This window comes from Haliotis cracherodii, unplaced genomic scaffold, assembly GCF_022045235.1.
Source record: "Haliotis cracherodii isolate W230 unplaced genomic scaffold, xgHalCrac1.p SCAF_1, whole genome shotgun sequence".
Lineage (NCBI taxonomy): Eukaryota > Metazoa > Mollusca > Gastropoda > Lepetellida > Haliotidae > Haliotis > Haliotis cracherodii.
This window is the reverse complement of record NW_027266264.1, coordinates 18321885-18425014: the sequence shown is the minus strand read 5'-3', so window position 1 is coordinate 18425014 and position 103130 is coordinate 18321885. Positions and strand designations below refer to the sequence as shown.

The window sequence follows — 103130 nt, the reverse complement described above, 5'->3', positions numbered from 1 at the left end:
ATAACGGATTTTTTCAATATCTGCTGCCGCAAATATGACAAAGCAAAGGAATTTAACTTTTAGTGAAAGAACCCGGATTGTCACCCTCAGGCACCCTCACACTGAAATGGAAGGAAATTCAGAAAGTGATGGCCGAAAAATACAATTGTAGTGTCACAATACATGGTATGATAAAGTTGATGAAAAAATTTGATGCCACAGGAGATTTTATTGATGCACCCAGGTCTGGCAGACCAAGATGCACAACAGAAAGAGAAGACAGATTGATACGCAAACAGTGTATGATAAACAGATTCTCAACTCTGAACATTTTGAGGGGTATTGTGCGGAAAAGTGTTGGTTTGCGGATCAGTCATATGACAATCTCAAGAGGTCTACAACAATTTGGGTTGAAATGATTTGTAGAAATCCCCTTCTGAATGCAAGGCAGAGAAAACTGAGACGGGACTGGACAAGAGCACATGCACATTTCAGAGTGGCAGATTGGAACCGTGTACTTTTCTCCGATGAATCTATTTTCAGATGTTTTAGTAATAGGCGTAGGATGAAAGTAAGGCGTCTCCAAAATGAGAGATACCGCAGTTATTGTTCACAGGTGACCGTAAAACACCCACCCCAGGTTCATGTTTGGGGACTCATGTCAGCAAATGGTACCGGTATTCTTAAAAAGGTGCATGGTACTCTTATTTCCCAGAAATATCAGACTGAGATCATCAATGACCTCAAAACACAGTGTGAATGCCTTGTATTTCCGAGTAAAACATTCCTATTTCAGCAAGATAAAGCCCCTGCCCATTTTTCCAAGAGCGCTCGTGTGTTTTTGGCTGCCAGAAACATACCATTATTGGAATGGCCTGGTAATTCCCCTGACATGAGCCCTATTGAGACTCTCTGGGACATCATTGGCAAGAGAGTAGCTAGGGAAATGCCTACATCAAGCCAGGAGCTCTGGAATTTGATAAAGAAATATTGGTATTCTGTCTCAAAAGATACCTGTCGTGGTCTCTTGGAATCGATGCCTAAACGAATAAAGGCACTACGAAAAGCAAAAGGGGGTAATACTCCTTATTGAATGTACTTTCTTCTGATACCAAATAGCGCTACAATAAAAGTATTAATAACCTTGTAATATGTGTATATAGTCTTCATAGCCATGTAAACATAGCAATGTAACAAACTTTTGTTCAGCAGCTGTATTTTGCAGATAACGCCTCTTTTTGTGTTTTGGTCAACAGTTTCATTTCAGCATCTTGAATTTCTTCAAGATCCAGCTCACCTTTTTGACGGATATAGGTTGGTATACGAGAATTGTTGAAGAATCTGAAAACCCATGCAAGAATTCTGCAAAGTTGTTTCCCGTCTGAAAACGTAGAATGTTCTAAATGCCAAGGTGGTACTTCATCTGTTTCACAGAACATTGTAACTGCCATATGAGGAATTCGTCTTTCAAGTTTAGCACAGTGAATGAAATCAACAACTTGTTTTGGCGAATCCTTTTCAGTTGAAGTCATGAATTCAGGACCGTTTAACCATTTCCTGTTCTCCAATATTTGAACTTGAGCACCTCTACTGACAATATATGCAGCGTTGTGCAGTTGTGAGGGGGCATACCTTCACTGATTAGGATTTTTATTCTCAAAGATGAATTCAACACCATTTGCCACCAATGACATAAAACTTCTACTCGAAGTTTTCACCAACCACAACACATTTTATCTCTCAGACCATAGTGTTGCAGACTGAGGTGTTATTGCTAAGGCTTTTACAACAGCATTGAGAAATTTAACTCCAATGACAGCTGCAAGCAATTCCATTATTGGAATACTCACTGCTTTAAGAGGTGCCACATGACTCCCTGCAACTACGATATTACTTGAGACCACGTCTCCTTTGGCCACAGACAGTTACATGTTGCTGATGCGTCAAAGACTATTCTGACTTTCGTTGTTGTACTATCTGGTTTCACGACAAGAACATGAGATATGAATCATTTTGTTTCTTTAATTTCTTTTTCAGGCACCTTCCTGATGTAACCTTTGTTGGCATATTGTGTGCAATGATATCATCATATGCCTCTGATTCGCGTGTGAGTGAGTATGGTTTTTGCGCTTTTAGCAATATTCCAGCAATATCACGGCGGCTGACACCAGAAATTGACTCCACACATTGTACCTATGTCTGGCGTCGAACCCTGACGGTAGGTCATAGACTCTGTGCATACCTGAGACGTAAGCGGATAAAGGAGTCATGGGCGGTCATGCTGTTCTTTGTGCCTGGTAACCGTGCCAAAATCGTCTTATTGTGCTCCGTGAAATGTTCAAAAGCTTTGCCAGGGCTGAACCTCCTAATGGCTAATGGCATTGTTTCGTGGAGCCTCAGTGGGTCCAGGCATGACTTATAACGTTCAATAACAGCTCGATACCCCTGTGCTTTATAGCCACTAGTGCAGCACGTGCATCCAAGTGTTGAGATTCATGTGATATTTATCATGCCATTTCCCTACAATTTAATATTTCCTACGTTCTGCAGCAAACGCGACATAATCACATGCTGATGAAAACCATGACCTGTGAAAACCAACAATATGAACAGCGTGAAACCATTTATTGACATTTATACCCATCTGTGAATCACTTACATATTTTATTAGTAATATTTTTGAAGTATGTTGAAGGTAGACAGGTGAAACTCATGCAAATATCATCATTCCTTAACTGAGGTGGGTATATCCCAGTGGTGAATCCTCCCGTCCTTCACACCGAAGACCATAGTTACGTTCCCCAAACTATGTATAAGCCCAATATTCAAGTTCGCGTAAAGTTCAAGGGAAAAACATTTTGCTGATTGTTTCAAAACCTGATCTACGCAATAACTATCATATTTGACATTATACGCATGGTAAAATCGGACGTAGGACTTCAAATGTCTCAGTAGAAAATGCCTACTTTGTCTACATTGTTGAGCTTTCTACATTGAAAGTAAAGGCGTGGGGTGGCCGCGGTATTCATATAAGTGCCTTCGCCACATCAACAGAGGTAGTATGTATGCTCTGCAGTGCGGATGGTGACGCTTCAGTGACGTTGCATCCTTGCTGGTCTTACAAAGACTCCCTGCTGCTTGATCACACAATTCGAGTTTATTTTTTATTTAATTTTATTTTATCCATCTTACGAGGACGAGTTTAATGCGTTTTGCATATTACATGCTCATCTAACTGCAGTGGAAAACGACTGTCTGGCAGTGGAAGGCGACGATCACGCGTCTACCTTCCGTCCTTTTGACTCCACGTGGATTATACAATTAATGGGGAACTACACGTGGTTCTCTTATGATGACATATGGGGAACTAAACGTGATTCTCTTATGGAATAAATGAAAATAAAGAAACTATAGAAGGTACATGACCACGAATGTAGGAATGAACCACTAACTATAGGAGCAAGTACACGTTTAACATTTGTAAGGACCACGAATATTGGTCTACGACCACAAAAAGTAAAGTGTGTCTTACTCCATCGAACAAAAGCCTACATTGAAGATTGCAATGCATCATTTTCTGCAGGTGCAACGAATGCCAAGATGTGTTTTCCGCGAAGCATGTGGCGTTCATATGCATTGTTCGTGTTACATAAACCGAAACAATGTTTTATTTTGTACTCTCCTCAAAAATGGTGCTGAAACGGAGTGCATGTGTCCCAACAATGTGCATTTACTGGGTTGTCTTGTGAAAATGTATATGTTTACACAATGCCATGGTCTTTGGATTCTTCCAAGTGGAAAATTCTCAAGATATATGAAACTGTAAGGTTTCTTTACATATTATTAAGATACCCTGTGACATGACAATAATACTGTTCTTTGTCAGAGTGAGTGAGTGAGAATGTTTATACGCCGCTTTTTTAGCAATATTCTAGCAACATCATGCTGTGGGACAGCAGAAATGGGCTTCACACATTGTACCCATGTCAGGAATCAAACCTGGGTCTTCGGCATGACGAGCGAACGCTTTAACCAGTAGGCTACCCGACCGCTCCTCTTTGTCAGATATATGTAGTTCAGTTTGTCATATCCCAACATACCTCTCTTAATAGTTATTACTGTCAGGTAGCACAGTCTTATAATCGAAATCCAATCTGACCTACTCGTGTCACCTACTTTTAGCCTGGGTGCATTTCATTAGTCTTGATGATGACCTCATGGTATTGATGTGAGAAAACATTATGGAACAGATGGCGACTTTTTTTGCCCATTCCACCTTTCAACATCAGCATCATTTGGCATCTTCCAGTATCTGGCAGTCCAGAAAGAGAGGGCACAAAGCATGGCATTAGTACCAGACACAATATACATGCTGCAGGTAAGGCAGTTTTGAAAACATATTTATTGATGTCCACTGATCATGAATAGGAGGCCAGGGCAATGACTTTGTTTATGCAAGAGACAAAGACATCTTCATGAGAGAAGCAGGTTGAAGACAAAGACAAAAACAGAGAAGCAGGTTGAAGGTTCTTATTTTTGCAAAGAGTTGCTGCACATCCCTTAGACATTGAGCATGACCCTTAATTCCATCTGGAGGGTACTTTCATACCGAGGCAGCATAGGCTGTTCAGTTTGTTTAACCTGTGCAAAGAACAACATACAAATACAGTATCATAATTCTTTATTCATGAAACAAATAGTCACTAGAAAACTGTACAAAAAGTATAACAGCCATGATTGCTTTGGTCTACTAAACCGTACAGGACAGTAATAAGTACCATTATTGCTCTATCTCAACCACACAGGAACATAGAGCATGAAGATGGACAAGGACTATACAGACTTGCAAACTTAATCTCTTTGGAAAATGTTAAGCATCAATACAAAGGTTTGAATACCACGATCAGGATGAAATAGTCAGTGTGTAGTAAGACAACCCAAAACAAGTGAACATTTGAAGTACATGAGGAAGTACCTTTGTCAAAGACCTTAAATTCCATTGTATGAATTTGGTAGGATCTTTGATGTCTCCATCAAACTTGCCTTGACATCCAAAAACATAAATCTTCTGTTGTGTATTGCGAACAGATACAATAGCAAAGATTATTGCTGAGTTTTTTCTAACTGAAAATACAGCACTTCTCAAAAAATGGTATTCAAACCTTTCAAACAATTCTAAAGCACTAAACAGATTACCCTTTTCATGCTTACAAATAATTTGTTTAGGGAACCCCAAACATGGACATCTTACCAACAGTGGTAATAACAGCAGAGTTTCTCACTTGTGTTTCACTACAGTATGTCCACATGTAAGATTTTTCAACAATACCTATGTAAAACTTCTGCAACCCCAAAGCCATTCAAATCTTCCCTCATTCTATTAACACACGAACTGATATGAGTATGAATATTACGAAGATACTTCAATTATCCAGTATTCATTGTATTTGAAGTTAACATAATAATTATCTTACTCTAAACACAAATGATAAGATCAAAAACTAAAAACTTAAACAAATGCAGCATAGTTACAAGTTCATAACAAAATTGAAAATGGAACAAATTACTAAAAATAAAAAAGAGTTCGGAAAGTTTTATTGCATGGGATACAAGTTTGGTAAAGTTCATCAAAGGTATTTACATTATCCACTGGCTTATCGACTCTAAGTATTAGTAAAACTTGGGATGGAAGAAAGCTGTTTTGTAGGTACTTAACAAACATACATATACTTTAAATTTCTATAAAGCTATTTACAACATTGCTGACTGCAAAACACTTAATAAGCATTGTGCACTTAGCAACAAACTTGTATGGGTACATATTTGTACACATTGCTCACATATTGTAGAAATGTAGATTTCTATCCAAGATAATGCCCATACAAAATCAAAATGGCAGCACAAAACTATATAATGATATAAGGAAAAGGAAATACTGACCTTTCAAAATAATTGTAATGTAAAGGACTAGAAATAAAACACTGCTTCCATCATGGTTTTGATATGATTAAATATGTCATTCATCGTAAATGAATGTGTTTTATCAAAAATAAGTAATGCCATTTAACACTTTCCAATCATTTCAAGCATATAATGCCTGGAAGAAATCTTAATGTTTCTGCTTCATTATATTAAGAAAATAGTCAAACAACTCCTCCAATATCTAAGTATGCATATGCATGTTCTGGAGTCTACTTCAAATGCATAAGTATACTATTTATACTGGCTTTTTCAGGTAATAACTTCTTTCCATCATAGTATTCCAACAAACCAATAGTCAGTTATTCGGACATAATGTTTTCTCCTAATAATATATATTCACTAAAGCAACAATTGAAAGACTGACGCATTTTACACAAAAATGTTTTTTTCACAAAGTTGCCATTTTACTCACATCAGGTTCCAACTTTGGACACAAAAGACAAAATCTTGTTTCTTGTTGCTAGGTGATTTTGACCCTGCTGTTTGCCATCATTCTTCCTGTTACACAGCAAGGACACACTTCAGTGGTAGTATGACATGCAATTTTATGTCCAATTCTATTTTGCATTTGTATATCATTTTCCAAAGAAAGAACAATTGAATGCTTTCTTTATTTGATTCATGTTTCATTGCCTTCATAACATGTCTCTTTACCTTGGTAAAAAAACTAAATTAAATTCTGAACTTTATCAAAAGATATCTTTGTCCTGGCTGTGCAATATTACTAAATGTATGAAATGATTCTTGTACCTTACTAGACAATCGTTAATTCACATGTATTCAGGATTCCATGAAACACCAACTGAAATGATGACTTACTATTTGGAAGTTATTGGCCTAGAATGGCTTTCATATCTCAGTTATCAACAAAACATTGAGTAGCATAAAAAGCACACATGGCCCTGTATTTGTAAAAGATACACACGCATAATGTGTATTTCATTGTGACCACAACCAAGGATCCTTACACAGTGAGACAAAAACACCACTGTGACCACTTTGTGGCAATCAAAGGGAACACTTGCACAGAGATTAAGTTCCCTAAGGTATCTACAGAATAAGTCAAAGAAAATGCACAATAATTTCAGCCATGATGCTTGTTCAGAAACAAATGTGAACTAATTTGACAAAGGCATCAACATGTTATCATCCACTATTTATTGAAAGGATTGTTTGAGTCAATCACATATAAGTTTAAATTCATGACCAATGATTTAGAAAAATAACAGTGGGGCCATTACACTGTGATATGAAAGTAATAGTGACTTACATCATATCACATAACAAAAAGTTCACAATTGTCTCATAACTGATTACTTCTTAATATTGTGGCCATGACTTTTATTGGATCAGAATTTTGTGTGATTTCAAAGATGACATCATTGTCAATGAAGTTGAAACTTAATAACACTGACAATCTGCAGAAAGAGTTTGACATGTGTTTAGCACACACCACATATTGCCTGTAAATGTATGCACATTGATATCATGCATACATGGCATATTACTGAACCAAAGTGACATTTGTTGGCCGTTGATCTGATTTGGCTGAGAAATGATGGAAATAACAAAACTGCCATTTACGCAAGTCCAGTGTTTTACCAATGCTCCTTTGGATTCATCATGAAGAAGTGGCTTACAATTCAGAATTAGTGGTGGAGAATTCATTTGCATGAATGATACTTAGCTCCTCCTATACAGTGACCTCATAAATGCCATAAACAGGCTTTCCAGTCATTTCAGAAATAGGTTGCAGAGAAGATGTCAAACAGACAATGTGCCATGATGAATAATTACCCACACCTCTGTGCCAGGGAGCCTGTACAACAGGTATACAAACTAAGGTGCTGACAATGTACAACATGTACAACAAACCAAAGTGCATGTCAGAAACAATCACTGTACACACATGACTGATAGTACATCAAGTTGATATGAATGGTATCTGAATGGTTAGGGAACAGCCATGGCACCATGGCAACGAGTGGGGAGATTCCCACCAGGGTCTATCTCAAACAATAGAGCCATGAGGCTCTGTAGCTCACCTTCAATGCATAAGACTTCATTAAACAATGACCAACATGTAAGCCCCGAATTAATATCAGATCTTAGCTGTGGAGTGCCATTGTTAAGCCATGTTTGAAAGAGAGGAATTATTTGAGTACTACTGATCTGATTACTAATGTTCTTTACAATTTCAAGGACCATGAAACAAGTTTTGGGTTGAAAAACAAATGCCAAAGGTTATATAACTATCAAAATACATAGTGCAACTTTTCTGCACACACCAAATGCTCACTGCACATAATATAATAAACTCATGCAGTGTTTGGCTGCCACTGTTAATTTTATAGTAAACACTATTACTTAATCCAGGAACATTTTCACTCAAACGGAGAAAATGACAAATTTGAAAGTTTACAGTGGATAATGGACAACATGCAAAATTCAAACGCATAAATCACATGTAAGTGTTGGTTCTGGTAAGCTAAACTTTTGACCCTGATTACATTTACCTGACATGATCAGAGCAGGTGTCACCGTGTGTCGTATTTAATACACTGTTTTCTATTCAATTTTTACATACTGCCAACATTTTGGAGAATATTCAATCTCAATGTCAACTCAAAGAAAAACATTTCTCCTTATCCTATGTAGAACAAAACGTTTCCAAATGGTTATTATGGCCTTTGGCATAATTCTAATCAATTACATATTGAAAACATTAAACCCATCCCAAATCACAATCATAAACAGGGTAGCCCTTGTCCTTAACGAATGGCGATAAAGATACTATGTATGATATCTGTCTCATGCTTCTCCTCTTATCTGTGTCAGACATTAAGGTACCAACTCAACAATAACATACCTTCATTAAACACAGCATGATGTTTTATCTGCAAAATAAACTCTGAAGTGCTGCTGTATGTATTTTAGTCAAAGGTCAATGCTGGAAATCAAATACCAATCAATACAGTCAATGAGAACATCTTTCATCATTTAATTATTTGGTGAAAAGGTTTTGATCACATTGCATCCTTAACATAATTTCAAGAATTAGGAAATGTACATATGACAACCAAGCCTTTCAACAAAATGACTTATTGCAATAAATTTTATACTTTGGCATTAAGATTTGAAGATTCACTCAATGTTAAATCATGAAGAAAACTTTGTGACCAAAGATCCCCCGAAGTCTGCTAGGTTCTGTGAATTAGACAACTTGTGAGAATCTCTGGCAAAATGATTCCAATGAAGGTAAACACATACACACAATAATAACATGTTCCAAAACAAGACAGACAACAGCCAATATAGAAACTGTCTATGATAAGTAGTGATGACACATGATCACAACACATATAGCACTGTGAAGTGGAAGCTCTGTACAGGATATGTATACAAAAACATACATGGTTAAATAGATCTAAGTTGGTCTAAGTAATGGCATGGTATCAACAGATTATTTGAATGACTAATAATTCAACACAGGAAAACAAACTTGTGAATTTTCATAAGAACATGTATTTGTTGGGTCCACTTGCATCAAGCAACCTTAGCGCTACACCAACTCCCAGACTCCATTGACTTACGACAGTGGGCCCTCATCCTTCAGGTGGCTTGTGTTACATCCAATAGGAATGGGGAAGGAGGGCTATTTGATCAAGTTGTTTGGTGTTCATGCACTTGTGTTCATTCCAGTCAGTTGATGGAATGTCCTCTCGTGGATGCTTGCAATGTAATGATTAAATGTATTACTACAGTACTGCAAGCCCTACCAACAAAGTGTTGTATGATCTCATTTTTTCAACAAAATATTTGGAACAAAACAAAATGTCATGTCTAATGTCAAACACATTCTGTTATATTGATTTATATCAAACACTTCACCTACTGACAATTTTTGGCCGATTCTTGCATTCATCAGGTCACAAGTACAGGTATTAATTTTCTTCTGGACATTGCTGACAAAGTCACTTATATGTGAGTGAGTGAGCGAGTGAGTATGGTTTTACGCCGCTTTTAGCAATATTCCAGCAAAGGGCTTCACACATTGTACCCATGTCGGGAATCGAACCCAGGTCTTTGGCGTGAAGAGTGAATGCTTTAACCACTTGGCTACCCGGCCACCCCACACTTATATGTAGTGTCATCTTGATGCTTACATTACATGCAGAGTTACATAATCAGGTTTCATAATTCTTGCATGTACATCATTATAGTTATGTTGATATCTGTCTTAGTTATTACACAGTTTGAGGAAATAAGTGAACATCAAAATATATGTGTCATGATACCCATTGTCATGTTATTACAAAACACAGCAGTCCTTATTCTCCTTCAGACATTGTTCCTAAATGTGAGTGTGTTTTTAGTTGATACTTCAGTGTTTCCTAAATATGAAAGGCAACGAAAGTATTTCCATCAGGTATTTCCAGTCGAATTACTGTATATTCTTAGCACATAGCACTATGTGTAGTATATGTCACAAGATAAAGACAAGAACATGTGACATTCATAACTAGTCTTAAACAATGTACATGGATTTCATTTCAGTGAAAAAACAAACACAGCGACACAAAAGTTAAAAACAAATACTGCATACCTCTGCATATGGATCATTTTCAGTAATGCTAACTCAGCATATTAAAACATTTCACATATATTTAATCATGATCATCTTCATACAGTCTTGAGTTCCAGGTCATCTTCAGTAATATTCCTCACAAACAAAATGGATTATCATGGAGAACATATTAAGCAAAAATCAAAATAAATTCTCAGACGGACTCTGGCTAAATGGTGCAAGCAGGGATTTTTTCTTTTTTGGGGGTCGAAATGATTACATGAACTATTAGCTCACAAACATAGTTGTCTTATTTTGATGCAGGTGGTGCCTGAGAATCAAAGATTTGTTTTAGCCTGGATGCAAACATTGTCATGGAAGTAGCAATGGCCTAAAACAAATATAAATGGACACTAGTACAAAGTCAACTAAGAAAAAACCAAACACAACAGTTCCCTTATCAGGACTTCTTCTCACACTATCAATCCAACACTGTCATGGAACTCCTTTGTGATCAAACCCTTGCATAACCTTAGGTCATCATTCTGACTTGGCAGTGGAAACCCTTTTATCTGTAACTGTCACTAGAAGCCTTGTGTTGAATGACTCCATCACTGATCATGTCACAAAACAACCCAGATTTTCATTTCAAGCTGAATTACTCAATCTCATTTCCAGCTTGCTCTAAGTCAACCTTTTATTTATTTCTTGAAGAAGTCAGTCTTTCAAGAGAAATTACACAGAAAGCTCTTCCTTGTGGTTGTGGTTGTAACGTCTTCCTTTCACTCTGACATGAATAACAGAGGTCCCAGGAAATCTTCACCACTTAACATTCTCCAACTGTGTTTATCACCATGGATGGTCCATTTTGTCAGGGAGGTCATGTCACACAAAACGAAACAGCTGAAGTCAAAGAGCAGCTTCACTGCTTCTGGTGCTTATTCTCACAAAGTATTAGGGTGGGGGGTACATTAAGAATTTGGTTACACATCAGCCATAAATGCCATTGTAAGCAGTGTTGCACCATTACACTCGTTACCCTGAAGTCTCCAAAGAAATGATAGTACACTCTGCAAAATAAATAATGTGATAGCATTGTATGCTATGTCACAAAATGCTTTAGAATCCAGAATGAAAATGAATGTCTTGTTCTTGGTCACAAAAGAAGACATGAAACATCTCCAGTTATAGGTCACAACATTTACCACAGGGTTTCAAACAAGACTCACAGCGTCTCCTCTAATATCCATACTGAAGCTCACGATAATGCTTCACATCTTTTGCCCAGCATTGTGTCTTCTGTGTAAGTTATCAAAATAGTTCTGACAAAATAAACATTAATCACTGTCCAACAGAGATTAAAGTTCTTAAAACAGAAATCTTGTATATATCCTTCAACTGAGCACAAGAAACGACAGTCTTTCATAAGAATACTGGTGATCCATTTTTCACATATCTGGAAGAAACTGACTCCTTTGCACAATATTCTTGGAGACCCATCCAAACAGACCTGTGTCAATACATAGATCAGTAGCAGTTCAAAATGTTTAAGTAAAACTCTTCTCTTCTTTAGTGGGCTCAGTCCAGAACAATGACTTCTTCTTTCCTGCCAGCCTCCCCATCAGCTGGAGGGGGAGGAAGAGCAACAGGCTTCTGGTCTGCATCTGCAACATGAACATTGATGAGGAACCAAGCAATGATACACAAATAATTACTCTTGACGTGGTCAATATCCGAAAACAAGCACCCGAGGACCCGACCCCTGAGGTCGTCTAACTGGACCAAGGCCGATTTACTTACTCAAGAGTAATCATTTGTTTTGTTATACTGAAATTCATTTTAAAGTTTATGAAGTCTTCAAAAAGTCCTGTTTCATTACAGTAACATAGCTGCGAACTGTGAAATGTTCGTACAAGACGCCATCTTGTTTTCTAGCACATGAGTCAATATCCATCACATCACTGGTCAATACTGACCATGTGATAAGTCACATGGTTTTTGAGTCTACATTGAAATGTATTGTTTCATCACGTGGTACGGATTAACTTATGGAATTGCAAAATTCTTAATAGAGGTATAACAACATGGCAATAACACAGGACTTCAACAAAAGTGAACAACTGATTTCAGACTTGTAAATGTCCACTGACCACTTCATTCATGTTTCAAGAATTGCAAATTTAGATTGTGACTTGTGCTACAACATAATGCAATCCTAACTACTGAGTAGCTACTTGTAATTTCAAGAGTGTTTCACAGAATATCTATGAAACACGTTTTTCCATTGTTTTTCCCTTAAATCTTAAAGAACAAGTCAGCAATATATAGTTGATTAATGGGACACAAGTACTATCCCTCTCTACCACTACTAACACAATAATTACATATCTTTGTTTCTTTCTTTTTGTTGTTGTTGTTGTTTAACGCCGCACTCAGCAATATTCCAGCTATATGACGGCGATCCCGAAAATAATCGAGTCTGGACCAGATAAACCAGTGATTGATGACCATCGATCCACACAATGGGGATAGGAAGACATGCGTCAACCAAGTCAGTGAGTCTGACCCCCCGATCCCATTAGATGCCTTTTACGACAAGCATAGTCGCCTTTACGGCATGCATGGGTGTTTGCTGAAGACCTATTCTACCCCAGATCTTCACAGGTCTTACTTCACCTTAGTATTTTAAGCATACACCTTCACACAGACATATTGTTATGCTGTGTATCATATCTATGTAGCAAATATTTCTTTTCAGTTCATGCTTGTGTTTCTATGCTATGTAACATTGTAATGGGAAAGATGGAAGAACTTGAGGTAGGGTCCCCTGCATTACCAGGTAATCAGAGTTAACAGTATTATGTAGAAAAAAATATGCATGAATTGCAAGATTGAAGAGTTGGGTCCCATACTGACTAATTAAAGTAAGATAAATGTCCAGCAGGAATGACTGTAACTTACCTTGTTGTTCCTCTGTGGGCTTATCACATCCATCAGTTGTATTCTGAGATTGCTTGAGTCTTTGGACCATTTCCTCTAGCCTTCGACAGGGCTGTTTCGGTGGTGGGGCAGATGGAAGGGTGGTAAGACTGGGCCGTTTACGGCTTGCTGAACTTTGGCTGTTGTCTGTTTGATTTTCTGCTGAGGGGGCAGACAATGTGGTATCTGAAACCAGTGCAGGAGAATCAGTGGTAGGCTTATCTCCTGCAGTGCCATTCTGGTCCTCAGAACTCTCTGTGGGTGTATCACATTGACTGAACATGTAGGACATCTGTGGGAAGTACTTCTCAAGGTCTGTCAGACTGATCATCTTGTTACATTTGAGAACACTCACTGGCAGGTTGTAATACTGAATGAATGCCTTTTCTTCATCCTCATTACATGAGTGTAAAGGAATCTTCAACACATTCTGTAGGGCATAGAGAAATTCATTCATACTACTTTGTGAAAAATATAATTTACACACAGCTTCCACTAAGCAGAATTTACCCGGTTTCTCTGCATGATCCAAATGCATGCATGATATGCTCTTTCCGTTCAGCACTACTCCACTTATCTTGTCTACTAATGAGGACCGAGAACTAGACCTGCTTTGACCAGAGCTCTGATTGGAGGCTGGACGTTGAGGAGCATCACCATTCATTGTAGGGATACTGGCAGTTGCAGGTGCAGAATTTGGAACAGTCTTAGGGCTGCTGGATACAGAGGAAGCAGCTGGAGATGTTGCTGCAAACGTAGAATTAGGAGTGCTTGCCAGCTTTCCATTTTGATTATTCATCTGCTGACCTGGGACCATGCTATGAGGATTGGGGAAACGAGAAATAGCACTTTGAGAAGGTGAGAGCTGTGGCATCTGAGCAGTGTGCAGCATTGGGCCTCTTGGCATCATCTCTGTGGGGGCAGTCATAGGCATTCTCATGCCTTGACCCAGGCCCAGTGGAGAGAGGCCTGGACCTTGACTGTTGGGTACAGTTTGACCAGGGCGAATCATGGGATTCATGGGTCCTATGCCTCCTGGATGTATCTGCCCTGGGAAAACCCCCTGCATTGGATGCATCTGTCCATTTTGAGCCATGTGAGACATCATGCTCAGAGGACTGCTCTGGGGATGACTTGGTGATGGCCGGCCAGAAGGTTGGTACTGACCATGCTGTGAGGACATCTGACCAGGACTTGGAAGGCTTTGTCTGGGTGGAGAGCCCATGTTAGTCCTAGGGCTGGGCATGTTTTGTGGAGGCATGAAGGGAAATCGTTGTCCTTGAGGTGGCAAGGGATACTGGCCCATAGGTTGTTGGGGATACCTCTGCGGCATCATTGGCATCATGTTGAAGAAAGGATTTGGTGGAGCACTAGGGTATCCAGCAAATGGATTGACATTCGGGGACTGCACACTGCCTGGAGGTCTCTGTCCTATTGGCACTTGGTTTGGTGCTGGTTGTTGGATCTTTGTTGGAGAAGGAAGGTCTATGTACTGAGCATGTTTCAGTGGATCATCAAATGGAAGCTCAAGAATGCTAACCTGACATCGTTGTGTTACTTCTGATAAGTGGATAACTTTTGTGTTCTGGCCAAATGTGAAATCAAATCCAGCAGCTTTACAAGTTTCATTGAGCAGATTGCACTCAGCTAAGGTAGGCAGAGTTCCTTCAATCTGCAACTCAGTCAATAAACCAGCAGCATATTTAATCACTGATAGGGGCACAAACTTTCCCGAGTAGCGTCTGATATAAGGGGACACTGTATTGTTGATTTGGACCCAACCACACACCTTAGCCAATTCAGATTTGACATGTTCAACAGGCTTTCCTTCATTCTGAACCGACTGTTGAACTTGCTGTTGTGGAATCTCTCCTCTTAGTTTTGCTAAATAGTCATCAGGGAAAGTCTTTTTGACAAGGTTATAGAAGTCCTCAAACTCAGCCATATCAACTATAAGGTCCTTGCATGTAAAAGCCTGTTGTCCATACTCACAGCTACAATGGACCTGGTTAATTTCATCAAGTAGTTTGGCTTCATTCTCAGTCACAAAATAACTAACCAGAGGTTCCTTCTTTCCCAGTTCATCAGGAAAAGAATTTGGGTACCTACTCAAAAGTTTCTTCTCTACAATCCGAACAGCCACATACTTCTTATGTTTCCTCACAATATATGGAACATTGACAGTGTCTATAGTTGCCCACCCAAATATTCCTTTGATACTATCAACATCAATTCTATCCTCAATGTTTTCATCTTCGCTTTTGTCAGAAGGTTCCAGTGATGGTTGTGGTTGTGACTGGTCCTTCTCTAATGTTGAAGGTTCTGAGGCTTGTGGAGGCATTTGTGGAGGTGGGGGTTGTGGAGGTGGCTCTGGATTGTAGTTGAGAACTTGGACATTATGTGGAACATACAATGGGCCAGGTCCTGGTGGACGCAGCATTGGAGGACTAGTAAGAACATGTTCCAGCTGCTGAACATAGGGCATCTGCGGCGGGTTGGGATCCACTGGTTCCGGCTTCATTCTTACTGGCATGTTGAGAAATGGAACCTACAAGAAAGTAATATCATCAAAAAGGGTTCACATTCACCCTATCCTACAAACTAATGCTGCAACTTCATATACTCATATGTCATTTGCGATCTGTTAAAAGGCTAAAAAAGACCAACAAACATATTACACAAAACTTATTGCAGTACAACCAGTTCAAACTGTCCAGGTTCAAGCTTAACAGTCTCATGACACATTATCAGTGTTTGAAATAGAGCCTGCCAGCCCATATATGTTTTCAGCAGGACTAGAAACTAAATACTAAATATTTACCCTTTTTCCTTACAAATTCGAAATAGTTCATCTCTGTGCTGCTTGCAATTTCTAACAAGTTTTGAACACACATATAACACTTTAAGATATATCCTACTATAAAATGAAAATAATGTCTGAATTCACTCTTCAACACTTTTGACAATTCACAGTTGTCGGGCAAAGGTTCCCCTAAGTACCTTTGCTGATAAGGCTGTTGACTATTTTAAGATCATAAACCCTCAATCAATACTACCATGGCTACAAAGGGTCTCTTTCGGAAACATGCATGAACACATCTAAACTCTTTCAAACTGAAAATATAAAATATCAAATAAACCTGCAGGTTACTAGATCATATTTATAGCCTGAAAGAATAATTAATTTCTTTTTCATTTGTCTAAACATGATAAAAATAAGGTTTTTTGATTTAATCACATAAATCATAACATGGTAAAGCCAGGCATATATTTTTTACAAACATGTAATTAACCTGAAGAGTCATCAGTCAGGTTTAAAAAAAAGTTAAACATAAATATTTGTGTAATCAGAACATCTATTTCTGAATTAACATTATCATTCTTGATCAGAATAACAAATAAATATTTCATTCTTGTGTTACATCTGAAGCAAATGATATTAACAAATGGATAATTGAGGTAAGCTGTTCATTATTACTGCATGCACTTCAGGCCTCCAACACTTGAGCGAGTTACTCCCTATCAATCTCAAAACACTATTAATTCACAAGTGATTTGTTTTGACTATGTGAGTGCAAAGCAACTCATTTCAAAATAACAATGACTGATATCTAGATTGAAGAAGGCAAAACTATTGGTTGTATAACACAGTGACTTAAGTAGAAGTTTAAGGCCTCAAGACTTGTAGTGACATGTGCTGGTCAACAAAGAGCACATTCACATGTTTGTGCCTGTGGGTAAAGAAATGTAAAACATCAATGCCAGAGTATAACCAGTCTTGATTATCCGATGAAAGAGATTCCAATGCGAGTAAGGGACGGACCATTTGATATTCAGAGGGGGTAAGGATCCTGGTGCTGCTTCTGGTATTTTGTATTGAGATTAGATATTTTTTCTGTTTCAGTTACAAAACCAGGTATTTTTTAAATACCTTGCAACAACGTAATTCATCTTTTTGATAAAATCCCCCCAACCCCTTCCCATTACAGGAAATGGTCAGTCCCCAAAGGAACAAAATCGTGGTGAAAATTATACAAATGTATCACTGAAAATTAGTGATGACACCAGGGCCCACTTGCACAAAGCGATCTTTGCGCTAAGACTATCGTATGGCTTTGTTAAAGTATGGGAGTTACGATCATCTTAGCGCTAAGATCATTTTGTGCAAGTGGGCCCAGGTGTTCGCGAAAAGGCTAATCATGTCCTGCCCTACCGGCTGAACCTGACACTCACATAATTCACATGAAAATGTACGCATGCTGTCTGACAAGTAACATTAACTGCACCAAAAAAAACCTGGCGCAATCAAATCTGATTGGAGCCCTCTGGCCACTATGGATTGCATTTTCAGCTTATCAAGTAGACTAAGGAAAGGGTGGTGTGATCCAAGGACACAGGCTTCACAATAAAGTCATGAAGCCCTGTTAAAGTTTTCCACACACTGTTAAAATCATCCACAGTCATAACATCAAGAGAATAAATTTGAAACATGTATTCATGCCTTAAGAACCTCAATAATAAAATACTGTCAATATTAGCTAAGGAAATTTTATGATATCTGAGACGGTAAAAACAGAACATGTGAACTTCATTTCACCAATTTTTATTGTTTATTGAAGGTATTTTAGTGAATATTGAGTTTGTCAGCCTTGATGCAGTATCATCTGTTTACAAGAAATAATCAACATAAATCTTTGTCTTTGCTCAAAGCAACAAAGCTTCAAGTTCACTTTAAGAATAGATTTTTTTTTAAGTTGGCCATAAAAATGTTCTTTTCCTCTAGCATGCTTTTAACATGCCTTCTTGTACCTAAATACTTGACAGATATTCAACACAGCATAGAGGAGAATGAAAAAGAACTAGATTATTAAGCCTAAAGAGGAAATATCAACGTAACTTCTGTATTCTGGGTGTAGAAATACAAATACAACATTATTACTGTGTGTACCTGCATATTCTAGATACAGTAAACAACATGCTCAAAGGTGAGGTGAAATGGGGTTTAAAGTCGCGTTCAAGATTATTGCACTAACATAGCAACGTCCATACACGTGTGTGTTGCTGCTTGTACTAGTCGGGACTAATGCCGATTTTATAGCGCTAGCCTAATGAGATACCATGCCACAGAGTAACATGAATACCCCACTGAGACAGTATACTGACTCCTAGCCGACCAGGGCCCACTTGCACAAAGCGATCTTAGTGCTAAGACTATCCTTAGCCTATGTTAAAGTGGAAGAAGGTCTACACTTTCAAATCGTGCCAAATATCATCAGTATAAATATACTAGTGTCAAAGGTTTAGAGTAGTTCTTAAATCACACACTGTAGATACGTTTGAAGACAATTTTCATGAAAACGGGGGTAAATGCAATTTTGATTTGAAATGAACTTTGAAGAACATGTACATTGAAATATTTAGAAAATAAATTATTTTGGTTAAAGGAATATTAATTTAATTCTATGTGTATATTCATAATGCACCAAATCCATGCCCAAAGCATGCTCAAATGCTGGTAACTGCATCAGTGACCACTTTCATTCTTATCTCCCTGGGGAGTATACAACCCAAGCTGCCTTCGAGGCACTAGATTAATACCATCTCATCCTACTGGATACCAATTCACTGCCAGGTGAACTGAGTCCTAATTTGGACAAAGTATCTTGCCTAAGGTAACACCACATGTGTCTACATGTGCTCCAGTGTGGGGCAGGACTGAAACTCTCTGGTGTCAAGCTTGCCAAACACAGTCACCCATCCACCTACTCTCCGCAAACAACAAACAGTTACCCATCCACCTACTCTCCGCAAACAACAAATACAGTCACCCATCCACCTACTCTCCGCAAACAACAAACAGTTACCCATCCACCTACTCTCCGCAAACAACAAACACAAGTCACCCATCCACCTACTCTCCGCAAACAACAAATACAGTCACCCATCCACCTACTCTCCGCAAACAACAAACACATTCACCCATCCACTTACTCTCCGCAAACAACAAACACAGTCACCCATCCACTACTCTCCGCAAACAACATATACAGTCACCCATCCACCTACTCTCCACAAACAACAAACACAGTCACCCATCCACCTACTCTCCACAAACAACAAACACAGTCACCCATCCACCTACTCTCCGTAAACAACATTGTTTAACTTTACCTGATTTGTGGTATATTTGCCAGAAATAAACTAAGGTTCAAGTCAAACCTGTACACAATTTCAAAGATATTGAACGCAAATTGTCATACTTGAAATGAGCAACTTTACCTTGAAAACCCTTCACAAAGAACAGATCAGCTTCTCATGTTACATAAAGTATCCCCACAAACACCCCTTGCATTAGATTCAAGTGACATTACCCCTTGTTATAGGATACACATCTATCCACTTGCAATGAATGTCTATTCATGCCAGTGTAAAATCAGTAGAGGCTTGCTACACATAAAACCTTACAAGCCTAGAAGCCTTGTATCCATGGAACAATACTGCAATGCTGCCTGCTTGGTTTTGTTGAGGTAAAGATTAAAGCAGGTATTTATTCCTAAGCCTATGCGAAGCCACAATACTGGCACTTGTAATACTATAGACATGCATATACATGTCATACTTTTACACAATAGCCAACAGGCTACAAGGAATTACAGATTATTTCCAGTGTATTCGCAGACAGAGAAAAATAATTCTAATTTCTAAGACGATTACAGATTGCCTTCATACTGCATAAAATGAAACTTGAGAGCATTGTTACTAAATTCAAAACATCAAAGCCAGATTAAAATCAGTCGCGATTATCGGCCAAAGCAGATTCCATTGTGCGCAAATGGCCAAATAGTGATGTCAAAAACCCATTAATTCGTTAACCGTTACTGTTATAATGTAACAGCTTCAGATGACTCATGTGAGGTTATTTGAGACCTGTTAGAATAGGTCTTCAGCAACCGATGCTTGTCGTAAGAGGCGACTAACGGGATCAGTTGGTCAGGCTTGCTGACTTGGTTGACGCATGCATTCGTATCCCAATTGAGTACATCGATGCTCATGATGTCAATTACTGGATTGTCTGGCCCAGACTTGATCATTTAGAGGCAGCATATAGCTAGAATATTGCAGTATTAATCAAACAAAAGACAAAATTTGAACTGACTGAAAATTATGCAACAATGTCAACCAAAGAGGAACAAAATATGTCCATATGAGATATATTTGTTTCAAAACATCTAAAACTTACAAATGATGGGTGACCATGATTTACAGCATCATAGTATCACTGTGATACACAGCCAACTACCAAATCTAATTCATTCATACATACAAATGGTCCTCCAAATTTCACATTATATACACAGTTGCACCTAACTATTAACCTGGGGAAAAAAACATACCAAACCAACACGACATCAAAGTAATCGGGAAACCATCACAGCCTGTCAAGCTACTTTCAACGTTTTACAGATCAACCTTACACGTGACTTTCCTTCAAGTATTATGTTCTTAAAGGGGCACTGATCTAACGCAATTCCCCGGACTGGTTGCTGCCTTTGTTATTGTTTTTTTCCCCGTGAGTACCCGGATGATACGCAACGCAACTGAGCATGACCAGAGACTGGGCTACCGTCTGCAAGGACAGCTAAATGAACTTGAAGGCTGGAGGCAATATTTGTTTTACGCATTTTTGCATAAACACTGATTGGTTAACTGTGATCTATAAAGATTTCGACAAAGGGCGCATGTTAATTAATTTCTTCGGCCTAAACAAAGAGACAAAAAGAACGGCGGAGCTCATCGGATGTCGTAATTTGGAAATACCCCAGATGGTTATAGTTTCATACTAAAAAGAGTATCCATGCAGTGAAAGAATTTTCGGGTTTTGGATTGCGTCGATAATACGATTACTACTCCCTTGTCATCCACGTTTTCTCGTCTAGCCCTACACTTGTGTATTTGTCGTCATTCCCTTGATGCTCAGTTAATGAATTTATTACAGGTACAATTAGTGGTAGCACCACTTAGATTACCTGACAAAGGTTCCCATTTGGCATTTATTGTGTCTGGGGTAATTATTCAATCTAAATCCAGGTTGGAAGTGAGGTGAAATGTGTGTTATGTAATATGCACGTGGCAGCCAAGCAAGAGATGAATGATCTGTTCATTTACTTTTTTTGTATATCAACGGATCGTTCCTGGTCATCAAAGGATTAACAGAAAATACGTTGATTGATTAATCACTGTTATCTTGCACAGTGAATATGTCAAAAGTGAGTGTTTACATGTCTAGGTTTACTAAAACAAAGGGAATACACTCATATCATGGCGTGAAGTGCCGATGTTAAAACAACATACTTTGTTCAAAGGGATAACTGATAATACGTTGATTGATTGATCATTGTTATCTGTCACTCAATGGAACCGTGGACGTTATGAAAATAGTTGTCACGTGGGCTTTCTCAGCCGACCCTTGAAGACTTGACACCTATGTGAAACACCTGAAACAATCCAAGTGATCAGTTGAGAAACGAACACGGGTTATAATATCCCGAAACGATATATATTTTTTAAAATAGTTGATTGTTACAGAGACACGTGACATCGAATAAGTTTCTGTGTACAGCTGCAGACAAGTGGGATATTGTTCCTTTGTGTGGATATTCACGGATACATTCCTCGAACAAGGAAGCTGCCTAAAATTTATACACATAAATTTGGTGGGTTGTAATTATGGTATTTGCATTTTGTTTTCCTTCATTTGAACCGATTCGTTCTTGTTTCTCTATGTCTTGGTTGGGAAATTCTTCAATGCGCGATAGACGTTGTTTTCTCCGGTCTTTTCCTTTGTAAGCGTGTATATATTACCGTCAATTTGTAAAATTTGATTCTCTCAGGCAATTTATAAAATGTGTAAATATTTCAGCCATTTTGACTAAGAAATCTGTCCAGATTGATTAAGACGAACAAAAGGGCTTACAAACATCACAACAGATTATTATGTAGGATTAGAAGCCAAACAACATAGACATGTACTTTTCAACGAAATGTTTTTCAGTCACTTTGTAAAATATTTAGACGTTTAATAAATATGTTACACATTTTGACAGTAAAAAAATATACATACTATAAAAAAGCAATGCTTAGGTGAAATATTTACTTCGTGTTGCAAGTAAAAATAGTGTAAACGAAAATCGCAAAATTACCCAGCAAGTGACTTATCAAAACTTCGTCACCATTACCGATGCTACCCCCAAAGATACCTACATTTCCTTATTATCTCGAAAACTGTATTTCATTTTGTTGATCAATGTGACCATACGCCCTTATTACTACCGGTATCCATAAACGTGACTAATGCGCTTACGAAAGGCGCAGCAGAGGTCGCGAACTAGTCTAGATTTCTGCTATACATCCGGGTACTCACTGGGAAAAAACAATAACAAAGGCAACAACCAGTCCCGGGGAATTGCGTTAGATCAGTGCCCCTTTAAGGCTGTCACAAATGTTAACTTATCAAAGATTCTTAACCGTGAAGCAGTCATGCTCATCTTGTGTGATCGAGTGCTTTAATGCTCAACCATGGTAATAGGTTAAACATTGTACCAATTTACACTACAACTTCTATTCAATTCTGAAATGAATAGAATTTCAAAATTCATTTTCTGCCTTCGTCTATATACATGCCCAACAAAGATGATTCAAGGTGTGGCAGGCTTGTATTGTAATTCAAGTTAGAAAGTTCTTTTCAACTGCACACCAAATAACGCCTGCTTTTCGGCCGCTACAATTCACAACACAGGAAACTATCCCCTCTACCAGCTCGGCCATCATTAAAACTGGGAACCCAGTAATAGCAGCATGTCAAGCGTGACCAGGAGACTCTTTGTCACCTCTCTGTTTGTTGGAGACTCTCCTGTTGAGGGCAATCAACCGAGACATCTATTTTACACCTGGAATTTTCTTTAGTTCCCTATACTTGCTGAATCATAGTATTAGTAGCACAATAGCTGTGGGAAATCCAAACATTGCAATTAGTAGTAACATAATATTCTGTTCGCAATCTCAGAAAATGCAGCATATCCTTGATGTTTCCTTTTTGGTGGCATTACCATGGCCATAGTCCTAAGTTGATATTTGCATTATGGTCACAGACACTGAAAGAGCTAATTTTAATCCTTAGGATCATTTATAGCTAAAAATCATTTCATGAGTTTTATGGATACCCATGTAATGTAAGAAATGGTGGTTAAGAATAAGAATAAGATGAGAGCTAGTTTGTAATGCTGCCACAATCTCCACAATCTGTTGCTCTTTTCAAGTCAAGGTTCAACCCTGTGTGAAAACAGAGCGATTGAGTATAGTTTAATGCTGCTGATAGCAATATTCCAGCAATATCACGGCAGGGGACACCAGAAATGGGCTTCACACTTTGTACCCATGTCCGGAATCGAACCCGGGTCTTTGGCGCTTTAACCAGTAGGCTACCCGACCGCCCGATTGAAAAGAGAGACATGGTCTGTAATTAGGGCGATGATTAACATCAGTACATCATAAAACTTGCATTAGCAGTCCAACAAAGTGGTGTTTATATGACTTGGATCAAACTCACTGGACAACATTCCCCAAGACTATCTAATCTTTACATCTGGTGCAGAAGCATCATCACATTCCCAATAACACTGACAAACCATCACTATTAAGTTCAACATCTGTATGCCTTTTCAGCTCATTAAGTTCTAGGATGGTGTTCTCAGCCCTCTTAATGTTTATGAGTGAGTGAGTGAGTGAGTGAGTGAGAGAGTTTAGTTTTTTAAAGACACTTTTAGCAATATTCCAGCAATATCCTGACAGGAGACACCAGAAATGGGCTTCACATATTGTACCCATGTGGGGAATTGAACCCGGGTCTTTGGCGTGATGAGTGAACACTTTAACCACTAGGCTACCTGAAGAAGGAGAATGGGTAATCTTCCCTTCATTAAGCCACATATGCCCTATGAGCAGTAACTGTACATGTTACTGTCACAACTACAGACAGTAAACCAGTCACCTCTACACCTCTTCAGGGTGACAAGCAAACGCTTTAACCACTAGGCTACCCCACCGCACCTCTTGTTTATAAGATAAACATAACCACAAAGACTGACTACAACAAACAAGAGCAATCAAGGCAACACAGGATGCTATCGCTATTGTGCCAAACCATTACAAACCACAGAGGCAGTTTCCAAGCAGTTAATAAGATCACTGATAACAATAAGACTACTGATAAGCAGGAAAGGGAAAAAGCTGTTACATGTCTCTTTTTAAGACTTGTTTCAAATTCCATCTGCTGAGGGAATAACATGGCTCCTAAGAACACATGTAATCCTAAAGAAAGTTGAGAATGGTGCTTAATGTGAAACAAATGTCATATTTGCTTACGATGTTACGATAAAGTATTTTCATCTGGATGTTTGCCTACTAAGTAGCCATTGAAAGATAGAGTGTGTCAATTTTTTATTGGAATAAAACTGACAAAACAATTTCCATAATCATAAATCAGCTCCGTTGTACAATTCCTTACCATTCATAAGCATGAGTTTATGAATGACTATCAGATAGTGATAATACCAGATGTCTGCTAAAAAGAGAGAAACCATCACAAACACATGCAAAGGCAAAAGTCATTTGTTCACTGAAAAAGACATGGAAACATACGGTACAAGTCAAAATAGGGCATTGCATCAGACATCATTTATGTCACTGATGCATGAAATTTGGAAATGTCCTCCAAAATTGGATGGTCATTTAGAGACAAATAGTATCATGATTAATCCGAAGTCAATTATTATCTTTTATGACATAATAAATTAGCAGATGATTTTTGTAATTATTTTTCAACTACTTAATTACAAAAATATTACATAATCTGCAACTGTCATGTACATGTATGTGTAATAATGTAATATATCAATTGGAGCCTTCTTGAAATATTTTTTTGTTCTGACCAATAAAAGTTACCTTAGGTTTAACACAGTTTTGGTCAGAACATGGGAATAAAAGAGTTATTTAAGGCTAAATCTAAACAAATAAAAAGCATAATTTTTTTTGTCTTTCACAAACTTGAATCTATATAGGGCCATTATCGTTGACACAAAGTTAGAAAACATAAACTTTTCTTGCAGCATCACATTTTCAACTATATTAGCTAAGTTGTTTTCAGGGTAAATTCGTTCCCTTTTATCCAACAAAATGAATGGATCAGAACCTTGTCTGTTTTGTGAATTCATGACCAACAAAAACTAAATGGTGTAATTATAAATATGCTTTCACGGGTGAGAAGATCCTGTGAGAAATTCAAATGAATATGAACGCATGTATCTTCTTCAACTAATATGTGCAATGGCCAGTCTGCGTGTACATGCATGATTGATTATCCAAGATCAAGCAGGACTTGAGTTGAGAGGTTTGTTCTTAACATAGAGTATTATTAACACAACGGTTGTCTCTATGACTAGATGTGTGACATAGATTATTGTTTTAGCTTTTATTGCCACTCATAACATTTAAGTTATATAACTTGCAACCATTAAAACAGGAAGTAAATATTTTCCCTTGGATAAAAAAACCCAGTGTGTTTGACAAGTAAACAGATTAGGTCTACATGCTACAGGCTAACACAGTGGATGGAAGAATAACTTCAGGTCCTGTTATCTTGGAAATGCAGTTCCAGATCTCGTTGAACTTGCTGTAAATGTGTGAAGGGAATCAATCGGTAACAGTGAATTTAAAAATGTAGGACACAAAGTTTCAAATCTTGCTCCAAATATGCTTTTTGAATTATTTTGTTCTTCACTGAAGTCTCTCCAGTCTAAATCTAAATGTAAACATTCAAACTTAATGCAGCCCCATCCTGAATGGGACCATGGTGTGGCACAATTCATAAGAAAGTTCTTTGCATTTCCAGGCTGATGCCACTTCCTGTCACATCTCAAATTGCATGTCTGACTCATGACATGGTAATTGAAACAAGATTATCACAAGAGTTAAATTGTACAATATTTAAGGAAGTTCAATAATTTATTCAGGTAACAAAGAATTTTGAATTTCAAACCTAAAAATGTCAGTATTGTACACTTTGCATTTCAACGAAAGCATGTTCAGTCATTAAGCTTCCAATGGTCAACTGCGTTACACTTGTTTCATTGTACAACATTTATATGTTATATGTTTATATCTAAATACTGAATTATGCTGTCATTCATTATCTATGCAGAGTTATATAACATGACATGGACTGTGCGGTGAATACTTATTTATTAGACCCGTGAGACCCATGCTTGACTAATGGGATTGGTTGGTCAGACTTGCTGATTTGGTTGGTTATTGTATTCCAATCACTCATCAGTGAGTGAGTGAGTGGATGGATGGCTGAGTGGGTTGGTGAATGAGTAAGTGAATGAATGAGCGAGTGGGTTGGTGGATGGCTGAGTGGGTGGGTGAATGAGTGAGTGAGTGAGTGAGTGGATGGATGGCTGAGTGGGTTGGTAAATGAGTAAGTGAATAAGTGAGTGAGTGGGTTGGTGGATGGCTGAGTGGGTGAGGGAGTGAGTGAGTGTGTGAGTGAGTGGATGGCTGAGCGGGTGGGTGAATGAGTGAGTGAGTGATTTGGGTGGGTGGATGGCTGAGTGAGTGAGTGACCTAGCAAGTATGCTGTTTTAGAGTAATCAATATCCTTCAATATCCTACAACATCACAGCCACTTTAACCCAAGTCTGGGCCAGGACAACAGGTGGTTGATAGCAAGATAGTAACTTAATACCTGTTTCAATTACATGCAACAATAGAAGCAGCCCCATCTAAACCTTTTCCTGGATGCCATCAACATGTTCCCATCAGCAACATGGAGCCATTTTGACTTTACCAAATCAGGTGACAACTGACCTCCCAAATATCTACAGTCAAGTCTCGTTAATCCGACAATCTTTAATCCGGCAATCGGCTTTATCCGACACTAATGGTGGGAACATATTAAATCAGTGCTATTTAGACCCGTTAATCCTACAGATGGTAGCTGCATATTACAATGGCTGCAGAGATAAACTTGCCTAACAATAAACAATTAATGCTTTAAATAAAGAAAACAGGATAAATCACATGTTAAGATTACCTCAATCAGATATTAAAATCGACATCCCATTACAGGTCACCTCAGAACAACCTTTCGACAACTATGACCTACCAATGAAATGACCAACAGGAAGTCAACTTTAGCCACTTAGAAAGCAGCTTTCTAAAGCTTCAGGTACCAGTTTCAAAGTTGCGACTTCCATTCCAGACTGTGCTTTTCAAAGTATTTTGAATAAGTCATACAGTCTGTAACAGTTGTTTTGTGTTAAACTTTAGAGGTTGAATGATTAGAAAACATATTCCGCCAACAATTTAACATAACAATATGAATATTTCATTTTTTTTTGTTACAACGTGTTTGAATTGTTATCTATCGTGTAGTTGTCCGATTTTCGATCATGAACGTTGATACTACTTAATTTCATTTATCCGACATACTTGTTAATCCGACATAATCATATGCAACCATCGATGTCGGATTAACGGGACTTGACTGTATCTATATTCATCATTGATCTCTAATGTTGCCTTATGACAAAACATTTCCGATGCCTCCAGCTACCCTGAAAACAAGGAATAAGCACATCTTGTTAAAAGGGATACCATGTGGATAAGAAATATATATGTGCATTGCAGTATAAATTTGAAAAAGAAAGTATTATATCTCTAGTTATCTTAGAACTGAAGTAATGAGCACTTCTAGTCCAATGACCTTGACCTTCCAGACAATGTCTTAATTGAGTGAGTGAGTGAGTGATGCAGGTCTCTGACGTTTACCACTTCGGTGAAACCCACGAGCACGGGTATGGTGCTGACAAACCTAGAAACATAATCGGGGTGAACCGGGATTCAAACCCACAATTATAGGTTTCTGGCGTGTCCAAGGGACACAACTCTGCACAGCAAATCGCGGCACCTTAGATGACTGGGCCACCCGTGCCCCCCAATGTCTTAATTGAAAGCATATGTAGTGTTACAAATGTAAAAATACTGTAGCAAACTGTAAATACAGTGAAGAATACTATCCCAAGAGTGAACTTAACGACCTTAACATGGGACATACATGTATGTACAAATATACAAACAAGTGGCAGTGTACTGTTAATCACTGATAAATATTCTGAAATAATATATTTCATGTTTTGACAATAAGTTTCTGGTAACTTTTACCCTAATTGGAGGTTAACAAGAATCTTAAAAAATAACAGCCAACCCTAGAGATCATGTATTCAAAGCTTAAACTATTACACAGCCATTTTTGGTGGCGTTCACGTTCAATGTCATCCAATCACATGCTGTTATTTTTCATGAGGTTATACTAAATTTAATAACATTTAAGCCATGTTTCATGATTTAACCTCTTGTGACCTTGACCTTACATAGAGATCACCTCGAGACCAAGTTTCATCACATTCGAATGATAAATATTCAAGTTATCGTGTACACAAACCTTTCAAGTCAAGTGAATAAGGTGTGACCTTGACCTTCAATGACACCCAAGTATGAAGTCTCTAACATCAGTCGAAAAGTGTATGGCTGAGAACACTAATACAATTTTGATGTAATGACACAAAATCAGCAATGTCACGCATAGTAACCAACTGATGTGCCTGCTCTCATGACATGCAGGGATACAAGGCACATTCTTCTACCAGTAGCCCCAATGGGATCACACAAATAGAGCTGCTTCCCCTTTTAACTGATTCACTGAAGATTTATCACCACCCAATGATAAGCTGAAAATCATTAATGCAAAATGAAGTTTTTGTTTCATTCATCTCCATAGAATGTGAATTTGAACGTAACTAACATTATTTAAGAGCTTAAGAATGCTGGGACTGGAAATGTTGCTGTCTATTTTAGCCTAGTCCTGCACCATGACTGTGGAATATATTTATTTTATGAAACAAAAACCGATCTAGAATAATATACAAAAGCAAGTCTAGCCAGCTCTAGCTAGCTCTACTCCACATGAAATCAGCATAGGGAAATATGTTTTTTTTATCATTTTCAGAGTTGAGAATGGTATTGTGTAATACAAGATTTCATAAAAAAACTCTTTGAAAATCATTCATTGTGGATTTACTGTGTAAGTCACCACTCTATGCATGATCAGTTTTCTTCTTTCCCAAAGTAAACACTGCCATTCTCTTCCAGCTCATACATGCAGAATATCAACTGCCTAACACAGATTGTAAACATGCAGTGTTTTCGACCACTGACAATCATATCACATGAGTTCATTCTAATACGTTTTTTACAACACAGCACGCCAGTATTCCCATCAATTTGAATTCCAGGCATTTCATCCATTTTATTGCTCATGGCCATAAATTTGCCAAGTCAACAAAAAATCTAGATCTAGGCTGATAAAATCTAGTATTAATGTAATGGAATATTGATCAATAGAAATACTATTGAAAAGAACATGGAAATTCAACATAAAATCTAATTAATTTTAGAGCAAAAGCATGCAACTTGAGCCATAGGGCATGCAGTGGTGAGAGTTAGTGATATAATGCTATCAATATGTAGCACAACAACACTGTTGCCACATTCCCAAGATCCTTTTCATTATCAGTGTCCATGTTAGTCTGGCATGGTTCGACATTATTCACCTTGAATTAATTACAAGCAAACCAACAATTTGATGATGCTTACATACAGCAAATTTCATTGAAATTGTAACGTTTGTCCTCTTCCTAAAAATCAATTCAAATAATATAGGACATGTATTATTTGCCCCAAACGCTCCATTTCTCTTTGCAAGTCATTAACAGACAAAGTAAGACTATTCATCAACTAACTTTTCAGTAATCTTCTTTATCAATACAAAATGATACAACATTTAGAAGAAAAACAATAGAGTAAGTTGTGTTTAACATTATCTCAGATATCAGCTTAATTTTGGAAACTCAAAAGTGACAAAGGTCTTCATACTGACAAACCAAGGATCATCCTAATCAGGGTGAAGCTGGAATTCCAACTCACAATCATCAAATCCTGGCACTCCTAAGGGATAGAACTCTGCAATATGAAAAAAGGTCCATGTCATAACAAAGCTACAATTTTTATGTACTTTGTTTTTATGTTTCTTTCATAATACACATAATATTATGGCAGAGCATATGATGGCAGAGTGAGTTGCCCTGCCCTGTGTGGGGTCGACAAAAGTTAGAACAATATTGACACCATAAGCCAGAGCTGCTGCATAGGAATAATTCTTGAAAGGCAACAAACGAAGCAGACCAACTCTCTGCTTTGACCTTGTGAGTTGTATGTTATCCTATATCAACAGTGGAGATCTCACATTATCAATCTGTAGTTTCAGACTAGAATACCTACAGGCAACTGTGACCTTGTGAGCTGTATGTTATCCTATATCAACAGTGGAGATCTCACATTATCATCCTGTAGTTTCATACTAGAATACCTACAGGCTACTGTGATCTTGCTATTGCAAGAACCTTCAGGCCAGAACAAGGGTTTGATTCCCCACATGGGTAAAATCTGTGAAACCCATCTCTGGTGTTCCCCACCGTGGTATTGCTAAAAGCGGCGTATAAAAATACAACTCCCTCAGGCGACAACAGTAGGATCGGTTAAAGTAAAACCAACAGCAAATATTATCTATCAAGCTGTTTTCAGTGAATTACATTCAACTGTAAGTATGGGAACATGTTCTAACATACCTTTCCTTCAGATTTCCAATGCTGTCAATCTACATGTCAAAGCATGATTCCAATGTATGGCTTTGGGTCGGGAAATGAACTCATCCATCATTTTTCATGGAACCATTCCATCAGGTGTCTCCAGTCCCAAACTTATGCAATTGCTGGTCGCAAGAGGCAACTTAATTGGATCAGGTGGTCAGGCTCTGCAACTTGGCCGGTTGTGTGTAATCGTACCTAGACAGCACAGGGTGGTCAGGCTCTGCGACCGGCCCAGGCTCTGCGACCGGCCCAGGCTCTGCGACCAGCCTAGGCTCTGCGACTTGGCCGGTTGTGCGTAATCGTACCTAGGCTGCACAGGGTGGTCAGGCTCTGCGACCGGCCCAAGCTCTGCGACTTGGCCGGTTGTGCATAATCGTACCTAGACTGCACAGGGTGGTCAGGCTCTGCGACCGGCCCAGGCTCTGCGATTTGGCCGGTTGTGCGTAATCGTACCTAGACTGCACAGGGTGGTCAGGCTCTGCGACCTGCCCAGGCTCTGCGATTTGGCCGGTTGTGCGTAATCGTACCTAGGCTGCACAGGGTGGTCAGGCTCTGCGACCGGCCCACGCTCTGCGATTTGGCCGGCTGTGCGTAATCGTACCTAGATAGCACAGGGTGGTCAGGCTCTGCGACCGGCCCAGGCTCTGCGATTTGGCCGGTTGTGCGTAATCGTACCTAGGCTGCACAGGGTGGTCAGGCTCTGCGACCGGCCCACGCTCTGCGATTTGGCCGGTTGTGCGTAATCGTACCTAGATAGCACAGGGTGGTCAGGCTCTGCGACCGGCCCAGGCTCTGCGATTTGGCCGGTTGTGTGTAATCGTACCTAGATAGCACAGGGTGGTCAGGCTCTGCGACCGGCTCAGGCTCTGCGACTTGTGTGAAATCGTACCTAGGCTGCACAGGGTGCTCAGGTTCTCTGACATGGCCAGTTGTGTGTAATCGAACCTAGACAGCACAGGATGGTCAGGCTGTGTGACTTGGCTGAGTGTGACAGTCATCATCTAGACGGCATGTGAAGCTGCTCATTCATTTAGTCACTGGTTCACAAGGCCCAGACTCATTTAAAGGCCACAGTGGCACAGTTGGAATATTGTTCACTGCCGCAACAACAAACAAACTATAAACATATTTGATAGGATCTGATAGATGACTGGCTGAAGGTTGCCTTTCTATACCTCTTGTCCCGCCTACTGGAGGATTTAAACACCATGCTCATGCACATCCTCATGCTATTGTTAACAAGAATATTATGATGAAAAAGTTGAACTACAAGTTGACTTTCTCACGGGAAAACTTTAGCGTGTACAAATGCAACCCGTTTTGAGTCATGCACTGATGACTTTTTAATGTGTAACATCACTTCAATTAATCTCTTCCTTTTACAGAAAATAAATACAAAAAAGAAAACAATCCATTTCATGCTTAGAATGATACTCAACAGCATTGGCCCCATATGTAGAATATACCATGATAGCTGCCAGTGTTGTCAAGGCCAGGGTGATCAAATACATTTGAGTCTCACAACCCCAGACATATTTCTGGACATTAATAATACTTACATCCCTGCATGTCTGTCTGATCAGTCTTCATTCTTCAGTTCTTCATAACACCATGGATTAAACACGTTTTACTTGAATATTTGGCCTTTATTACCAACATGAGAGTTGAAATAGGTCCAGAACAAAAAAACAGAAATAGAGCATAGTCCACTAAGATTAGTTGTGGATTTTCTGGACTATAGCTTATTTCAGCAAGCTACCATTTTCCTGTAACTTGATCTGCCCCAATGTGTTTGCCACATGGGAAGCATCAACAATCAAATATGCCAGCGTGAAGAGGGAGGCTGGCTATTTGCCAACAGTCAACTGCAACGCCTATTCAAATAAATATATTGCTTTTTTTTCTCCAATGTGTTGGAAAAATTATTCAATACAAATTATGGAACCAACATGTGTTTCTTTGAATTTGATATCGTTAAACTACCAGGGAGAAAGGGTTCTTGATGATATCCAGGAGAGAATTATCATTGTAAACATATTTTATGTGATGTATATTCTTACTCTCTTGTTCTGGAACTTATTGCTCAAGATGCAACAGCAAGTGCCAGTATAAGGTTGAAATGTGAACTGTTTGTAATAAAGCCAGGGCACTTTCTTTCAGTCGAGGGTAAACATACACTTCCTGCAACGGCAGCACCGTCAAATGACAAACACATGCCAGGGATTATGGTTTCATTTCAAATATTTCAGTAAATTACTTCCAGCTCTTCTGTCAGTGTGGCAAAAACAATACTCAATTAACAGAAGAGTGCTCACTACCTGAGATTAATTTGCAGTGTATGTTAATCATCCATAAACCAAGCAAAACCAACTTTCGTATCAGTCTACTTCCAACTAATTATCAATGCAGCTGATAGTAAGGAGATTTCTCCAAACCTGCTATGGAGAGTGGTTAAATGAAATTTTTCTTGGTCCCATCACCTCAAGTCTGTTTTACAGGAATTAAATATCTTTTATTTATTAGCAACATATTTGAATTAGGGGACAACATGTCTTTACAGTCAGACATGTTTCCCTGTATCACCCCATAGGCTGGTGCTGAAGACATCACACTCGCGCACTCTCAACCCTGGTAATTTTTCTTGGTCCCATCACCTCAAGTCTGTTTTACAGGAATTAAATACCTTTTATTTATTAGCAACATATTTGAATCAGTGGACAACATGTCTTTACAGTCAGACATGTTTCCCTGTATCACCCCATAGGCTGGTGCTGAAGACATCACACTCATGCACTCTCAACCTTGGTGAATAGTTCCATGTAGAGCTCACTAAATCTGAAATGTTTTATTTTGTAAAACCACTATTTCTACACAGGTGTACAGTGAGTAAGTATGGTTTTATGCCGCTTTAAGCAATATTCCAGCAACATAACGGCAGGGAACACCAGAAATGGACTTCACACATTGTACCCATGTCGGGAATCGAACCCGGGTATTTGGCGTGACGCTTTAACCACTGGGCACGGACGTATATACATATTCTATATACATCTTTGCACTGGGCTACCACACCGCCCTACAGGTGTACAGAGTATGGTATTACACCACTTTTAGAAATATTTCAGCAATTTCATGGCTGGATAATAGTAGTGGGATGACATACCAATGCATTGGTGGATTACATTTGTTTCTTCTCGATACAAGTATCAATCACAGTCAATATCACGTAAATATTTCATCCACTGCACCATACTTGACACTGCTAACTGGAAATTGTCAGTGTGCCAGGTATTTGGCCGTCCTGTCTATGAAAATAAATGGCTTTCACGCCACAGATAAGATCACATGCATGTATCGTGATACATATCAGTTCATGAGCAAGGTACCGTGATATGTATCAGATTGCACAGTCGGTATATCGTGCTAGCCCTACAGGGTACCCATGTAAGGTTAGAGAGACATCTAGTACGTGTAGTGAGGACATTAAGAATAAACTTGAAAATGTTGAAAATCTACCAGTTTTCAAACATAAAGTAAACTTCTTCAAGAAACAGCCTAGTGATACTTGATACATTATTGTATTTCACTATAATTTATCGTTTAACTACATATCACTATTTCACCAAATCCTTGATGCAATTGTTAAACTGGTCATTTGATCCCCTGCAGCTGACTTCCGGATGTTTTCACCAAACACAAATGGCAAGGGACATTACTCATAATGTCAATCACTGGTTTGAGTGATCCAGACTCAACAGACTGATGTGACATAGCTGGAATACTGCTGAGTGCGACATTAAACACAGACAAACAACAGGAACCGATAACCAATACTATTGCAATCAGTTCTAGTCAGACAAGATGAGGTGAAATTGGGTTTAACGTCGCGTCCAAGATTATTGCACTTATATAGCGACATACATGCACATTGTGTGTGTGTGTGTGTGTGTGTGTGTGTGTGTGTGTGTGTGTGTGTGTGTGTGTGTGTGTGTGTGCTTTTACTAGTCCGGACTGATGTCGATTTACAATTTATAGTGCTGGCGCACTGAGATAGCATGCTGCAGTTTAACATGAATACCCCACTCAGACACAGTGTACTGACTCCGAGCCGACCAGTCCTTGATTTAGCCCTTTAATGCCGAGCGCCAGACAGGGTAACAACAAGTACCATCTTTTAACGTCTTTAGGTATGATGCGGCTGGGGATCGAACCCCGGACCTTCCGCTCTCCAGGCGGACACTCTACCACTAGACCACGGAGGTGGTCTCTATTCAGACAAGAAATAAAGCACAATTCTATTCATGGTAAATGGTAATTCTTCTACTAATGCAATAAATGTTATAAGTTTGAACGAGTCTTCAGCATTTTTTATAGTCAGGCAGCAGAATGTGTGCCGAAAGAGAGACAGACATTTTTATCAATTTGGTGAAACCCGTAGGCAAGGGTATGGCTGATTAATAGTTCAGCAGATTGGGGTACAACCAAGGGATGCAACTCTGCAGCACCTCAAGCCACTGTGCCCCCTCAAACTCTTAGGTCAGTGTGCAACCTTATTTGACTCCCATAAAAGTATAAGCAACTGCATGGTCATCGAACCTGAATAGAATTCACTAACACCAAGACAAGCATGCAAAAAATTCATGTCATTTCTTTAAAATGAAAACAATTAAATAAATAAAGGCAATACCTGTAGATAGATGTGCCAGATCAGGTTGGAGAGGACTTGGAGTAAACTATTGCTTTTATAAGCGAGCACTTTCATGGCCATTCAGAACAGACTTACTTAATTTGTCATGTACCGGCATACCCTGAATCAGCTTGCTGGAGCTGAAAGAGCTTGACTATAAAAGGATGATTTATTAGCTATAATGGGTGCAAGCCATGTATACTGCTGAGAGTTGCATTTTAAAAACTTGATGTATATTTAACAATAAGCCATGTTTATGTTTCAATTTTGTATGGCTCTAAATATAGAATATTTACAGTGTATGTTTATAGATACTGCTATTTCATTAGCATAAACTTGGAAACATTCAATATCAACAAAGTCTTATAAGACTGTTTATTTGGGTGTTGCCAGGGAAAGTAGCTCTCAGGAAGGATCAAGTTTCACTCCAAGACCAACTGTCCAAGTATGTTTCCAAATTGGAAAGAAACAAGTAGGCAGTATAAACAATTTCTGAAATATATGAATCAATTAGTTTATCCTGTGTCCCTAGAGAACTTCTGCAGCAAACAATCCATTGGTGCCACAACTCATTACATCTCAAGTTATACACAGAGACATTCAAACCTGTGTCTGGAGTCTATAGACAAATATTTAGTCTATAAAATCTTATACTTCACAATAATCTTCTCGCCTCAAAAATTAAACAAATAATTTTCCTGACTGGCTAGACTTGCTTTTGCAACCATATCTAGATTGTTGTTTTTTCATAAAATAAATATGGTCAACAGTACTGGTGCAGGACTACTGGAGTCTACTACACTTGAAGAGTGAGTGAGTGAGTATGGTTTTATGCCACTTTTATCAATATTCCAGCAATATCACTGCGGGGGACACCAGAAATGGCCTTCACACATTGTACACATGTCGGGAATCTACACTGGAAGAAAGCAAGCCATGCACTGTCTTATGAAGGACAATGTTCCAAAACAGACTGAAATCAAGTCAAATCAAACTCAGTTTGTTCAAGCTTGGCACTAAAGACAGGGAATGGGGGTGCTTGTTCAGAAAAAAAAACATTGGCATTAATATCACGACCAGGATGGCACTGTGAAAAGGTTCCAGTTTCAAGTAAAACACAGCATTAAAATCAAATTGTGCTCCAATGGTAAAGCTCTCTTCTTCACAGTGGTCTCATATCTTGATATATGGTACATGTATCTTTGAAGGTCCCATGGAGTTAACAGAGTACCCGAGTTGTCCTTTTTGTGCAAACATATACATAACATAGTGTTCCATATGATACAATGATCTGCCCTTCTTTAAGACCTCATAAGGGTCCACAATCATCTCCACCAGCCTCAGACCTTATACGAGTCCACAGAGCAACTTTACGATAACCAGCAATCACAAGACATAGAAAATCAGGGATATATTGCTGGACATTTCATGTAACAATTTGTGTGTGTGTGCTGCAATATGACTATTCAAACACTTTAAAAAAATTCTGTCATCAAATGAGAAAGTGGAACGATCTTGCTCTGTAGCTCACCAAAAATTATACCATTTGAAATTAAGACATAGGTCATTCAAAGTTCTAAATCAATATGTACAAAAGCAGTTACATGAAAAATAATCAGATTTGTCACCACCCAAACAACTAGGCCATACACTGTAATCCCATGCATAGCGACCTACACAACCTATTATCACGTGATTACCCATGTCACATCATTCTCTCTCATCCCAACTCAGTGGAGATATGTAGTGTAAGATAGGATAAGTTTACAAATTTAGTTACTGTGGAAGCTAAAGCTTTCTGCACGATATCATTGCTTCATTCTAAAGTGAGGTCATGTATTTTTAAAGCATGTTACATTACATAAACAGTGCTACAAAAAATCAGGATCATTCTTCAATGTTGGTTTTCATGTTAATAGATACTTAATAAATTCCACGAATTTGACAGGACAATATTTATCTCCTTATTCAGTAAGCTGCAGCATGTAACTATCTACAATCCATCTTCTTCACGATCTACTTCTTTTGCAATTACCTTCACGGCCATCACACCAAACCAATGATTGGGCCTGCCATTCTTCACTATTTGATAACTGATATAGCATGGTCTGAAATGAATCCCCTTTTGAACTATTCGTTATCACATCTAAGATAAACAGTAAACGATATAGGCAGTGATATCACCTGCCAAAATATCTCATTTTATCTATGGTTACTACAGATATGTAACCATTCCTGGCGTGATCATTATCAGGTGGTAGCCAAAATCTAGCTACGATTACCTGATTTACTGCAACATGACAGCTATCAGTTGATCAAGGTAGCCACTTGATACAATAATGGCACGGTCTCCTGGACAGTGTATGACAGGTGTGGTTTGAGTTAGCTACATTAGTAACTACAAGTTAGGCTCTCCAAATCACCTACACCATCAATCAACGGGTCAGAAAGATGTGATTCAGGTCGGCACAAATACTATGGAAACTGTCATGAGTGTATGAAGGAGTTGGGTCCAATGCTGTCATACATTCACATCATGGCATGTCAGCTTAATGTGGGAGGACTGCAGGAAGCGACAGATGTCGTAGAAGCCGTGTGGGAAGTCAGCACCTGCCCATAGGCCCGTGGCATCTTGTAGTTTCTGTAGTTTCAAATTTGAATGGTTCCTTATGGCCTGCAGTAAATTTACTTGTCCATATATTTGTCAAAATAAGCTGCAGTTTTTTAAATGAGGGCCTGAAGATTCTAGTCACGGCCTGCAGCTTCTTAAGTCCATGGGTCCTAAAACATGGCAGCCTTGCAATATATTTTATTCCAAATACTGCGTAGAAGCCTTTACCACTTAAGAAAAGCAATGGTCCCGACAAGTCATCATTATCAGAGTCAAGCTCGGATTCAAACCTAGAATCAGCAGCTCCTAACACAACTAAGGAACATCACTGCACCCTGCAGTCATCCATGACCATCCATGACCTAAGCAAACTGTGAAACACACACCCGACTAATCCAATTACTGTTATGTCAAATATGACATAAAAACTCCCAACTACTATTATCACACCAACTATATTGCTAAATCTACTGTGGTGCAGTTTACTGTTTAGGGGGAGAGACATGAGTTTGACACGGCTTTGTATTTCAGTTATGTCATAGTATGTCAGGATAACGTCGGAGGGATCCCAAAGTGATCGTAGCAGTTTACATATGTTTTAACCGACCAAGATGAAATGATGTGTTTATCATGTTTATTCATTGTATTTTTTGTGTTTACTGATACCACAGACATCTAACCCTGAATCTCCTATCTCTCATACTTTCCACTTGATAAACCAGTTTATTATTTCATCAGAGACAGAAAGTCCTTTCCATGGTGTGTGAAGCAGATCCACTAGGTGACATATTTCAAAATGAAAACAAAAATTCATGCATCACTAAAAAAAGATAATTATTAAAAATAAAAAAAATTCATTACATGGCATGGCATAGCATATGTATATAAATATATATGCAAAATTTCAGCCCTACTGCTTTAAAAGATGAATATTCTTATTTGTCTGACATGGTACTAAATTGAGAGGTGCACAAAAGTACAACTCAATTAGCTGTATTGGGTTCACTTACATGTGAATCTAAGCACATCTTACCTTAAGTTTGGCCTGGATCAGCCTTGCCTTCGCTTTAAGGCAAGGCCGATCACACAAAAACAGCCCAAATTACAGTACTGGTTCGCTCTAAAGATTATAGCCCTTGTGAGGAGATGGTTGCCATTGACAACGGCAATAAATCATGTTGATACAAGTAACCTGACACACTGCTGGCAGGCTGCCAAAGGTTGCTGGGTTGCAGCCAATCCCAGTAAGGTGTTATCACAAACTTTAAATGCCAATGGCAATTTGCTCAGTGGGGAGCCACCATCGGTGGGCATTTACATGCAAATACAGCCACATAGTCATAAGTAAATATTTGAAGTCTGGGAGTGCAATAAAAACCATGTGAACCTGATTAGTAGTTGCCATGGCAACGGCCCATAATCAATAGCGGAAACCGCCAGGGTTCAGGAGCCCCGGCACAACAAAAGAGCCTTGCGGTGTAAATGGGCGGGCATTATTCAGTTGGAGTTGACACATGAACAGAGATAATGACACAATGAAAGAACTCCATCCATGCCAATAATGCACTTTACTGGTGTTTGGTACACTGCCGAACCCATTGAAAACTGCATTAGCATAAGAACAGAAGCAACCGCTATATGCTTCATAACAAGAGAGGGGCACGAAGTAGTATTGATTGCAACGATTTTTTTGTGATTTAATATACATGACACAAAATATTTTCGTGCTGATAGACTGAGTAAGCGTTATACAGAGAATACTATCCTTTCTCTATACAGTGAAAAGTGGGAGACAAAACAATTTTCTCAATGTCGTCAGACACAGGCATTGAATAATGAACCAGAGACCATATCTAATATATCGGTATATGGTCTCCGAAATGACATTCTGGATATATTAGATACTACTCATAATCTTGACTATGAATGCCAATTGATGTATCATCTTTCAAACCACTTTCCGATTCTACTATCTATAACATTTTTTCAACTGCATACCAATATTAACGAAGTAGGCATGTCAACATTAAATCCTACTAGTCACAAATATGGCACATGTGGCCATATAACATGGTAACATAGGTTGTTGGGGAGAACAAGAAAGTGAACGGAATAGGAGCAAAAGAGAGACAATATTACTCCCCTCAGCATAAAATGCCACACACTTATTGCATAAATTTGACAATAATACCTGAAGGCACTTTCAATCTGGGTACCAGGGCACATGTTACCAATCATTTCAGAATTCTGGGAGCATGTTTTCGAGACACCATTGCTGAGTTCACTGGCGCTATATCATCATACACATTCAGTCAGGGGTACAATTGTTTTCAGGGACATGTCTAAATGTTGGTGATGAATGGTTACAGAATATAAGTGACAAAAACTATTTCATATTCATAAGAAATTTCTACGACAAGCACAGTCCACTGTATGACTATATCATGAGCATGTGTTTATGAATCACTACCAAATAGTGATGATACCAGGTGTTCGGGAAAAAGTGAGCATATCCTGCTCCACAGGTGGCATCCATCACAAACACATGCAAGGACAAGTCCCTTGGTCACTTGAAAAAATATGTGAACAATTGGTCCAAGAAGAAAATGTCCTCCACATGTCTACCATAAAACTTTTTGAAAGCTTTACTTAGGCCTTGAATGTTGTAACCCTGATCAAACAACTTATAAGCAAGAGTCATATGATTTGTTTTGTTTGTTGTTTACTGCCACACTCAGCAATATTCCAGCTATATGACGGCGGTCTGTAAATAGTTGAGTCTGGACCAGACAATTCAGTGATTGACATCATGAACATTGGTCCATACAACTGGGATACAATGATATGCATCAACCAAGTCAGCGAGCCTGACCACCCGATCCCGTTAGTCGCCTCTTACGACAAGCATATTCGCCTTTTACGGCAGGCTTGGGTTGCTGAAGACCTATTCTACCCCGGATCTACACACCAAAGGCTGGAGCTGCTGGAACATTGCTTGACTTGAATATTGCAAAAGTTGACATTTAATGGGGTAAAACACCCCAAGACACTTCAGTTCATTTGAGCCTTCGGTTCAGGAGAGCTATCTACACAAAAAGAATTGCCATCTGCGACTTAAGCAGCTTGTCCAAAGCACGGATCTAGTAACATATCTTCCTGCCTAGTTAGAATAGCTGATAACTGTCCATACATAACACTACAAACTACTGACACAAAGAAAAACAGACAAATACAGGCTTGTAGGCAACAAATCTATCTGGCACAGTGAGTGAGTGAGTGAGTATGGTTTTATGCCGCTTTTAGCAATATTCCAGCAATATCATGGCGGGGGGACACCAGAAATGGGCTTCACACATTGTACCCATGTCAGGAATCGAACCTGGGTCTTCGGCGTGACGAGCGAATGTTTTGGCACAGAGTGGATTGGGTCATGAAAAATATCAAGCATGTTATCCGGGCAACTGCTGTGTCCCTGTATTTATTACCTCCTTTTCAATTTTGATTTGCAAAGTGTTTGCATTATTTGCAACAATGGAAGCCGCACCATCTGGGCCTTTCATTCCCAAAACGTTTTATTTTTCACACTGCTCAAATCCCTGGCATGTCGATAAAATTTTCTTTTAAAACTTGTGACCAGAGTAAGTGCATGTATAAGAATTTATATGTTGTTTTGGAAAAAATGCATACTACAGTATATCACATAAAAAAAGAACAGTGGTGGGTCTTATATCTGCCAGGCATCAGGCCCCGACAACCAAGAAAATACACTCCATGATCAAATTTTGCTTGACAGTTTTATATGATGTCAAGGCTATTACAGCAGAGCCACTGTGGCTAAGAAATGAATTTAAAGAATTAAAATATGTAAGAAAAAAACTCTCTCATAAGGGCCTACATCATTTCAAGGGGGTGGTTGGGTAGCCTAGTGGTTAAAGCGTTCGCTCGCCAAGGCGAAGACCCGGGTTCGATTCCTGTCATGGATACAATATGTGAAGCCCATTTCTGGTGTCCCCCGCCATGATATTGCTGGAATATTGCTAAAAGCAGTGTAAAACCATACTCACTCACTCATTTCTACTACTGACAGATTTGTATCATTTGAACAGTTGAAAGTAAACTATAACATGAAAGGTACAATTTTAGACTATAATCGTTTAATACTTAGTATTCCAAAGCAAAGCAAAGACACTATCTCAAATAATATGAATATTGATATCTATGGTGTTGGCTTGAACCAAAGTTGTTGAATAGCTGGGACACACTTAAGTGCAAGACACTTCAACAATTTATGCTAATTGAAACACTGTTTAACGATGTACGTTTTAAGTGGCAACAAGAGAAAAATATTGATATTTGGAATGTGACATTTCTCTTATTTCGACAAAGTACCTATAATGTTAAGCTTCATTAATTTCAACACAGATGTTTACATTGAACTATGTGTATCAAGACAGAATGACTAAAAATGAAGCTATTTGACATGCATCTTTGTTCCTTTGTAAAAATGAGACGCTAAACCATGTATACTATGACAGTTCTTTCAGGTGTGAACAATTCCTCAAATGTTTTTGGTGATACTCAGATGAGCTATTTTAAACCAGTGAATCATATAATGGTGGCTGCGTGAAAATATATACATAACACCTTTTTTTTAAAATGCATCCTTCTCATTTCAACCATAATAAAAATTCAAATAGAAATACTTTAGAAAAGTTTATTGCCAGGAGGAATGGCCAATACAGTGCTTTTGCAATAAAATGTTTTTTTTTGAAAATTTGTCTTTGAACAATAATGTTAACGTTTACAATATATTTCAATGTATCTCACATGGATCCATATTGACACTCTGTATAAACTTGTACCTGCACCTGCTGAAGATTACCTCCCTTTTATGAATCTTACTTTGTCATTAAGTGAGTGAGTGAGTGAGTGAGTGAGTGAGTGAGTTGGGTTTAACGCCGCTTTTAACAGTATTCCAGTTATATCATGGTGTGTCAGCTTAATGTGGGAGGAAAGCCCGAAGTGATGCAGGTCTCAGACGTTTACCCCTTCGGTGAAACCCATGAGCACGGGTATGGTGCTGACAAACCTAGAAACATAATTGGGGCGAACCGGGATTCGAACCCACAGTCATAGGTTTCTGGCGTGGCCATTGTCATTAAGGAAGGAAGTTATGATATGCTATAGTTCAGTACTACCATGGCAATGATTAACAAATCTACTTTTATAACTTTGAAACCTCCAACCCTATGAGATATCACTGTTTCGTTCTCCATATAACCTAGAGGCTTCTGGTGACTAAAAACCAATTCAATTTCAATCATTTTGTCACATTGTGTCTGGAGCAAACAGCCTAAAGGGCAAGTAAAGTGAAAACATGGTTGCAATTTGTTGAGAATATCAATTTCCCCAGATATATTCAGTCAGTTTCCGAGAGACAAAAATGCATAATATTCATAAAAGTATTTAAATATCCAAGTGTAAGTGCTGAAATCACACTCTTCGTAATCAGATTCCAAAACAAACTTATTTGAGCTCCCGGCATGACAGCTGTTTTCATTGGCCAATATGATTGCCACGTTTATCAATCCTGTGATTCTAAGCCAATATACATATACTGTTTCTGTTGAACCTATAAAAATCACAACATTGCATACATTGTTGAATGTGTGAAACAATCTTTGATTTTCACATTGTAAATAATTAAAATACCAATTAACAATTGGTAACTAGCATTTTGTTACTAATATCCTATTTGGGTAATAAAACACAAGCTGCCCGCTGCCCTCTGCCCTATTCGCCACAATAAATGCCTGTCAGGGATTAAGCCCCTGAGTAGACAACTGATTACAACTGAGGAACCTGTTTTTACCCCAGTAAGAAGAGTCCCCTCAATGGCAGAATGTTTCGTTTGGGGGACGATTTCACCTGTCGTTTCTTATCTTCTGTTTAAGCTATTTCTGTTTTTCAAAAAACGTTTGGCCAAGAATTTGTGATTAATTATACCGTAAAGTATTGAAATCTGCAAAGTTGCTATGTTGACTTTACTTGCCCTTTAAGTCGGCAGTTACAGGAAAGCTGTGTGGTTTTTTTTAAGTGGTTTGGTTGTCAGGAAAGTGTAAGGGTGTGAAAGAGGGATGTATTTTGCCAACCCCACATGTCTATCATAGAATGAACCTGACACAAAGATCATTACATGGGCGGATACGGGGGGGGGGGGGGGGGGGGGGGGGGCGCACACACACCCCCCCCCTTTTTTTATTTTAAAAAAAATCTTTATTTCTGTATAAATTACCACCAAAGACAATAAATCGATCTTAATTGTGAACCCCCCCTTTTAAAAAAAGCTGTATCCGCCCATGATTTATCTTACACTTTCGCGTTTGTGTTGATTAGATACGGTGTTCGGGCCTTGATGTGAAAGTAGGGATAATATTTCAACTTATCTAATTAACAGTTGACAATTAATTAGGTAGTTCACAATTGATGTAACATGGAGACAGGAAAATTTACTAGAAAGATAACTGCAACTACTACTTTAGTAATATTATTTCAATCTTAACAATACTTCTTTGCACAAAACTAAAAAAATCTTGATTATGAATACAAGTTTATCATCTATTTTGTATAAAACTAAACGGATAACATAACACTCATTAGTAATGGGATGTATCTAGATAATATTTACTTACACAGCTTGAACAATGAGAATCTTTCAGTTTATGTGGTTGAGTGTAGTAGTGTTTAAGCCAAGTATCTTGAAATCTGTCTTTCCTATCTCTAGAGTCATAAATTCAAAATGATATAGATGCTTGCCTTGACTAAACAAGGCAGAAAATCATTCCGGAATTGACAAACATAAACCAATCACATGTTTAAATATCATCTGTACAACACATCCAATCACAACCAGTAAAAACATTCAAAAATAAATATTGTTTTTAGACTTGTACGTGTGATCCCGTGTAGTTCATGCTGACATTCACCACAATACTTGGTTGCCAGGCAATGGCAGTAGTCTTCTTCAACAAAAAGATCCCCTGTAATTGCATTAAATTCTTGTATCACACATATTGTATCTGCTAAACTTGAGTTTCCTAAAACCTTTGGTAAACAAAGTCTTTTTGTAAAATGTCAGTTTCAAAAACAAACAGCAACAGGAGAGAAGTTCTGTAGTTCACACGACACCAGTCTACATCTCTTTCTATCATACAGTAGAGTAATACTACACATGGAGCTATGGTAGATAAACAAAGTGTGATGTGACTTTTAAGATACAATCGAACATGCTCTTTCTACCAAGATTTCAAAGAGCATCCAAGTATCTTGCTCAGGAGTTGTTTGATCAAGGTTACAACATTCAATATTCATTGGATATGGAAAGGGTTCTGTCGCTTTGTTGATCACACCTTGGTTACACTATTTGATTTGATTTAATTAATTTTTCACTAAATGCATCATTCAAACTCAAGGCAAACTAAAAACTGAAATGGGACAAAAGAGTCCTTCTTTTCAACATTTAGGTCCAATGATGAGCGTTGCTTAAACCTGAAATCAGTAATATACATAGAAAAGATCCAGCAATTTCCAACACCTCAAAATGTCATCAGAACTATATGTACAAAGTAAAGGTAAGATATATGGATGAACAACTTCTTTATTACAATCAGGAGCAACGTTTCGGTGGAAGTTCTAACTCACTTCACTTGCTTGATAACAGTGTTACAACCTACACAGAAACGTCGCTCCTAATTGTAATAAAGAAGTTGTACTTCCATATCATTATCCTTACTTAGTACTCCAACTTCTAAATGCCACTCAAAGAAGTTAGAAATGTACATACAGACCATAGGTCAGTCCAGGGTTAGATAGACATGCAGAAAAGATGATACAAATGATGACATTTAAGAGAAATAGATACACTGAAGTGGCAACACTGAAGAGCCAAAGAACTCTGAAAGGGGGACTCTGCTCCTAGATCTGGGGCCCATGCCCAGGCTTTGTCCAGGTATCAGAATGAGTGCCATATGCCAAAGAGCCACTCAACTTCCATTGATTTACCCACATGAACTAGAAATAGAAGAGGCTAGTGAGACTGCCCCCTGTTTCATATTTACATCTATGCATACAGATTCAAAATGACACAAAACTCTCCACAAGACTCTATGACAAGTGTGAATGAGTTGGGTTTAACGCTGCTTTGAACAGTCTTCCAGTTATATTACAGAGTGTCAGCCTAATATGGGAAGAAAGTCCAAAGTGATGCAGGTCTCTGGTCGTTTACCACTAGAGTCGAACCTCATTATCTCAAACTCTGTTATCTCAAAAGTACCAATATCTAAAAAAAATTCTCCGGTCCCAACAATCTCTATATAAATACACATAAATTTGCCACCTTAATTCAATAAATATACATAGTGCCATTTCGAACCTTGGACTAGGTCCCTATTTTACTGAAGAATTTTGTACCTTTATCTTGAAGTTGGTATTGCCACAAAAACAGTTTTGAGAAGTGCAAGTATATCTTGTACTTTTCTCAACCTATCTAACAGTTATTTAAACGAAATATTCAACCAATTTTATCTCACCTTACATTAGAATACAAGCTTCTGATGGGTTAACGAGTGGGCAATTATTTTTGATGTAGCCCACTCATGCATACCATTGAGAAATCAATCGTAACACACCTTAGATAACGTAGATAATCTTGCATTTCACTGAGCTGAAATGAACTGATGTCCATGCGGATGTATTGGGTAAAGGAAAGTAACTCAGTTTGTTTTCATCGTCTGCTAGCTGTCAACACATTTTATTCAATGAAACCTTGGACATATATCCCTGGTGTGTATGAATGAATGTCAGTGAGATAAATTCGTTGTCAACCGATCCCTCTGGGCATATGGTGTGATGTATCCTGTATGTGAGCTAATGTACCCCTCGTCAGACAGCTCGGGTTACATAGACTCACACACAATGTACATCATACCATATAGCCCTTGAGATCGATTCACAACTTATAATGTACCGTATTCGACGTAATAAGCGCACACAGCGATATTTGCTGATATATCCGCATGTGAACAATTAGCACCTCTTCCGATTGATCAATGTACACAATTATTCCCGTATAATACACACTCGTGTGTTATATACACCCTTAAGTATGGGCAATTAAAATCTGGGAAAATATATCTGTCGTACATAAACATTTCAGGCTGTCACCATAAACCGCGAAATTTATCTTTCAACTCTGTTTTTTCCGCCAAAATAATATTCTAATAAGAGCCCCCTATTTCTAATTTTGAGAGTGCCCTGTGCGCTTATTACGCTGAATACGGTAGTTATCTTTAAAACCAACTGTAATCTTTATTGTCTGCTGATATCATTACTGTTTGATAGAGATTCATAAACTCATCTTAGGATATATTTCAAATCATACAATCAACTGTACTTTAGTAGAGATTTCTTATGAATATGGAAAGGGTTTTGTATGTTAACTAACACTTACACACTGTCTCTGTATAATTAAGGAAATAACTGACATGGTAACTTTGTTCAAAGGTCAAAGATCTCATAACATAATTGTTTTACCGGTAATAATGCTAACAACACAATCAACAAAATAAGGATCTGGGACAAACCGATTCCAGAGGAGTACCCACGTTTCAAAACTGTATCTTAAATAATCTTTAAAGATTGTCATACCAGTATAAACAACATTGTCATTTTCATTGATAACCAGATTGGCGGTGGAGCTGAAAATGAATCTGCTCACCTAAATACCTCGGGAGGGTGTGACTTGACATCACAAGGCAGTATGTGGTCCTTGGTTTGTACAGAACAAACACCACCATTGCCAGTAGACTGGCTGCTATTTATCTTCTCCTTTAATAGCATCTTCTGCTTAAGCAGAGTAAACACCGTCATACATCTGCACCAACAAAATGACAACTATCCATGCTTTCGTCTGTGTTTACACAAATCTAGAGGGTGTCATTATCCAACATATTTTTTTTCAGATTTCTTTTCACAAATTTACGTTATTTTCTGAGTAGCTTAAATATTTTTAAGGTTGCTATTTTCATGGGTTTTTATCAAATATTTTTACAGTTTACATTGTTTCAGGGGTATTTTCTGTCTGGAAATTTAACATCTGTTCTGAAATAACAAAGTAAGAAGAATGTTTTGAATATGGTGATCAAGTACAGATTTCTTTTCTGTTTCAGACAAATTTACAGATGCAAAGAAATGGATCTTATTGTAGGATTTGACGTTTGCACCTTTCAGAAAATGAATATGACCGTCCCGTACTCATATGTCTAACACTTCCTACATTGCTGACAAGATACTTTTTTCTTAATTAGTTTAAGGATCCGCTAACCCTAAAAAGATGGTAAGTGACAAAAAATACAAAACTGAAAAGCACTATTAATATTTTTGTCACATCAACTCTAAAACAACATAACGACTGCAAATAAATTGTACATACAACATGGCTGGCTGAGGAAGTAAAACACATAGTGGCAATTAACTTCTTACAAAAATCAGAGAAGTCTTTTTTAAGGTTTTCTCCACCTCTCAACTAGAAGTTTAACAAAAAAAAGAGCCATAAACCAAAATGAAAGTGGCTGAATGAGCAGGAAGTGCTCTGAGACCTGTGATTTATTTTCCAAACTGTTTTTCAGATTTTCTAAACTAACATGACAAGTTATACACAGCAAACACAAGCTGAGACATGCCCAAATAACAGTTGTACATGTATTATATTGTAGCTTGTATGTGAACACAACAAAAGCTATTCAGGTGGAATCATGCAGAAACACAAGAGGGGAATTGTAAGTCTGACTATGTGAAATCTAGGACAATTCAAGAACAAATATTCAACCTTGAAATATCAGAACACAATCCTCTACAGGTATATCTTCCCAGGTCAGGTTACTGCTACAGCTGTCCCGAAAGACACTTTGAACAGGCTCATTGAAGCACAACCTAGCTAAACTTGGCTCTTTTGGGGCCAAACCTTTGACATGATCAAGAAGTAAGACATACAGGGACCTATGAGCACTAAGCCATTTGTGATACACTAGTTTCTTCTGGGCAATTAGACTAACATCTAGTCTCTGAAATGAACACATCTTACATAAAAAAACAGTTGTTCAGTTATCTTAATAAAAATATAATAAAAAGGAGCCCAGTGACTCTCTTCATTTTCAGATACTGCAGTGATCTAGACTTGCCAAACATTATAGACTTGCATGGGCTGTATTTGATATATATTTGTATCAGGGTCTGTAAGACAGACTACTGGGCAATATGCAGTGATATCTGCTAGTATGTTTTGTAATCACTGTACTACTCAAACTGTGGTGTGTGGTTTGTTTGTTTAACGCCACACTCAGCAATATTTCAGCTATATGATGGCGGTCTGTAAACAATCAAATCTGGACCAGACAATCTAGTGATTAATATCATGAGCATTGATCCATGCAATTTGGATTGGTGACATGCATCAACCAAGTCAGCCAGCTTGACCAACAGATCCCGTTAGGCGCCTCTTACGACAAGCATTATCGCCTTTTACGGCAAGTATGGGTAGCTGACGACCAATTCTACCCTGGATCGTCACGGGTCGTGGTGTGTGGTAACATTCTAAGAACATATTTTAAGTCAATTCATCGCCAACATAAAGTGGTTACATTGAAACCAGAATCTATAATCAAATTTCTTATGAATATGGAAACGATATTGTCGCTTTTAGTTATTATTATCATTAACATATTTTGAAAAGCAGAATCCTATTGTAGAATTTCATGCAAAAATGTTGACACAGTGATATCCAGGATGCCTCTATTGTAAAATGTGATTTTGGTGCACAATTTAACAAATGAGTTAAACCAGTGAGAATGCACAGTGACACTTTGTTTGCATTCAAACAGTAAAATATAAACATTATTAGTTACAAAATACATATTTTACAAATTAAAGGATGTTAACGCAGACTCAAGGACATTCTTTAAGCAGACAAAAATCTACGTTGAGGTTGATATTTGTGCTTGCAACATCTTGTAACTAAAAAAAGATCATCCTTTCTCACAACTTCAATCATAGATCCACCAACTCCAATTTATGTACATATAAAAATGTATTTCTTATTTGTAAAACCAGACTAATAAACAGTTAAAAATATTAAAATAAGGGCCTGACAATGCACTGTAATGTTCATATCTATTTCCTGGAAAAGTTCCAAGGTTGGGTAAAAAAGTAAGGAATAAGGTATTTGCCTGAATACTTTCTGTAGTTGTTCGAATTATTTCTTAATTAAGACAAAAATCAACTGATTTTCTGCCACTTAGTTGCCATTTTATTTTTATTTACATCATCCACCAGAAGGGTTCCATCCAAATCTGTGATGCCAGTCATCCACACTGTAGCTCACCTCATATTGGATGTCTGCAGCATCACAGATCCAATGAAGTTCATACAGGTCTTGAAGGACAAAATATGGAATATACAAACTATGTGTCACAAACAACATATTCACTGTAAATTAATTGATAGAAAAATAAATGTGAGTCAATCTTCCATTTTAACTGTCTTCCATTTGGCTTCCTTAATACAAAAACGCAGCATCATTAAACTTGGTTCAAGCACGGCACAAAAATCAAAGGTCATAAGATGAAGAATAGGCTATCTTCCCTTCATTTAGTCGCTTGTGCCTTCGAGGAGTACCAGTATATGTTACTGTCACACCTACAGACAGTTAAGTCATCACATCTACAGACAGTTAAGCCGTCACACCTACAGACAGTTAAGTCGTCCCACCTACAGACAGTTAAGCCGTCACATCTACAGACAGTTAAGTCGTCCCACCTACAGACAGTTAAGCCGTCACATCTACAGACAGTTAAGCCGTCACACCTACAGACAGTTAAGTCGTCCCACTTACAGACAGTTAAGCCGTCACACCTACAGACAGTTAAGCCGTCACACCTACAGACAGTTAAGTCATCACATCTACAGACAGTTAAGCCGTCACACCTACAGACAGTTAAGTCGTCCCACCTACAGACAGTTAAGTCATCACATCTACAGACAGTTAAGCCGTCACACCTACAGACAGTTAAGCCGTCACACCTACAGACAGTTAAGTCGTCCCACCTACAGACAGTTAAGTCATCACATCTACAGACAGTTAAGCCGTCACACCTACAGACAGTTAAGTCGTCCCACCTACAGACAGTTAAGTCATCACATCTACAGACAGTTAAGCCGTCACACCTACAGACAGTTAAGTCGTCCCACCTACAGACAGTTAAGCCGTCACACCTACAGACAGTTAAGCCGTCCCACCTACAGACAGTTAAGCCGTCACACCTACAGACAGTTAAGTCGTCCCACCTACAGACAGTTAAGCCGTCACACCTACAGACAGTTAAGTCGTCCCACCTACAGACAGTTAAGTCATCACACCTACAGACAGTTAAGTCATCACACCTACAGACAGTTAACCAGTGCAGCCTTCACTTTTACAACTGCAACGTTCACGCCAGTGTAAGGGCAATATATATTTTTGCTTGAACAATGACACATCTATCACGCCCATAAAATCGTTTTTCTGTGATTCAGTGATACATCAGGGATAACCTCAACCTTTTAGATTGTACTTAGTAAAACCACTCGATGGCAGTCCGAAGCCGGATGGTGGGATCACCTGATCGTTCATTCCACATTGCTTTGTTTTGCAAAGTGTTTTCCTTGATGACTGAATTCCACACTTTTAAAACATGAAATATATTTCATTTGCATACATATCTATAGGTATGTCTTATTAAGGTCGTGTTTAGGATATATGCATTTCAGTACAGTGTCTACGTGATGGCAAGGGAAATGTGAAGGTCATACGCAGCATGTAAAAGTTGGTAAGGATCTTGTGAATTTTGACAACACAACTATTTAATAGGTATATTACTGAGAGAGGTGTGGAAAGCATGTTATAACAGAAATACCTCTGATGACGCAACACAACTATAGGACTCATTGGATTAGGGACAGAATACCACTGATAGATCTTTTATTTAAACTATGGTATGTATATTGCAACTGAGAAAGTTATTTGGTGATGGACAGTACATTTGCATTTGGTATGAGTGTATTCTGTGCTGCAGATGCATCTTGAACTTTATTACATCTCAAGTCCATGGTAGTATGAAAACTGGTTGCTGCAATAATAAGGGCCTGCAGGGGGAAATAACACAAAGACTGATAAATAAAGTGAGTTTGCATTATTTTACTGATGCAATGTTGTCTGACATACAAAAGGCCGGGACAACACAGTTTTTCCTGGCGTTTTAACCCTGTACCCGTACCTTCCACTGTGTCAATTTGTGTTTAATTGCAGACTGAAAAGATGTTGCTATTCAAAACTAACAATCACTACTATAAAAAATGACAAAACCCTTTCCATATTCATAGGAAATCACTGCATAAAGCAGAGTCAATTGTACAATTCCAACTATATCACGAGCATGTATTTATGAATCACTATGAAATACTGTAAACAGCTTTGTTTCTGCGCCGTTAAAATATTGCGAATACCACACCAATGACAATACTGCGACGAGATATTTTTGCGAGTTGCCGTGTTGAGATAACCCCTCGATTACCAAACAATAGACAGCTTCTCTCCGAAGCTAGTTAATCTGAGTTGGCCGGAAAGTTGACCGGAAGGGAGTGCGACCAATTAACCGTGACTAATTGGTCTGTTTACACAGTCATTTGCGATGTATTGTGTGACCATTCTGCATTCATTTGTTTTTTTAACTTATTGAGTTACTTGTGGTTCTGGTTGATGATTTCAACATTTGATGATGTGTTGCAATGAATAAAGTATGTATGTATTATATATACTTATATTTGCGTTTTTAATTTTTGCAATTGAGTCTCGTTCGCAAAACTCGCAATAATAAAACGGTCGCAAAAAAATTCCCTGTTCACAGTAGTGATGATAGGTGTTCATGAAAAGGTGATAAAACATAGGAACATGTCGTACAAGTCTAAATAGAGAATCGTACAGGACATCAATTTTTGTCACTGATGTGTCAAATACAGAAATGTCCTTCTCATGTCTACCATAAAAAAAGTAGAGAGCTTCACTGAGGCCTTGAATGACGTATCATTGATCATGTTCTAGTTTCAGATATTCAGTTGCAAAAGGCTGTTTTTGAATGAAGGTGCAACCTAACCATATGTATTACCCAATTGAATGGCCATTACAAGATCTATCAAGATGGGTTTAACAACAACAGTTCTCAAAGAATCTTTCTTGAACCATACACACTTCACAATATTCTGGGAAACCTAAATTCATTCCTTGCAACCATACCAGAAAGCGAATGATGCTGAAGTGAGCCTTTCACTATTGCGTATGTACCTGCTTTCTTTTTCATAAAAACACATAGACAAGTACCTGCAGAATATTAATGTGGCTGCATTGGCGTGTGCAAACATTGTTTGAAACAGTGTATATTTTCACCATTTGGCTAATTTTTGTATTGGTAGCCACTGGCTGCTGCCATAACTCTGAATCTTCTTACTTAAGTTAGTAACAGAGCTGAACTTGTCAAATCTTTATTCACGTGAGCAAATATGATCGTCAGTTTATGTCAGTTGTAATAGTTTTCAAAATCAGCATCATTTGTGTCCCCTGCTGCTGTGATTCTGGAGTGGATGTAATACAATCTCATTAAAATCCCACCTTAGTTCTCGCTACTGCTAAACAAAGATCTGAAGACATCCCGTTAAGGGTCACATCAGAACGACCTTTCATCCGACCAATCAGTGCGTCGCTTACCAGATTTTGAAAGTGACAGTCGGAATGTGATTTCTAATCACGCAATCTCGAAAACTTTAACATGGGGTATTCAAAACGATAGTTAAGGGTTTAACGACAGAATCCTTACAATCTAGACCATCGATTAACCATTCCAGAACGTTTTTTTGTTCAGGTTCAAGAATCGAGAATTTGTCAAAATATGTTCTTAACGTAGTCGCCAATTTGAAATTTGTGCCAGAAAGCACGAGAAAGCTGCCTTCTGATTGGTCATTCCATTGGTCGGTCAAAGTTCGCGCAAGGTCGGTCTGACGTAACCCGTAATGGGATGTCCATAGATCTTTGTTTAGCGATAGCGAGAACTAAGATCGGATTTTAATGAGATTGGATGTAATATGACAAGGCCATGAACTCTTTACAGATGCTGGACATGTAGCTGCAGGTCAGCAAGCACCTGTTTGATACATGGCTCTGAAGAGGACATCAATGCCTTCATGTGGCCCATTATAGCATGGGCTGGAATGGGAAAACCTCAACTCACTTCGATCTACTTTAGTATTTCATTAATGCATATATGCCATGTAATTGCAGCGCGTACAGACTTCCGCATACATGCCATGTAAGTGCAGCGCGTCCAGACTTCTACTATGCCACCTGGTGTTCTGAGGCACACCAAACCCTGCCTACAGGACAAATGTTTTCCTATGCTACAGAAGGAGATGATGCTTACCTGATGGACATACAGATGGGCAGCTTGCTCAGCTTCTAACAACAGGCGATTATTCTCAGCAATTTCTGAAAGATATAAGGCATAATGTCCAATAAAATTCATCAAAAGCATTTTGAAAATCAATTTATACAAGCAGCATTGAAGATAAAAAAAACACAAAGTCATAAACAATCCCATTCCTTAAGAAAATAACTTGAAGTTTTTTCTGTGAATCCTTTTATTGACTAATTGACAGTCACCTAGATGTCAGAGGAAAACCGTAAGTGATGCAGGTTTAGACGTTTACTATGATTGTGGGTTTGGTGCTACATAATCAGGCAAATCTGTACCCTTCACCCACCAGCATGCCTCAGAGATGCTACACAGAAAATAGTCGCAACACAAATCAAAACAATACTCTTGAGTTCTCACAATTGTATTGACAACTCACCAATGGCCTCATTAATCTCAATTTGTTTCCCTGGCTTGTGAGGGTATCAAGTTTATTTTTAACTCCTGTTCAAAATGAAAACTATACACTGTTACAACAGTGGTAACATGTATTATGCCTAGTATTATATCATGCTAAGTATGCCCTCAGTCTTAGGCACTGCAATTCGCTGCGCAGAGTTGTGTCCCTTGGGCATGCCAGCAACCTATGATCATTAATTCAAAGACTGATTAATCCTGATTATGTTTCTAGTAGCTTTGTCAGCACCATACACATCCCTTGGGTTTCACCTGTATCTCTTTGGGCTTTCCTCCCACATCAAGTCGACACGCCATGATATAACTGGAATAATGCTCAAAACGGCGTTAAATCCAACTCACTCACTCATGATCTGCTATGGCAGTTAATGATTTACTACCAGCAAAATAAGAGCACATCGGAACTCTCTTAGCATCTTGTTTACCATATGTGGGTTAGAACTGTAGAATTATAAGACATTTGGTCATAGTTATTTACTGAAATAGTGCCAAATACCAAATCCCAGATATACTTGGGCAACATCAAAGCACTAAAAAACATCTTTCACTTGAAGCACCTCACAAAGGGCAACTGGAGAGGATCGACTCAGTGCCAGATCTATCTTCCACTCTCTTTTACAGAACACTTCACAACTGAAAACACGAAATCGCCAGACTGGCATGAATGCTCATTACTTTATTCGTTGCCAAGTATGTGTCTCTGTAAAAAAGTTGGTTTTCTGAACCAAACATTAGCTCCCACCTATATTTGTTACAGAAACTCTTTGTCAGTTACCCATAACCATGTTTTAGTTGATAAAATAATAAAATGGTGATCATGGAAATTAATCATAATAATTATAACAAAAAAAAGACACAAAACTCTAATCGGTACATATAAAAATATTAACTTCTAACAACATCACCACAATAAACAAAAATGGTAGCATTATAAGTACAAAATTACAAAATGACCCTAGAAACACATTGGTATAGATCTCGCTGTTAGGAATTGCTCACAATTGATAAGAAGATATTATGCAGTAAACACAACAATGAAAATAATCAAGGCACACCCAACAAGAAACAAAGATGCATGACACACACACTGAGGATAACAACATGTACAACAACACAACTGTCATGAGAAACAACGCATGGCAACATTTATTGACAGATAATCACAACATAGTAGTACACATTTTTAAGGTTTGACCATGGATACCATTTACAATCACTGAAATCACTGAATATAAATAAAGGTGACAAAACCCTTTTCAAAATCATACTAAATCTCTTAGAGTCAGGTGTTCACGAAAAAGTGAGCATGTCCTGCCCAAACAATGACACCCATCACTAACACATACAAAAGCAAGTCTCTGTGCTCTGAAAAACATAGGAACATTTGGCACAAGTGTAGAAATAGAGAATCTCAATGATGTTGGAAGATAAATAAAATCTCACCCTCAAGTCTTTTGATATCAAATATAACACAAGTTGATAAAAGTGTTGATATATTTGATATCAAAAGACTTGAGGGTGAGATTTTATTTATCCTCCAACATCATTCTTCCAACTTTTTCAGTTTGTAGAAAGTAATAAGCAGTGTCTTAAGTGTAAAAAGTACTGCTAACAGCTTTAGTAATAGATCCATTAGTGATGTCATTTGATTGTGACGTCATGGATACCAATGACGTCACAATGGTCTGGAAAGCATTGTGATGCAATTTCATTGCAGAGATATTTACAATGTAATCTCACCCAAGGATATCTACTGTGGGAGCCAGTTTTGAATGATATATGTACATATGTACAAACAATATTCAAAAATATTATCTGGATTTCTTGTGGATTCATGCATTAAACTTTTGGCAACTATATTCCTCATGATGGAAACTGCCATAAGAATACTGAAACCAGCATTTGATTACCACAGTCCTTAGAACAACTGTGTGATGTGCATCTCTAGACAACCACAACCTGTAGATTTCATCTAGAAGATATATTTTCAGATGCATCGCCACCCAACCATTTCCATAATTTTACTGTGATATGAGTGCCACCCTTTGTGAATATCAGGGAGGTTTTCAGAAGCACTCTCTTCATGTCCTTGCCTGCACCATAATCTGTCTTTTAAGTACAAGGTAGTCGTTCTTACTGAATGTGAAGCATCACTATCCAGGCCTTGCCTGCAATATTATGAGACTTCTCAAGAACATGTCAGTCACTCAGAAGGGGCGTAGGGACAGCCAAGGGACTAAAGTGTTCGTTCGTTGAGTTCGATTCCCCACATGGTACAATGTGCAAAGCCCATTTCTGGTGTCTCCTGCCGTGACATTACTGTAATATTGCTAAAAGTCACTCACTTTTGAACGTGAAACCTTCATTTTCAGAAGTTTATCTTAAGAGGACCATGGGCAACCCTCAGTGAACATGACATGAAGGACAACCATCCAGTCACTCTTGGTGAACATGGTGGTGCCATTACTGCCCAGAAGGACCAGCATCTGGTTACTCTTGGTGAACATGGTGGTGCCATTACTGCCCAGAAGGACCAGCATCTGGTCACTCTTGGTCAACATGGTGGTGCCATTACTGCCCAGAATGACCAGCATCTGGTCACTCTTGGTGAACATGGTGGTGCCATTACTGCCCAGAAGGACCAGCATCTGGTTACTCTTGGTGAACATGGTGGTGCCATTACTGCCCAGAAGGACCAGCATCTGGTTACTCTTGGTGAACATGGTGGTGCCATTACTGCCCAGAATGACCAGCATCTGGTTACTCTTGGTGAACATGGTGGTGCCATTACTGCCCAGAAGGACCAGCATCTGGTCACTCTTGGTCAACATGGTGGTGCCATTACTGCCCAGAATGACCAGCATCTGGTCACTCTTGGTGAACATGGTGGTGCCATTACTGCCCAGAAGGACCAGCATCTGGTTACTCTTGGTGAACATGGTGGTGCCATTACTGCCCAGAAGGACCAGCATCTGGTTACTCTTGGTGAACATGGTGGTGCCATTACTGCCCAGAATGACCAGCATCTGGTTACTCTTGGTGAACATGGTGGTGCCATTACTGCCCAGAATGACCAGCATCTGGTTACTCTTGGTGAACATGGTGGTGCCATTACTGCCCAGAATGACCAGCATCTGGTTACTCTTGGTCAACATGGTGGTGCCATTACTGCCCAGAAGGACCAGCATCTGGTTACTCTTGGTGAACATGGTGGTGCCATACTGCCCAGAATGACCAGCATCTGGTTACTCTTGGTCAACATGGTGGTGCCATTGCTGCCCAGAAAGACCAGCATCTGGTTACTCTTGGTGAACATGGTGGTGCCATTACTGCCCAGAAGGACCAGCATCTGGTCACTCTTGGTGAACATGGTGGTGCCATTACTGCCCAGAATGACCAGCATCTGGTCACTCTTGGTCAACATGGTGGTGCCATTACTGCCCAGAAGGACCAGCATCTGGTTACTCTTGGTGAACATGGTGGTGCCATTACTGCCCAGAAGGACCAGCATCTGGTTACTCTTGGTGAACATGGTGGTGCCATTACTGCCCAGAAGGACCAGCATCTGGTTACTCTTGGTGAACATGGTGGTGCCATACTGCCCAGAATGACCAGCATCTGGTTACTCTTGGTGAACATGGTGGTGCCATTGCTGCCCAGAAAGACCAGCATCTGGTTACTCTTGGTGAACATGGTGGTGCCATTACTGCTCAGAAAGACCACCATCCAGTCACTCTTGGTGAACATGGCTGTGCCATTACTTCTCAGAAAGACCACCATCCAGTCACTCTTGGTGAACATGGCAGTGCCATTACTTCTCAGAAAGACCACCATCCAGTCACTCTTGGTGAACATAGTGGTGCCATACTGCCCAGAAGGACCGCCATCCAGTCACTCTTGGTGAACATGGCTGTGCCATTACTTCTCAGAAAGACCACCATCCAGTCACTCTTGGTGAACATGGCAGTGCCATTACTTCTCAGAAAGACCACCATCCAGTCACTCTTGGTGAACATAGTGGTGCCATACTGCCCAGAAGGACCACCATCCAGTCACTCTTGGTGAACATGGCTGTGCCATTACTTCTCAGAAAGACCACCATCCAGTCACTCTTGGTGAACATGGTGGTGCCATTACTTCTCAGAAAGACCACCATCCAGTCACTCTTGGTGAACATAGTGGTGCCATACTGCCCAGAAGGACCACCATCCAGTCACTCTTGGTGAAGATGGCAGTGCCATTACTTCTCAGAAAGACCACCATCCAGTCACTCTTGGTGAACATAGTGGTGCCATACTGCCCAGAAGGACCACCATCCAGTCACTCTTGGTGAACATGGCAGTGCCATTACTTCTCAGAAAGACAACCATCCAGTCACTCTTGGCGAACATGGTGGTGCCATTACTTCTCAGAAAGACCACCATCCAGTCACTCTTGGTGAACATAGTGGTGCCATACTGCCCAGAAGGACCACCATCCAGTCACTCTTGGTGAAGATGGCAGTGCCATTACTTCTCAGAAAGACCACCATCCAGTCACTCTTGGTGAACATAGTGGTGCCATACTGCCCAGAAGGACCACCATCCAGTCACTCTTGGTGAAGATGGCAGTGCCATTACTTCTCAGAAAGACCACCATCCAGTCACTCTTGGTGAACATAGTGGTGCCATACTGCCCAGAAGGACCACCATCCAGTCACTCTTGGTGAACATGGCTGTGCCATTACTTCTCAGAAAGACAACCATCCAGTCACTCTTGGCGAACATGGTGGTGCCATACTGCCCAGAAGGACCACCATCCAGTCACTCTTGGTACACTTGTGGGCTCAATGCTCAGAGGCATCAAACTTTCAAAAGTCTGTCAACTGCCAAATATGCCAGGCTTCACTGCTCCCATTTTAACAACTAGATCACCATGGAGTTCATTCCAAATCAAGATGCCAACTTAAGGATGTCTCCTTATATGTTTCTTGTGATCAGAGTGAAACTCAAAAAATCATCTTTGATGTGAAGAAAAGCTGCACATGATCATAGTCAAAAAGTCAAGTAATCAGAAATATCCAATCATTTCAGACCTTGTATTTCTTTAAGTGAAGTGATAATGAGTTGAGCTTCAAAGTACATCTGTTGTGTGATCTCCCAGTTCAATTATGCCACATGGAATGCTGTGACCAGTCCCATTGCACCATAAAGATCCTACGAAGATCTATTTTAAGAAAACGTTAAATACCTTTTAATACTGACAACCAAACTGCCAGCCATAATATTTAACACCTCTGCCTGCAGCGATTCTTTTTTCTAGACCACTGGCTAACATTGGCTTTTAATACACAGGATTCATGAAGAGAACTGTGAGAACCATATGAACGTGTCACTGTGCCTGTTCTTGTCAAAATGCTGAAGGACTCAATGTGCAGATGTATGACAATCAAAGCAATATCTGAATGAGACACTTTCAGTTCATGATCATAGAAGCCATCAATGCTCAATGTTTTTTGTCAGTTGGACCTATTTCCTGTTATAGATGGCGACCCAAATTGGAAAAGTAGAATATGGGTCTAAAACAAGGTGAAGTGAGGTGAAATTGGGTTAATGTCGCGTCCAAGAATGCACTTTTATAGCGACGTGCATTGTGGTGTGTTTTGTGTGTGGTGTGTGGTGTGTGTGTGTGATGATGCCGATTTATAGTGCTAACATATTGAGATACCTTGCCGCAGTTTAACATGAATTCCCCACTCAGACACAGAATACTGATCCCGAGCCGACCAGTCCTTGTTTTAACCCCTTAATGCAGAGCGTCAGACAGGGTAACAGCAAGTACCATCTTTTGACATCTTTTGGTATGATTCGGCCTAGGATTGAACCCCGGACCTTCTGCTCTCTGGGCAGACACTCTACTACTTGACCACAAGGAGATTAAGGATAAGCATGACAGAGTGATAGTCAGCTGCAGGACACACCAACTACACCTTCAAATGTCATGTCAAGATGAGTAACATTTGTAAGCATGAATGAGTGAGTGAGTTGGGTTTAACGCTGCTTTTAACAGTATTCCAGTTACATCATGGCGTGTCAGCTTAATGTGGGAGGAAAGCCCAAAGTGATGCAGGTCTCAGACATTTACCACTTGGGTGAAAGACCACAAGCGCAGGTGTGGTGCTGACAAACCTAGAAACATAATCGGGGCAAACAGGGATTCAAATCTACAATCACAGGTTTCTGGCCTGCCCAATGGGATGCAATGTGAATCGCAATGCCTTGGACGACTGGGCCACCCGTGGCATGACATCTTCATGATCTCGAATACATATTAACCAAGTTAACAGTTCAGTCATCTTAAATACTGACTGTTACACATCACATTCTTTGATTATCAGGAAGTTAGAAATACATTCATGACGGCGTAACAACTGGGTGTACTCATCTGCTATAATACAAATACTACTTCATACAATTACTTCATACAGTGACGACATGACAAACTGAACAACAGCAAGATGAACAACATAAACTGTAAGAACTGGTCCTTTACATGGAGCTGGGTCTTGGGAGGAAACTAAAAACTTGCAACTGCCAAACAGCAAGGAACTAAATGATAGCATGGAGACATTGAGCTTACGTTGGGCAGCCCCTACAGCTTCCTGGTAATCGGCTAAAGCAACCCGGTATGCTTCAAATGCCTTCTTATATTCCTCCTGCAAAAAAAAGAGTGGTGACTCACATGTTTATGCTACCTCCCATAGTTCCAAGACGAAAACTGTACAGATCTGGACCACAACAGACACAAATGTACACATAACAGAATTAGTAAAGCATTATCACATTCTGCACTATACCGACATGGCGATGACGTTGATATTCATCATATCTAAGGATCATCCAGCATCTTCTAGTATCTTCATCTGTTCCTTCTAAAGAACTGGCCCACAACATAGATACATGCACTTTGCGCTGCATGCTGAAGGTGTTAATGAATAACATATACCTTCTTCCCTCTGCATGGAGACAGTCTGTTCTTGGGTTAAATATATTTATGAAAGCATGGTTTGAAATTAAGCAAGTCAAGGGGTCTTGTTGTAACCCTTTTTTGAAAACTTGAAGATTGAAATGGTCTTTAGATTCAAATACAACAACAGCAAAACTCAAGCGACCCCTTAATTTCAAACACTGGCCAAATATGCTGTTAGTACATGTAATCTACATAGAAAACACAATGCAATGTGTAATATTTAATTTGACAACACAGCTATGTTAGCATGGTGATTTTATAAGCACTTTTCATATAACAGTATATCAAAAACATAACATATTTTGAAATACATCGGACATTGGTCCACAGAATATTGTTTGACATGAGACACAGTCCCAACAAGGGGCAAATGTATGTAGTTTTCATGTAGTCTTCATCATACAGATACGCTGCTACAGAACATGCATCTTTTTGCCATACATGCATCTTTTCATCTTTTTCAACAGCATTCCGTTCTGTGGTACAATGTATTGCTTGTGATGGATTATATGGTCTCCTTGACAATATGTACTTTGACCTTCACTCCAACATTTCATTCTCAGAAATGGGCTCACATGCAACAATATCAACTTGTGATGTCCTTGTTCTCCTCCTCACATTTTAGGGTTCATTGAGTCTATTCCAGCCAATGTTCACTGGCAGTCAGCTGACGGTGCTAGTTGGGCAGGATAGATCCAGGTATGCACATTTACTTGACCCTGTAAAGACTCCCTAAAGCCGATTTGCCTTCATGCTACTGGGAATCCAACTCCTCCGTTGTGGTCAGTTTCCTGAACATGCAGTTAACCTTTCATCAAGTCGACAAAAATGAAGATCGTGACAAAAAGTGGGGTCATATTTTTAAAGGAAAGCCACAAACCACTTGGTGGTCCCTACTCTCAACATGGCTTGTCAAGGTGCATGTTCAGATTGAATTTTTATTTTTTTTTTTCTTAATGTGCATTCAAAGTAATTTCCAATTTTGGTCAAAAGGCATCCAAAACATAAAGCTAACCACTTCATTTGGATAAAGCAGTCAGTATGGGACGATGTTTGGCCCATCGTGACAGCACAGCTGTGATTGGCTGATAACAAATATGGGAGTGTCAGCTGTTCCCTCCTCCCTGTTCATATGCCTTCTTTTCCCATACTTTGTTTCAGCAAAAACCTCAATTGCTTCTTCAGACACTTGACACTACCGCTGTGTTTATGACTTCCTAACATGGAGTGAGTGAGTGAATTGGGTTTAACGCCGCTTTTAACCTCCCAACATGGAATAGAAGACTTTGCCCATTGGTAAGCCAATCATAAGATTGTTTATAAATGACAAGAGCCAATCAGACAGCCTGCTTTACATGTCAGATACTGCAACAAAGCTGCTAACGATTGAAATGTCATGGAGTCGGATCCCGATCCATATTTACATCTTACAATCACTTGCTGACCAGTATAAAAATGTAAATACCTATTGACAATAATAGATTTCTAGTGATGTAACCTGTAAATTGCCTTTAAACACGGTAAATGAATTTCTGCTGAACATTCACAAAATGAATGCAAATTTACCACATCAAGATTTTATCAATGAAGAAAAACATTTCCTGCACTGTCATATGTTGATGTAATGGGTTATCACCATCCAACTAGTATTGCAGTATCATACTAACCATGCAGTCAGTCATTAGTACACATATAATCAGATGCAAAGTGATGACAAAGAATATTGTATATAATCAAAAATGGCTAAACAAAACAGAAACATAATTCAAAAATCAAATTAAAAGGCAGTCATATTTCTTAAATACTTGCACATACAAAACTTGAAAAACAAAGGCTGTTGTGTTTGCATTTGATCATTTATCTTTAAATTTCAAAGAGTGAGTGAGTGAATATGATTTTATGCCACTTTTAGCAATATTGCAGCAATATCATGGCGGGGGACACCAGAAATGGGCTTCACACAATGTACCCATGTGCGGAATCGAACCCGGGTCTTCGGCAAGAGAAGCAAACGCTTTAACCACTGGGCTACCCGACCACCCTTCAAAGGAAGGGCTTTGCTTACTGTTATATGCATGATAGGATGTGGTTGAATAGTCTGCCATTCATCCCATGGAAACAATACCCTAATTCAAAACTGCACTTTAAGAAATGGCAAGCACCCATAACCTAAGTATTACTACATTCTGGGGAAAAGCTGTTCCTGTTCATTCTACTTATGTACAAAATACAAACAATTAAACCCTTTATCCAATCTCTAAATTCTCGGCTAAGAACCTCAGTTCACTGTACGATTCTGACTATTATAAGCATGTGTTTAAGACTACTATCAAATAGTGATGACACCAGATGTTCGCAAAAATGGGAACAATGTCCTAGGTAACTGAATGTTCAGATTGGATTCCTACCTAACATTAACAAGCTGATGATCCTTTCATACCCTGGATGAGATCTTATAACAATTGACTTTAATAATATGGAAATATCTGTGTACTACACTGAAAAAAGTAATTAGGTTGAGATATGTTTCTGGGGAGGAAAAGTGGCCATCATGCTCACAGATGGAAATAGTTTCAAACGATCTTCTACAAAAAAAAAATTGTAACAAAATTGGCTTCTTAAATAAACTTATTACTCACATGGCAAAGATTATCAGCCTTTGGCAAACTGTTTAAGGTTTCAAACTGGACAGAACAGATATCAAACTGCAATAAATGATACCCTGTGCCATTGGTTGATGAACCATAAAATATTCTGATTGTAATTTTGAGCCCATTTATTGAATTGATAAATTTTACACAAGTTTCATTTTGTTTGGTGATATACCTTTCAAACAATTGCAAGCAAAAAAGATCTTTATGACATATCTGGTTATTGAGTTTTTTTATGAACAAATAATTTAAACATTGATATTATGAAGACACTAATATTGTGCATTTTCTATGCAGAGATAAAAATTAACATGCATTAAGTTGGATAATCAACAAGTCAGTTTAAGCCATAATGGACACCATATCTCAGAACATGGTTTATGTTTAGAATGTTCCTTCGTTTGCCAGATGAAACAGATGAAAGGAAACTGTCAGTGATGTAGGGTGTCCTTCATGATGAGTCATTCATAGAGACACATTTACCATGAGTGCCAGGGGTATAGAGTCAGAGTGAGTTAAAGTTTAACGTCACATCGGCAATATTTCAGCCATATCGTGACGAAACAAAAGTAGACATTAACAATATACATTAAACTGTACAGAATTCTGCCGACTCCAAGGGTATAGAAGCTGTATTAGATGACTTAAAAGCCAACATGCCAACCAACAGCTTTGCAAAACCTTCTTGCACTGTTTTAGGAAAAGCGGCTTTATCCAATTTGGTCAGCAACACTTTTGTTTTTCAACTATAATAACATCACAGGATTGTTTCAAATAGATTATCATCATGTCAAAAAACTTTATCAACAAGATTTGTATGTAAGTCTCTGACATACAATTCACTGAGCAATGTCATGGGCAGGAGATGTCAGGCCACTATCGATTCCATTGGGGGACATACACATAATTGATGTAAGCTGACCTTCACTTATGTACCGATAACTGATATGACTACAATCACCAAGTGTTCTCTTCAAAAACATTGTGGCTCAGTACCTTGTACGGTTCCTTGTACAAATGTATTTTCCTACCTCATTCAAATCTGGATTTGCGTTTCTTTTCTTGAGGAGTACATATTCATGTATCAGATACACACATGTTGTAATGCACTTCACCACAAAAATTCTCACCTTCATGCTCACTCAACACACACAAGTATATTCATGTATCACATTCACACCTGTGTAACTCACTTCATCACACAAACTTCTCACCTTCATGCTCACTCAACACACAGAAGTATATTCATGTATCACATTCACACCTGTGTAACGCACTTCACCACACAAACTTCTCACCTTCATGCTCACTCAACACACACAAGTATATTCATGTATCACATTCACACCTGTGTAACGCACTTCATCACACAAACTTCTCACCTTCATGCTCACTCAACACACACAAGTATATTCATGTATCGCATTCACACCTGTGTGTAACTCACTAACACATATTATATATCACATTCACACCTGTGTAACTCACTTCAACACACAAACTTCTCACCTTCATGCTCACTCAACACACACAAGTATATTTATATATCACATTCACACCTGTGTAACTCACTTCACCACACAAACTTCTCACCTTCATGCTCACTCAACAGACACAAGTATATTCATGTATCATATTCACATGTGTGTAACACACTTCACCTCACAAACTTCTCACCTTCATGCTCACTCAACACACACAAGTATATTCATGTATCGCATTCACACCTGTGTAACTCACTTCACCACACAAACTTCTCACCTTCATGCTCACTCAACACACACAAGTATATTCATGTATCACATTCACACCTGTGTAACTCACTTCACCACACAAACTTCTCACCTTCATGCTCACTCAACACACACAAGTATATTCATGTATCACATTCACACCTGTGTAACTCACTTCACCACACAAACTTCTCACCTTCATGCTCACTCAACACACACAAGTATATTCATGTATCGCATTCACACCTGTGTAACTCACTTCACCACACAAACTTCTCACCTTCATGCTCACTCAACACACACAAGTATATTCATGTATCACATTCACACCTGTGTAACGCACTTCATCACACAAACTTCTCACCTTCATGCTCACTCAACACACACAAGTATATTCATGTATCGCATTCACACCTGTGTAACTCACTTCACCACACAAACTTCTCACCTTCATGCTCACTCAACACACACAAGTATATTCATGTATCACATTCACACCTGTGTAACGCACTTCATCACACAAACTTCTCACCTTCATGCTCACTCAACACACACAAGTATATTCATGTATCGCATTCACACCTGTGTAACTCACTTCACCACACAAACTTCTCACCTTCATGCTCACTCAACACACACAAGTATATTCATGTATCGCATTCACACCTGTGTAACTCACTTCACCACACAAACTTCTCACCTTCATGCTCACTCAACACACACAAGTATATTCATGTATCGCATTCACACCTGTGTAACTCACTTCACCACACAAACTTCTCACCTTCATGCTCACTCAACACACACAAGTATATTCATGTATCGCATTCACACCTGTGTGTAACTCACTAACACATATTATATATCACATTCACACCTGTGTAACTCACTTCACCACACAAACTTCTCACCTTCATGCTCACTCAACACACACAAGTATATTCATGTATCGCATTCACACCTGTGTAACACACTTCACCTCACAAACTTCTCACCTTCATGCTCACTCAACACACACAAGTATATTCATGTATCGCATTCACACCTGTGTAACACACTTCACCTCACAAACTTCTCACCTTCATGCTCACTCAACACACACAAGTATATTCATGTATCGCATTCACACCTGTGTAATGCACTTCACCTCACAAACTTCTCACCTTAATGCTCACTCAACACCCAAGTAAATTTCACCCCTTCTCCATGTATGTTTAATTCTTTTAATTGGACTCGTGAATCACGTAATTTCGATAAGAAAATATTTAGGGGGGATGTGAAGATATATGTCAATCATCTCGGTAGAATGACAACCAGCTTCCATTTTGTAATATTGTGTACAACATCTTTGTTTGCTCATAAATCACTACAAAATGAGGCAAATGGAAGTCAAGATTTAATCTCAGAGTACAGGAAAAGACGTTTTAGCGATGAGGAGTTTTCAGAACCCCAATAGGTGGCTACTCGACCTCAGGTTCAGACACTTAGTGGCTTCCCCCATTTAGTTGTAGGCCAGTTACCAGTTAGTTTAGAGAAGGGCCAGTGACTTTTGTAAGGATCAAGCCCTGCTGGCTACTTGCAAATGTGTTGTAAAATCTACCCCTGCGTATCACATCAAGTTATCACACCATATCACATCAAGTTATCACCTTCAAACATTAAAACACACCATATCACATCAAGTTATCACCTTCAAAAATATAAAACACTCAATATCATATCAAGTTATCACCTTCACACATGTAACACACCATATCACATCAAGTTATCACACCACATCACATCAAGTTATCACCTTCACACATGTAACACACACCATATCACATCAAGTTATCACACCACATCATATCAAGTTATCACCTTCAAACATAAAACACACATTACATCAAGTTATCACTTCCACACATATGTTACACACACCATATCACCTCAAGTTATCACACCACATCATATCAAGTTATCACCTTCAAACATAAAACACACCATATCACATCAAGTTATCACACCACATCACATAAAGTTATCAACTTCAAACATAAACACGCCACATCACATCAAGTTATCACCTACATGCTGTCAACACACAACCAATAGTCACACACAATGTGTCAGCTCACCCTATCAGCTTCATACTCAGCAACATAGACTCGCTTCTCTTCGTCACTGAGACCTCTCCACATCTGTCCAATGATCTGACTGGTCTCCCATACTGGAGCATTGGGACGGTCAACTTTCACCTTCTCCCATATCTACAATGTACAACATTTCATGGCTCACCCCAACACAAACAGAGACTTTGTGAACACAAGGCGTGTAAAGATCGAACAAGAAATCTTACAGTGTTTCATATGCATTTCATAACTATGCTACCGTCAGCACGAAATTTTGCTGGTAAGTTTCATTTTAGCCTTTTGCATCCTTTTCCAATAGTGTACTGTTTGTCCAATAAGTGAGTGAGTGAGTGAGTGAGTGAGTTGGGTTTAACGCTGCTTTTAATAGTATTCCAGTTATATCACAGTGTGTCAGCTTAATGTGGGATGAAAGCCCGAAGTTATGCAGGTCTCAGACGTTTACCACTTCGGTGAAACCCACAAGCACGGGTATGGGGCTGACAAACCTAGAAACATAATCGGGGTGAACCGGGATTCGAACCCTCATAGGTTTCTTTGTGCCAATGAATAAACAATCACAACTGTATCTGTTTCATTGCTGTTGCCATGCCATCTGTGCTCCTGTATAATTATTTTGGCAAACTATGGTCTCATTGTGTAGGGCCTATGAGAAGCGCCATGCTTACAATGTTTGACAATATTACCAAAATAAAAGTAAAGATATAATGTCAACACTAGAAAATAAGCAGTCTCAATGATCCACCGAAACAGATTCCATTCAATGTAAAAGGAAAAAGTGAGGTGGAAATCTAATGAATGGATCACTGAAAATCAGTGACAACACCAGATGTTCATGAAAAAGGCAACCAAAAACAATAATTCATATGTCTGACTGATGTATATTGAAAGAATGGAAATCCATTGTTATTCCACTTTATGTTTTAGGGTAATGTTCTGTAAAACCTAACATTAACAAAATAACTGCAAACACAAAGGTCTACTGTAGCGGGAAACGTACACTTCAAATGGTGGACAAGGATCGACAGCCCTTGAATTTACCAGCCACGTACATGAGAACAGAAATGGTGTCTTATCCAAGGAGTTATCATATTCCACTGACATAACAAAATACTAGCTTCTAAGAGAGCCTGAGATATAGAGTGATGGGCTACAATGTACCTTCTTAGAGAACCTGAGACAGGATGTGATGGGCTACAATGTACCTTCTTAGAGAACCTAAGACAGGAGTTGATGGGCTACAATGTACCTTCTTAGAGAACCTGAGACAGGATGTGATGGGCTACAATGTACAGGATGTGATGGGCTACAATGTACAGGATGTGATGGGCTACAGTGTACCTTCTTAGAGAACCTAAGACAGGAGTTCATGGGCTACAATTTACCAGATGTGATGGGCTACAATGTACCTTTTTAGAGAACCTGAGATAGGATGTGATGGGCTACAATTTACAGGATGTGATGGGCTACAATGTACCTTCTTAGAGAACCTGAGATAGGATGTGATGGGCTACAATTTACCGGATGTGATGGGCTACAATGTACCTTCTTAGAGAACCTGAGATAGGATGTGGTGGGCTACAATGTACCGGATGTGATGGGCTACAATGTACCTTCTTAGAGAACCTAAGACAGGAGTTGATGGGCTACAATGTACCTTCTTAGAGAACCCGAGACAGGATGTGATGGGCTACAATGTACCTTCTTAGAGAACCTAAGACAGGATGTGATGGGCTACAATGTACCTTCTTAGAGAACCTGAGATAGGATGTGATGGGCTTGCTGGGAGGACGGGGAGCTACAAGCATGTGAGGACCAGCCTGAAACAGAAAGAACAAAGTTATATCTACACAAAGTCTTCTACTAACTAGAGAGAAAATATCATAGCAACAAACAAACCGGAGAATAACAAATATACATGAAATAACCTGATAAGAACATGTTAATAATATGCTTTTTATTTACTGAAGTTATTCAAAGATATGGCTTTTTTCAGCTTTCAAACAAATCAAACAATACACAATACAATACATATTTCCAATGTCAAAAACCAAAATTACAGCCTGGGGTCCTTTACATTCAGTAGAAGCTCCTCGGGCATGTTGAACATCTCTAAAAGTCTTTACATATCTATCTTTCGTTTTTGTCTAATCAGAAATTTATCTTAGATTCCAACGTGCCCAAGGCAGACAAACTGGAAAAATGTCTTCTCTATTTTTCAAAATTATATTGTTATTTTTTCAAAATTCTTAAATTAAGAGGTATTTTAACATAGCATTCAAGCACAACTAAGCACAAAAGCCTCTTCCTCTAATTTGGTCCTTTTGTAAATGAAATACAAAGTACCTCAGCAAATTCAAGGCATTTGTTACAACTACCGTATATCTATAAAGCAACGTCACATATAAGGCGACCGACCCCCCTGTACAAGCCTTCAAAATCAATGCTAATTTTAATACACAGCCTATAAAGACATAATAATGTATGAGTAATTGTTTTATTGCATTTTATGCAGTGGGCTTTTGGCTGAAACTCAGCCACTGAGCAGGTCTAGATAAATAGCTACTGATATCATCAAACTTCAAAAAAGAAATTTGGTTTTGAAGTGATATTTACATTTGAATATTTTAATATTGATAAAATAAGTCATAAAAGTTGAAATAATCTCATCTACAATGCCCAGAGATGACTGCAAATGATAAATGCAGTAGAACATTCATCTGACACAGGTCATGGAATACACTTCATCTGCCAATTCAGAGGTATTTCCACAAGAGTAAAGTAGGTCAATAAAACCATGTCAAGATAACCAGTCTCAATAAAACAGGAAAAGATGATCATATGTATAGAGCCTAAAAATAGCTATTGAGTGAGGGAAACTCACAAAGGTGAGGATGTTCGACGACTGTTGCCATTGAATATCTGACATAACACATGTGACATCTACTGGCATCTACTGGCATCTACTGACATCTACTGGTAGACAGGGACAGTTACTCAGGATATGGACATGATGAGAAAATAATATTAAAAAAACACTCTTTTCATCATGAAGATTAAAAATATCAAAACCTGTCACTTGATAAGTTTGACGTAATCTTTTCCTGAGCCTAAAGTAAAATTACTTTTCTAATCCTAGTGTCAGGTACAAATCTTGAAAATGACATGCATCTTTTCTCAGTTGTGAACAAAGCATTTGGTGGAGCAGGTCGTATATGATGAGAGTGTAAATACAGCCAGCGTGACAGGACTACTGCCTCCATCACCAGAGCCAATATCTGCAGGGATCACATTCACGATGAATAATGCAGTTACTTAGTCATGCCTTACAACAATATTTGCACAAGGTGATGTTTGCCTTGAAAAATATTGAATAATGTAAGCAGGCAAATGAAGAGATCTCTGACATTCCCACAAATGGAATGTCAACACAAATGTCCTTGGCATCTGAAAATCTCATGTACTGATATGGCATTATTCCGAAAATGTGAAGTCGGTATTTTCAAAATTGATTTTCAAAATTGACTTTCAAACACATGTGTTCATATAATATTCACACGAGTGAAATAGGGATAAACACACATAGTAAGAATATAAATTGCATTTTCTTCACAATAGCATTAACATTATTAAAACATGAAAAGACAACTGAAAGTTTCACATTACTGGTAAACCAGATACCTCAGGTACAGAAGCTCACTTTAATAGGGTGAATTAACACCTAAGTTACAAGTTTCTTCTTGCCCAAATCAGGATGCCCATTTTTTTCTAGACAGAAGCCATCCAACATTTAGTACAACACAAACCTAATCCAAGGAAACATGCATGCTAATTATCATGGAATGGACCATCTTGTAATTAAATAATTTCAACCAATTACCTGCTGTTGGACTTGAATTGAACTTGGCATTGATAAACGTCTCACTGGAATAAAATGAATCAGTGATGAGAAAACCTTTTGCTGTGTGAATATTAGGGCTGGGACGGGTAACTCGGGTACTCTGGTCGGGTGGGTTCTGCGTAGAACCAGGGTACCCACAGGACTACTCGGACCTGTGGTTAGTTTAATGACAAAAATGATCTAGAACTCTATGGTTACACTACAAGTCACTAATGTTTGAATTTTTTCGGACTATGCACCCATTCCTTCTCATTTATATGTTTGAGTAAAGATAAAACATCAGTCAACTTCAGTGTATGCATGACAAGATTGTGTTATATGTGAATCTAAATTAATTTTGCCAGGGTTAAAGTCAAACCTTTCCCAATAAGACAGTTTGTACCTATCTCCTGAGACCTACAGCGGGTACCCGGGTAGGGTCGGGTAATAGTGGGGTGGGTACCCGAGTAGTAAATTTAGACTCGTCCCAGCCCTAGTGAATATAGTGAGCAGGGATGTAATGAGGTGTTTTAGAGGCCAACAGTCGGTCCCAATGATTAGAAAACCTAGAGCTGTGTGAATATAGTGAGCAGGATGTAATGAGGTGTTTTAGAGGCCAACAGTCGGTCCCAAGATGAGAAAACCTAGAGCTGTGTGAATATAGTGAGCAGGATGTAATAAGATGTTTCAGAGGCCAACAGTCGGTCCCAATGATGAGAAAACAGAGAGAGTGAGTGAGTTTTACGCCACTTTTGGCAATACTCCTGCAATACACCTGAAATGGGATGATAGATGAATGATGGATGATGATGGAAGGATGATGGAAGGATGATGGATGATGATGTATGACTGATGATGATTGATGATGATGGATGATGATGGATGATGATTGATGATGATGGATGATGATTGATGATGATGGATGATGATGGATGATGATTGATGATGATGGATGATGATGGATGATGATGGATGATGATTGATGATGATGTATGATGATTGATGATGATACCATGACACTGTTTGCTTCAGGGATTGGCTACTGCATTATCCTGATTTGCCCAAATGTAAACAATACCATACCCATCATACGCTACCTCTTGTATCTGGCTATGCATCCTAACTGTATTGCTGCTGTATTGAAGGTGTGCAAACATAAATCAAGGTTGATCTTGTCAAACTTCACTGTAAAACCAGGCTTTGCATATTATAACTTCAGATTTATGTACATTGCTGACATGTTTCATATCAAAAGACCAAGGCAGACAAGTATGTCCAGGAAGCTATAATACTGCATGGAATAAATCATTCAACATGTACAACCGACATGTAAGGATAGCTGACTAAATGCATGCTTTCTGTCCTGACTACTCTACATTGCGGCCTCACACAGCAGTGCATAACTTACTGTTACCATAGGAACTTAAAACTAAAAACGCCTATAAGAATAATTTTAACTTCTTAAATTTGAAATGTTCTGTTTTTCTAGGACTCATACCTTTCAAAAATATGAAAAGGCCAAATCAGGGGATAAAAGAGTCCAAACTGACAATCATGAAGGACAGATGAGGCAACAGTTCTGTTTACAACAAACCCTTCTTATGTTGTAGGGGCATATCCATGCAATACCGTACACATCCTTATGTTCCACGTACTTACAACTGCCACACCCCTTTTTGTTCCCTTTTACCACTTTGTAATTCCAATAGCTCCACTGAGCTTCTCCTTCCTTACAAAAATGAATGTGTAACATGTTCCAACATGCTGACAGGAGTTCTCAAATGGTCCTATGCAACTTAATTATGCAAAGAAACTTTCCTGGGATCTAGTTCAAGAATCTAATTTTAGCTGATAACTGTTCTGAGATTATTCGATGACAATGTTTGAGAACATCAAATGTCATAGCAGAACCAAATCACAAAATATGTAAAATCTACAATCTGTTTTATCAAATTCCCAATTCAATTGATATCAAATAAAATTAGCAGGTTCCCATCAGCCTATGTGAGTCGTATGAGACAACTTAACATATCCTGTGGCTGGTGAAAATGTGGGTTAGAATCAGTGTTCAGAAACACATGCTTGTCGCAAGAGGAGGACTAACAGGATTGGGTGGTCATACTAACTGATTGGTTGATGCATGTCATCATATTCCAAATAAGTAAAAAAATGCTCATGATGTCAACCACTGGACCATCTGGACCAGACTTGACTATTAACACACTGCAGTAATAAACCTGGAATATTGCTGCGTGTAGCGTTAAATTAAAAACATCAATCAATGGGGTGGTCAGGCTCAGTGACTTGATTGATAGCACGCCAAATTTATGATTGGTTTATCACTGGTTTGTCTGATCCAGACTCAATTATTGACAGGCTGTTGTCCTGCAGTTAGAATATTGCTGAGAGTGGAGAATAACAACACAAAATCAACACAAAAGCATGATGAACTGTAGGGGGTATTTCTTTGGTTATCTTCAATCATTGGTTGAAAACAATATCGCCAATGGTGGCATGTGGTCCTTCACACAGTACACAGGACACAAATCAGGTGAAGTTAAGCAAAGTCTGTGGCGGAGAAACCTTGGATGGGTGACTGCATTTCAGCAGCTTGGCTCCTGTGAGTTTCTAGGGCTTCAGTCCTGCCCCACACTGAAGCACATGTGACACATGTAGCGTCTCTTTGGGCAAGTGACTGTTCGAAATGTGCCTCTGTTCACCCAGCAGTGAATGGGTACCTAGTAGGATGAGATGGCAGTGGATGCTAACCTTCTAGCGCCTAACAGGCAGCTTAGGTTGTATACTCCCCAGGGAGCTGAGAATGATTCTTGAGTGCAGTGACCAGGGTAATAATGGCCCTTTGAGCATGCAACTAAGCGGTGTGCGCAACATAAATAGCCTATTATTATAATATCTATTTTAATAATTGTGTCACATATGAGTAATCATGATAACCATGATAACAGGGTGTAGCACTTGCTTATAGAAGTCTCATGTGAATAGGATTGATCAAACTAGCTGTGTCAATGATCATAACAGAGATTTGGTGGAGTTTGATGAAAAAATACTGAACGGTTTATGAGTTATGCTCCGGAAACGAAACGTGACGGACGTACTTATGGACCGACGGGGGATAATTAAGCTGGTTCAGTAAAAGAAACTTGGTAAATCACTTGGCATCAAAATTAACTGATAAGATGAAGATGTACTTCAGCACAACTTGGGCCATCCTGCACACTGGTTACCATAGCTAATGGTTTTGAAAATACAGCGTTGACAGCGACTTCTAAATCCATACTGACATATCAGGAAGGTGAGGTGAAATTGGGTTTAACGTCGCGTCCAGTCAGTATACTGACTCCTAGCCGACCAGTCCTTGTTTTAGCCCCTTAATGCTGAGCGCCAGAAGGGTAACAACAAGTACCATCTTTTAACTTCTTTTGGTATGACGCGGCCGGGGATCGAACCCCAGACCTTCCACTCTCTGGGAGGACGCTCTACCACTAGACCATGGAGGCGGTCTATATCGGGAAGGAAAAGACAAGCATGATCTTACATCGTCTTTTGGTATTAAACTGCCTGGGATCCGCTGACCTTCTACTCCCCCGGCAGATACTATATCCACTAGAACATGCAGCAGTAGAAACTGACATTTCAGTCCTCATAATGATAACATATAGATAACACATAGTTTAGCCAGGACTATAGGACTAGGGCCAATTTCTAAGGCTGTCATGGCGATGGTCTATCAGGGATAGAAACTAACACATTTCAGTCAAAAGTCCTTTCAAAGACAAATACATATACATGCAGTGTTTTACCTTGACATACAAAAGTGGGGGTCCAGGAGACCCCCAATAATTACTTTTAAGGCAGGCAGTATGAGGGTCCTGTAAAGTAATGCGTGTAGAGTACCGTACATTTAGATAATTACTTGCCTGGAATGAATCAATGATCATGTGGACAGTGGTCATGATGGACGAAATAATGGACACCTATAACTGCTCTTGATGCACTGTAGGTACAATGAATATCATTGTGTACCTTCAGGATGCAGTATATTCTTTTCTGAGTCCTTTATCTAGGCTGCACATTTGTGCATTGCGTAAAACCCTGTAGATGCATCCAAATTTTAGCAATTACTAGCCCTACAGACATGTTACACATTATCAAGTCTCGTTGGGCCCATGGGACTATTGTTCTAGTTCAAAATGCTGATTCTGAAATTTCTACCACCTTTTTTCAAGATAATGCAAGTTGTTTCAGGGAGCTCACATTGTACCAATGCCAACTATCACCTCTTCTTCCCCATTACTTGACCTCTGTTGAGTGACATCTGTGAGGTCAAGTACGGCAGAGTGAGTCAGAACATAAACATGGCTGCCAAAATGTCTAGACTGGCTCCATGATTACCTGGCAGATAAAAGGCTTATCCATTTAACACAGATCAGTGACTAAAGATACAGGAAAGGCCAATTACCTGTTAGACTTATGATAGACATATTTATGTCTGGCATACTTATGTCAAATCTTTCTTTCCATGCATACTACTCATAAGAAGTTCAAAGAACACCCGATTCTTTCGTATTACTATAGATGATCTGTCATGGTATCACAGATTAAGTATAGCATTATGAAAGAATTGGGTGTTCTTTAACTTGTTTGTTCGTTTGTTGTTTAACGCCACACTCAGCAATGTTCCAACTATATGATGGCGGTCTGTAAATAATCGAGTCTTGCCCAGACAATCCAGTGATTGACATCATGAGCATCGATCTAGGCAATTGGGATTGACATGTATCAACCAAGTCAGCGAGCCTGACCACCCACTCCCGTTAGTTGCCTCTTACGACAAGCATGGGTTGCTGCAGACCAATTCTAACCCGGAATCTTCACGAGAGTTTAATTTCTTTTGAATAGTATATATTATCAAAAGGAGCTTCAAGGTTAGATCACTTGCTAACTGGACTGATACAGTGTCCCACTGGACTGACACAGTATCTCACTGGACTGGCACAGCATCTCACTGTACTGACACAGTATCTCACTGGACTGACAGTATCTAAATGGACCGACACAGAATATATCTCACTGAACTGACAATATATATCTCACTGGCATGACATAGTATCTCACTGGACTGACACAATATCTCACTAGACTAACACAGTCTCTCAATGGAGGGGCACAGTAACTCACTGGACAGACACAGTATATATCTCACTGGACTGACACAGTATCTCACTGGACAGACACAGTATATATCTCACTGGACTGACACAATATCTCACTGGACAGACACAGTATATATCTCACTGGACTGACACAATATCTCACTTGACAGACACAGTATATATCTCACTGGACTGACACAGTATCTCACTGGACTGACACAATATCTCACTGGAATGACACAGTATCTCACTAAATTTCTAAAGAACACATACAATACACCTTTAACCAAACTTCTCACACAGTACTTCGATCCCTCTTTCAACAAGAGCAACAACAAATCAGACAACAAAGAGAACATGAAACTAAATACATTCTTTTTTTTATAAATTTATGGGGAATGGTAAAATAAGGTTTGTTTTCAGTAAACATACCAAATATAACATTTGGTGCTGTTTTCGCCACTGAAATCGTGTGCTGTTTTCGCCATGTTGCAGCAGCTTTATCTCCTGGTACTCCACTCTCAGTGTGTATTCCAGGACAACATGGATGAAGCCAATGTTTGTGTTACCAGACAACCATGGGGATTAGGTGCCTGTAATGTGTGACTGTTATAAAGCCCCAAGGTCATAGCCTAGACACCATAATTTCCATTGCTTCTAGACCACTGTGGTATATATGGAGAAGTTACTGACTGCACCCTACAATATACAGCATTGGTTTGCCAAGCCTAGACACCATGACTTCCATTGCTTCCAGACCACTGTGGTATATATGGTGAAGTTGACTGACAGCACCCTACAATATGTAAAATAATCGAGTCTGGACCAGACAATCCAGTGATTGATATCATGAACATCGATCCACACAATTGGGATACAATGACATGCATCACCCAAGTCAACGAGCCTGACCACCTGATCCCGTTAGTCGCCTCTTACGGCACAGGTTTCCACTGTGGTGTATATGGTGGAGTTTACTGACTGCACCCTACAACAAACACTGTGGTATATATGGTGGACCATGGTCACTGACGCATTTATCATTCATACTTCTATGTAAGTGTTAACATAATTACTCGCCCGTGAAGAGATCCCCCAATACAATAAGCTTGCATAATACAGTGTTTAATACCAAAGCGTGTGCTTATGTACAATAGGGACAAGGTTCGTGAACAAAAATTTAAAACTTTCAACATCCTTTGACTAATTCAACGACACTTTGTGTTGAGATGATAAATCACAGAGGAACTTATGCTGTCGCTAGGCTGACATCACATGGCAATATTTTTCTTTGGTGTATTATGCAACAAATTTTCACAAATTACATCATAGGTTATTGTGACATGACTGTAAACGTTATGGCGCAGGACCCTGTTCCACAAGGCGATCGTAGCGCTACGATAGGTTTGTGGAAAGGATCCCTGAATTCTAAAGGTAGGCTGTTGTAAGCTATTAAATTAATGTGCGTCAACTTTTAATGTGTTTGAAGTAATAATTTGTTCATGTCATTTGGATTATGCTGTGGATCGTGTAGATGTTGGCCTATTCACACACAACAGTGAAATTATTTTCAGAAAGTTATGAACAAGTAATAAATATTATACTAAACTCGCTTCCGTATAATTCCTTTCGCTTGTTAGATAAAGAACTATTCACTCATTTCATAAACTTGGTCCCACATCAATGCAGATGGGAGCTCATTTATTATTCTGTGTGTATCAAGTATATATTTTCATTCAGAAATGTAAATTGTAACTGCATTATAAACAATACCTGTATGAGTTTTACACCAAGTTAGAACAAAGACTGTTTGTTCCACCACCGGGCTTGGAGGAGGACATAGTGGAAACTGCCTTGTCCGCGATCACTGGGGAATGTTGTGCCCTTCTTGAGTTGTGACTGAAACAAGGTTCAAATCAAAGTGAGTAAGTGAGTGTATAAAACATTGTTCAAATTGGAGAGAGTGCAAAGGACAAGGTTCAAATGTGAGTGAGTGAGTGAGTGAGTATGGTTTTACGCCGTTTTTAGCAATATTCCAGCAATATCACAGCGGGGGACACCAGAAATGGGCTTCACACATTGTGCCCATGTCGGGAATCGAACCCAGGTCTTCGGCGTGACGAACTAACGCTTTAACCAGTAGGCTACCCGACCGCCCCGGTTCAAATCAAAGAGTGAGTGAGAAATACAAGGTTCAAATCTGAACGAGTGAGGGAAAGACACAAGTTTCAGATTTGAGTAAATTATAGGGACACGGTTTCAATCTGAGTGAGTGAAAAAACAAGTTTCAAATCTGAGTAAGTGAGTGAAAAAAACAAGGTTCAAATCTGAGTGAGTGAGTGAAAGAAGCAAGGTTCAAATGAGAGAGTTCAAATGAATGGGGTTCGATACTGTTGACAGCAATTCATCAGCATGCTTGGTGGTTTTGTGAATTGGTAAGGTTTAATAGGCTAAAGGTGATGTAGTGATTAAGAGGTATCAAATATTTGATAAGCCATCTCTAAATAACAACACAGTGGGATTATCTGATAAATGAAAATTCAACCATATAAAGTCAGCTGTTCACTGTGAACAGCACTGTGTGATGACGAGTTGCATATTGTCATTTTAGTTGAACTAACATATTTTTCACTCAAATACAAATGGGACTGACAACAATGACGATCCTGAAGTCATAATTTAACATGAACACCAGAGAACAATCAGTCTTGATTACCCACCAAAACCGATCCCAGTGGGTGTAAAAGGCAAATAGTGATCAAAATTATATGACTGGATGATTGAAAATCAGTGATGACACCAAGCGTTCCCAAAGAGTAAGCTAAACACTAAACCTGCTGAAGAATGTCCATAGTACTGTGATGAATCCAACATCACCCACTGTGTACACAGTTAATCAATGACTGTGTGTGCCTATTGCCCTGTTGGTCGTGGTATTTTTATAACTACTAAGACAGCAATACACCAGCACTGTGGACTGCCCATTATGTTCTTCAATGTCCGCATCACAATGGACATTTGCTTGCTGCATGGTTGGAGCAAGGACTAGGTGAGGTGAAATGGGGTTAAACATCGCGTCAAAGATTATTGCACTTATATAGCGACCTGCATGTACGTGTGTGTGTTTGTGTGGCTGCTTGTACTAGTCCGGACTGATGCCGATTTATAGTGAGTGAGTGAGTGAGTGAGTGAGTGAGTGAGTGAGTGAGTGAGTGAGTGAGTGAGTGAGTATGGTTTTACGCCGCTTTTAGCAATATTCCAGCAATATCATGGCAGGGGACACCAGAAATGGGCTTCACACATTGCACCCATGTCGGGACGAGCGAACGCTTTAACCACTAGGCTACCCGACCGCCCTGATGCCGATTTATAGTGCTAGTTCACTGAGATACCATGCCACAGTTCAACATGAATATCCCACTCAGACACAGTATACCGACTCCGAGCCGACGAGTCCTTGTTTTAGCCCCTTAATGCCGAGCGCCAGACAGGGTAACAACAAGTACCATCTTTTAACGTCTTTTGGTATGACATGGTGCAAGGACTAAAGCATAGCGAGACAAGTATATGGACACAACTATCACAATACACAGCAATCGAATTTCACACTAATCTGAGGCTACTAAATTGTACCTATGAGATTTGTTTGTTTTTTTGTTGTTCAATGCCACATCAGCAATATTCCAGTTATATGACGGCGGTCTGTAAAATATTCGAGTCTGGACCAGATAATCCGGTGATTGACATCAATCACCCAATAATGGCAGTCGTCATTGACAAGTAGCATTTGAGGGCTGTGATTTTGAACTACATCTCAATGCTTCAATTTTGCCTAAAATTGGATCTGAATAAAACTGACCAAAAATGGAAACACAAAAAACATGTTTGTCTCGTTGAAGCAGGGCTAGGTCTCCCTGGTTACCTCAGAGAATAAAGTCCATCTTGGCCATGCACTTATTGCCCATTAAAAACCCATGAAAGCCAAGCTGAACCAAACCAAATAATGTTTCTTCTATAATTCTAATCATTTGAAAAAACCCTCTGATCAATACTAGGTTCTTATTATTTCATTCCACCAGTAGTCAGGGGATCTTAACTCTTGCTCACCCAGTTTTCTGTATTTCCTGACAAAAATCATTACGTAACTTAGCGTTTATTCCACCTGAGATGCACAAGTTACCATGTTGAACATAAATGTCACATTTCTTACACATGAATGTCAGGGTGACAAGCATGCACATCGCAGTTCTGTCGCCAGTACCAGCTATAAGCAGAAATTCACTAGAATTTTGTACATGCTGTAAGGACAAGTAAAAATAACCATTATTATCTGCAAAAGGCGAAGTCTAACCTTAAAAACCGATGTGAGGATGCTTTATACACATAATCATCTAGTTCACAGGATCTCAGTGGTGGGCACAAGGCAAAGAAAGCCAATCAAAAAGCTAGCTACATTCTTGGAAACAGCTCTGATGGCATCTTTTGTTTGCAAGATGCTTATTTCTGTAGGTGCTATTATGTGTAGGTTACAACCTGACTTTGAGGTTTTGGTTCAAAATGTGAATCCTTGAGAGTGAAAACAATAGATACATATTAAAATGATATCAATAAATCTTTGGTGATGTAACACTACTCTCATGGGAGGGTCTTCAAAATGTTGATAAAAATCAAAGGCAGACAAAACCTGAGAACCCCAGGCATTTTAAAGGAATGCCTTGGGCATGGTGACAGAAAGCCCCGGGCATTCTAAAATGCCCAGGATTTCATGGATCTTGACTAACTTTGAGGTTTAACAACAAAATGAAGGCCCAGTAAAAACAAAATCTTTCTTACCCAGTTGTCTTTGAAAAGTCTGAACAGTTTGTCTAAATGTTAATTTCACTGTTCTTCCCATATCTTCGCGCATGATTTCCATTCATCCACTATATGTCACATTTCAGTATGAGGGATGCCAATCATTGCTGAATGTAAACGAGATATTTCAGAATTAATGCTTAATGGGGTTGACAGAATATAACTGTGGTAAATATGGTATATGATATGAATTAATATCCACATACTATCAAGTTAATTGCAATAAATTTGTCAAACATAATGTGAAATTATATTTAGTTTCCTTCTAAATGACGTCCTATATAAAGTCTGGACCAGACAAACCAGTGATAGATATGATCAACTTCTCCTGTCGTCAGGGCACAAGGACACACAATGAACTAAGTCACCAAGCCTGACCACCTTACAAGCATCGATGGCTGGGTGAGGTGAGGTGAGGTGAAATTGGGTTTAACGTCGCGTCCAAGATTATTATGGAGACGTGCATGCACGTGAGTGTGTGTGGCTGCTTGTACTTGTCCGGACTGATGACGGTTTATAGTGCTAGCTCACTGAGATACCATGCCGCAGTTTAACATGAATACCCCACTCAGACACAGAATACTGACTCCGAGCCGACCAGTCCTTGTTTTAGCCCCTTAATGCCGAGCGCCAGACAGGGTAACAACAAGTACCATCTTTAACGTCTTTTGGTATGACGCGGTCGGGGATCGAACCCCAGACCTTCCGCTCTCCGGGCAGGCGCTCTACCACTAGACCAATGAGGCGGTCTCGATGGCTGGGGACCAACTCACATGATAAACATGATTGACTGGAATGTGTTCATGGTAACCGAAAAACAAGACATAGGTTGTCGAACAACATATATATATACGGCTTAGATAAATAAAACATTTAACTACCAAGTAGGAAGGAACAATCAACGATATCGCAATCAAAGTTCTGTGATGCTCTGATTGTGGTATCTGATAACACCTGTTTGGATAATGATTGAATACTAATATTGACTGCACTGAAGCAGTGAGTAATCAGAGCCTAGTCTATCAAGCTGCCAAGGGCATTTCATGCCAGGGATAGGGTGGTCAGGCTTGCTGACTTGGTTGATGCATGTCATTGTATCACAATTGCGTAGATTGATGCTCATGATATCAATCACTGGATTATCTGGTCCAGACTTGATTATTTACAGACCGCTGTCATATAGCTGGAATATTGCTGAGTGCGCCGTTATACAACAAACAAACCATCAATAGACAACACTGATCATGTGGATCATGTTGACAGTGTTTTGTTGCATCACACACATGAATTCACATTGCTGGAGGGCCTAGAACATCACATAGGTAATAAATAATTTTTCTCAACATGAAGAAGACTTGTTTTACATCATGTATAAAATCTGTCATAGAACACACAACATACAATGTGAACTTCAACAGGGTGCAAGATCAGTGTGGAACACCGCAGGACAAACACCACACATCATCAGATGAAGTTCCCAAATGTCTGTACAATCATTATATCAAGTATCATGAAAAATGTTTTGTTTCCCAAAAGAGCAATGCCTCAAGTTTAACAACTCAAGCAGCTAGTTTTAACATCATTACAACTTGAGCATCATCGGAACAATCTTCAGCAGCACTGTCCTGGAGAAACATAACTCCCTACACTTCTCTCAGATGATAGATTGGTAGATATGATTTCTTCACAAAATCCTGCTCCTCAATGCATCTACATAAACAAAATGGAGACCAATCACATTCATCTCCTACATCCGCAATAAACAATCTAGACGAGCTGTCTCACTAAAAAACACTTTTTCCTCGAAATATTTCACAACATTCAAGCTATAAATATCAGTTTCTTGAGGTAGAGATAAGCCAAGAAGAAAGGAAGTTCTCAAACCAATTCCAGAAAATCCACAGGATGTTTGAGATACCATCTTGGCCTGCCTGACATATTAGGTGTCACCATCCCCTGCCAACAACCCACTGCAGCCATGGTGATGTGATTCCTCTCCCACTACAGCCACCATGTAACAAGTCGTCCTGCACTCTGTGTAGGGGAACAATCTGTTAATCAGGTGCTCACCACCGCAGCCATTACATAGTAACCTGGGCACACTAGTGGAAATTTCATCAATGTATTCTCTATTGGGCTGGAATCAAATTCCAGCACCAAAATCAATAAACTGAAAATACATCCATTATATTGGGCTTGAAATACAAATATTGAGATAGATTTTTTTTCCTTCCACTCATGTCTGAACATTTCCAATACAGCTGAACATGCATGATAATTCACATTTCCCAACCATGCAACGCAGAAAGCATTTTTGTACATCCCTGGAAACTGACAATGCCCTAACTTGAGCTACAAAATCAGGATTGCTTCTACAATACTAAGTTTAACATGTTTTCATTTATCCTGCGTTAACAAGTCCATAATAATTTGTTTCATATTTTATTATTACAACTGCTGTAATTCAGACACACTTACAGTACATGTGTTGTCTCATATGATCACAAGGCAGAGCTCCAGATATATTTTTGAGCAATTGAGTTTTTACTCTGGGGTTTCTATCTTAATTGGGTTATTACATTTTTCATTGGGTAACCAATATTTTTTCACTCATTTATTCATCACACTATTGAGTTTTTCCCAAAATTGGTGACATTTTAAGATTTTGAAAAAAAGAAATAATGTTTCAGATGTATATAACTGTTCTGAATATGTAAGCTTGACTCAGAAAGTAAAATTATCTCGTAATTGTGTTTCAGAAATTAGCTCCTTTGTACGCATGCTGAAAAAGCTTCATTGGGTATTACACGAGCTGTTTTTATACATTTGAGTTTTTTATTTATTGCTTGCATTTCTGTATGCAAGTTAACTGAAAGTAATTGGGTTTTAAAGATTTTGGGGGGTATTTTACGCAAATACACTGCTTATCTGTAGCTCTGCTAGGACAGTGAAGCTGTCATTGTAACCAGCTTCAGGAGTAGTATTTCATCTCAAAAATAGGGTAAGCGTAGTGAGTTCTATTCAATAAGGTCTCAGAATTACTCCGACCACATTATGGAAACCCGGAAGTAATCAAATCTTGACCAAACAAACAAGTGAGTGAAAGTATCAGGAACACTTCAAGTCACTGAGGCACCCTGACACACAGTCAGCCCAATCCCCCAGCCTGACCACCTGATCATCTCTCGGAAACTCCACAGGTCCACAGCATGGGATACTCACGCTACGGAGATCTACTACTCCCTGGACACCCCACGGGGACAGCAATAATGATGAATCAGGGTCCGCATCCAGTATGCATAAAATGTAGGGAATAGATGCAAACAAAAAAAATGCGTCCCGAAGGATACACGATAATATTCATTGCACCTACAGCGCATCAAGGGCAGTGACGTGTCTGTTATTTCATCCATCAATAATGACCGCTGTCTACATGATCATTGATTCATTCCAGGCTCTCAAGTAATTATCAAGATGTACATTACACTACACCATATCATACAGGGCCCTCATATTGCCTGCAAGGACCCTTAAAAGTTATCATTTAGGGCCCCCCGGACCCCTAGTTTTATAAGTCAAGGTAAAACTATGTGAATATAAATTAAAACATCAGCATGCCTACCTGCACTCTATGAATAGCACCAATAACATGTTACATGACATTTGTGATTAAGGCTTTCATTGTGTTCACTAACCGTGACTACACTATTGATTACTCCTATCATGATGGAGTACAGTACCTTGTCATAATCGGAGTTTCTGATGGGTAATTCAAATGAATTTAAACTGATATTCTGAACACACACATACAAATCAGTAATGCTGATCTAGTTTGTTTAAACAGACGAAGATCAAAGATAGATAATATATTATGAAACTCTGTATTCATTTGTAACAGCCCTCAATACCCAACATGATTTATCTGTGACTGAAAATGCTATCTACTGTAATCACTTCATGCTTATATAGGAAATTATAAACAAGGTCAGCACTGACATCAACGAATGCAACACAAAAGAGTGAGTGAGTGAATGATTTGGATTTAATGCTGCTGCCACAACGGAAAAACACAAAAATCAATGCAAGGGGGATACATAAAGGATTTAATGTATCAGCAAAAAATATTATCTCTGTAGAGATGAGGATTTAAGTTTCACAGATGAACACACTATCATACCTTTAAACATGGCAGCCTGCCATTATGTTAAGCCAGCATTAATTGAAATTTGTGAGTGTCTTGGCATTCTTTCTTCCACTAAAAGAACATTCAGAAGTCTCTTCTTTCATTTAGCTGACTCAAAGTTAATTATTTGTCATTTGGATTTTATTTCCTCAACCTTAGGTGTACATCTTTTTGAAAGATTTTAAGTGTTTTAGCTGTTGTATCTTTTGACATTCAGAAGCATAAACATGACAAACAACCTATTAGTGTACATAGAGAATCTCTTCAGTGTCTTTGAATACCAAATATATCAAGAACTGTTCATAAAAGTGGCACTTAAGTGGCACAACTAGAATGTGTTTTTACTCATAAACACAGATGTTCCCCCCCCTTCTCCTTTTTTGATACATTTGTTCAAGAAGTCACTATAAATATGTTTGGAAATAAAGAAAGTAGCAAAAAAATTACTTCTACAGAATTCTTTTCAAAATTTGGCTTATCTACGGTTTTATACGGTAATGCATTAATGAAGCATCACTACAGTTGATGCCATGTTGTCTCTTTATGGGAGATGAGCAGTTTGGATGGTAGATTGTATTGTGCTAGTAGATGTACCCATAATGAACAATCAGTAGCTTTAGGCTAAGTAGAAAGACTCTTGAGAGTTTCCAAGCTGTTCCCATGGAAACACAAGGAATAAAAAACTTAGAATTGAAAACTATGAAAAGGCAATAATTGAGCATGTGGTCACTGCACAGGTAGAGTTTCAAGCACAAATATTCATTAATTTGAGGGATATGGCTTGGAAACAAAGCACTGACTTGTTTGAGATGAAGTCCAAATTTTTAAAATGTGCCAAAATAAAATTAAGAAAAATTAAAAAATAGCAAAAGACACCAGTTAATGGCATAAGCAATGCTACTTTATGCATATGCCAAGTTTCATTGAAAAACATGGAACGGTTTCAAGTTATGGTTCGGAAGGGGATGGGAACACCGACACTTAAGGGAATTAATCAGAATTTGATGTAGAATCTTCAAAATTAGAACATTACTAACATAGAGTTATTTCAAGAGAAGAGCCAGTGATTCCAAGGAGGACATTTCAATGAGCTGTGCCCTAAGGATACAAAATGCTGAACATGCAGACGGGTAATTTATTTTTTGCATGCTTACATAATCATTTACAGTGTAAACTTAACAGATAAGTGATGATATATACTAGCCACATAAAGAAACTGTGCACGGAGAAAATATATTCTGGATTGAAATACACCACAGCAAGAACAAAATGATGCAGACACTGTAGCAGCTGAATGATCGGACCATTAGAAAATGTCAACGGGACCTGAACAACATCTGTTACGATGACGTCAGAAGATCAAAATGGAGTAGGGGGTCAAACGTCAAAGTCACAAAGTCAAAAACGGGTATGACCACCCTGTGAGTGAATCACAGCAGTGCTTCGGCGATGCATGGAGTCCACCAAATGGGCATGGAAGGCCTGGGGAATGGCCTGCCATATCCTCCTCAAATCCTGTGCCAAGTCACGGACGTTATCTGGAGGATGTGGAAGACGATGCAGACGGCGCTCCATTTCATCCTACACATGCTCTATTGGGGAGAGATCTGGAGAATTTGCAGGCCATGGCAGTAACATGACATTGTTATGGTGAAGGAAATCCATTGAGACCCTAGCCGTTTGAGCCATGTTGAAATGTCAATCCTGGGCCATGACGTTGCAAGAAAGGAATGACCACAGGCCTCAGAATCTGATCTCTGAAGCCAACACCGGTGAGATTGCCCTGAACAACCACCAAAGGGGTTCGGTGCAGTGCTGTTATCCTACCCCAAATCATCACAGAGCCACCTCCAAAACGATTCCTCTCCACAATACAGTTGCATGCATAACGTTCTCCCAAACGCCGGTAGACGCGTTGGCGCCCGTCACTGTGGGAAATGTTGAACCTCGATTCATCTGTAAAGACAACATTTCTCCACCATATTCGAGGTTGACTCGATGACGGTGTGTTAGGATGGGATGTATGGCAGGGTGTCGTGGTTGAATCCCGTACTGACGTAAACGATTCCTGACAGTGTTGGGATGGATACGGCGCAGTCCAGGAATCATCTGTGACGTTGTTACTGCCATTTGGAACCTGTGTCGGAGATGTGTAACTCAAATCCATCTGTCCTCTCTTGGCATCGTTACTCGGGGACGCTGTGTTGAAACCTATATTTCATATATTAGGTGGCTAGTATATTTGATAGCAAATGACACTCAGGTGAGATTCTATTCATCATCCCAGATCCTTCTTTCAACTTTTTCAGTTTGTAAACAGTTATAACCAGTGTCTTGAGTGTAAAAGGTCCACAAAACCAGTTTCAGTTGGTAGAGATACTAGAGATGTCATTTGATTGTGACATCATGGTAACCAATGACATCATAATGATCTGCAATGCATTGTGACGCTATAGAAGATAATGCTTGGGTGAGACATAGCCCTATCTGCAAGGACGTTAAACATAAACTCTGGGTTTCATGGTCACGAATCATTCTCATGTTATCAACACATGTAACTTCAGGGTTAGAAACTAACAGTTTTTGTCCACTAGTCCTTATAATGATAACATATAGCAAAACTCTTAAAATGGGCCAATTTCTACTAGTCCTTACTATTGGGCAGTTTGGTAAGGACTACAGGACTAGTGCCAATTTCTAACGCTAAACTCCATGGGCTGTGTGTTCCCCTATCCCCCTTGTTTAGAGGATGCGGGAGGGGGAGACTTCAGCTGAAGTGTATCCTCCCCAGAGGAAGGGAAGGAGAGCAAGAAGAGACCTTATTAGTGAGGCAGACACACCTTTGTTGTGCTGATACGGCAATATTAGAAATTGATAGGCCACTAGCAGTATGCTAGTAAACCTTCTTGAGGTATAGCTAGCTCTGATGGCTACTACACTTTAACCATGTTAACAGGCATTACTATGACAAATAACAGAACAAATTCTGAGCTGATTTGCTTCCGTTATTCACTAATAGTTTGGACAGGGTCCAAGTCTTGCTAGATAGCGAGTTTGGCGAGTTACACTGATGGAACTGAAGAAAATGATGAATAGAGACACATGCAATTTGTATTTCTTTTTCATGTCAACATTTCTGATTTTCAACAACAACAAAAATATTTTAAATTATGACATAACTGTTCACTATACAAATGGATACAGTTACAGAGAATAACACATGAAATGTCAGAGATCAGACACAGGAGTGAGTGAGTGAGTGAGTGAGTGAGTGAGTGAGAACCACACATCATGTTATCATCTCTACATATCCTCTTGCAGGCAACGCTTTCAACTAGCAACAACCAAACAAAATTACCAATTTGCCAGAAGTGTAGAAGATCATTCATGCGGTGTTTCACAACCCCTTCTAGGTAACCCAATATTAACCTCAATTAATGCAAACATTTTCACAATCAAATCAACTGGAAAAGCAATTTAAGTTACCTTGGCTACCACTCGCAGCATGTTGGCATTATCTCCATAATGCCCCCATATAAGTCTTTTAACATCTGGTTTCTACTCACAATTTGGAGATTAATTTTCAACATGCTCAAGTTGAACAGACTTTATCAGGACATGCAGACTCAGCACTCCCTGGCTTTATTGGCTGGTTTTGTTTGCAGCACTTTCAGATTAATGTCAAACAACAGCCATGATCATGGTGATGGCACACATTGAACTCTCTCACAGTTTATGTTTTCTTCAAATATCCAACTTGGAGGCCTCATTCGTTGTAATTTCCTGTGGATTTTTAAATTCATACAAGTGCCACTATCTACTCTCTATCATGTAAGTGCCACATCTACTCTCTATCATACAAGTGCCACATCTACTCTCTATCATGTAAGTGCCACTATCTACTCTCTATCATACAAGTGCCACCATCTACTCTCTATCATACAAGTGCTACTATCTACTTTCTATCATACAAGTGCCACATCTAGTCTCTATCATACATGTGCCACTATCAACTCTCTATCATACATGTGCCACTATCAACTCTACATCATACATGTGCCACTATCAACTTTCTATCATGCAAGTGCTACTATCTACTCTCTATCATACAAGTGCCACATCTAGTCTCTATCATACATGTGCCACTATCAACCCTCTATCATGTAAGTGCTACTATCAACTCTCTATCATACAAGTGCCACATTTAGTCTCTATCATACAAGTGCCACATCTACATGATCTACTCTCTATCACACATATGCCACCATCTACTCTCTATCACACATATGCCACCATCTACTCTCTATCATGTAAGTGCCACTATCAACCCTCTATCATGTAAGTGCCACCATCTACTCTCTATCATGTAAGTGCCACTATCTACTCTCTTTCATACAAGTGCTACTATCTACTTTCTATCATACAAGTGCCACATCTAGTCTCTATCATACATGTGCCACTATCAACTCTCTATCATACATGTGCCACTATCAATTTTCTATCATGCAAGTGCCACTATCTACTCTCTATCATACAAGTGCTACTATCTACTCTCTATCATACAAGTGCCACTATCTACTCTCTATCATGCAAGTGCTACTATCTACTCTCTATCATGCAAGTGCCACTATCTACTCTCTATCATACATGTGCCACTATCAACTCTCTATCATACATGTGCCACTATCAATTTTCTATCATACAAGTGCCACTATCTACTCTCTATCATACAAGTGCTACTATCTACTCTCTATCATACAAGTGCCACATCTAGTCTCTATCATACATGTGCCACTATCAACCCTCTATCATGTAAGTGCTACTATCTACTCTCTATCATACAAGTGCCACATCTACATGATCTACTCTCTATCACACATATGCCACCATCTACTCTCTATCACACATATGCCACCATCTACTCTCTATCACACATATGCCACCATCTACTCTCTATCATACAAGTGCCACCCTCTACTGTCTATCATAGATAGTGCCACATCTACTCTCTATAATACAAAGGCCACATCTACTCTCTATCATACATGTGCCACTATCAACTCTCTATCATGTAAGTGCCACCATCTACTCTCTATCATACAAGTGCCACATCTACATGATCTACTCTCTATCATACAAGTGCCACCATCTGCTCTCTATCACACATATGCCACCATCTACTCTCTATCATACAAGTGCCACCCTCTACTATCTATCATAGATAGTGCCACTATCTACTCTCTATCATACAAGTGCCACACCTACTCTCTATCATACAAGTGCCACATCTATTCTCTATCATACAAGTGCCACCATCTCTCTATCATGTAAGTGCCACCATCTACTCTCTATCATACAAGTGCCACATCTACATGATCTACTCTCTATCATACAAGTGCCACCATCTACTCTCTATCATGTAAGTGCCACCATCTACTCTCTCTCATACAAGTGCCACATCTACATGATCTACTCTCTATCATACAAGTGCCACCATCTACTCTCTATCATACAAGTGCCACATCTACATGATCTACTCTCTATCATACAAGTGCCACCATCTACTCTCTATCACACATATGCCACCATCTACTCTCTATCATACAAGTGCCACTATCATCACTATATCATGCCATTATCTACTCTCTATCATGTAAGTGCCACCTTCACACATTGAACCCATGTTGGGAATCGAGCCCGGGTCTTCGGCGTGACGAGCGAACGCTTTAACCAGTAGGCTACCCGACCACCCCATCCACAGTAGAGATAAATACTAATCATTTCAAACCGGTGGTTTATGGAAAAACTAGTTTTAGAAGAAACACTCCAGATTTGCATTGTTTTAGTAATTTGTTACTCTGGAACTCAAATCAGTAATGAGTCAAATCAAATAATCAGTCTGATTCCCATTTGTAATCTTTCATTCGCCACTTAAATAGTCATTATTTGCTTGGAACACCAACAGAGCCCGTAGAACCATGCATGTTTCGCTCTCTGTTCCAGAAGGCAGCAAGAACAGTAAAGACAGACTGGAGACATCCTCTGCCCACATCAACTCGGCCAGCAACAGCAGCGCCAACAGCCTGAAGGGCAACGCCAGCAGCAGCCCCTGCCCTTCCCCCCAGTCCTCCACAGCAAGCCTGGACAGCACCCCCTATTATACATACATCTCTGGCTTCTTCTCGGCTGTCTGACACTGGCCGCTAGGGCTCACTACATGCCATGAGTCGATTTGCCCGCTAACGCAACTGAGCATGACAAGAGACTCGGCTACCGTCTGTAAAGACAGCATAAATATACTTGGAGGCAATATTTGTTTTATGCATTTTTGAACACTGACTGGTTACCCGATTTCGACAAAGGGCGTATGTTAATTAATTTCTTCAGTCTAAACAAACAGACACAAAAAAAAAACGGCGGAAGCTCATCAGATGTTTTCATTTTGAAATACCCCTCATGGTTATAGTTTAATAATATTGAAAAAATAGTATCCCAGCAGTGAAAGCATTTTCGGCTTTCGGATTGCGTGGATAATACAATTACTACTCCCTTGTTGTCATCCACGTTTTCTGCTTACTTACTTATATTGGAGATTTAACATGCGCTTTCCGACTGCAAGCGTATGTCACACACAGACCCGGCCAGTCCATTTAATGTGTTTTGAAAAGGGGAAAAGTGAGTTTGTGCAACCCAGGAGGGGGGCTTAAGTGGTTGCTTATATAGTAATTTTGAAATTTTGAGATTTGGAATGAATGCCAAGAGTGGGTGGAGGACGAACTAAGGGAGCTGTGTGTGTTGGGTGGTTGTTAGATTAGGTAGTTTTAGTTTTAATATTTTATTTGGGGTTTAAATGCGACTAATTAGTCCTGTTTTAATTAGGTATATGCCTAAGGCTTTGAATTTTTTGTAATTTATTTTGTGGATTTAGGATTGATTCTAGTGTAAGTGCGGTTTTAAGATTTAGGGTGGTCTGTAGTGTTGTTCGGTGTGTTTGGTAGTGTGTGCAGTGAATGAGTACGTGTTGTGGTGTTTCTTGTTTTTTGCAATGTGGGTAGTTTCCTGTTGTGTGTAGATTAGCTATTTTACGATGATTATTCAGTTTGGTGTGTCCTGTTTGTAGTTTAGTAATTATTCTGTCAATTGTTTTGGATGGGTGTAGTATTTTTAGTTTAGTTAGTTTTTTTTTTAGTACTTTCCTGATTTGGCTATTTGAGTTTTGGTATATATTTTGCCATTTTTTGTGGATTTTTTGTTTAGTGACACTTTTGATTTCTGATTTTGAGCTCGGATAATTTTGCTGCTTTATCTGCGTTTTCATTTCCAAAGATTCCTACGTGGGCGGGGATCCAAATGAACTCTATTTGTTTACCTGCCTTAGTTAAAATTGTTGGAGCTTTTGATTATTTGATTTATTAGTTTGGGGCGGTTTTTAGTGTTATCATTTTTGAGGGCTTGTAGTCCACTGAGGGATTTGGTTAGGATGAGGATTTTTTGGTGTTTTTTAGATTGCTGATTGTGTAGTGCTGAGGCCATGCCCATGAGTTCGGCCTTCAATATGGATTGGTTGTTTGGGAGTCGGTAAGATTGGGTGTTTTTTGGTTGGTTGTGCGATGTGGACTCCGAAACCTGTGTGTTTTGAGATCGGATCTGAGGATCCATCTGTGTATATGTGACACCAATTTGGACGATTTTTTGTGTATGTATACTAGTATGGTATAACCCTACACTATGTATTTGTTGTCATTCACTTGATGCTCAGTTGATGAGTTTATTACAGGTATAATTACTGGTAAAGGTTCCTGTTTGGCATTTCTTGTGTCTGGGGTAATTATTCAATCTAAATCCAGGTTTGAAGTGAGGTGAAATGTGTGTTATGTAATATGCACGTGGCAGCCCAGCAAGAGATAAATGATCAGTTGAATTACTTTTTTGTAAATCAATGGATCATTCCTAGCCATCAAAGGATTAACAGAAAATATGTTGATTGATTTATCACTGTTATCTTGCACAGTGGATATGTCTAAAGTAAGTGTTAACATGTCTAGGTTTACTAAAGCAAAGGGAATACACTCATCTCATGGTGTGAAGCGCCGACATAATTTGTTCAAAGGGTAAACCAATAACACGTTGATTGATTGCTTATTGTTATCTAACTAATCTTTTTTAAGAACCGTGGACATTATGAAAATGTCAGCTGACCTTTGAGACTTGACACCTATGTGAAACAACTGAAACAAACAAAGTGATCAGTTGAGAAATGAACGCGGGTTATAATATCCCGAAATGATATATACATTTTAAAATATTTGATTGTTAGAGAGACGTGACATTGAATGAGTTTCTTTGTACAGCTGCAGACAGGTGGGATATTGTTCCTTTATGTGGATATTCACATAACCCCCTTCTTTTAAATCAAACTATGGCCACAGCTGTTCAATTATTTTGCACTGGTCTTGTTTACCCTTAATAGGTTGTCAAGGACAACACCACAGATGTTGCACACATTGATACAAGTAACTGACAGAGCATCCAACACTGATAACTATTATCATTGACTTGGCCAGTCCTTGTTTTAGCCCCTTAACGGTGAGCACAAGGCAGGGTAACAACAAGTATCATCTTCACAAAGATTGAACTGCCAAACTTTCACTTTCTGAGCAGATGCTCTATCTACTATGTCATAGGGGCAGTTTGTAGGAATACAAGTTTGCTACCAGTTAAAATCTTGGTTGATCTGCTGCTCCATGGCACATATAGAAACAATTCAGTTCCCCTCACCAAAGCATTTGTCATATCACTTTTGAGTAAGTTTGGTTAAACACCACATCAAACACTATTTCAGTTATAACACCTTGTATCAGCCTTAAGTGATGCACGACTTAAATATTTCACACCCACAACAGGGTTAGAACTAAACCCAAAAACTTTACTAGCCCAGGTCAAGATAAAATGCCCTTGTAATGTTAAAACAATGGGGAAATCTGGAAGTCTGTACTAGCCCTGGGTAAGTGGGATAGTGTTAATGCTGGACCCCGTACGAGCATGAGTATGGTACTGACAAACCTAGAAACAAAACCAGGGTGAGTGAGGGATTTGAACCCATGACCATCCTTGTGACACACCTAAGGGACACAACTCTGCAACTAGGACACCTGTGTTCCTTTTAAAGTCCTAAAAGGAACTTCCCAATTCCTTGATTTCCGCTCCACAAACTTTAAACATTACAACACTTTGGGTTATTTTGACACAGTGTATTGTTCACATGTTGCCCAACTGGCTGCAATCTAATATGTATCACAATGCAAACTATTATCATGACAAGGGGTCTGCCCTTTGGAATGTAAGTGTGCCAACAAGTAAAACACTCTTGATCAATGAATGATTCTTTGTTCTTGTGACTCATGGAAATCATGTATAACAATTCCATATAGACAGGTGGTGTGAAATTAGTGTCAATGACCTGAGTGTTGCTCCTCAATTTCATATTATCACTACGATTGTTGCAAGTCTATATTAAAGTATGCTAATTTTAACATATGATGACTTATGACAGACGTGGCGCTAAGGTAATTTTGTAGAACCCTGGATCATAACTTGGAATGAATCCTCAAAAAATGTAATTTGACCATGAACTAGATAACAAGCAGTAGTAATTTAGAAAGTTATAAGAAGCCAGAAACTAGTATATAATTTTGTTCCATCTTGTAAGCTCGACTCAGCTCATAATAGTCACATAATAACACTATATTCTACTGAAAATGCGGCCAAGAGCCATGTGCAGGCTAGTATAGTCTTAAAGGTTTTTGGAACAAACTGGATCTGGATTATCTAAACATGCTAAATGTCATATAATTTAAGGCCAAGAAAGGAATTCCTGTAGAAAACAAACATCATTAGCAGTGATGATCATGATGATAACCAATCACCTCCATCACTTCAAATGTATAAACTGAATCACAAGAATTTATAAACATGTTTAGTTAAGTACTGATCCTTCAATGCAGTTTTACATGAGTAATTACAGTTTAACAGCCACTAAGTAAAAATGGCACCATATTGCCTGGATTCGACAAACATGGAACTTTTTCCGTAAGAATATGGCAGCTATCCTTTCGTGCCATTTCAGTAACATTACATAACAGTAAGATATGTACATGGACAAATAATGTAAAGCATTCAGTTTTCAAGATAGGAACCAAAGCTTACGATTGCTAATAGAGAAGGGATGCTAGGAAAATATACCAAGTGTAGACTTAATTTCCTTTGCTTGTAACAAGAATGATCCAGCACATGGCCAATAACTGTAACATAGCAGTGTAATATTACAATGTAATCTGTTACAATCTGTTTTTGACTGACACAAGGAAACATTGCCAAATCTATAACTCAGCATAATACGTCGGTAACTTCAAGTTTTGACCAATTCAGTATTTCATACAAAAGAAAGACTTTTTGTTCAACTTCATGCATATTTTATTGTAAGATCATAAAGATGATGAATGTGATGAAAAAAGTATGAATGTTGAAATGTAATGCATGCTAGTGCTAATGTAGTATATGAGAAATGAAAGCACAGCAAAAAGAAATTACAAATTTGATTGAAAGATGTGACTGAGATATGGTGAAAACATATTCACAACATAGCATGACCAATATTATTATCCATTTGGAACTGCCCGTTCATGATACTAAGATCAGAATGGATTGCTTGATCTTACAGAGAACTTAACAGCCACAACACTTATTGGCTGATAACAAAATCACCCTGGTATTAGCTCCTATGGAAGGTATGTCAGATCTTCAAGGAGAGAAGTTTCACGTCAGAATAACAGACCTGATTATTATGAGATTGCATAATCTGCATGCACTAGTGAGTGAGTGTGTATGGTTTTATGCCGCTTTTAGCAATATTCTAGCAATATCACAGCAGGGGACACCAGAAATGGGCTTCACACATTGTACCTGGGTCTTCAGCGTGACGAGCTAACGCTTTAACCACTAGGCTACCCGATCACCCCTTCTGCATGCACTAAACTTGCCTCAGCTATTATAGTGTGTGGGACCTTATCTTCTGTACATGGGATGTATGTGCAGAACACAGAACACAGAACACAAACAAATAAAAAATATGTAACAGTATCGCAGACCTCTGACATTGGTCGTGACGTTTCGGATAATTGAACACTAGATTTTAGAAAAATGATTAGCCTATTGACACGAGGCCTGGTCCACAAAATAAATTAAAGCAAACATCGACATAATGCAAATATGTACATGTACGGATCAAAAACATAAAGAGAGATCAAACCACCATATTTCCAAGGTTACAATGTGCTTAAATAACAGTAGCAACCTACTTGCAGAACAAACAGTTGTCAAAATGTCAGAAATTTGACAGCAGACGAATCTCAGAATGAAGGTAAACACGTTCTGTTTTCATTAACGTTTCGTGGCTCAAACTATAATATATTTAACTACAGCATGCACAAACTTCGAGATTAAAATATAAAGCATACGTGAACATAGTTATTACCTGCAACACTGCGATCACAACTGTATAAACAACTTATTTTGACAGGTTTGCACATGGATTTATCATTGTCTAGTGGTGGTCGCCATATTTAAAAGCCGTAACTGGTCGATAAAGTGCTCCAAGCGGGTTCATACTACTAGTCGATAAATTCGGAACACGTGCGAGTCTGTGCAACCAAGCTGTGTTAGTGAAATGTAAAAAAAATACTGTTCGGAACATATCACGGAATATGATTGTGATGTAAAGTCATCATTTGAACTTTAGTTTAAATTTTAGTATTATTTTAATAAACTATTTCTTACTGACATTGGCTGTAAAGATAATTTTCGATGCGCTGTAGGACATGTAGGAATCATAAATGTAGAGTGATCCACGAACTAGTTTTGAATTACTGGTATATTTATAAAAAGTGCGTACTACCTCAGTACCATTCATATTGAGCTGCGGCATGGTATCTCAGTGGGTTAGGTGACGGTAAAACCGCCCCCGTGTAACTTGTATTTATGAGTGCGGGTTGAAACAATAATCGCTGGTATTGTATACAGAAATGTACCCCAGCTAAAATCAGAAAACAGAAAGGTACCCGGTACCCTAAACGGCGGACGAGTCCATATTCCTCCACCCCAAACCGAAACCGGTTTATGTTCTGGTTCCCCTGATGACGATATCGAGTGCATGCTGGATAATGTTGTGCATCGTGCAATATTAGAATAATGTACGTATAAGTCACAGTGTTTGCTCGCTTTTTTATCTAGCAGACTGGAATGCATCTCATACAACAGTATGACAGTTCAGACCCATTTTGGTAAGTAAATACCGAGAGAAAAAATATGCAACGCCTACTGCGGTGTTGAATTTTACCGCGGTTTGGCATTCAGGGCGTCTTGAACGTATACGTATTAAAGCGTTCCATGATTCCATGAACTGGTTCAGCGCGTTGCGCAAAACGGCCTACGGCGTAAAGGTCAGGTGAATTGGGGGTTAACGTCACATTCGTTTGAGTGAGTGAGTTGTGTTTAACGCCGCTTTTAACAGTATTCCAGTTATCCCACCACCACCACCACATTCGTTTGAAGTATGCATGCACGTGTTTGTGGCTGCTTGTACTGGTCCGGACGAATGCCGATTTTATAGTACAAGTCCACTGAGATACCATGCCGCAGTGTTAACATGAATACCCCACTCAGACACAATATACTCCGAGCCGACCAATCCTTGTTTTGACCCTTCAATTCCGAGGGCAAGGCAGGGTAACAACAAGTACCATCCTTAAAACGTCTTTTGGTATGACGCGGCCAGAGATCGAACCCCAGACCTTCCGCTCTCCGGGCGGACGCTAGACCACGGAGGCGGAATGGACTCTGCATGCTTTTGGCTGGGGTACATTTCTGTGTAGAGAAATGTTTCTGGGTTACATATCTGTAAGACTTGTGCCGACAACGACCCCTTCAGCCCGACACAGGCAATTACCCAACTCAATATCCAAGAGGGTATCCTGGGTGAGAACTCCAGTACGTGTACATGCTTGTCTAAAATGAGAATTGTATGTTAACAAATTGTGACCTGGCTGAAGACAATTAATGTTCCCCGATGGCGCGAAACGTTGCTCAAGTTGTCAACCACTTGTTTGCCAACCACAGACTCAATTATTTAAAAGCCTCCGCTGGAAGATTTATAACTGTGAACCACTTCCACTCACTCCCTTCGTAAATCTAACGTAGACCATTATCAACATCTTCCCAACAGAATCATTCAGCAGGTCACAGTTCAAAGATGAAAATAGCTCCAATTTTGAAATTCAGCCAGCTCCTGTTACCGATGCTTGGATTCACCAGCTGTCACTGGGAAGAGCTCGTTATCCGCCAATATATAATAGTTGCCCGTAGTTAGTTTCAGTTGACAACAGGGTGCAACAGCTGCTAAAGTTGGCCATTGAAAATAACGGACGTGATTAATGACGCTTAACATATGACACCCTGGTTACTTGGATGACGCCATGGACCGTCAATGTCGAACGTAGCTGACGGATCCACGGGGAGAATAGATACTGAATACTTCACGCATGGGGATCGATACACAGTAGCAGTAATGACGAGATGTTTTATGGACGACAACTTTATTGGTTTATGATGCAACGTTTACACATATATCCTTAAATCGTTGTCACGTAAGATTAAGGATCTTATACCAAAACGCTGGGATAAGGGGGCACGGGTGGCCCAGTCGTCTGAGGCACCGCGATTCGCTCTGCAGAGTTGCTTCCCTTGGGCACACCAGAAACCTATGATTGTGGATTCGAATCCCGGTTCGCCCCGATTATGTTTCTAGGTTTGTCAGCATCATACCCGTGCTCGTGGGTTTCACCGAAGTGGTAAACGTCTAAGACCTGCATCACTTCTGGCTTTCCTTCCAGATTAAGCTGACACGCCGTGATATAACTGGAATACTGTTAAAAGCGGCGTTAAGCCCAACTCAAACACTCACTCACACTGGGATAAAGAAGTCCATAAAATAGCTTGTCTTTACTGTTACTTACCAACTTCTAAAAATGCAAATCAACAGTCTAATACACAGTTTTCAGGGATCGGTTGGTCACAATGGTGTATCACATACAATGATAGACTTGCAGATGACAGTCGGAACCATGGTCACGGGGGACCAGTCTTCTGTACAACATGAGTAATCATCAGGTTATATAATCAACTTGTATTAACCAAGATTAATGACATCTTCAAGGTGTATTATCAGCCTTTAGTAACCTTGATTAATGGTGTCATCAAGTTATACTCAGCTTGTATTGACTAAGATTAATGACATCTATTTATATCATCTTTTATTAACCAAGATTAATGACATCTTCAAGGTGTATTATCAGCCTTTAGTAACATTGATTAATGGTATCATCAAGTTATATACTCAGCTTGTATTGACTAAGATTAATGACATCTATTTATATCATCTTTTATTAACCAAGATTAATGACATCTTCAAGGTGTATTATCAGCCTTTAGTAACATTGATTAATGGTGTCATCAAGTTATACTCAGCTTGTATTGACTAAGATTAATGACATCTATTTATATCATCTTTTATTAACCAAGATTAATGACATCTTCAAGGTGTATTATCAGCCTTTAGTAACATTGATTAATGGTATCATCAAGTTATATACTCAGCTTGTATTGACTAAGATTAATGACATCTATTTATATCATCTTTTATTAACCAAGATTAATGACATCTTCAAGGTGTATTATCAGCCTTTAGTAACATTGATTAATGGTATCATCAAGTTATATACTCAGCTTGTATTGACTAAGATCTCTGACATCAAGTTATATAATCAGCTTGTAGTAACTAAGATTAATGACACCCAGTTACATGGTTCGCTTGTATCCAGTTATATAAGTAAGATTAATGGCATGAAGTTATATAATCAGCTTGTTTTGAAAATACAAGACATATAAGATTAATGATAACAAGCCATATAATCAACTTGAATTGGCTAGGATTAATGACATCAAGTTATTTCCGCAGCTTGTAGTAACTCAAATTAATGACATCATCAAGTTATAAAAGGATTCCATTCATATACTTTCACCGTTATTTTGCCTTTTCCTTCCAATGGAATCTGTTTCGTCAGATATTCGAGACTGAATTTTCTCTGGTGTTGACGTTTTATATTTATTAACCTATATTATAATCAATTTATATCATCAGCTTGCAGTTGCGAAGATTATCTTGAAGTTATATACTCAGTTTGTAGTCACATAATTATGATTACCAAATACACTGGTAACAGGCTCCAGAAGATCCAAAACACTGCCGCAAGGATTGTAGCAAAGTCACGCGTAAGAACACACATATGCCCAGCGTTACGATCTCTTCACTGGCTGCCTATTACAATCTGAACTGACTTCAAGTTGCTAACCCTTACGTACAAGTGTGTAAATGGAACAGCTCCATCTTATCTCAACGACCTTGTCCATGTGTACCCCGCATTTAGGAACTTGCGGTCTGGAGACAAACTTCAGCTGGTCACTCACACATGTAAACTTACATCATTTGGTGCCCCAACTTTTCAAGTAACTGCTGCATAAAAATGTAATGGTCTTCCAATTGCCCTCAGAACGGCCCCATCGAGACTTAAACCATTTTTGTTTGATAGCTCGGCTGTTTAACTCTTCTTTACATATGTATGTGTATTGTCAGCACTTCGAGCATGCTTTGGTGCGTGGAAGTTGGCGCATTATTATTATGTACAGATTAAAATAAAACAATACAGCAAAGAGGATTTGGGTGACCCTGGCAGTCAGGCTGGTTAGGCTAAT

The 103130-nt window shown here is 39.0% G+C and overlaps 1 protein-coding gene across 7 annotated transcripts; it reads right to left on the bottom strand.

The window, feature by feature from the left end:
- Positions 1 to 4686: 4686 nt before the first annotated feature.
- On the bottom strand, positions 4687 to 98885 carry LOC139473907 (uncharacterized). 7 transcript variants are annotated; one of them, XM_071256715.1, is made up of 9 exons: positions 98800 to 98885; positions 80003 to 80128; positions 73056 to 73099; positions 70921 to 70995; positions 69164 to 69295; positions 62273 to 62348; positions 55187 to 55251; positions 13490 to 16055; positions 4687 to 12192 (listed from the first exon to the last, which is right to left on the bottom strand). In XM_071256715.1, exons 3-9 carry the CDS (start codon positions 73083 to 73085, stop codon positions 12107 to 12109), a joined length of 3030 nt encoding a protein of 1009 aa, XP_071112816.1. In that variant the 5' UTR covers positions 73086 to 73099; positions 80003 to 80128; positions 98800 to 98885; the 3' UTR covers positions 4687 to 12106. The 7 variants fall into 7 exon arrangements, with proteins under 7 accessions (XP_071112816.1, XP_071112823.1, XP_071112831.1 ...); XM_071256722.1 differs by lacking the exon at positions 98800 to 98885 and adding an exon at positions 93434 to 93487; XM_071256730.1 differs by lacking the exons at positions 70921 to 70995; positions 73056 to 73099; positions 80003 to 80128; positions 98800 to 98885 and adding an exon at positions 70653 to 70681.
- Between the last annotated feature and the right edge of the window lie 4245 nt (positions 98886 to 103130).

Excerpts from the sequence above, each read along its gene's own strand:
- LOC139473907 (XM_071256715.1), bottom strand. The coding sequence starts at position 73,085 with ATGCCAAGTTCAATTCAAGTCCAACAGCAG. Across the intron at positions 70,996-73,055 it reads CAATTCAAGTCCAACAGCAG|GCTGGTCCTCACATGCTTGT; the intron begins GTAATTGGTTGA and ends TTTCTGTTTCAG. Across the intron at positions 69,296-70,920 it reads ATCTCAGGTTCTCTAAGAAG|ATATGGGAGAAGGTGAAAGT; the intron begins GTACATTGTAGC and ends TGTACATTGTAG.